Raw genomic sequence first — 144,179 nt, 5'->3', positions numbered from 1 at the left:
GACTAGTGATATGCTTGTACCCAACATAACGTAATACAAGTCGTATTATGGGGATTTTAAGACAAGGTACGGAAAAGCAGTGCAGTTTCTGCGTTGCTCCTGGGAAGCTGCATTTGTGAAACCCAGAGTGGCACAGTAAGCAGTCTGACCACCCTTGATGTGTGCAGTAGGTAAAATCTAGGCAGAATAGGAGGCCTCCTGACATTCCTCTGTGCATAGCCCCTGTTGAGGTCCAAGTTGCTCCAGCAGCCAATGATAAATACGTAAGATTTAGATGATTCCATCCATCTGTTGGCTCATCTTTAGCACTGAGTGTTTCCAGCTGGAGTTTCAGACGTCGGGGAGAAGAAACCAACCATTCATGTGGTGCCCTCCCCAGATGCCTTCCTCCTCCTGGCATCCATACACTGATCTGTTCTCGCTCTTGGTTTCTGACACTTGGCCTGAAGTCCTACCTATGATTTAACATTTGCTCCTTGAATCCAAGGCTCATGTTACTCCCTTGCTGCTAACACTTGGATCTTTTCTTTGGACGTTATTTTCTTTTCTTTTTTTTTCTTAAGATTGAATTTTTTTAGACATTTTATTATTATTCTTATTATTTTATAGTACAGTTTCATAGTCCCTTATCCCCTCCCCAATTCTCTCCCCACCCCAGGTCCTCTATATCATTACTAACATATATTTCTTCATACTCAGTCATATGTCCATCATTGTGGGCATGGACAATGGCAGAGTCCAGAATCCTATTGTCAAGATATAGTAAACAACCATAAAAAGAGTGAGGAAAAAGTATAATATAGCCTATCATGATCAAATCTGGTAATTCATAGACAACAGACTCAAAGCGGCACTAAACAATAGTAAAACTACTATACCAATGCATGAGGGGGGAATCAGGTGCGATCCTGACAACCTCTTAACAGGAGGTCATGTGCATGGAGCAGGGGGGCACTCCAGGGTGGAGCAGGTGGTAAGGAGAAAGCCTGGATCCCAACCATGAAGACTCCCAGACCTTCACCACAAACTATTAATTCGAGCAATAAGGACTATATCCCAACTGCCGAGGAGGCCACAGGGAATTGGATGCCCTCGGAGGCCGAGTACTCTGAGGTCACCCACCTCCTACTGGAGCTCCCGCTAGGGATGGAAGAACTCCAAACACTACCGCGCAGAAACCAACGTCATCGGAAAGACAACCAGAAGCCCTGAGCGGGCCGTAGAAACAGAAGAACAATAAATGTCCTTCCAGACCAGGGAGGAAAGCTTTCTCTGGTCCGAGCCTGGCTCCTCCTCTGGACCCCCACCCTCCCTTGCAATGACCATCAGGATCGCTTTGAAAACCCCTCACAGCAAACAAACAATCATACAAACTAAAAAAACCTAAAATAAATAGACAAACAACAGAAAGTAGAGCTTGGAATCTGACAGGAAAGAGCTGGCATGAATTGGCTAATGCCTCGCTGGGTAGGACACAAAGATTAGTCACTCTTCACCATGGTGTTGGGGACTTTCCTACACCCCCCCCCAAAAAAAATGTTCTGCACATTAATTGTTGACAAATGTCTTGTTAGAGTTACAAGCCAGTCTAGATTATCCTAAAATCTGCCAAGATCAGCAAAATTATACTTCAACACAACAAATGGCTAAATACTAAAATGAAATAGACACGAGACAGCTGAATGGTACCTTATAGCCATTTTAAGGTATATAGCAGCTGGTCCTGTGTACAAACTAAAATTGAAATGTCAATGAGGAAATCATAGCTTGTGCTTAAGAACTTGCTTCTTTTTTTTTTTTTTTTAACATACAGGTTACGCAAAACCACGTCAATTCCATAATATTGCAAATTGCTGTTGATGTTATATTGGGACTCTTAATTGACTGTGATGATATTCTACCAGCTCTAACTTCAGACCAGAAATGGTCTCCCCAAGAAACTGTTCAACCCATCTGGACAATAAGTAGCTGGACTCTATGCTTGGTATATGTTTTCAAGGAAAGAATCTTGACTGAATTTGAACTGTAATACTGCATCAAGGTGGAGGAATCCACCAGGGAGGAGCGGGATGGGGAGGATTGGGGGGATTCCCAGAGCCTATGAAACTCACATAATGCATAATAATTAATAAAATAATTAATAAATAAGTAATAAAATAATTAATTTTTAAAAAGATATAGTAAACAGTTTCATTGTAAAACTGTAATACTGCATCAAGGTGGAGGAATCCACCAGGGGGGAGCGGGATGGGGAGGATTGGGGGGATTCCCAGAGCCTATGAAACTGTCACATAATGCATAATAATTAATAAAATAATTAATAAATAATTAATAAAATAATTAATTTTAAAAAAGATATAGTAAACAGTTTCATTGTAAATCTATCTTTGTCTGGAAGCAGAAATGCATACCACACTACATCCTCACATCTGAATGTTAGTCTCCGTTTCACAGCTACTGTACATCCCCTTAAATGAAAAGTCATGTTTCAAAATCAACAGTAGAAAGAAAAGAGGAAATTTACAATGCCATGAAGTTAAATGACATGTTACTAGATATGACAGTCTCCATTACACAGCTACTATACATCCCCTTAAATGAAGAGCCACAAGACAAAATCAACATCTGGGAGAAAAAAGAAATTAACAACACCAAGAAGTTAAATAACATGCTATTAAATGACTAATGTGTAGCTGAAGAAATGAAAATCAAGAACCTTCTTGAAGAAAATGATACTACCGTATGATATATGAGTCATTGAATGATTTAATCAGAAGGAAGTGTTTTGAAGAGATGAAACTAACAGAGAATAACAAAACCCATGTGATATAGTTTCCGCTAATCTTTGTTGAAGTGTGTCTCCTCCAGACAATAAGCAGATGGGTTTTGTTTTTTAATCAAGTCTACTACTCTATGATGTTTGATTAAGCTTAAGCCATTTACATTCAGAGTTTAATATACATGGGTGTTACATTGGTCCTGTCATTTTAGCAATGGGTTGTTCATTGGTTTAGTCTTCTGCTGTCATTTTACTGAGATGTTCTTCCCGTTTGCCTTTGGTTTTGGTAAGTGCTATTCCTCTTCTCTGCCAAGAGAACATCTTGAAGTATCCTTTGTAGGGCAGGTTTGGAAGAGGCAAATTCTTTGAACTTTTCTTTACTGTGGAGGAATCTTATTTCATTTTCAAAGACAAAAGATAGCTTTGCTGGATGTTATCCTGGGTCAAAAATTTTTTTCTTTTAGAATCTGGTATATGTCACTCCATTCTCTTCTTGCCTGTAGAGTTTCCTGTGAGAAATCTCCTGTAAGCTTAATTGGCTTTCCTTTATATGTCAATTGATTTTTTTCACATGCGCATTTAAGGATCTTTTCCTTATGTTCAACTGAAGAGAGCTTGATGATCATATGTCGTGGTGAAGATCGCTTTTGGTCAAGCCTGTTGGGAGTTCTGTGCCCCTTCTGGAACTTGTTTCCCAATTCTTCCTCTAGATTAGGGAAATTTTCCTTTATTATTTCATTAAATACATTTGCAAACTCAGCTTCTCTTTCTGCACCTTCTGGGACTCCCATAACTCTTAGACTTGGCCTCTTAAGAGTGTCTTTCAATTCTTGAATACTATTTTTTGTTTGCTTCCCCCTGGTGACAGGAAATACCTTCCAATTCTGAGATTCTTTCTTCTGCTTGCTTCATTCTATTTTGGAGACTCTCCACTGTACTTTTAATTTGCTCTACTGTGTTCTTAATTTCTGATATACCAGCCTTGATTTGCTTTATTGCTTCCTTAAATTCTTTGAACTCTTGCATAAGCTTCTCATTGTTGATCAGAATCTTTAAAATGAGTCTTATGGATTCTGTGTGCCCCATTTTCTTGATGTCTTCCTCAGTTAACTCTGAGATTGGCATAGGGTTTTGCTCCCTTGCAGGAGAGTTTTCGGCAATATTCATTGTGCCTTTGTCTCTTCTTTTGCTCTTTATCATTGTACTTCTGGTTAGCAGAGTCTTCTCCTTGGGGCAGATTTCTAAGCTCTGTCACCCACAGGGCTACAATGCGATTTTACTTATTGTGGTTGGTACACAACTTTTCTTGCAGCCACTTGTGCCACAACCTCCAGCAAGTTCCAGGTCTGGGTTCTTATGTCAGATTTGCCCTGTGGTCTCCACAGCCCCAGCTCTTGGCTCACCACTCACCACCTCATGTGATGCCGTGGTGAGGCTGCACCGTTGTCTCTGCAACCTTTCTCCCACTTCCGGTTGGAGGAGGTCCCAGGATTAGAGAGACACCAGGTGTCCTATATAATTAGGTCGTTGGTGGCGCTGATCTTGTCGGAACCTGTTGGACATTAGGTCTGGGTGCCACACGGACCTATTTTGACTCGTACGATGACACAGTCAGTATTATTTTCCTGTGGGACCAGTGCAATCTCGACCTCAGCAAGTTCTCGCGAGATCAGCACATGTGCAGTTCACTGTTGTCCCCTGCAGTCCTAAAGCTATTGCCACAGTGCCCAAAATGGTGCCTGCCGTACAACACTAAGGTTCTTGATTTGCTGGCCATCAGATCCGAGGGCTACCCAGACCTGCCCTGAGTGGAACCCGTAGAATGCCACATCATTGCAGTACACCCAGACAGAAATGAGCTCGCTCCCAGCTCAGCGCATGCTCAGTCCTCTCCCTCGCCCTTTCCTCTTTATGCAAAATGGCGCCCAATTCAGCTCTAGGGGGTGACTGGACTGTGAAATGCACTCTGTTCCTGCACTGCCCATCTGAGATCTGCTGCTCTGTCTCTGCTCCTGGTCAAATCAAACGGACCAGCAGAATGGACAGGCAGTTCTTTGTCTGGGTTCACCTCCCCAGCTCCCAGTTAAAGTCCCTTCCCACCTGGTTGCTGGTGGAGTTCCGGCTGCTGTGGAATTCAGATTGCCATGCTGGAATATCAGTCTCTGCAACACCACACCATTGTGTCCGCTGCTTTCCTGTGTCTGTCAGTCTCCAGGTACCCCTCTGCCATTGTTCTGTCCTTTCCTATTTCCTGAAATATGTCCTCTCTGCTTCATCCTGGTTAAATGTTTTTCTGTCTGTATAAACATGTCCTTACCCTATTCCGGCATCTTGATTCTAATGGCCGCTATTTTCAATCCTCGGAATGGACTTGCCTGGGTCTTTCTAGCTAATGACTCAGCAGGGTTCAGTCTGGCCTATGATCCATTCCTTAGGATTGCTCAATATGCCTTCTCTACCAGTTTTATCCAAACTTGTGACAACTGAATTCAAACCATGCTGGTAAGCGGAGGTGAAGGGTAGTTGTTTTGGTTTTCAGAGTAACATCCCGTGCAAGGGTTGAGCTCTCTTATCCACTTAGGCACAAATACTAACTAGCTGTGACCTATAAGGATGAACTTCAGTGAACTCAGCAGTTTTTTAAATTTAAGTTTTCTTGGGGAATTAATTAGTTTAATTTGAGGAAACATTAATCCCATGTCAAACAAAATACATCATTCTTAATCTTAAATTTTTCAACATGAATAAGGGCATTTACAACATACACTCTCTCTCTCACACACACACACACACACACACAACTTTAAGTGTTGGTGGACAGCAGGAAGAGCAATCGAAAGATTTGCGTTTCCTTTTCACTTCTGTCATTTTCTTTGTTTTACTTCCAGAAACAGCTGAAACAGAGAATCCTGTCCCCTCACAAGAAAAGAATTTAGACGTGAAACAGAGCAGTGTGAAGGAAGCAACCAAAGTCCACCTAAGCAGTACACCTGACAGGCCAGGTGGGCAACTCACAAAGGAACTGAGTGCCTAATCTACATTGATGCTGGAGTTTTTTTGGGCTGGGGGCCTATTTCTTATATTTCTCTTTGCCCCTTCTTCTTCGGGAATATGGCTGGACAAAGGGCTTTTAGGAATGAAATTCCCTGCAAGGTTTCATTGCACTTGGTGGTAGGCCAAGAAGACTTCCCTGGAATGTGGGAGTGGAGAATGCTGGGGCTCCTCTATGGCTGGTTGCTGCCTAATGGCAGGACTTTAGATGTGCAAAAGCCAGGCGGCTTGGCAAGCCTCATTCGAAGACTGCTGCGTTTCTTCCAGTGCAAACTTCTGGTTTCACTTTAGCCTTTTTCAAACACATAAGCTAACTAATATCTACCTTCTTCTGGAATAGTTTTCTAAAATATTAATAGGTGAAATCTGAAGGCCCACTTATTGATCATATAAGTATTTTTCCTCAAAAGGATTTAAAATTAACATATGCAAGTTCTTATGTTTTAAAAATGACTTGAGTATCCTTATCATTTAAGAATTTTAAGTGACAAAACCCAGAACTCATTTAAGCTCATAATTATGTGGAAAAAATTACCTGAATCTCATGCTAATAGTTCTAATTTCAAATTGTGATGATTTGATACAAAGTCATAATTTTGTGTGGCATAACATTTAAGAGTGAGACTGTGTGCAACTTTGAGTTGTTCTAAAAGTGCTTTTGTTATTTGCACAGTCAATATCCATGACATTCATATTTCTTCAGAAATAATTCAAACCATGTACTATATATATAGCTCAAGGAAAACTTTTGGATGCTTTAAAATATTTAGCTGCAGCCAAGCTTTGATTTGATAAATGTAATAATAGTGTTTTCATTGCTTAGAAGGATGACCAGCCTATTCATAGATGTGTGAAAAATGATGAATTCCTGAGATTTGAAAAAAAATATTTATTTTTATTTGAAAGGCAAATTTTACAGAGAGGCTTTCCATCTATTCGCTTACTCCCCAAACGGACACAGTGGCTGGAGCTGAGCTGATCCAAAACAGGATCCAGGAGCTTCTTTTTGGGTCTCCTACATGAGTATTGGGGTGCAAGGACCCAGTTGACCCTCTGCTGCCTTTCCAGGTCATAGGGAGCTGGATAAGAACCGCTGCCCATTTGGGATGCTGGCATCACAGGCGGAGGAGTAGCCTGCCCCATTGCCAACATTTTAAATGCCAGGTTTGGGGGATGTTTTGTTATGAATTCCTATTGTTATCTTAGGCAACTGATGCAGCAGTAGGCACACTGAAGCAGGAGACTATCCTAATAAACACCTAAAAGGGAACAAAACCAGACTTTAAATGTGGCATGGAAACTGTTAGCGAAAGCTGGAAAAGAGCTAAAGAAATTGCTGAAGTAGACTTCAAAACTTGTGATCCCCTGGAAAAACAATTTGTAAAGCTGTTGTGGTAATCAGAAAATGGGAAAGTACATAGTGAAATTTTGGGTTATAAACAAGGGGATGTGTACAGAGAATATTAAAACAGCTTTCTCTTATGAGCTGTGTCTGATGATATGCTACATGAAGTAGATGAGGTAGAGAAAATATTGGACTCTTTGCAAGCAGAATGTATTGTGATGGAAGAGGCCCAAGTGTGGCCACTGGGTGGGAGGCCCAGAGGAAGCTCCTAGCACTTGGCTTTGGCCTGGTACAATGTTAGCAGTTGTGATCATCTGAGGAGTGTACAGTGGGTGGAAGAATCTCTCTCTTTCTCCTTTCCTCCCTTTCTCATTCTCTGTTATTCACTCCCTCTTAACTTTCAAAATAAACAATTGTCTTAAAAAAATCCTAAGGACCTTGTTTCCCAGCTGTCCACTGGACACAAACCAGCACTATTAGCTCTAAAGAATGGACATGTTTCAGGAGAATCATGAGTGTGAATTATATCAATTGAGGTGTACTTCAGTTACTTACAGGACACTTATAAAAAATAGAGAATATATGATTAAAGTGTTACTAACTTGGGCTAAAAGGATGTGATACTATTGAAACTATCAAATGCTCTTTGGAATCATAATTTTCTTTGAACAGAAAGTAAGCTAAAAAATCTGACTAAAGACTGCATGATTCTTCGTTCCCATGGGAGTTTTGATGAAACCAGGAACAGATAGATACATTGTACAGCAGATTTTCTGTTGGTTATTGATGTCACATAAAAGTAAGAAGAGAAGGAACAAGATAGAGTCTGTAAATATGAATAATACATAAGTAGATGGGATGGGAAGTAAGGGATGGAAGGAATATGGGTAGGAGAGAGAGGGAGGAGAGAGATAAGGGAGAGAAGAGGGCAGGGGAGAGGTGGAGAGGAAGTGTGAGAAAACATTCAATCCTGCTCCAGAATGGCTTTACTATCGTGGGCTTGTTAGGAACAAGGTGATGAGAAGATCGAATACAGATCTTGCCCCCACAACATGCTGCCAAACACACACTTCTGCTATTACAGTGCTAACTACTGTCAATGATCTTGGGATTATGCCATATGAATACATATTGTTCCAACTGCTTGATGCTGAAGTTAGACTGTCGAGGTCATACATTAGAATTCCAGAGCTTGTCAGTGGAATGTTTTCCCACCGTGGAAAACTCCAAGAGGACTGTCATCCTTTGAGGGACCTCCTTCTGACCCAGGATACATATGATGCCCTTCTTGAGCCAAAATGAATTAGTGAGGAAGAGATTTGCAGAATTCCAGTGGATAGACTGCATTTTTCATGTACAGTTTTGGCCTACAGTCGTATGTCTTTCTGAGTCTTAAGAATGTAATGCCGAAGTCAAAGTTGGCCAAACTGCATTTGAAAAACAGTAAGCATGAGAAAGACCTTAAGGGTTCCATCATATTCGACTGACAGAAAGAGACAGTTTCAACTGCACTGGGGAGAATAGGTCAAATAGATTTAGACAATTCAATCTCCATGTTCGTTGGGTTAACGATAGTTGTAAAACAGAAGAAACCATACAACCAGGTCAGAAGAATGATTCAATTAAGGAACTCTCTCTCTCTCTCTCTCTCTCTCTCTCTCACACACACACACACACACACACACACACCCCTTGATGGTTATTTTGCCAACGCATGTGAAAACATACGCATGTGTCTGAGAGTACAGCCTTCCCAGGAAATGGTGACTGGCAATCCATGGCAGTGGCTCTCCAGGTGTGGCACGCTGTGCACAGGGTGAATGCATCAAACAGAAGATTTCACTGCTGAGACAGTGAAAAAGGAAAATGCACTAAGCATACTCTACAGTGTATGAGAATTATAAAACTGAAGGAATACCATTAAAGAATTAGTGTCCCTTTACTGGGAAACCACTGTTGGGAGAATATTACCACATCAGGTGTCAAAAACATGAATACTTTGGAAGAAAAGTATTTGGAGCATATAGGTAACTTTGTATGCTAGGAAAAGAATATATTACAGAGAGATGTTAAGCATACAGGACCAAGGAAATTATTTATTAGTGTTAAATGAAGGCATATTCTAATTTAGAATGTGTATGAGAAGACAGTTATGGGGTTTTTGAAAAGCTGTGTGAAGCTAGAGGTATAACAAGATGAGAAATTGATCCCAACATATCCTGAACTATTTAACAACTCTGACTAAAATTCAGACTTGAATAGGTCTCATGAACTCTTCTAAAAGAGGACAACTTACTGAAAAAAGAGACTTGGCATGAGTGTTTATGGAACCCGTGATTCTAGTGACTCCATTTTCTGTCGTCTTCCCCATTTTGCTTAACAAAAAATCACTGTGTGTTTTAAATTCAGAGAAATCATGTTTGCTTAAGAATTTCAGGGATTGACCTCGGTGATGTTGGCTAAAGTTTTGGAACATCAGATAAGTTTAATTCAAAAAACGTATGACCGCCAGATGTAAATAATCAAGCCTGATGCCACCCAGACCATTGCCACTCAGACCTGGAGCTGAAGAAATTCAAGATAGTTATCAGAAAAAATCATGTGAGCCTGCAAATAGTGAAGCAAAAACATGTTCCTCCCTCACTCTTAATTCTTCTTTACAAGTGCTTCTGATGAGTTGACAGCATGCAATTTTCCTGCACCAACTCTTGTCTTTCAAGCATTGGCTTTTGAGCAACCATTAGCTAGAGCTGCTTTCAGTAACCCTTAGGAAGTAGAGCAGTTCCAATGTACTGAGCACAGGTTTCAATGTCTATGCCTGAGATACTGGATATATATATATATATATATATATATATATATACATACATATATATATATATATATATATATAAATATATATCTGATATTGGACCAGATTATATATAGAATATAGAAATATAGAATATAGAATATAGAAATATAAACACATATAAACATACAAATATAAAATATATACATATATTTATGTGTTGTATAAATATATGTAAGATATATAAATAAATATATATAAATATATATTTTAGGGAAAAAAGACCCCAAACAAATGTTGTTGAATCATTATTTATGGACTATGTGATGCTAAGATAACCAAATCCAATCCATAGCTGAGTGGACATTCTGGGGAAACGTGCGCGAATCACTCTCACGACACACAGTGGCACCTGGAGGGTCTCCTGGGCTCTCTCAGGGTTCGCTCATTTTGTGGCATTTGGGATATATAGAGCAGGAGGCAGCACCTTTACTACTCTGTCCTCTTCAGTTGCTTCTCAGTCATTATCAAATGCTAACAACAGGTCACCAACCTCTGCAAGCTCCAAGCCCAAGCTTCTATTCCTTGTGTAACTCAGGATGCTGTACCAGCCTCAATAATCTGGTCCTTACTTGAGATTTGTTATTTTGGGGGGGGACTCTGATGTATGCACAAGTAATTAAAAGTGTTTTCCTTTTATTCTGCTTTATGTCGATTTAATTCATACCCCAGAACCTATAATTATGAAGGAAATGTTTTCTCTTCCTTACTCATATCTTATACAAGACAATAATAACTATAAACTATATTTATAACCATAACATGTTCTAAGTATGTTCAAATTATACATCATTATATCGTCCTTTTCCTTCCCATTGTATCTTTTTTTTTTTTTTTTTTTTTTTTTTTTTATAATCTATTTTATTGTGTTGTTGACAATCTTTACATAGTTAATTACAGTTAAAGAAAGAAAAAGAAAATAAAAAAAAGGTTCAGGGGGATAGGGAACTGGGTAATACTATTATGTCCACATTGTTTCCATCATGTATCTGAGGTAAAGGGGGATATTGAGGGGGAAGCCCCACCCGGTTTCCCGCCCACCCCAAGTCCCGGATGTGGGGCATGCTCTGAGATATGTACTCGAGTGGTGTTAATAGTTCTCCGGTTATGAATCGCTGCCAGTTTCGCTCGATGAGGTCGTCCACTGATTGATATGGTCCATCATAAAGTCTCCGTTTGCCCCATATATCGCTGCCAACATATAGCTGAGATGAATGATTGATCTGCTCTGTCTTCTGTCTTTTCTTGATTAGAGTTCTGAGTCCAGCAGTTCGATTAGGAAGATCTCCAAAGAAACTTTGAGGTATTCCCAGACTAGTTTCTTGTATGCTCTAGCAAGCACAGGGCCCGGCACAGTCCATCACCACGATCAGCTGGTGGTTGCAATTGCTGTGTTGGTTCTGTTTTCAGTCCCGAGTTGCACTGGAACCAATGGGTGTTGCAGTCCAGTCTTGTTCTGCCCAGCACGTACTCGGCCCTCACACAAACCAGTGGGAGCTGCAGCCTAGTCGGGGCGACCCACAATAACCCCCACCAGGCCCGCCCCCTACCCTGGTTTGCCAGTATGTGTAGCAGAAGACCAGTCTGTCCCCCATCCCATTTGGCTCTTGTACGTGTCAATGGGTATTAAAGCTTAGTTCTATCTAACCAACTCAACCATCCAGCCCTCACGGGTGTTGTTGAGTGCCTCTCTATCTAGCCATCCCAGCCCCCGTCCCAGTCTTCATGCCCTCCCACGGGAATAGTGACCCAAGAAGGGGGAACCCACTTTTTCCCTCCCAGGTCTCTCTGTCCCGGTTTATGCACTCTTTATGTGGTTCTGTGATTTGACTTGACAGAATTAGTCCCCAGTGCCAGCTTCTGCGGCTATGCCCAAACATCCCTCACCCACTCTAATTTATGCTTGCACCAGCAGGAATAATCAGCCCAGCCTGGCTTTTCCCTGATCTAGTCCACATGCAGCGCACAGGTATTGTAGCCTTGCATAGTCTAGTCTGTCTCTATCCCAGCCCACGCTCTCCACTGGGAGTAGCTGTCCGGCGAGGGAACCAGCCCCTTAATCCCCCCGCCAGTTCTGCCCCTCCCTTCCTTCCTGGATCTCATGTGTGCTGGTTGGGTGCTGCATTCATATCCAGTACAGGCAACCACGCCCTGGCATTCCATAATGTGTACTGGTTTTGTCGCGACCAAACCCGGCTCATCCCACACTCTGATCTGGTGATCGGATTTGCCAGTGGGTGATACGGACTGATTCAGCCTGGTCTGCTCCTGACCCATGCTGAATGTGTGCCAGTGGGAAACTTTCCATGGCCTATTCTGGACTGTTTCCTATCATGCTTCTTGCGCTTACCTGCAGGGAATGTGTCCTGCCAGAGGAGTTGCCCAGGCTCCTCCATCAGATCCCCTCCCAAAGGCAGGTTTTGCGCATGCCAGGGGGTCCTTGAGCCAACCCAACTCAGTTCACCTCCTGCCCTAGCAGGAACAGTGGCTTTTCCTGGCTGGCTTTCACCCCATTCTGGTTCTTGTTGTTGGATGTTTCAGCCCAGCCATGGCTCGTCCATACCCACATACAGCTCACGCATGGCTCAGTAGGGGGTTGAGACCCAGCCTAGTCAGTCCCACATCTACCCCCTGGTTCTCCATGCCACCAGATGGTGTTGGGGTCTGAACTGGCCTGGTGCATCCAATCCCAGCCCACACTAGTGCCTTGGGTGACTGCAACTGTTTCCTAGATAGAACGCAGCTCCAATTCTAGCACATACGCCCCTTGGTGGGAACCTCAACCTAGTTAGGGTGTCCCGTTACCTCCCCGATTGGGCTTGTTCCTAGCTGTAAATCATGCAGCTGCCCGTGGTTGCTCTGAGGACCAGTAGGTGCAAGAGCCTAGCTCGGTATGACCTGTGTTCCATGCTGGTTTCTAGTTTTGCTTGTAAACAAAGGTTTCCTCAGTCCTGCCCAGTACATTACGGTCCATTACCAATTTAGACATTTTGGAGCTACTATGCCCTGCTAGTCTGACCCCCAGATTTGGACGGCATGTTCACCAGCGAGAGTTATGACTCGCCAGGGGAGCTTCCCAAGTACCTCCACTTGATCCACTCCCAAACCCAGTTTACATACATGCCATTGGTTTTTAGGCCAGTGCCCGGTGTACTCTGGCCTCCCATTTGGCCTTGTATGAGCTGGTGAATGTTGCAGCCCGGCCCACCCCACAGCCTATTCAGGATGCACATTTGGGTGCTGCTGCCTTGCCCAGTCCAGTCTATGGTGGATCCCTTTACCTGTGATTGATGGCAGGCTCCTTGGTCACACCTAGCTTAGTCCATAACCACCTAAAATTTAGGTTTACCAGTGGGGCCAAACTTTCTACAGGGTGTGGCCCACACATCCTGCACAGAGTCCACCCCAGTATAAGGTTCTAGAGTGCTAGTTAAAATTATGGACCTGCCTAATGTGACCAGTCTCCTGAACCAACATCATGTCAGGCAAAAAAATATCCTGCTAGACAATCCGGGGTTTATCTTTTGCATTATAGGTGTTCAAAACTCAGCATTATTGAGTGATTAGAAGTTCTCCAAAAGAAGAGTTACTGGCGTTGGGAATCTTTAGGATTGACTCAGAACCCAGAAACAGTGGGGTCACCCTAGAGCTATCTAAGCAGCAATTCGGACATCCATTACCCCAGAGCTTCCCGGCCAGGCAGCCAGCAGGCAGCGCCTGGCACCACCTGGTGCCCTGCCCGCCCTGGATGAGGCCGAGGACTCGTTCACTGCCTTGCAGCAGTGTCTTTGGCGTGAGCCCCCAGCATTGGGTCCGACCCGGCAGGGGCACCCCCCACAGCCGCCACACTGTGAGGAGCGGCAGTTGCCCCCGAATCCCAAGGCCCGAACCCCTCCCAAACTCACCTAGCTGCCAGATATTAGCAGCTGGGTGGAGCTAGGAATTTTAAGCCAGTTCCCAAGTTCCCACATGGTGCACTTACCCTGAGGAATGAGCTCTCTTGGGTCCTGGATGAGGCCGAGGACTCGTTCACTGCCTTGCGGCAGTGTCTTTGGCGTGAGCCCCCAGCATTGGGTCCGACCCGGCAGGGGCACCCCCCACAGCCGCCACACTGTGAGGAGCGGCAGTTGCCCCCGAATCCCAAGGCCCGAACCCCTCCCAAACTCACCTAGCTGCCAGATATTAGCAGCTGGGTGGAGCTAGGAATTTTAAGCCAGTTCCCAAGTTCCCACATGGTGCACTTACCCTGAGGAATGAGCTCTCTTGGGTCCTGGATGAGGCCGAGGACTCGTTCACTGCCTTGCAGCAGTGTCTTTGGCGTGAGCCCCCAGCATTGGGTCCGACCCGGCAGGGGCACCCCCCACAGCCGCCACACTGTGAGGAGCGGCAGTTGCCCCCGAATCCCAAGGCCCGAACCCCTCCCAAACTCACCTAGCTGCCAGATGTTCCCATTGTATCTTAAGCAAAGGAATAAACTATGCTGTTGTTTTCATATTGAGATCTTGATTTGTAATTTTATTCTCAGTAGTACAGTGTATTTTTTTTTAACATTTATTATTATTGGAAAGCCGGATATACAGAGAGGAGGAGAGACAGAGAGGAAGATCTTCCATCCAATGTTTCACTCCCCAAGTGAGCTGTAACAGGCCGGTGCACACCGATCCGATGCCGGGAACCAGGAACCTTTTCCAGGTCTCCCACGCAGGTGCAGGGTCCCAGTGCCTTGGGCCGTCCTCGACTGCTTTGACAGGCCACAAGCAGGGAGCTGGATGGGAAGTGGAGCTGCCGGGATAGAACCGGCGCCCATTTGGGATCCTGGCGTGTTCAAGGCGAGGACTTTAGCCGCTAGGCCATGCCGCTGGGCCCTCCAGTGTCTTCTTTTAAAGATTTATTTTTATTGGAAACTCACATTTACAGAGAGAAGAAGAGACAGAAAATCTTCCATTGGCAGGCGCTGGGATCTGTGCAGTGGGTGTGAATGACACGAAGGTGTGAAGAGAATAGCTCCCATGTTGGCAAGGCCACAAGGGGCTTCCAGCTGTATGGCAAGGCCTGGCAGATAGCTTTCCAAGCACAGTGACGCAGTTTCACCCACTTTGCATGAACACTCAACCTCCCCACTAAGAATTCTGTCATCCACTGAGGCATTGTTGTTTGCCCCTATGAGATGGGTTTTGCAACTGATGTGAGCTTGGGAGTTAATATTGCTGATAATGTCTTGGTGAATGGGCCTTTAACAATTTACACACAGGAGCACAACTAAGCCCATGCCATTTCTGGACACCTTATTGTGTGCCTAACCATTTCCTCAGAATCTGGCCCAGACATCTGGTGTACCTTCTGGGAAAGGGCTTGAAAATATCCTAAATATTAGTCAAAGTGATAGGAGTATGAGCTGAAACTGCTTTGGTGATAAACACAATTACTGCGATCTTATTGGGGTCATATCCTGTCCTTGCAATTCTTTGATGCATAGAAAATGTATCTGAATCAGTTGCTTTTATGATTTTGGCTAGAGGAACTTATGGATGCTTTTATTAATAGAGATGTGCTTTTAATTATTGATTGATTGCTTATGGGGTTGTAGAGCCTATAGTTGTAAGGGGATTTAATCTTTGTAACTTTTGTCTTGAATCTTTATATTTTTTTTTTCCATGTGAATTTTTTCCCATTCAGTGATGGGTAAATTGTAGAAATAAAAATGTAGTAGGAATGTATTACTGATTAGCAGGCACTCACATGTGTCTTGGCCTTGGAGTCCTGGTCATCACTCCATGGCCACTACTGAAAAATGAACAATGGTTTGCTTTGAAGAATATGAACATATTTGCAGAATCATCTTTAGGGGCACCTGCTTAATCATGAAGTAACAAACAGTATGACCAAATGTCTGCATGCCACCTTAGTCATGAAGTAAAAATAGAAATACTTGTGCAGAAGTTTGTGATGTGGCTAGGGAAATAAAAAAGACAGCTTCTTGAGCTGTGTCTGTGTCTCGTGTGTCTTCTTTTCGCCGACTCCACACACCCTTCTCGAGGTCTGAACTTGGCTGGAGCTGGCCTCTGGCAGGCTGGTTCACTTGCCAAGTGGCTGCAAGGCTGGAGCTGAGCTAATGCAAAGCCAGGAACCAGGAGCTTCTTCCAGGTCTCCCACGTTGGTGCAGGGTCCCAAGACTTTGGGCCACTGCTGACTGTTTTCCCAGGCCACAATCAGGGACCTGGAAGGGAAGTGGAGCAGCCGGCACAAGAACTGATGCCCATGTGGGATTCTGGTGCATGCAAGATGAGGATTTAGCCACTAGGCTATCATGTGGGTACTGGGGTACATTGTTTTTTTAGAAAAGATTTGTTTATTTGAAAGGCAGAATTACAGAGAAAAAGAGATTGGGGAGAGAGGAGTGAGGAAGGAAAAAGAGAGAACAGGGAGAGAGAGAGCCTTCCACGGATTCATCACTCAAATGGTCCCAACATGTGTGGCTGGGTCAGGCTGAGACTGGGAGCTTGGAACTCCATCTTGCATCCTGGTCTCCTACGTGGATGGCAGGGCCCCAGCTTGTTCTATCTCCTGATCTCTCAAGCATATGAGCAAGGGAGCTGGGTGAGAAGGGGAGCACCTGGGACTTGGACTGTGTTCAAATGGATGTTGCTGTTAGAGGTGACAGCTTAACATACTGTGCTACAACCAGCACCTGCTGGTTTATGTGTTTAAAGGGCAAGACTTTTCTGTTCTGTCAGGCAGGCCTCTCACATATGCAAATTATAATCTGTGTGCTGGCCTGAAAAGTACAAATAGAGAAAAATAGAGTGCTTTTTCTCTTTTATTTTGTATTTATGATTACAACTAATCATACTTCTAAGCATATATATATATATATGTATATATATATATATATATATATTTTAATTTTAAAATTTCATTTTATCACAGTTTCTTAGGCTCTGGGATTCCCCCAACCCCTCCCCAAGCCCTCCCCCTATATTGAATTCCTCCATATTGTTACAGTAGTACAGTTCATATCCAGTCATGATTCCTTCATTGCGGGCATGGACCATGCAGAGAGTCCAGCATCTTATTGTCCAGATAAATTCAACAGTTTCATTGGAAGACCATCCTTGGTCTGAAATATTTTTAATTTTTATTGGAAAGTGAGATATACAGAGAGGAGGAGAACTCATTTATATATAAAATTTTAAGACTACAAATTGGGGGCCGGGTGCAGTAGCCTAGTAGCTAAAACTCCTTGCCTTGCATGCACCAGGATTCCATATGGGTGCTATTTCTAATCTTGCCGGCCCTGCTTACCATTTAGCGCCCTGCATGTGGCCTGGGAAAGCAGTCGGGGATGGCCCAAGGTGGGAACCTGTACCCATATGGGAGAACCGGAAGAGGCTCCTGGCTTCAGATCAATTCAGCTCCAGCTGTTGTGGCTACTTGGGGAGTAAATCAGCGGAAGGAAGATCATCTTCTCTGTCCCTCCTCCTCTCTGTGTATCTGATGTTGTAATAAAAATAAATAAATCTTTTTTAAAAAAAAAGACTACAAATTGGGATAGACTATGTGGAGTAATAGGCTAATCTTCCACCTGGCATCACCAGCATCACACAAGGTCTCTGGTTCCAGTCCTAGCTACTCTACTTCTTATTCAGCTCTCTGCTTATGACCTGGGAAAGCAGCAGAGGATGACTCAACTCTTTGGATCCCACACCTGCATGGGAGACCTGGAAGAAGTTCCTGGCTCCTGGTTTTGGGTTAGTTCAGGTCTGGCTGTTGTGGTCACTTGGGGAGTGAGTCAGAGGATGGAAGACTCTGTTTCTGCCTCTCTCACTGTAATTCTGACTTTCCAAGTAAAATAAATGTTTTATTTAAAGACTTTAAAATACAGGTCCTCAAAGTACAGAATATTCAGAAGAATACATCTTGGAAAGAAAGAAAGAAAAGAATAAGAGCAGATGTAGATGTATTATATTCTGTTGAAAAGGTAAGAAAAAGCTAAAACGCATGAAGGCAATCAGGAAAATGAGATGTTATACATGGAAAAATGTAAATAAAAATTGTAGCATGCTTCTTACTAGAAGCTATACAAGCCAATACATAATAGGCTAACATTTTTCATGATCTGAGAGAAAAGCTAAATATAGCAAAATCCAGGAATTTTGTTCCAAGTTAATACACAACTGAGAAATAAGGGAGAAGTAAATATTTTCATGCAAGCAAAAATATAAAATTCTTTACCAGAAAATTTTCACTGTAAGAAAAATCAAAGGAATTTGTTTTTAATAGTAAAGGGGTATATCAAAGGGAAATGTAAATCCATCTACACAAATACTAAAATAGCTGATAAAATGGTGGTGAATATAATTTTTTCTTATTTGTGTTATTTTAAAAGGCTAAGAAACATATGAAAAGATGCTCAGGCTCCTTAACCATCAGAGAGATACAAATGAAAACCACACTGAGGTACCACCTAACTCCAGTGAGACTGGTCTGCATTCAGAACTCAACTAACAACACCTGCTGGCGTGGATGTGGGGAGAAAGGCACCCTCCTTCACTGTTGGTGGGAGTGTAGGCTAGTACAACCACTGTGGAAGTCAGTATGGAGAGTGCTAGGAGAACTGCAAATAAATCTGCCATGTCCCACTCCTAGGAATATAACCAATAGAATTGAAATCTGCATATGAGAAGGGGTTCTGTAATTCTATATTTGCAGCAGCACAATCCACAATAGCAAAGACATGGAAAAAATCTAGATGTGTATCCAAGGAAGAGTGGTTAAAGAAACTGTGGTACATTTACTCCATGGACTATTAATCAGCTATTAAGAAGAATTAAATTATACTATTTACAAGTAGGTGGTCCCAACTAGAGACCATTATGCTCAGTGAAATGAATCAATCACAAAAGAACAAATTCTACGTGTTCTCTCTTATATAAGGAAACCAGCATGGAAAGTCTAACTTCAATAATCCGATCCATACTGTTTTTTGTTGTTTGTTTGTTGTTTTGGCTGTATCCCATGTGTTTTGATGTTTGTTGTTTCAGTTTTGTTTATTCCAATTAATTTCTTTTCTCTTGTCGAATTCATCACTGGCTCATGCATTACACGGTGGCATCATTTTCCCAAGAGACTTTTGTGTTTCCTTTGTGTCACCCATGTGTTGGTTTCTCAGTGACACATTTTCTCTTGGTTCATTTGTTGTTGTTGTTGTGGTTGTCCTAACTCATACCAGTTGTTGACCTTGTTTCATGGCTTCTCACTTATGGTAATACATAGTGGTGGAGTACTGGGCTCTACCAAATACAGATGTGGGGGTATAATGGAACATGCATCTCTTCTTCCATATGAAAGATGGATTCCCAATGAAACCGTTAGCTATCTGTAGACAATGGGATGCTGGACTTTCTGACATCTGTACCAGCAATGTCGGGGAACACTTAAATAAGAGACTGATGGAATTATGATTCCTTTTGAAGGACTACACCATTGTAGTAAAATGGGGAAAATATGTGAGGGGTGGGAGTTTCAGGGGGAATCCCAGCCTATATGAAATTGTATCACATAATTCAAAATTCAAAATAAAAATATATTTAAGAAAAAGACAGTTGGAAATAAAATAGAACCTCAATGCAAAAGCAGGATGCAAGCTCATGTCTGTCTTCCTTAGTAGAAGGCGTCCTTGCTCACGCTTATCAAAGGGAATTCGTTGACGTATCCAGCTGACCGTATATGATTTTCATTCCTTGACTCAGAGTCATTTACTTCTCCAATACAGAAGAACCTCCATGGCCACTGTTGTCCTGGTGGTGATTTTCAGGGAAACTTCAGGTCCAGGCAAAATATAACTGCCACCTTCACATACCTCCCAGAGCAACTAGAGCCCACCTGGGCATCACAAAATCCCTAAAGAGCACAGCTGTCAAAGGGAAGCCATGAGCTCCACTGACCAACCAGGAACCTGGACTCAAGGCTGAACACACACTTCCCAGCCCCAATTGCAATCTCTAAGAACCCATTACCTCTAACTCCTCCAGGAGTCCAGAAATTAAGCAAAATCTGTCCAGTCCTTGCACTGTACTTTTCGATAATACCTACTTTCTTCTACCAACCCAATGTCAGTGATTGGCTTTCTGTCCAATTGGAAAAAAGAGCCAGCGTGTGGGTTAACAACAATGCCTGAAATGAACTTGAGGCTTTTCTCAGCAATAGGCGTAGGAATTGGGCATGGCCTCTGTCAATATCTTTAAGGCCTGTAAAGACTGAATTCTCACTATAATAAGAATATAATTGTTATATATTAAGCTAATATAGTAAAAATATGATTTTTGTAAGAAGACTTATTCCTGGAATGAGATTCTCTTAAGCTGTGCTACCTACCTGATTTTGTCATGATTTGTGGACTTCATAACACATGTTTTAATCCAGGCTACCGAACAGCATGTCAGCTGCACAGAAAGGGGTTGAGGTTGTACAGTGAAGGTGGGGCTCCAGCCCAGCATAGGCTAAATGATTGATCTGTGGCTTCAGCTTCTCTTCTCTGGTCATTCCCTTACCCACCTTATAGTCACAATTTAATAATTGAATTGAGAGAGCCTAAATTTGGTCATAAATGACTGTAGATGTTCTTTTAAGCCCCCATCATATCTCATATTAGGGACTTGTTCAAAACATTCAGGAAAAGATTTCTTTCCGTAGTGGCAAGTAAGGATGTGCACCTTGAACTCATTAACGAGACAATTCAAACACTTAGGGAACCCCAGGACTTTCTGTAATTTCAATTTTGGTCTAGATACTAAACTCCCAAGGGAATGATTGTTCTCCAGAAACCATTAAGTCATGATACTGAGTACAATAAGCAGTGTTGTTTTAAAAACCCCCTTTCCTTTTTTTTTTTTTTGTTTTGATGCAGATGATTGTCAGTGTAAGTCTATAAAAGTCTGTGGGATGAACAGAAAACATGAGAACTGCTAATTTCAATTGAAACAGTTAGGTCTAAATTGAATCGGACTGCTGAATCACCACATTACGTCACTCCTACTTATATCAAATTCATATGTACTGAATACCACAAAAACTTTATGGCCGTATACTTTCACCCTCAGTCTAATACAGAACATACGATAACTGAGTTAAACATTTGACATAGTGAAGAAGTATAATCAATGGTGCATTGCATGCACAAAGTCTTTAACTCACACGTGTCAGGAAAATTTTTTTAAACAAATATTTTTTTTCTCTCAAACCAGAAAAAGCTTTGCCGTTTCTTACTTTTCCTTCTTCATTTCCTCTTTTCTTCATTTCCCCTTTCCTGTTTGCCTTTCTCTATTCATAAAAAACAGAGCTAGAATTTCAGTCACATAGGTAAAAAGTAGATGATAGATATTGTAAAAAAAACATCTGGCTATAAAAAAGGTTGAATTCTACTGTGGATAAAATTGGGCAATTTAATTCTTTTTTCCTCTAAGTTGTAAAACATGATAACATTATCAGGGCAATAAGTCATCTTTCAAAACTGAACTGTAAAAATCCTCCATAAGTATTCACACAGAACTTAGAACTTCGTTTTCTTCAAAAATGTTAAAATCTCTGCAGGTTTCTGTTGAATTGTTATGGATGATTGAGTTATATGCTAAATGATAATAGTTTAATTATGATAAAATTTCATATAGTTTTATAGTTATATAAAGTTTTATATAAAGTTCTATGAAGTTTTGAGTTATGATAGAGCTTGACAAGATTTCCTAATGCATAAGTGTTAAAATGATGCCACTAAATATGATGGCTCCAACATTTTTTATTTTTAATTTTACTTTTTGAAGATGTGTTTATTCTTATTGTAAATGCTGATCAAACTGACAGAGAGAAGAGATAGAAAGATTATCCATTTGCTGGTTCACTTTCCATATGGCCACAATGGCCAGAGCTAAGCTGATCTGAAGCAAAGAGCCAGGAGCTTCTTCCAGGTCTCCCAGGTTGGTGCAAGGTCCCAAGGCTTTGGGCCGTCCTCCACTGCTTTGCCAGTAGATGGGAAGTGGAGCAACTGGGACATGAACTGGCACTTGTAAGGGATCCCAATGTTAGGACTTAGCTGACTGAGCCATTGCACTGGGCCTTAATTTTTCTTTATTTTTTAAAGATTTATTTATTCGTATTGGAAAGTCAGATTTTGTTTTTTGTCTTTGCACCAATGCAAAGACAAAGTTTATTTTTAAATGTTGGTTTTCCAACAAATTTTTGAAGTCTCTTATATTTTCCCGAGTATTTCAACTTCCAACACTGGATGTTGGGCCTTTGTTTTCGAGAATATTAGCAAAATCTTGCACATATTTCATAAGGCATACATTTAATGATGAAATATTTTATGCATTATAAAAGCACTCAATGAGCAAATTAAATATGCTTTGGTGAACATGGATTTTTAATAATATTTTATGATATTTACATAGTTGATCAGGGTAGGAAGGGTTGAGGATTAGGGGGAAGTGGATGAGAAAATTGTTTCCAAGTTTTCTTTTTCTTCTTGTCTGGGAGAAGGGAGCAGATAATGGAGATGCTGCTTTTAGCCTCCCAACCACCTCACTCCCCAGGGATGGGGAAGTGCCACCTGATGACATGCCCGATGTAGAACATTCTCTGAGGGTTCTGCTAAAGTGGCTTTGATAGTTCTGAAATGCTGTTGATTTCAATCCAAGGAGGAAATCCTTCCAAAGTCCATTAATACAGGGCAATACTGAACTGCGAACAACTGTGACTCCATCTTCATCTCCTGGAGACCCAATTCCTACCCCTTATACAAGAGCTGACAGAAGGACAAGTCCCAGACATATGGTCCATGACTCATGTTTTTTCTGGTTAAAGACTGTTGGGGGCTGTAACCCCAGATGCTGACAACACTGCTATTGCTTCTGTAAACTGCTTACAGCTCCCACCTGTGCGTCTCTATCCTTATCTGATTAACAGTGTCTTGTTTTTTACTACCTCATCTGGTTTGTCTTACTATCCAGAATGTGGTTTCAGAGTTTAAAACCCTTCACTGTGGAGGCTGTTGGCAGTAGTCTATCAGCAACTTGCTAAGTGGCTGCCATCCCAGCCATTGTGGGATGGCTGAATAAAGACCCTTGAGTCTCTGAGAGTACATCTCCATCTGATTTTGGGGATAGATTTGATCAACTCACAACTGTTTGACAACAAGTTTAAATGGTAACAGTCATTGCAACCTGCACCTTGCATGTACCCTCCAACCCACTGGGTTGGCCATGTGTGAAATGCTGCAAAGGAATGTTTCAGCAACCCAGTGCAATGGCTCAGTGGCTAAATCTTCACCTTGCAAATGCTGGGATCCCATATAGGTGTCGGCTCGTGTCCACTGCTGCCCCACTTCCCATTCAGCTCCCTGATTGTAGTCTTGGAAAGCAGCAGATTTTAGCTCAAGGCCTTGGGATCTTGCACCCATGTGGGAAACCCAAAAGAAGCTCCTGGCTTCTGTCATCACATCAGTTCAGTTTTGGCTCTTGCAACTTTTTTGGGGAGAGAACCAGCAGATGGAAGATCTTTCTTTCTTGCCTTCTCTGTGTAAATCTGATCTGCCTTTCAAATAAAAACAGATAAAACCTATGTGTGGTAAAGCACATGTTGTGGGTGTGAGCTGGGACAGTGGTGCACTTAATGTCTCCAAATGAAAAGTCCAGTCAGTTTCTGCTTCTTATATAAACACTGAAACTGGGATTTCCCTCAGCTCTGAAGGGCGGGGTGGACTCCCAGTTCCCTCGCATTCATAGTTGTGGTCTGACTTTGCCTGGGAATTCAAACAGCTTCCACAACCTGTCTGACCATGCAGCACTTCCCATACGATGTTTCTGGAGATTTGGATCACTGTGGATGTTGCAGGGTGTGATGCTCATTTTCTCAGACACAGGAGCTGCTTAGTCTGTTCCAAATTCCTACATTGGGGCCCCAGTCAGTCTTCATAGAGTTGTGTCATTATGGATATTGATGGAAAGGCCCCCTCCTGACAATCTGCCTTGCTTCCCTGATGGTACTTAACACTGTTCCTTCAGTTAAATTATGAAACATTTGTATTGCGACTTATCTGTCAAGAATGGAAATGCTTCCCTTTGCATCTTCACAGACACATCCACACGATTCTGCTTACTATTGTGAGCCAATTGGAGATCTCAAGTTGATCTTCTAGGTGCTAAATGATAATTAAAATTATTCCTTTTGCCATAAACTTTTCCCTACAGATATCCAGGCTGTTACAGGAGACTGACACTGTAGCACATTGGTTTATATTCCTATTTCTGATGCTGACATCCTGTATGAGGGCTGGTTTGTGTCCCGTCTGTCCCACTTCTGATCAAATTCCTGGGAAGTCAGCAGGATATGGCTCAAGTGCTTTGGCTCCTGACTCCCCAAGTGCCAGATCTGGGTAGAGTTCTGGGCTGCTGGACTCAATCTGGTCCAGCCTCTACTGTTGTGGCCATTTGGTAGAGTAAATCAGCAGATGGAAAATATTTCTTTCTCTCCTCTCCTCCCTTCCTTTCTCCGTACCTGTGACCATACCTTTCAAACAAACAAACAGATGAATAAATACATAATTTTTTAAAGAAATGTTGTTGACAGACTCAAAGCGGCACTAAACAACAATAAAACTACTATACCAATGCATGAGGAGGGAATCGGGTGCGATCCTGACAACCTCTTAACAGGAGGTCATGTGCGTGGAGCAGGGGGGCACTCCAGAGTGGAGCAGGTGGTAAGGAGGAAGCTTGGATCCCAACCATGAAGACTCCCAGACCTTCACCACAAACTATTAACACAAGCAACAAGGACTATATCCCAACTGCCAAGGAGGCCACAGGGAATTGGATGCCCTTGAAGGCCAAGTACTCTGAGGTCACCCACCCCCAACCGGAGCTTCCGCTAGGGATGGAAGAAGTCCAAACACTACCGCGCAGAAACCAGCATCATCGGAAAGACAACCAGAAGCCCTGAGCGGTCTGCAGAAACAGAAGAACAATAAACGTCCTTCCGGACCAGGGAGAAAAGCTTTCTCTGGTCCGAGCCTGGCTCCACCTCTGGGCTCCCACCCCTCGCGATGACCATCAGGATCGCTTTGAAAACCCCTCACAGCAAGCAAAAAATCATACAAACTAAAAAAAAAACTAAAATAAATAGACAAACAACAGAAAGTAGAGCTTGAAATCTGACAGGAAAGAGCTGGCGTGGATTGGCTCATGCCTCGCTGGGTGGGACACAAAGATTAGTTACTCTTCACCATGGTGTTGAGGATTTTCCTGCACACCCCCCCCCGAAAAAAAATGTTCTGCACCTTAAATGTCGACAAATATCTTGTTAGAGTTACAAGCCAGTCTAGATTATCCTAAAATCTGCCAAGATCAGCAAAATTATGCTTCAACACAACAAATGGCTAAACACTAAAATGAAATAGACACGAGACAGCTGAATGGTACCTTATAGCCATTTTAAGGTATACAGCAGCCGGTCCTGTATATAAACTAGAATTGAAATGTCAATGAGCTAATCATAGGTTGTGGTTAGGATTTGCTTTTTTTTTTTTTTTTTTTAACATACAGGTTACTCAAAACCATGTCAATTCCATAATATTGCAAATTGCTGTTGATGTTATATTGGGACTCTTAATTGACTGTGATGATATTCTACCAGCTCTAACTTCAGACCACAAATGGTCTCCCCAAGAAACTGTTCAACCCATCTGGACAATAAGTAGCTGGACTCTATGCTTGGTATATGTTTGCAAGGAAAGAATCTTGATGGAATTTGAACTGTAATACTGCATCAAGGTGGAGGAATCCACCAGGGGGGAGGGGAGTGGGGAGGGGTGGGGGGATTCCCAGAGCCTATGAAACTGTCACATAATGCAAAATAATTAATAAAAATATATATAATAAAAAAAGAAAAAAGAAATGTTGTTGAATCTCAAGTGACATGCTTCTCTTATTTCTATCTGTATTGGGAAACTACCATTAGCATCAAATCACTCTGCTAAGCCATCCTACTGCAATAGCAAAAGAAGAAACTTTCATTACGCAGCAGGAGGTTGCTTTGAGACACATGGCTATTATCTCAGGTGACAGTCCAGAGCACTGGCCAGGTCCTAGAGTAACCTACAATTCTGTAGATCCTCTAGCTGAAGTGGTCATGGGCAATCACTAGCCCTTGATTACCTACTGGCAGAACATAGCGGGGTATATGTAGTGATCAATAAAATAAGAGTTGACTTAAAAGATAGCAAAAGGTTTATGATTAATCCAAGTGTTTCAATGAATGTCCTTTAGCTTCTAACACTCTTGAGAAGCAGAAAAATGCATTTTTACTCTCTTACAATCCTTTTTGGCCCATGCATACTTCTTGCAATTGTAAAATTTGTTGTTTTCCAGAATTTAACAATGCTGTGTAAAAATTACGGTCATGCAGGGACTCCAGTCACTATCAACCACTAGTGGTGAAACTTGCTCCCACAGTGGGATTTCTAGATCAGTTTGTAAGGGACGTTTGCTCCCTTACAAGGCAGCGTTGACAGCCTGATGTAAGAAGAAAAATAGTCCGCCTTGCCTGGCCTTTTTTTAAAGATCGAGGGAAGAAAATCTCCAAGAGGGGGATAGATGATCTAAGTAAGGAGCTAGCTAACAAGAATGAGTGAATTACCCAGCTCCACCCTCCAGCTTCCACCATATCAGTCTACCCACACTGTAGAGACTTCCTAACTTCTGTGAGACCACTGTCTAGAGCTGCTGCTAGTCAACAATAATAAATTTGCTGCTGCCTGTGACCTTGAAATGACTTTGAGCTAATTATAATACCACTATAATGAAATTACCACAGCTGACACTTCTTTTCTCATCACACATCTAAAGACATGATGCTTCCAAGATTTGAAAAAAAAAGGCTAGGAAATAAGTGCTAACCAAGCACAGCCCCTCCAGACTTCACCTCTTATGAACATTGGATTACGCTCTATCTCAGACACCCCCTTGGCACTAGCTCAGATATAAGGAAGGTCCGAAGTTTCTTGACCGCAGCTCACCTTGGAGCAGACACACTCTTTCATTTTCATGCACATAGATTTTGTTTCTCTGCTGAACTCTGCCTTTATCTTCTTTTGGGTTCTCCAATTTCTTGCGTTAAAGAACTTGGACCCCGCTGCTACTTGATAAACACCATGTAGAAGGTAGACATTATTTATTTTGGTCAACACAAAATTCAGTTTCACAAAATTCAAATTCTGCTGGCTACAGACTGCCTTGCTGAACTGTGACTTTGTAAAAAGTGCACATACGTTAGTGATTATAAAGAAGAAAGAAAACATCAAGTAATTTTTGTTAGAATGTTATAATTGCAGAAAACAGCTGAGAATTTGCTTTTCAGTGTAGCTTTTTATATCCCCAAATTCACAAATGTTCAAATAAACCTTGTAAATGAGAATATTTTTTAAAAAGATTTATTTATTTTCATTACAAAGTCAGATATACAGAGAGGAGGAGAGACAGAGAGGAAGATCTTCTATCAATGATTCCAATCTATCAATCTATCCAATGATTCACTTTCCAAGTGACTGCAATGGCTGGTGCTGTGCTGATCCGAAGCCAGGAGCCAGGAACTTCCTCTAGGTCTCCCAGACAGGTGCAGGGCCCCAAGGCTTTGGGCCATCCTCAACTGCTTTCCTAGGCCACAAGCAGGAAGCTGGATGGGAAGCGGGGCTGCTGGGATTAGAACCAGTGCCCATACGGGATTCCTATGAGTTCAAGGCGAGGACTTTTATCTGTTAGGCCACCGTGCCGGGCCCATAAGTGAGAATATTTCTATAAAATTTGCAATAGTCCTTAAATTTCATTTGAAACACTGCCACCTGGAAAAATAATGGGTTTTTTTTTTGGTGGAAATTCACCAACTATTTTTTACCTTAAGTTTCTAAAATTTAATGCACTCCTTCTGTGATAGTTAAGGAGACTTTTAGGGATTAGAGGAAGCTGTAGAGGAATATGTCATCTTTTCCAGATCTTCTGTTCAACGCTTCCCCTGACTCGCCACCTGAAGTAGCTGCTGTAGCCAAGCCACTGCCCAGCACCAGTGCTGCTGATAATTTCAGCATGGCTGGTAACTATCTTGTAATGACATGAAGCCTAGCAAAGCCTCAATGTAACAAAATGATCATGGCTGTCACTCCTACTCCCATGTACTTGGATGCCACCATACTTCGAACACTTCCTACACACTCCAGAAAATGGGCAGTCATCCAATTCCTACAACTGCCCAATCCATCCCAAAAAACTCCCCACAAAGCAGCAGTTGCTTTACCTCCAGATCACAGAGGGATGACCTTAAACCTGTGCAGTTCACTCCACACAATGCTCCACAACCTGAGTATAGCTTTGCTTAGCTAGTAAATAGTATTATTCTGCTAACCTTTGTTAGTATCTGGTTCTTGAATTCTTCCATGGATTGCAGATAGGAGCCTGAATCCCTAAAATCCCTGACAAGTCTATGACCCTTTGTCATTCACAAACTTTCTAGCTGAAGGTCAGTTACTTTCTCCTGACAACATAGGCAAAGTGTACATTTATGAGCCTGTGGAGATCCACTCTACTGAAGAAATCCTTGATATTATTTTTTGTAAATAGAGGGAAAAGAGAAAAAAAGAAAACATGAGAGTCTGAACAAAAATAGTGCCTTTTAGTATTTTTCTCTCCTCCTGGGTTTTCTCAATTTGCTGTAATGGAAACCTTCTGCGAGTGCTTACGAAAGGGCTTTTGTTAGCCAAAGAGACTTTCCGGCAGCTTTCCTGTCTGCCAAAATTCTTAAGACCTCCTGACACAAGGAGTGCTAGCCCAATAATAACAAACTCCACTGCTAAAATTTCAGCTAAATATAGAAAAGTAGTTTAAATCATATATTCGTTTCGCCACTTATGTTTTAACATGACTTCTGCTTTTCTTTCTTTCTCAAGAATTATTAAAATTTTTCACTTGGAATCTATGCTAAGCACCAGTCTGCAGATTAAATACTAACTAGCTGACTAAACTGCACAGGAACTCCGCTCTAGGTGGGGCTGCTGAATCGTCTCCAGTTTTAAAACATTCAGCTAGTGGATAGGAAAAGTGACTCATGTGGAAAGTTATGGAAACTCAGATGATTTAAAGGACACTTGGGAAGACACACGACCCCCTCGCTGCTGGGGTCTCCGCAGCGAGAGGTCTCAGCAGTGACACGACCCCCTCGCTGCTGGGGTCTCCGCAGCGAGGGGTCTCCGCCGCGACAGGACCCCCTGCTGCTGGGGTCTCCGCAGCGAGAGGACCCCTTGGCTGCTGGGGTCTCGGCACCCTGAAATCTTGGCACCTTTGTCTTTCTTGCTACATGTTCATAAGGGTGTGCAGGAGTGTACAGATTTTCCTATTATAGTAAAAATTAAATCCTTTCCACTAATGCCAGTGTACAAAGTGTACTTGGGATTCTGTAGGCAATATCATTGTTTCCAGCACTGGTCCATCAGTCCAAAGAGAAAGTCTCAATAAATAACACTCCCAGCCAGCCTCTTGTAACCCTGTATAGGCTTTCTGTCTCTGAACGTGACGGTTCCGAGCAGCTCAGAGCTGTGGCATCACACTGAATCATTTCTGGACAGAATCTTTTCTGGACACTTCCTTAGTAGAGTGTTTGCAAGACTTTCAAAGGTCATGACATATCTCGAAATGTATTGCTTTGGAGGGCTGAAGCTGATCCCACTGGATGGGTATGCCACATCTCATTTTATCTAGCATTGTTTGTTTGCTTGCTTACACAGATAGCTGGGCCTGCTCCTCTCCACAACTGGGTTGTAGGTTTTTAAAAATGCTATTTGCTTAAGTAGGGCAGCTCTGTTAATCCCTTACCTAAATGAAGAATGGAGAGATGCATGGAGCCTCCCACGTGCCCAGGGCTTCAGTTGTTCTCGGCTTTAGCAGTGGCCAGGGCACAAACACTGGAATGATCATCCTGCTATGAATTTGCTTTGAAAGGCACCCTTACCTGCACAGGTGTATCTGGTTTAAAAGCGTCTTGAGGCATTCCGGTGCTTGCTTTGCCTTGTCTGAATAAAGCAGACTCTCTCTGTGCCCGAGCTAAACCACAGCAAAAGGATCACTTTTGGGTTCAACTGGCCTAGGGCGGAGCTCACGCTAGACATCTAAAACAGACTGCCAGCCGATCAGGGGCCTTCAGAAAGTTCATGAAACCTTTACAGCTTACCAAAAGGCATGCATGGGATGTAAAAACAAACTTCTGCCCCAACCCCCCAATAAACTTGCTCTTCATCTCATTCCCCATGAACTTTCTGAAATACTCTCACATAATAATGTTCATGCAGACATGACTGCTTAGAAACTACGATAAAGCACCTTGGTACACACTTTTCAATAATCCTTTCAGGTTAGGCACAAATAAACAATGGCTGCAATGGGAAAACGTATATTCATGCCATCAGTACACACACTGTGAATACATTTCCATTTCAAATTGGTCTCCATTAGGACTATGGAAAATTAGATGCGTAGTTTACCAAGGGAGTTGAATGATATCAGTTAGTCTAAGACACTTTTCTCATAGGTGTTCGTAGCTAAGTCGTTAGGGATCTGCAAGGAGCAGGATGGCTGATGTGTTGTTTGCAGTGGTTTCCATGTTCATCCTCTGACCAGGCTGCCGGACACCTGAACGCACAGTCTCCCAGATGTCTCCGACCTCTCTAGGGGCCACCCCGCCAGACCACCCCACCAGACCACCACCTGTTCACTCTCCCTCCTCCCATCATGGCTTGCTGGCCGCCCTGCTGTCTGAGAATGCTGCCACTAAAGTCTAGCCCTGAATCCGATCCAGTAACGACTCACTCAGGCCCAGGAGAGTCCGGGCAGGGAGAATCTCCTAAAATGTAAAACCCGCATCATAAAAGCACTGAGGTCAGCAACCATGGCTGAGGGTCCCTGGAGCATCGCCGAGGAGGAGAGGGGCCTGAGGACCAGTCTGACCTCACACACACCTCTCACAATGATGAGTCTGCCCCCACCTTTTCCTCCTCGATTTGTGGAGGCATAGTTGATGAATATATTTATTCAAAGCATACGTGCGCTAGCTTCATATTCTACATAAAAGAGTACTTTAAAAAGTTAATGGAAAGCAGAACTCAAAGCTGAGTTTCGGAATGCAAAAATTCTGAAATTCTATACTTCAAATAGCTCGTGGACTATGCAGGAAAAACTACGGATGTCACCAAATGTTGGCGTGAAAATAAACACATTTTCATGTCACGTTCTTCACCCTTTTGGAATGCACTGTAAAATGATCGCCGTGCACCAGGCCCATTCACACCCATCACTCCAGTTACTTCTCTGTGCGTCGTAAGAACATTTAAATTCTACTCTCAGCAGTTTTCGAGTGCACGTCATTGCACCTGAGCATGCTGGCACTGCCCAGTAGATCCCCAGAACTTGTCCTTCTTATAACCTAACTTTCCACAGTGTGACCAACATCTGCCCGTGTCGTCCAGACCCTTTCTCCAGTCTCTGCCCTCAAGGTACTTTCAATTCCACCTGTCAGCGGGCCAGCCACACAGGACCTGGGTCTGGCCTCCTTCACTTCGCATCACGTGCTTTGGTGTGTGACAAAGTAGCCAAAGTAGCCATGAAATTCAAGGACGGCGTTACCTCATATTTTCTTCTCAGGCGCCTGGAGAAGCTTTCAAAGGCTGTGATGATGGCAGAACCATTTGCGCCCTCTGGCGCCCCTTCTGGGGATGGAGCAGAGAAGCCTTCTGAACAGAAAGAAACATTGCAGAAAACAAATTGCTCAAAGTAGGTGTATCCAGCCCATCCGCTACCCAGAGAACTCAGCCAAGGCTCAAAGGTGCCCCCCAGGCCGCCCCGCTGTGACTGCAGCAGGGATGGTCTTGGTTGTGGCATCTTGGATAGAGTTCCCACAGGCCCTTCAGACTGCTTTCCCTAAACATCTAGAGCTTAGCAGTCACAGCGATTGCTCTAATATCCTGAATGCCAGCTAGGATATTTTCAAGGAAGACCCAGAAGATGGTCAGGGCTGTGTCTACAGGGACAAGCGGGCCACCTGGCCTCAGGCTGTTGGCCTCACGGGGCTTCAGTGAGTCTGCAGTGATCAGAACGGATGTGCACACATGGACTCATTTGTTTCTCATTAAAAAAAAAAAAATTATGTGGGGCCAGCATGGTGACACAGCAAACTAACGCAGTGCCGGCATGCCGTCTGATGTTGCTCTTGTCCCAGCTGCTCCACTTCTCTTCCAGCATTATACTTGTGGCCTGGGAAAGCAGAGCAGGATGGCCCAAAGCCCTGGGACCCTGTACCCATGTGGGAGACCTGGAAGAAGCTCCTGGCTTCAGTTCCAGTTCAGCTCTGGCCCTTGCAGCCATTTGAAGAATGAACCAACAAATGAAACTTCTCTTTTTCTCTCTCGCCTTCGCTCTGAAAATTCACCGTTCAAATAAAAATAAGTTGTCTAAAAATGTATTTGGGCCTGGTGCAGTAGCCTAGTGGCTAAAGTCTTTGCCTTGCACATGCCAGGATCCCATATGTACACCAGTTTGTGTCCCAGCAAACCCACTTCCCATCCAGCTCCCTGTTTGTGACCTGGGAAAGCAGTGAGGATGGCCCCAAGCGTTGGGACCCTGCACCTGTCTGGGAGACCTAGAGGAGGCTTCAGGCTCCTGGCTCTGGATTGTCTCAGCTCCGCTATTGCGACCACTTTGGGAGTGAATCAACGGACAGAAGATCTTCCTGTCTGTCTCTCCTCCTCTCTGTATATCTGACTTTGCAATAAAAACAAATAGAAATCTTTTTAAAAATTGTGTGAAGCTGGTACTGTCTGATGCATATGTGCCCCCAGCAACCCCAGGACTCAACCCAGGCCAGAAGCACCGCCTTCCCGTGTCTGGGAACTGCAACCTCATCTTTAGGAGCCCTTGGCTTCCAAATACATGGGGACATTTATCCCAAGCCCAGCCAACACACACGGATGCGCCAGATCATTCTCCCCAGTTGCTGTGAGATGATTTTGAAAAAGCTCCAAAAAAAAAATTGAAATCTGAAGATATCATTATTTGGGTACAAAACAATTTTGAAAGCTACACAGAGCTTTTCTGTAATACACATTTTTTGGTCAGCTTTCTCAAGACTGCCTCATACAGTCGTTTTGAAAGCAAAAAAAAAAAAAAAAAAAAATGTGGTTGCTAACCATGAGGGAGGGCAGAGACCCGAACAACAGGGTCGGGAGAGGCACAGCCCGCGGCCACTGCTTAACACTGGCCGGCAAAATCCTTCGGTCTGGTCCTGCCAAGGCAACTGTAGGTGGGATTTCAAGGCCAATCTATTACAGGTTAATTTTTAAGTTGGTAATTCTATGTGGCCCACGAGGGATGTTATAAATAGCCAAATGGCCCTTAGCAGGAAAAAACCAAAAATTTTCCCACCCTCGTTAGAACACTCAGTTCCCGAGAAATTACAGCTATCAAAATGCTAGGAGGGGATGGTGCTTGCTCTTATCTGTAATTTATGCAACAGTTTATCTTTGGAATGGAAAAACTGCTTAGTCATCAGGCCTCTGCAGCTACTCTGATCTTTTAACTGGAACTCCCTTGCAACCCAACTGGGCCGGTTCCGCCTGCACGTTTTATCTCGTTCTCACCAGGACCTCCCACTGGATGTGGGGTGTTAGCTGCCACACGGGGGGATCCTGGCACATCGCCTTCTAATCTGGACTGTTTTGACTTTACTGAACTCTCAGATGATACATCTAAAGAGAAACACAGCACATCAGGGACTATCCCCCGCACACACACATTCCTTTGGTCTGAAATGCATCGTGTCCTATTTTTGAAAATCCCAGTTAGTATCTATCCTTGACAGCAGGAAGGAAAACCTGTCCCCTGTTCATTGCTGAGTATGGATCGTCTGCCCCATGCACCAAGCTGAAGTCCACTGCTGCTTGGAGGAGGACCCTTGGGGACAGGGCTTCCTTTGAGGAGGGAAGACACGTGTAGGGATGTACTACCCTGCCAGGTAGGGACTCAGCAGGCAGTGTTCCCACCAAAGCAGGAACAGGAATTCTCAAAGCCGCAGGGTTGCAGGGCAGGTGCTCTGGAGTGCCCCACGTGCTGGCCAACACTGGCACTGCAGCATGGCCCTGGGGGCTCCCGGCTGCAGGTGGACACCTGGGCTCCTTGTCCCTGGCCTCTGCAGTCAGGCTCTCCTGGTCTAGCTGCTGTAGCCATCTGAGATGTGAATCAACCCATCAATAAGTCTCTCTCTGCATTTGCCTTTCCAATAAATTTTTAAATGTTTTTAAAGACTACATAGGTAACATTGAACACACTGGCTAAACTAAAGCCATCTCCAAGTTGGCCAGCACGGTGTGCTGGCAGAGTCAGGGGTACCCTCGCTTTCCTAAGAAAACACCTGTCTTCATTCCTCTGGAAATTTAAACTTTTGAAACGCGAGGAGCTCCTGAACATACTTTGGGTCCAAGTTTTGGTGAACACAAATTGGTGTCCATGGTTCACTGCTAAACTCATACTTCTGATTTAAAACAAAACCCACCACTTGAAGAGCCTTGCTCTGGGGTGCCACCTTGTGGCGCAGAGTGGTAGGACGAACGAACGTCCCTGAGGGCTGGGCTGTAAGCCACATCTTCCCAGCAGGATTTGCAGCGTGTTCCCCAGCATCGCTCATTCCTTCCTTCGCGCTACTCTTGTCTGTGAAGTACTGACCCCATGAGCAACTAGAGATGGTATCTGTCACTGACCAGCCCAGCCTGAAATATCTTTGGAACGAGCACATCTAAACCTTTACAAGTCGACCGACGGCATTTCTGTGTGATTCTGTCTAGATGCTGGCCTGCGTTTTGAATCAGCCCAAAGGTCTTCATCCATTGCTAGGGTTCCCTGCTTTTCTTATTCCTTACTCAGCATACAGTCAGTGAAGGCCTCTACCTACAGGCTCTGGACCAGGCACTCAGAGCCCTGCTGAACGAGGAGCTAGCCGCCTGCCTCCTGCACGGTTCTAGAGGCCTCTCCAACCACACAGATGCAGGAGCCCAGCACAGTGGCTTAGCAAGCTAGCCCTATGTTTGTAGTGCCAGCATTCCATATGGGCACTGGTTCAAGCCCCAGGTGCTCCACTTCTGGTCCAATGTCCTGCCTGAGGCCTAGGGAAGCAGAGGAGGATGGCCCAAGTTCTTGGGACCCTAACCCATGGGGGAGACCCAAAAGAAGCTCCTGGCTCTTGGCTGCAGATCGCTTCAACTCTGGAAATTGCAGCCATTTAGGAAATGAACAGCAGATGGAAGATTTTTCTCTGCTCCTCCTTCTCTCTCTGTAAACCTGTCTCTCACGTAAAAAAGTAAATAAATCTATAAATATTTTAAATTATAAAATTACCCTATTTTCTTGCAGTCCTCAGAGTACAGCATGCAAACTTTGAACACTTAAGCACACGATGAGTTTTGACTGAGGGCAATGTTAGGAATCTGTAAAACACTTGAAATGCCTCAAAGGCTGCGGTTTTGTTTTTCTGAAGGAAACTCCCTAAGTTTATCCTTTGGGGAAAAGTGTAGCTTCCTTATTCCCCGAGACAGAGCCAAGGCAGGAGCTGGCTCAAGGACATGAAAGCGCAGTGTTCCATTGCACCTGCACAGCCATCCCCAAAATACACCCAGGGGAGACACAGTCATTGCTAATACTTTTCTGAAAGAGACCATGAGCTTACCTACTTTTCTCACATAAAATGTACAGCCCAAGAAATGAGATCTTTGAGAAAGGGGCTCTAATTTGTCTCAGAAGTGAAAGAGAAAAAAAAACCAAATATTTTTTCCAAAGACAAACCAAGAGGCCTCATCAACCCTGGGACCAGTCCTACTACCAAACTCTACAGGGAGGCCTATGCTGAAAGGCTCAGAGGCTAAATCCTCATTTTGCATACACCATGATCCCACGGGGCACTGGTTCTAATCCCGGTAGCTCCACTTCCCATCCAGCTCCCTGCTTAGTGGCCTGGGAAAGCAGTCGAGGACAGTCCAAAGCCCTGGTACCCTGCACCCGTGTGGGAGACTCAGAAAAGCCCCTGGCTCCTGGCTTCAGATTGGCTCAGCTCCACCCATTGCACCTACTTTGGGAATGACCAGAGGGTGGAGGATTGTTCTCTCTGTCTCTCATCCTCCCTGTAAATCTGCCTTTCCAATAAAAAAATAAATCTTTAAAAATAAAAATACAGCCACCATGAAAACACAGGCTGGTACCAAATTCCCTAACAGAACAGATGCACCAAACAAAAGTGGGAGAGAGCCCAGGCTTCGCACACAGAAAGCTCCCAGAGTGCAAGGGTGAAGGACAGGAGAAGCAGAAAAGAACATTTAAATCAGCCACCAAAACAGCAGGGATTTGTTTTTGTCTACCAGCATTAACCTTGAATGTAATGGGTTCAATTTCCCAGTTGAAACATACAGGTAGACCAAATCATTTTAAAAATCAAATAAAATTAAAAATAAAAAAAGACGCAATGCCCTGCGCAGATCCCTAGGCATTGATACAAGGTTTAAAGCAAACTGACCTTCTAGCCACTCACAGAGCTTTTCATCTGGCAGGTGGAAGACACCATTTTCCTTCAGCACACGTAGGGGGACGAATGTTTTCTAGGCTGGGACAGGCCACAGAGTCTCAGCACATTTTGAGAAACTGAAATCATACCATGTACCTTCTCAGGTGACAGAGGAATAACACTAGAAATCAACATCAAGAAACATGGAAAACTGAGAAATGGGACAGCATGCACCTGCGCGACCAATGAGCCATCCAATAAATTGAGAAGTAAACAAAAATTCCTTGGAAGCAGGAAGTTTATCACAGTAAACGCACAAAATAACTGGAAAGAGGTTAAACTAATGATGCAGGGGTGAGAAAAGCAAAAACAAGCTGTAGGAGAAAAGCAACTGGAGATGAGAAAGGCACCGCTACCACGGATACCACACATCCACAAGGATCCTAAGAAACGGTTGTGAACAACATGCTCTTCAATTGGAAAACCTGGAGGGAATGGAAGAATTCCTGGATTAACAAAACCTATGCAAAATAAATCAATATGTAGAGTATCCAGAAAGACCCATCACAAGTGACAGTGAGAAATTTCAGAGTTCCAGGACCTGAAGGTTTCATAACAGAATTCTACAAACTAGTTAAAACAGCACTATCTCTAACACTCCTCCAACTATTCCAAAATGCTGAGAAGTTCAGAACTCTCAAACTCCTTTCATGAGGGCCAAGTTACTCTGATGCCAAACTCAAACAAAGCTACAACACCGACAGGAGACTGCACACCAGGATCCTTGATGAGCCTGCTCAAACCAACAGTGACACCAGACACCCAACACTGCATTAAGATCATACGTCGTAACCGAGTGGAATTTATCCCAGTGTGGCTCAATATTTACACATCAGTTAATAATCACATCAATCAAATCAACAAAAGCCATGAGACCTCAACAGAGCAGAAAAGCTCTTGCAATTCAGTGTCTCTTTGTGATAAAAACTCACCAAAAAATTAGGTAAAGAAACAACCTTCAAAACTATAACAAAGATGGTATATGACACACACACAGCCAAAATTACATTGAATGGGACAAAACTCAAAAACATTTCCCTTCAAATTTAGAAAAACAGGATGTCCATTTTCCACACTCTAATAATGCTGCAAGAGTTAAAGCAACTAGGGAAGAAAAACAGAAAAAGAACATTGAAATTGGAAAGGAAGAAATAGTGTTTATAGATGACATGACTTGCATACAGAAGAGCCTAAACACTCCATGGCAAGTTACTTGATCAACCCATTCAGTTGATTCATAAGTTAGAAAATCAACATGCAAAAACAATAGTGTTTTAATATACCAACAGTGATTTTAGGAAAAAATCAAGAAACAATCCCATTCACAATAACTAAAAACTTTAAATACCTAGGAGTACATGTTTTTAAAGATTTATTTATTGGGCCCGGCGGCATGGCCTAGCGGCTAAAGTCCTCACCCCGACCACGTCAGGATCCCATATGGCCGCTGGTTCTAATCCCAGCAGCTCCACTTCCCATCCAGCTCCCTGCTTGTGGCCTGGGAAAGCAGTCGAGGATGGCCCAAAGTCTTGGGACCCTGCACCCACATGGGAGACCTGGAGGAGGTTCCTGGCTCCTGGCTTCGGATTGGCGCAGCACTGGCCGTTGCGGTCACTTGGGGAGTGAACCATTGGATGGAGGATCTTCCTGTCTCTCCTCCTCTATGTGTATCTGACTTTCCAATAAAAAATAAATAAATCTTAAAAATATTTATTTATTTACCTGAAAGGTAAAGTTACAAAGAGAGACAGACAGACAGACAGACAGAGAGATTAATCTTCCATCCACAGGCTCACTTCTCACATGGCTACAGAGGCCAAGGCTGGGCCAAGCTGAAGCCAAGTACTTCTTCTACATCACGTGGGTGCAGGGTCCCAAGGACTTGGGCCATCTTCTGTTGCCTTCCCAGGCTATTCCCAGGGAGCTGGGTCAGAAGTAAAGCAGCTGCAACTTGAACTGGTGCCCACATAGAATCCTGGAGTCACAGGCAGTGACTTAATCACCTATGCCACAATGCCAGTCCCAGGAGTAACTTCACCCCAAAATGTGAAAGATCTCTACAATGGAAATTATAAAACAATGATGGAAGAAATAACCAAGACACACACACACACACACACACACACACACACGTGTATTGGAAGAATCAATGTCATTAGAGTATCCATACAACTCAAAGAAATCTAGATTCAGTAAGTCCCTATCAATATACCAAGGACATTCTATACAGAATTAGAAAAACACAATTCTAGAATTCATATGAAATTGAAATATCCCAAAATAACCAAACAAATACAAAGCATCCCCCTCTTTTTCCTCCTCCACAAATCAAGCAGGTGTATCATAATACCCTATTTCAAACAGCACTACAAAGCTACAGTAATTAAATCAGTATGGTACTGACATACAAACACACAAGTCAACCAAAAAGGGAACTCAGAAATAAACTCACATATATGTAGTCCACTGACTGCTGACAAAGTGCCAAGAACACACATTACAGAAATGGTGGTCTTTCCAATAAATGGTGCTAACACAAGGAACGCAGAATGAGAGTCCTGCCTCTCTTCATGTACTAAAACCAAAGTCCTAAAACTAAGCCCTGAACTATGAAAGCATTAGGAAAAAAAATGTAGGTGAAATACACAAATATTTGGCTAGACAATGATTCCTTGGATAAGACCCCTTTAAAGCATGGGCAACAAGAGCAAAACTAGGGTCTGCACAGTATCCTAGCGGCTAAAGTCCTTGCCTTGCATGTGGTGGGATTCCATATGGGCTCTCTGGTTCATGTCCCAGCAACCCCGCTTCCCAACCAGCTCCCTGTTCATGGCCTGGGAAAGCAGTCAAGGTCGGCCCAAAGCCTTGGGACCCTGCACCCGCGTGGGAGACCTGGAAGACACTTCAGACTAGCTCAGCCAGGGCAGGGTGTGGAATGTACTCAGTTGGGCTAGACTGCAACACCCACCAACAAGAGCTGAGACTGCAGGTAGGCCACACTAGGTTGGGTTGAAGCACCTGCCAGCATGCACAAGATCCAGGGCTAAGAAACGTTCTGGTAGGAGAACTTTGGGGATTCCTTTGTTGGGCTGTAGCTACCACTGGGGAGTGACAAGAGCCAGAGCTGGGGGTTGGATTGGGCTGAGCAAGCCTGCAGCATGATTTGGCATGCATGTGGGCTGGGTTTGGAGGCAGAGCAGACTGGGCTATGCTCCAGCATCCACTGGCACTTGCAAGAACCTGAATGGCTGTGGGATGGGCCATGCTAGGCTACAATACCCACCATTCAGTGCCGGGACCAGGAGCCAGCTCTATCAAGTGGGGCCGCAGCAACCCCCGCACATGTGAGATTAAGATCTGGGGATACAAAATAGGTCTGATGGCAATTGAAGAACTCCTCTGCTACGGTGCAACTCCTAGTAGTTAGTGTGAAAGCCAGAGCTAGGGGCAGGCCAGACTGGGCCAGTCCACGACATATACTGGCACAAACGAGAGTCAAGATGGGGCTCAGGCGCAGCCGGGTTGAAGCATAACACCCCCCAGTTCATATGCGGGTTGGGAGTGGGCCAGGCCAGGCCGGACTAGGCTGCCACACCACTGACAAGTGCTGGGACTCGGCGCAAGCCATAACAGGCTTGATTGTAGTAACCACTGGCAAGTACAAGATCTGTGTCTAGGAGTGAATCTGGCAGGGAAACTGTGGGTACTCCTCTGCTAGGCTGCAGCTCTCACTGGTGAGGACAATGGCAGGGCTGTTGGAAGACCAATCTGGGCAAGGTGGTAGCACCCACTGGCATGTGTGTGGGCTAGGTCTGGGGTGAATCGGGCTGAGCTAACATGTAGCACCCATGAGTGTGCTCAAGAGCCAGACAGGATGCAGGACAGACCAGGCTAGGCTGCAGCACAAGCCAGCAACACACAAAAACCGGGATTGGATACAGGCCTGGTGAGGTTTTTGGAGGTTGCCCCAACTAGGCCATGGCACCTGCTGGGGTACAGGAGACTGGGCCTGTGGCAGGCTTAGCTGGGCTGGGTTAGGCTGTAGCATGTGTCAGTTTGCATGAGAGATGGGGCTGTGTAGCACTGACCAGGTAGATGCATTCACTAGCATGTGTGTTGGCTTGTGCACGAGAAAGGCCACGTCTGACCCTGGATCATCAAAGGACCGTCTGCAATTCCTGGGTGCTGATGGAGTTTGACAGCAAGGAATGGTGCTTCCCCCCTCCTCCCCTGCTGACACAGGAAGAAAAAAAACATTAAAAGATATGTCCCACTCACCCTCCTCCATACCTGAACCCTCCCACCCTAATCAGAGGCCCACTTGGGCATCCCTTTCAACTGTATAAACAATAGTAAAAAGGAAATTTAAAATTTAAAAAAAAAGAAAACTCACCAGAGTCTTTTTTATTGGCAAGGTTACTAAGAGACTGGGCAAATGAAACTCATAAAACTAGATATTAGTGTGCAAAAATTTAAATGAGCCTCTTTCACTGAAAAAAAAAATCAATGCAAACTGAATTAAAAAATAGTTGGAAGCTACTGAACCATTACACTCTTAAAAATAATGGGGGCTTGGCACAGCAGCCTAGTTGGCATGGCAGCCTAGTGGCTAACTCCTCTCCTTGTAAGCATCAGGATCCTATATGGGCACCAGTTCATGTCCCAGCTGCTCCACTTCCCGTCCAGCTCCCTGCTTGTGGGCTGGGAAAGCAGTCGAGGATGGCCCAAAGCTTTGGGACCCTGCACCCGCGTGGGGGACCTGGAAGAAGCTCCTGGCTCCTGGCTGCAGATCAGCTCAGCTCCAGCCATTACAGCCACTTGGGGAGTATACCGCCAGATGGAAGATTCTTCTGTCTTTCCTTCTCTCTGTAAATCTGACTTTCTAATAAAAATAAATAAGTCTTTTTTCAAAAGAAGAGAAAAGTAAGATAAATATTTCCTGTTACTGTGCATGGGAAGGCAGAAGAGTGGCTCCAATGCTTGGGGCCCTGCTCCCATGAGCGAGTGCTGGGTGAGGTTCCTGGCTTCAGCCTGGCCTGGTCCTGGCCGGTGTGGTCATTTGACGAGTGACCCAGAAAATAGAAAGATGCTTTTTCTCTGACTCTCCCCATCTCCCTGTAACTCTTTCAACACAGCAAATAACTAAGTAAGTTAATCTTTTTAAAAAGGAAACAAATCTAAAAAGACATTTTTCAAAGAAAGACATTCAAATGCCAACGGGTATATCGACAATACTCTCAACACTGTTAATAACCAGGGAAATGCAGACACCACGGCATGTCACTGCATCCAGTTAGCATGGCCAGCATCGAACAGAGAAAAGGCAGCGAGGACAGGTGAGAAGGCGGAGAAAAGGAAACCTCGGGTTTATGGTTGGGAGTGTGAGTCAGCACAGCCATCGGCGGAAACCAGGCCAGATACCCCCCAGATTAGAACTCGAACTATCTGCGGGGAATGAGACATCACACAGTATTTCACACATGTGTGTAATTTTTGTTATTATATATATATATACACACATATAATTTTATTTATTAGTTAAAAGTTTAAAAAACTTTTAAAGACATTTAAGATAACAGATGGAAGATGGCTCCCTCTAACCAAGCCTTTCAAATAGACAAATCTTAAACACACACACACAAAGGAATGCCTAGGTGTTATACTCATTCATTACATTAATATGTTAACATTGTAGCTAGATGTTATCATATAAAGGTGGCTGTATGATGTCACCTGGAAACTTGCCTACCACTGTAACTATGAGAAAATAAGAAAAACTGCCTAGGATATTTCTTACAAACTGCAAGTGCCCTGCAGATGTGGGGATGAGAACCCCCTCTGGCAGCAGGTCACCAGGAGTGGCTGGGCAGGAGAGGGCTGGATGGGAGCCAGATCCCAGGCTGTCCCTTCCGTGGCCCCTGTGGGGCTGGCTGCGGGCCAGAGCCCCAGTTTCTCCCTTTGACTTCATGAACCCTTTGGAGCTGGCAAGGTAACTCGCCCTGCTCGCCTTGAGGCCTGGCAGCAGTGCCCCTGCAAAGCGTTTGTGTCTGCTGTGATCTGAGTACCAGTCTGGATGAATTTCACTTCATTCTGGGAGAAACAGTGTATTCTCTCACCTCTGTCTTCCAGGTTCTGCAGCTTATGTTTGACACTCGCATTGTCCACTAGCGACTCTCGGTTCCCAACCTTAAAGACAAATAAAACACAGTTGACTGAGAAATACATGAACATACTTTTGTAATTGACATGTAAATGTTATATAATTACACACATATACATATATATGTAGTTATGCATGTGTGTATGTATACATATGTGTGTAACAAATGTAGTAGTCCCTTAAACATAACAAGCTCATGTTATGTGAATACATTAATTCTGGAGAAAGAACAGATGAATAGCCAACCACAAAGTAGCATCTTAGAAGTGTGATTGTGGGGTCTTGGGTGAGGCTGCCACCGGAGACGCCCACATGCTATATTACAGTGCCTGGTTGGGGTTCTTGCCACTCCACTTCTGATCCAGTTTCCAGTAATATGCATTTTGGGAGGCAGCAGATGATGGGTTAAGTACTTCAGTTTCTGCTACCCAACTGGGAAGCCAGGATGGAGGTCTAGGCTCCTGGCTTTGCCCTGGCCATTGTGAGATTTGGGAGAGTGAATCACTCTCACTGTGAGCTCACTCACTCTCCACTTTTCAAACACATGACATTTTTGTAAAGGTACCTTGGAGGCGTTTTCTTCAGCCTCTGAGCACTCCCTGGAAGAGAACCCACTCAGCAGCCGGGGACTTGCATATTCTGCATGTGAGGAAGAGGAGGTTCCAGTGAACAAACACTCCAGCAATGAGGCAGTCACATCACACTACTGCTCTCCATAGTAAACCCAATTCCTTAAAACTGGACATAGTGCTAAATATAATCCCAATGTTGCATTTTCAAGATGTTTGTTTCTTAGATTCGTAGTTCTGTAGACAAACAGCCAATCACCTTGATGCACTAACTCAACAACGTTGGTAGCTATCCATCTGGGTAAGGTCACCCCATGAGTCTTCTCTTCTCCCCAAGGACCCCCTCCGTATTTCCTCTGACTCGTGTGAGACATGATTTGACACATGTGTGCTGTGTGAGAGTTGTCATATTAACACCGAGGTCAACATCCACGCTGTGTCTCATATCCCTACCACTTGTTCCCTCTCCACCTGCTCACTCGGCGAGGGGTGTGTAGTTGCTTTTCACATCCTGTTAAGAATGTGACAATGCCCATAGGAACGTAGACATCTTTCTGATATACCATTTCCCTTGGATGGAATCCCACAAGGGAGACTGTCATATTGTCCCATTTTTAATTTTTTGACAAACTCCTATAACTTTTCCCTCTGTTGGCTGCACTGATGTGTATCCCACCGACAGACACCATCCCATCCAACACTTCTGCTCGTCCTTCTGCACTAATCACCAAGCAGACGTGAAGTTACGGCTCATTGTGCTTCTAATTTCATTCCCTGGTGTTGAGTGCCTTTTCACATTCCTGTAAGCTTTCTGTATGCTTTCCTTAGTCAACTGTCTATTCAAATCCTTTGACCATTTTGTGTAAATTAGGTTACTTGGACTTTTTGTCTGTTTTGCTGTTGAGTTGTATGAGTTGTGTATTTTTAACACTATATCTTATATACTATCCTTATATACTCATCATATACCTCAGATATATGATGTAAAAATATTTTCCCTAGGATCACCACTGTGGGAGGGCTAAGCAGCCACTTACAGTGCCACCATCCCATATGGGCACCAGCTCAAGTCCTTACTGTTCCATTTCCCATACAGTTTCCTGCTAACATGCCTGGGAAAGCAGCAGCAAATGGCTTGAGTGCTTGGCCTCTGTGTCCATACAGGAGACCTGGAGGAAGTCCCAGGCTCCCGCATCAGCACGGCACAGCCCCAGCTGTTGTGGCCATGTGGGGAATAAACCAGCAAATGGAAGGTCTTGCCCTCAATCTCCTTTCTAACACTGCTTTTCCAATAAATAAATTCATCTTCAGGAAGAAGAAAATATTTTCCTATTCTGTAGGCTGCCTTTTCATTTTGTTGATGGTTTCCTTTGCTATGTGAAGACTGTTCAGCTTGCAGTACCTGTTCATTTTTACTCTGTTGCCTGTGGTTTTGGTGTTATATTCAAAACAAAGCAAAACAAAACACTACCAAGAATACTAAGTACCAGAACAGTGGGGAAAAAAAACAGAGAATATCAAGGACCTATTTCCACATTTTTTATTGGAATCTTTATGGGTTCTAATCTTTTTTTAAGGTTTATTTGCTGAGCACAGTCAGTCGCCATTACAAGATGGCGACAGGCACAGAGTAAACAACTCTGCCTTGACGTGGCTTCCTGCCCTAGTTTGCCTGGTAACAACGGCGACCAATCCCAATCTGACAAGTAAACACTCACTGTCCTATCACGACCAGTCACTGAGCCACAGACACGCCTCTCATAGAGATGTATATAAGCCATCCGCTTTGCTCTCCCGGGGTCCCTCACCACCATCTTACCTTCAACCAAGCAGCGCTCCAATAAAGTGTGATCAGAGAAGAACTTGGTGTTTGCGTCTTATTCCCTGCTGGCCAGGGGCACGCAACAGCTGGTGCCGGAACCCGGGAAACTTTGAATCCAGCGGACACCAGTGAGGGGCCGAGGAAAGTTCAGAACTCTACACACGGAGCGGACTACCGCGGTAGGTAAGCCTCTCAGGTATGATAAACCCTGCTCTCGTTGCTCTTATTGTTTTTGGTACAGCTATAGTAGGATTGTGGTGTTGTTTTTTCCTGCGCCTCCATCAGCCTGGTCGTGAGTGTCTTTGCTGCTGTGAACCCGGACAAAGTGAAAGTAACTCCGCTGTAGATAAAGCGGCCTTTCACGAGATCTGAGAAAATGGGTAATAATCAAGGCCGAATATCAGCCAGCAGCGAGTTCGTTGACCCCATATTGGGACTCCTTAAACAACGAGGTTTGAAAATTTCAGCAAGGTCAGTGCAGAAGATAATAAATGATTACGACGCAGCTGCGCCGTGGTTCGCAGTCTCAGGAGATCTGACCTTGAGCTGTTGGGACAAACTAGGCAAAGATTTGGAAAAGGCAAAAGAGGAAGGAAGGATAGGACCCGGATCCCTCCCACTTTGGAAGTTGGTCCGGTCCTGTTTAAAAGAAGGACGGAACATGGAGCATGTTAGACAGGGTCGAGAGCAGCTCATTAAATATCAGGAGAGCCTCTCGGAAGCTGAATCTATTGATGAGAGGGGTAGTAGGCCTAAAAGAAAAAAGGAAGCATGCTTAAAAGAAGAAGATAAAGAAAAGAGTAATAAACAGCCGCTGTATCCAATATTAGATGAGTTTAGAAATTTAAAGGTAGCTACACGAGAGGACTCGTCTGACGATGAGTTATCAGAACTAGAAGAAAAGGACCATAGTCTACATGAGGCTTCCGTGTCTTCTGGAGAAATGGAATGCCGACCTCCCCCGTACCCATCTAGTGGAGGATGGCACTTCATTCCCCGGAAGGCGCTAAGTCGCCTCTACTCTGCATTTCCGGTTTATCAGAATCCGGAAAATGGGGACAGATATCATGAACCTATTACCTATAAACAGTTGAAAGATCTGGTAGAAGCATCCAAGACATATGGGGTAAATGCAAATTATACTCTCACTCTGCTGGGGAGAATTACTCAACAGGCAAATACCCCAGCCAATTGGTTCGAGATAGCCCGAGCCTGTCTCTCCGTTGGACAGTACTTAGATTTTAAGTCTATAGTCACGGATATGGCTCATGCCCAAGCCAGAACTAATGTTCAAAACCAGCATCCTCACTGGACTGCAGACATGCTTTTAGGGCAAGGCCAATGGACGGCTAATCAGACTGCCTTTCCGGTAGAGGTATACGGTCAGATCAATACTATATATTTACAAGCATGGAGAACATTGCCCAATAAAGGGGAAGTGTCTGGCAATCTCACAAAAATCATTCAGGGACCCACTGAGCCTTTCTCAGATTTCGTAGCCAGGCTGCTTGAGGCAGCAGGAAGAATATTTGGAGACATAGAAACTGCCTTACCCTTGGTACAACAGCTAGTATATGAACAATGTACCACAGAATGTAGAAGAGCTATTACCCCATGGAAAGGAAAGGGTCTGGAGGCCTGGCTCAAAGCATGTCGGGAAGTGGGCGGGCCACTTACTAATTCGGGCTTGGCAGCTGCAGTCTTAGCAGCCACGAAACAGGCCACATCCGGCCGAAGGTCAGGTGTGTGTTTCGTTTGTGGTAGCGCAGGACATTTTAAGAAACAGTGCCCGAGAAATAAACAACCTAGTCACAGCCGATTTGCTGCGTCCCGGCAGCCTGGCACCTGCCCTAGATGCAAGAAAGGAAAGCATTGGGCTAATGAGTGTCGATCTTATAAAGATATCAATGGGCAGCCAATACCTCAAAATCGACAGCCAAAAAATGGGTGGACGGGCCCCCGACCCCAGGGCCCGAAAATATTTGGGGCAACTCAGGAACCGGATATGAGCCCACCGGCTCCCCCCGGAGAGCGACGGCAGGCTCCGCAGGGCTGGACCTCCGTGCCGCCTCCGGATTGGTACTGACAGCCAAAATGGGCATTCAAGCAATTGATACAGACATGAAGGGACCTCTTGAAAAGGGGACTGTGGGTCTAGTTTTGGGTCGTTCCTCATCTACGATACGAGGACTTGTGGTTTTTCCCGGAGTTATTGATCCAGATTATCAAGGAGTTATAAAGGTCTTATGTCATGCACCTCAAGGCGTAGTGTCTATTAGCCCTGGAGATCGGATAGCTCAATTACTTATCCTCCCATCTGAGCACGATAAATACCCAGCTAAGAATCTTCCTAGGGGGGATAAAGGTTTTGGCTCCACCGGTGTAGATCTGGCCTACCTTTCCATGGAACTAGATGAACGGCCGATGATAGTTCTGGAAATAGAGGGCAGAAAGTTCTCAGGACTGCTCGATACTGGAGCTGACAGGAGTATAATCAGGAAATGTGACTGGCCCAAAGAATGGCCTTTGCAGCAATCTTCGTGTAGCTTGCAGGGATTAGGCTACGCAAATACACCAGCTATAAGTACAAAGGAATTATTATGGAGGACCCAAGATCAATCAGGCAGGTTTATTCCTTTTGTAGTGGATCTTAATATCAATTTATGGGGAAGAGATGTTCAACAACAGATGCAGCTTATATTAACAAATGAATATTCTATGACCAGTAAACAGATGATGAAAAAACAAGGATTTATCCCTGGGGCGGGATTGGGAGCTAGACTTCAAGGAAGAACAACACCCATCACCCCTAACCCCAAGAATGATAGGAAAGGGCTGGGTTTTTCCTAGGGGCCACTGAGAGAGATTTGCAAATACCCTGGACTATATCTGAAGCTGTGTGGGTGCCTCAGTGGCCCCTCTCATCGGAAAAACTGAGTGCAGCGAAGGAACTAGTAATGGAGCAGTTAGCTCAGGGACATATTGAATCCTCAACTTCCTCCTGGAATACACCCATATTTGTTATTAAAAAGAAATCTGGAAAATGGAGACTGTTACACGATCTTAGAGCAGTCAATGCACAAATGCGAATTATGGGACCAATACAATGTGGTCTCCCACTGTTGACAGTATTACCAAAGACATGGCCTATTTTTGTACTGGATATTAAAGATTGTTTTTTCTCGATTCCACTATATCCTAAGGATAGAGAAAGATTTGCCTTCACCTTGCCATCTATAAATCATGAAGAACCAGATTTAAGATTCCAGTGGAAAGTTTTACCTCAAGGTATGGCAAACAGCCCTACCATGTGTCAGCTTTATGTAGGCGCTGCCTTACAACCAATTCGTCAGGCCTACCCAAAGGTGCGGATTATTCATTATATGGATGATATCCTGCTGACAGCTAGTAATTCTGAATTGTTAAATGCAGCTTTCATAGCCCTTAAAGAAGCATTAGAGAATAGAGGATTGATTATCTCACCTGAAAAGGTACAATGCACTCAAATTGTGCAGTTCTTGGGGACTATAGTAGATTCTCAACATGTCAGGCCTCAGAAGATTAAAATTTACACAGATCACTTGAATACCTTAAATGATTTTCAACAACTCTTAGGAGATATAAATTGGCTACGTGGATTTCTATTTATTCCACGGGCTGAATTGCAGCCGCTTTATTCTATCCTGGAGGGAGATCCTGACGTGACTTCACGACGTACGCTTACCCCAGCGGCAAAAGTGGCCTTGGATAAAGTAGAAAGGGCCATTGAACAGGCACAGTTATGTCGTTACGATCCCACCAAACCTCTTGCTTTATGCCTCCTGCAAACCAAGGCCTATCCAACGGGAGTACTATGGCAAGAAGGACCCCTGTGGTGGCTTCATGGACATTCATTAGGAGCAAAGACCCTCGCATATTATCCTGAGCTTGTTGCACATTTAGCATTAGTGGGTTTGAAATTTTGTCTTAGCCATTTTGGTATGGATCCCCAATTCTTGATTGTACCTTATAATAGATCCCAAATAGAAGTATTGGCGGCCACTGTTGATGAGTGGGCTATTTTATGCAGCAGTTTTTCAGGATATATTGATAACCATTATCCAAAAGATCCAATATTGTCATTTGTGAATAGAAATCTGGTCTATTTTCCAAAGATCACGTCCCGAGACCCGTTGCCACAAGCACTCGTTATATTCACTGATGGGTCTAAAACAGGTTGTGGTGCCTATATGGTTCAGGGACGTGAACCAGTCTGTCAAATGTTCCGCCCAGATGCCCCGCAAGTAGTTGAGTGCCGTATAGTTCTCTCAGTGTTTCAGCAGTTTGAAGAACCTTTTAATTTGTATTCAGATTCTCAATATGTTGTTAACGTCGTCCACGGATTAGAGGTTGCGGCAGATATCAATCATGCCAGTATGGTAGCACCCATTTTGCAACAAATCCAGTTATGTATTTTGTCAAGAAAGAATCCATTTTATATAAGCCATATTAGGGCTCATTCTTTGTTTCCAGGGCCATTATCAATAGGGAATGATTTGGTGGATAAGGCTACCCGTGCCATGGTTTTTCTTGCCACTGATCCATGTGTTTTGGCTGAAATTTTTCATAAGTTATATCACGTTCCTAGTAGTGTTTTAAGATCTAAATTCAAGATTACTAGAGAGCAAGCTCGCACTATTGTCAAGAGCTGTGGTTCTTGTGTCCCTTTTCATCCTTCCCCCCATGTGGGCATCAATCCACAAGGTTTAAAACCTTTGGCTTTATGGCAGATGGATGTTACTCATGTTCCAGAATTTGGTAGACTAAGATATGTCCATGTGTCAGTGGACACATGTTCTGGCATTATTCATGCCACCCCACTGCCAGGTGAAAGGGTGACGCATGTCAAGACTCATTGCCTTGAAGCTTGGGCAGCATGGGGAAAGCCATTTAATTTAAAAACAGATAATGATCCAGCTTATACTTCCACCGGATTTGCAACATTTTGCTCTCGGTTACAGGTTTCTCATACCACTGGCTTAACCTATAATCCACAAGGACAAGGAATTGTTGAGAGAGCGAATCGCTCTTTGAAAGAGATGTTATTTAAACAAAAAGGGGGAGTTTTAGGGCTTGCCACCCCCAAGGAAAGGGTGTCTCTAGCACTCTATACACTTAATTTTTTGATTTTACGCGATCATGAATCCTCAGCGGCTGATCGCCATGCATCCCCAGCAAATAATCCACCTATGACAGTAATGTGGAAAGATATTTTAGATAACAAATGGTATGGACCGGATCCTGTGCTTCAGAGATCCAGGGGAGCTGTTTGTGTTTTTCCGCAGACTCGCTCTGATCCTGTGTGGGTTCCAGAAAGACTGACCAAGAAGATCGCGGCAACGCCACGCCAAAGCAATGAAGAAGATGATCTTACTTCGGAGCATAATCTGGATGATAATGATGTTGAGTTTGGCTGAGAGTACAGACAAGGTCTTCTGGTCCTTTACCCGGACCTGGCCCATTCCCATTCCTGTCCATAATGAATCTAATAATTTTCCACAGTTTGTTGCCACTGCTTGTCATTTTGAAGTACCCTGTTCTTCTATATTATATGATAGTAGCAATGAGAAAAGTTTTAATCAGACTCAATTTTTACTTAATGGCACATTGTGTTTTTCTTATAATCAATCAGCCCCCTGTTTTTTTTTATTAAGAATGGGACATTTGCTAGTTTTCAAAATCCTCTAATGAATCTAAAGGTAGATAGTAAAATACTTACAGAAATGTTAACTAATATTGTTTTTAAAGGAGTTTTATCCGGGAGTGGTGATGGAAGTAATGGTTCTGTTACCGTTAATGTTACCACCTATATGATTCATAGTTTAGTTAGTTATCCCTTTGTTAAAAGAATTTCTTCGAATTTAACGGTCTCTATTTCTTTGCCTCGCTGTCCCAATTCCTATTTAGATTATCCTCCTCAGTTTTTGAATTGCAAAGATAGTTATATGAGAGCAATGCCCATATCTGATGGTTTTTGGATTGCACCCCATTTTTCTCGTTTTTTATGGAAGCATAATTTTACCAAGCTTGGAAATCCCTTTGCAGCCTGGATATTAGGCAATGCTCAGGGTGCTGTATGCGATCTTTCAGCATTTGCTACCTTATCCCGTAGCTATATTACATTGTATAATGCTACTGGATTCTTAAATACCACATCTCAGAGTTTTACAGTAACCCACAAAAAACAATTAAACCAACTCAATTATACAGGTGGAAGAGTGTGTGTACACCCTCCCTTCCTGTTGCTACAATTTAATTATTCTCTAGCACAATTGGATTGCCGGACACAGAATTGTATCCTAAGTCAATGCTGGCAATCTGGACAACACGATTCTGCAGTCGTTATGCGCTTACCAGTGTTTGTGCCCATACCAGTACAGGCTAACCCAGAAGCCTTTCCTCTAGCTAATTTGTTCCGCATAAAGATAGATTTTGGCATCAGTGGCCATTGTTACAGCCATAGTGGCATCAGTGGCAGCAGCTGCCACAGCCGGTGTGGCTATGGCTAGCCAAGTACAAACAGTTCAGACGGTCAATACAGTAGTGGAAAAAACAGCACAAGCATTATATACTCAACAAAGGATTAGCAACCATTTAGCCACCGGATTATTACTTGTAAATAAAAGAGTTGATTTGGTAGAACAGTCTATAGGTGAGTTATTTGATATAGTTAGTATAAGTTGTGTTAGCCGAGATAAGCATATGTGTATTACTCCCTATCCCGCTTCTTTACAGGAATCCAAAAAACTCTCCGCCTTTCTTGCAGAGAATTGGTCCCGGCAATTTGAAAAATTAATGAATAATCTTACCCTTGAGATTGTAAGCCTGAATGCCACCCGAGCCGAGGTGGTGACCCTTCAAGATTTTACCGATTGGATTTGGAATACCTTTTCCTATTTTAAAGAATGGGTTGGAGTAGGAATGTTTGCAATATTTTGCCTTGGAGGCATAGTCTTGGCTCTGTTCTTGGTCTGTAGGATTCGGCGAAGTGTCAGGCGGGACAAGGTCGCCATCGTTCGAGCCTTGGCAGCTATGGAGGCAGGCGCTTCCCCCCAGGTCTGGATCAGTTTGCTCAGAGGAGAATGATGAGACCCTACCTGATGCCCTTGCACTCGGAGGCTTTTGAGCCATTGCACCCGATAGGGATCGGTAGTCTCAAGACCATCAATTCTGGTTCTCACCTATACAGTAGCCAGGACTGGTAGTCAAAGACGGGCAACCTCTGACCCAGTCAGGTGCCAACCTAAGACAGGAGTTAGGCCTTACCATCTGCCTAAGCTTCCCATGACGGGTAAGGACCTGACGGGAGGTCAGATGACCTAAGACAGGCACAGTCACGGAGCCATACCTTTGCTGTATCATAGAAAAAATAAAAGGGGGAATTGCTGAGCACAGTCAGTCGCCATTACAAGATGGCGACAGGCACAGAGTAAACAACTCTGCCTTGACATGGCTTCCTGCCCTAGTTTGCCTGGTAACAACGGCGACCAATCCCAATCTGACAAGTAAACACTCACTGTCCTATCACGACCAGTCACTGAGCCACAGACACGCCTCTCATAGAGATGTATATAAGCCATCCGCTTTGCTCTCCCGGGGTCCCTCACCACCATCTTACCTTCAACCAAGCAGCGCTCCAATAAAGTGTGATCAGAGAAGAACTTGGTGTTTGCGTCTTATTCCCTGCTGGCCAGGGGCACGCAACATTTATTTATTTTTATTACAAAGTCAGATATACAGAGAGGAGGAGAGACAGAGAAGATCTTCCATCCATTGATTCACTCAACAAGTGACCGCAATGGCCGGTGCTGCTCTGATCCAAAGCCAGGAACCAGGAACTTACTCTAGGCCTCCCACACAGTGCAGGGTCCCAAGGCTTTGGGCTGTCCTCAACTGCTTTCCCAGGCCACAAGCAGGGAGCTGGACGGGAAGTGGGGCTGCTGGGACTCGAACCGGCACCCATATGGGATTCCGGCACATTCAAGGCGAGGACTTTAGCCACTAGGCCACCACACCAGGCTCTACCGGTCCTAATCTTACATTTATATTTTTAGTCCATTTTGAGTCTGTCTCCACATATAGCGTAACATGTCCCCAATTTCATTTTTTAACATACATGTGACTATCATGTTCTCTCAACACCATCTCATAAAGAAACTTTTTCCCCCATTGTATATATCTTTTTAAGATTTATTCATTTTTACTGGAAAGTCAGATATACAGAGAGGAGGAGAGAAAGAGGAAGATTCTCTGTCCGATGATTCAGTTCCCAAGTGGCTGCAATGGCCAGAGCTGAGCCAGTCTGAAGCCAGGAGCCAGGAGCTCCTCTGGGTCTCCCACATGAGAGCAGGGTGCCAAGACTTTGGGCCATCCTTGGCTGTGCCCCCAGGCCACAAGCAGGGTGCTGGATGGGAGGTGGGACCACTGGAACCACAGCCAGCACATACATGGGATCCCGACACGTCCAAGGTGAGGACCCCAGTCGCTAGGCCACCACGCTGGGCCCCTCATTGTATATTCTTAATACTTTTCAACAATCAGTTTGGATCATGCTGTATGTGTTTTTTTTTTTTTTTAAGACTTCTTTCTTTTACTTGAAGTCAAAATTACACAGAAGAGACTGAGATCACCCATCCACTAGTTTACTTCCCAAATGACTGCAACAGCCAGAGCTGGGCTGGTCTAAAGTTGGGGGCCAGGAGCTTCTTCCCAATCTCCCGCGTGGGTACAGAAACTCAAGCACTTGAGCCATCCTCCCCACCTTCTCAGGTCATTAGCAGGGAGCTGGATCAGAAACGGAGCAGGCAGGACTAGAACCGGCACCCACAGGGTCTGCGGGTGCCACAGGCGGAAGCTTAGCTTGCAACACCACCCTGGTGGCTGCTATACTTTGCTTTCTGAGGTGTTAGTCTGTTCCAGGGGTCTGATGCGCCTCTGTTCCATCACCATAGCTTTCAAATACAGCCAGAAGCCAAGCAGCTTTGCCCTTCTCTGTCAAGACTGCTTTGGTTACTGGGGGATTTGAGGTCCTACACACATTGAAGGATTGATTTTTAACTCTGTGAAAACTGACAGACATTTTATCAAATGGGAATGCAGATATCTTTCTGATATACCATTTCCCTTGGATGGAACTCAGAAGGGAGACTGTCATATTGTCCTATTTTTAATTTTTGGGAGGCATGGCCATCTTAACAACATTAACAATATTAACTCCTTATTCAACTTATTTCATTACTATCCCATGGTTTTGGTATCCAGCTCTCTCCTCTCTTTGGATTTATTGCTACTTTCAATTCTTTTGGATTCGATTTTTAAAAGATATACTTATATTCATTGGAAAGGCAGATTTATAGAGAAGGTGAGACAGAGAGAAAGATCTTTCAGAAAGTTTGCTGGTTCATTCCACAAGTGGTCACGATGGCTAGAGCTGAGCCGATCTGAAGCCAGGAGTCCGGAACCTCTTTCTCTGGGTCTCCCACGCGGGTGCAAGGTCCCAAGGTTTTGGGCCATCCTCAAGTGCTTTCCCAGGCCACAAGCAGGGAGCTGGACGGGAAGTGGAGCAGCCAGTATACAAACTGGTGCCCATATGAGATCTCAGTGCACACAGGGTGAGAATTCAGCCACTAGGCTATTGTGCTGGGCCCTCGCTTCTATTTTAATGGGATGGTTTTCTTGATTGTTCAGATGGTTCACTTTTAAATCATGTAGAAGCACAGGTTTTTGCACTTTGATTTTCCACCCTGAAACTTTACTGAGTTGATGTGATTAGTTCTCACAGAGTCAGGGGAGTCTGTTTCCCATATATTGATCATCTCACCCAAACAGTGGAAACTTCACTTCTTTCTTTTTGATTTGGAAGCTTTCCTTCCCTGCCTGCTTGCTCTGTCTGGGACTTCTACTACTGTTACAAAGGGGAGAGGACAACGCTGTCTTGCTCCTGATCTTAGAAGAACAGTTTTCAACTTCTCACCTCTGACTATGTTGTTAGCTGTGGACCCAATGCTATTAGTTTTCATTGTGTTGAAGTACAATCCATAAATACCTAATTTGTTGAGGGTTTACATCACAAAGTTATTTTGAATCCTGTCAAATACTTTTTCATATATTTATTTTTCTTTGTAAAGGCAAATTAAATTTATAGAGAGAAGGAGAAACAGAGAAAGATCTTCCACCTGCTGGCTTACTTCCCAAGTGGCTGCAATGGTTGGAGCTGAGCCAATCTAAAGCCAGGAGCCAGGAGCTCCTCCCAGGTCTCCCACATGGGTGCAGGGTCCCAAGGCCTTTGGCCATCCTCTACTGCTCTCCCAGACCACAGGCAGGGAGCTAGAAGGAAAGCAGGGACAGCTGGGACATGAACCAGCCCATTACGGGATTCTGGGGCTTACAAGGCGAGGATCTATCCAGCTAAGCCATCATGCAAGGCACATCAAATTCCATTTTATATGTCTGTCAAATCAATGGTCAAGGATGACATATTACTACTACTTGAATAATCTGTGGATATTTTAAGATTTTATTATATATATAAGTGAAACGGGTAACTTTTTTTGATTGTTGTTCCTAACCCTTGCCTGAATTCCCACTGAACTCGTGTTTCCACTTGAGTTCCTTGTTTAGTGGACCATTGAGCCTTTGCTCACAATGTAAACTGAAAAGATGTTATCTGGAGAATGAAGAAAGGAAGGGAGCAAGGGAGAAAGAGAAGGGAAGCATTAGTAGATTGTTAAACACGAATCTACACTGTATCAACACCGCATTAACACGGTGGGGGAGGGATGTTCCAGAATTTCAGAAAGTATATTAAAACACAAAACCTCCACAACGTTTTTGTGGAGATAATCACATCTTCACACATTCCTCAATAGATAGCAAAAGAAAGTTGCTTTATTTACCACAGAGTGTCTTTACTGGAAAATATGTCAACAGGAAGTCACGAACCTGGTTTCTGGGAGAAATCTTCAGGAATTAAGGTGGCAGGACTCCCCAGCAACTCTGGTTCAGCGATCTCTGGGCGTGTGGCCTTCCTCTGCCTGGACGTGTCCTGTAGTGGTGTGAGAAGTTCAGCCAATCCAGACACATTCAAAACATCATAAAAAAACAAATCCTCTAAGACACTGAAGAAGTGGAGTTATTGGATGCTTAAGCATTTAAAAATCGGTGTTTAAGTTTCAGTTGATCACTGTTAACCAGCAGTTCTCAAAGTATGACGATGCAACACCTTACAGCTTGATAGAAATGCAAATTCACCATCTTTTAAAAACTATGATTTATTTTTTATTTATTTGAAATTCAAAGTTACAGAGTGAGAGAGGCGAAGACAGAGAACTCTTATGTTTTCTGATTTATCCCCCAGCTGGCTGCCATGGCTGGAGCTGCACCTGTCTCAATCTGGGAGTCAAGAGCATCTTCCGTATCTCCCACATGGGTGCAGGGAACCAAGGACCTGGGTCCTTCTGTTGTTTTCCCAGGTACAACAGCAGAGAGCTGGATTTGAAGTGGAGCAGCTGGGATGTGAATCAGTGCCCATTTGAGATGCCAGTGCCAAATGGCGTAGCCTGATATGCCACTCCACTGGTCCCAGCAATCCCTGTTTAACAAACCATCCTGCTCATTCTGAAGGTCGCTGAAATTTAAGAACCTGTGTTCTAAACCGGGGCTCGGTCCAACACACTGCTGACTCTTGTAAGTAAAGTTTTATTGTAACACAGAGCACATTTTCACATTATGATTGCTTTGGGGTTACAAGTGCAGAGATGATGTGTTGCCAAAGAAGCTGCAAAGTTTGCAGAGCCTAAATTGTTTTGTTTTGTTTTGTTTTGTTTTGTTTTACCATTTTCTCTGTCTCTTCTCTTTCTGCTGCTTTTCTTTCAAGTGAAACAAATGGGTGTCAGCAGGTGAAGTTGCCTTTTGGCCTGCACCCCGCATCACAGAGCTGGCAAGCCCCCCAGGCCCTCCACTTTCCCTTCCCGCTGTGCCAGCACAGCAGGCAGAGGATGCTGGCTCAAGTGCTTGGTTCCCTGCCACCCAGACAGAGGTCCTGGATAGAGTTCCAGGCTCTGGCCTCAGCCTGGCCCAGCCCTGGCTGCAGGCATGTGGGACATGAAGTAGAAGTGCCTCTTTCTCCCTGTTTCCCTGTACACCCGTCACCACCACTGCCAGCTCTGCCTCTGGAGCTCAATGGAAGCATATTAAGACTTATCCTATGTAGCAGGACAGAAACATTTCCCCTAATCTTTGCTCCAAGTCAATCATACTTTGACCAGCAGTATTTATGGAAAATCATCAATTCATAGGAAATGCTAAGTTATCCTTGCCATTGCTGCTGGAGTGATTTCCAAACCATTAGACCACTGGTTTGTTTTTCTCATATTCCTGAAAGCCTTAGAAAGAAATAGCCTCATCATAGCCATAACACGCAGAAGCAGTACAAAGTGGTACAAAGTGGATTTATTTACCTGATCTTTCTCATTGTCGCTAGCACTGCTGAGAAAAAAAAGTGGCAGAACTGGAAGAAAAAGAAGCCAATTATACCATGGCTATATTTCCTGAAGAGACAGAAACTCAGCTCCCAGATATGCAGGGCCATGCCAGGAACGACGGCAACCTCCCACCTGCCACCTACAGACCCCTTCACTGTTCACCTCTTTCCTCACCACCCAGGCTTTGTCTCTGAGCACCACCAGCATGCCCTCACTGTGTCCTCCTGGTGTCACGGGCTTGCTGCCCCATCCTCTCTGCCCTTCAAATCCCACTTTGCTTCAGTCCCACTCCCCCATCCTCGGAGCCTTGCCACATGTCCCGCTCTGAACCTACTGCAAACAGCTGTAACTCAGTGAACAGTGCTTGGTCCATTCTCAGCTCTCTGTCTGAGAACTGTTCATTCCACATCTGCTCAATATCCGTGGGACACAGAGACGGGGAAGGAGGGTGCACTGGTCGCACAGTTCTCAGGCATCCTTTCATTTAGCACACTGAGAAGTTAATCCCTGCTGGTTGATTTCAGAGATGCCTCAGAAGCCAAACGCCAAACTTACTGCTGCCACATTTTCGGACTTTCCTTCTTCTACTACGATATGGTATTAGCATTTTCTTCTCTGGTCACCAGTCCAAGACTGCTCACTGGCACTGCTACTGGAAGCCTCATTGCTCTCAGAAAAGAGATGTTTCCTGTAATTAACCTATTACAAACACAAATGAAATGATCAATGAAACCATCGAAGGGGTGTCGGCACCATTTATGTATGAGCAATCTATTACTACAAAGTTACACAGAAGAGAAGTGGCTATTGAAGACTGGGCTCTTATACAAAAATGATTCGGAAGTAATGGCGAGGAGAAAAATAATTTCTCATGAGTCAGTTATCAACCAAGATGCGGTCTCAAGGATGACCAAATTCTACTTAGGCATTTGCAACTAAGATGTAAGAGTTGCCAACTTTAAAATACTAAAAATTTTATTTATTTATTTATTTGAATGGCAGAGTTATAGAGAGACAGAGGGAGAGACAGGAATCTTCCATGGGCTAGTTCACTTTCCAGTGGCTGCAATAGTCAGAGCTGGACCAGGCAGAAGCTGGGAACTGAGTCTAAGCACTTGAGTGTTCTCTGTTGCTTTCCCACACAGCCCAGCAGGCAGCAGGACTGGAAGTGTAGCATTCAGGGTCCAATGTGGGATGCTGGTGCTGCAGGCAGCAGCCTACATTTTTATGCCTCAACACTAACCCTTAGGCCTTTCCTGAGCAGAAGGATCTGCTTAAAGAATTGAAAAGAAGGGCCCAGCGTGATAGCCTAGTGGCTCAATCCTTGCCCTGCATCTACCATGATCACATATAGGTGCCAGTTCATGTCCCAGCTGCTCCACTTCCCATCCAGCTCCTGCCTGTTGTCTGGGAAAGCAGCAGAGGATAACCCAAAGCCTTGGGACCCGGCACCCATATGGGAGATCCGGCAGAGGCTCCTGGCTCCTATCTTCAGATAGGCTCAGCTCCAGCTGTTGTGGCTACTTGGGGAGTGAACCAGTGCACAGCCGATCTTTCTCTCTGTTTCTCCTCTTTGTATACCTGCCTTTCCAATTAAAATAAAATCAAATAAGTTTTTTTAAAAAATGATTGAAGAGTAGAGATTTGATCTAGTGGTTAAGACAACAGTTGACATGCCCACATGCCCCATCAGATTCCAGCTCTAGCCTGGTAGGCAGTGGTGAGGACTGAAGTAGTGTGTCTCTGTCCCCAAGACACAGCCTGGGATTGAATTCTTGGCTCCTGACTTTAAGCCCAGCTTTTCATGGTCATTTGATGGGCTGGAACAGCAGATTGAAGCTGCCCAACTTCCTTTCTGCAACAGTGTCTGAGTAATGAATTTCTCTTCAAGCCCCCTCTTGTGATCCTGGTGTGTAGCCACATTTATGAACTGTTGTTCTAAATACGCATGCTTTTGCAAACAACTTTCAGCATTTTTTGATAGAGGAACAAAGAAACTGGGAAAGTCTTATTGCATGATTTTTTTTCTTTCCTGAAAGATGTATTTGAAAAGCAGAATGACAGACACGTCACACTGTGTCGTGTCCCATCATGAGAACGACATCAGAATAGTAAGGTATTCCGAGAGAAAGATACCACATTCACAAAACTTTCATCGCTTGATGTTACTGCCAGCTATTACTGTTCGCCTCTCATCATGTCTACTGTGTAAGTTCCACTTGAATGTGGCTATCATGATCAGGAGAAACCAGCATTTAGGGATTTCGTAGAATCTCTGGATTCAGGCTTCCATTTCTCATGAGAAAGAAGGGACCACTATGCCTGCCCATCAGCTGTCATCCAAGGTGAGCGAATTCTTGACGGCGTAAGAACTTGCTCTAGTCACATAAGACTGAATAAAGGACTTTTTCCATTTTCCACGACCTATCTGCCATCAAATGAGAACATGAAATGATAATTCCTTCTAAGACTATCAATGGGGCTGACCCACCTGTCCATCTAACTGGACAGACCTGAGTATGGTAGATTGACCCTTTCATAGTTTGCCAATCATTAAGCCCATTTCATGCAATGAATAGATCAAGTAATAGCATGCAGGGATTATTTTCACTTTATTTGGAGGCTTACTGCTACTTGTAATGAGTAATGTTCATTTCCAGTTAAAAATGAAATAAAATATTTATTTTTAAAATGCTTGAATAAATTTAAGATAATTTTCATTAAGAAAAAGGCATAGATAACAAAGAGAGCCACAGCACACTGACAGTGATGGGCAAGCAACTGAAGTGTAGGGCACATTGCCTTAAAAGGATAAAAGTTACTACATTACCAGCATCCTTCTCCTTGTTTGTTTTCTGTCACTGTTGAAAGCAGAATCGCGCCTGAAGTAAAATGTGCCTGGTGAATGGGACAGGTACAATCAGCACCCTCTACCTTCCCCTCTCTCACTGCCCCCAACTTCTGTTTCCCTCCTGTGTCCTTTGCCCAGTCACAAACCTGGTGCCTGGTAGTGCCCCATTCTACAAACTTGATATCATGCAGTCTATGGCTGCAGATTCTCTGGCAGGTAAGAACAGAGACTAGAAACCACACATCCTGTGAGTCCCTTGTCTGTCAGGTTCAGAGGGAAGAGAAGGGTGGGTGGAGCAATGGGAAACCAGGCAGCTGTGGCAAATACACCACCATTTCTAGGCAGACACTGACCTAACTTATGTCTGCCTTTTCTAGCGTTTCATACAATGGAATCATTTTATGTACTCTTGTGGCCCAGCTTCTTTTACTAAGCATAATTACTCTGAGATGAATTAAAGATACATATATCCAAATTCATTACTTTTTGCCTCAAAAATTTATTTATTTGAAAGGTGGAATTAGAGAGAGCGAAGACAGAAGAGAGAGGAGGGAGGGGGAGAGAGAGGGGGACAGGCAATGGGGGGGAGACAAGGAAAGCTGGGCAGAGAAGGGAAGAGGAAGAGGGAGAGAGAGGGAGAGAGGGGGGGAGAGAGAGGGAGAGAGATGGAGACAGAGGATATGAACTGATGTTCATCCACTACTTCACAACCCAGCTAGCTGCAACAGGCAGACTAGACCCGACCACAGGCAGAAGTCAGGAGCTTCATCAGGGTCTCCTATATGAAGCAGGGACCCAAACACATGGGCCATCCTGTACCTGCTCTCCCAAGGCCACGAGCAGGGATCTGGATCGGTAGTGGAGCAGCCAGGACTAACATGTGCCATGTTGGATGCTGGCATCATCACAGGTGGCACCATGCCCAGCTATGCCTCAATGGTGGGCCCATTCCTTTCCATTGCTATGTGGCATTCCAATGTGTGGATATGTCAGAGTGCGTCAGTATGTCATCTATTGACGGACATTTAGGTTTGTTCCAGTTCGGAGCTATTACAAATAAAGTTGCCATAAACATTCATGCCTTTGTAAGGACACACTGATATTTCTCTTGGGAAAACACCTAGGATGAGAACAGCTCAACGAGTCAAAGGGTTGCTAAAAATCTAACATTTTAAGAAACTGCTAGAAGTATCTAAACTGCTCTACATTTTTACCAGTGCTTGGCACAATCTAATTTCAGCCAGTCTAGTGGGTGTGTAATGCCTCTCATTACAGTTTTAACCTAGATTTCCTCAGTAACTAATGATATCAGTAAAGTTGCAATATACTTATCTGGCCGTCCTCCACTGCTTTCCCAGGCCACAAGCAGGGAGCTGCATGGGAAGCTGGGCTGCCAGGATTAGAACCAGCACCCATATGGGATCCCGGAGCGTACAAGGTGAGGACTTTAACCATTACGCTATTGCGTTGGGCCCACCTTCAATGATTTGAATCAGGGTTATATTTTTGAATCTATTGGTCAATTTCGGAGGTCCTGGAATCTTCCTCCTGAGTCTTCTTTATACTTTTTTTTTAAAAGATTTATTCATTTTATTACAGCCAGATATACACAGGAGGAGAGACAGAGAGGAAGATCTTCCATCCGATGATTCACTCCCCAAGTGAGCCGCAACGGGCCGGTACGCGCCAATCCGATGCCGGGAACCAGGAACCTCTTTCCGGGTCTCCCACGTGGGTGCAGTGTCCCAATGCATTGGGCCGTCCTCAACTGCTTTCCCAGGCCACAAGCTGGGAGCTGGATGGGAAGTGGAGCTGCCGGGATTAGAACCGGCGCCCATATGGGATCCCGGGGCTTTCAAGGTGAGGACTTTAGCCGCTAGGCCACGCCGCCGGGCCCTATCTCTGTTTATACTTAAGGACCCTCAGCAACATCAGAGATCCCAATGTATGCATGTGATCTTATGGAGCTCTGAAATTAATCTGTCATTAACTTGACTGCAAATGGTATTGGTTGTTAATTATTCTAATTGTTAGTAGCATTCAGAAAGGAAACTGATGTTTGTATATTGATCTGTGTCCTTTGGTCTTAAATCCAGTGTTTTGCTGACAAAAAGAAAAAAAAGTACACTGCCTGAGATAACCCTGGAGGCGTGGGGAAGGGGCCCGAGGAGCAGGGTAACAGCCCACACTTCCCCCAGGTGTTCTCCAGGGACGCTGTGGCAGAGGTCTAAGCCATGATTTGTGATGCCAGAATCCCACACTGTAGTGCCGCTTCAAGTCCTAATTGCCCTACTTTTTTTAATATTTTTTTATTAATTATTTTGCATTATGTGATGGTTTCATAGGCTCTGGGAATCCCTCCACCCCTCCCCAATCCCCTCCCTCCCCCCTGGTGGATTCCTCCGTCTTGATGCAGTACTATAGTTCAAATTCAATCAAGATTCTTTCCTTGCAAACATATACCAAGCACAGAGTCCAGCTACTTATTGTCCAGATGGGTTGAACAGTTTCTTGGGGAGACCATTTCTGGTCTGAAGTTAGAGCTGGTAGAATATCATCACAGTCAATTAAGAGTCCCAATATAACATCAACAGCAATTTGCAATATTATGGAATTGACATGGTTTTGAGTAACCAGTATGTTTAAAAAAAAAAAAAAAAAGCAAGTCCTAACCACAACCTATGATTAGCTCATATACAGGACCGGCTGCTATATACCTTAAAATGGCTATAAGGTACCATTCAGCTGCCTCGTGTCTATTTCATTTTAGTATTTAGCCATTTGTTGTGTTGAAGTATAATTTTGCTGATCTTGGCAGATTTTAGGATAATCTAGACTGGTTTGTAACTCTAACAAGATATTTGTCGACATTTAAGGTGCAGAACATTTTTGGGGGGATGTGTGCAGGAAAATCCTCAACACCATGGTGAGGAGTAACTAATCTTTGTGTCCCACCCAGCGAGGCATGAGCCAATCCACGCCAGCTCTTTCCTGTCAGATTTCAAGCTCTACTTTCTGTTGTTTGTCTATTTATTTTAGGTTTTTTTTAGTTTGTATGATTGTTTGCTGTAAGGAGTTTTTGAAGCGATCCCAATGGTCATTGCGAGAGAGGGTGGGAGTCCAGAGGTGGAGCCAGGCTCGGACCAGAGAAAGCTCTCCTTCCTGGTCCCGAAGGACATTTATTGTTCTTCTGTTTCTGCCGCCCGCTCAGGGTTTCTGGTTGTCTTTCCGATGACGTTGGTTTCTGTGCGGTAGTGTTTGAAGTTCTTCCATCCCCTGCGGAAGCTCCGGTTGGCTAATTGCCCTACTTTTAATCTGATCCAGCTCCTTTTAATCTGATCCAGGTCCCTGCTTACACGCCTGGGAAGGCAGCGGAAGATGGCCCAAGTACTTGAGCTCCTGTGGGAGACCTGGATGGTTTTCCCAGCTCCTCCTGCCAGCCTGGCCCAGACCTAACACTTGTGTTTGTTCACGCAGTAAACCAGTGCATGAAAAATCTCTGTTTTAGGCCCAGAGTTATGGTTCAGTGGCTAAATCCTATATGGGTGTCAGTTCTTATCCTGGCAGCAGCCTCCCTTCCTATTAGGCTCCCTGCTTGTGGCCTGAGAAAGCAGTAGAGGATGGCCCAAAGCCTTGGGACCCTGCACCCATGTGGGAGAGCCAGCAGAAGCTCCTGGCTTCAAATGGGCTCAGCTCCAGCTGTTGCAGCCACTTGGAGAGTGGGCCAGTGTGTGGAACATCTTCCTCTGTGTCTCTTTCTCCCTGTAAGTCTGCCTTCCAATAAAAACAAACCTTTAAAAAAAAGACGGGGGGGTGGGAAGATCTCTCTCCTCACCCCTCTCTCCTGTCACTCTGCCTTGCAAAGAAATAATCTTAAAGTTTAAAAACAACAACAACAAAATAATTCTTTTAATTCCGCACAGCGCTGTCTCCTGAGCAGGGGGTCGCCAAAGGTAGCAGTGGGAGACAGCTCCAGCCGAGAACAGGCACTCCCACACTCCCAGTGAGCAGCGTGGGATAGGAGCTGGGAGAGTCACTCACCTGGCCTGGCCACTCAGCTCAGGACTCTCGATTTTCACAGGTGATTCCGGTAAGTCTGAAGAATACGCATGCGCCAACGTGACTTCTAGTGACCAAAATGAAAAATAATGCTAAATCTCTAAGTAGTACTTACAACCAAAGAGACTCAAGTCTTATCTATGATATATCTATGTCTATATATCATGTATATTCATGGTATGTATTTTTAATATATGATACATTTATACATAAAAGAAACAGTCTCACCTTTCTTTATCACATCTGGCTTCAGCTTTTCAGGTAAATGTTTAGCTCTTTCGGTTTGCTGTCAAAAAAACAAAATTCTGATGATACCTTTGAAACCTCTGTGTTTTAAACTCTTTTGCAGTTGCTGTCTAGCTTATCAGCAAACCACACTTATGGGCCTGGCGCAGTGGCCTAGTGGCTAAAGCCCTCACTTTGCATATACCGGGATCCCACATGAGCACCAGTTTGTAGCCCAGTTATTTCACTTCCCCTCCAGCTCCCTGCTTGTGGTCTGGGAAAACCAGGAGAGGACAGACCAAAGCCTTGGGACCCTGCTTTCACATGGGACACACAAAAGAAGCTTCTGGATTGGCCCAGCTCTGGCACTTGGGGAATGAACCAGCAGTGGAAGATCTTTCCCTGTCTCTCCTTCTCTCTGTAAAATTTGATTTTCCAATAAAAACAAATACATCTCTTTAAAAACACACGCACCGATTAATTAAACACTAGGCTTTGGATTTACTAATAAATGGATTTACTTCAGGCAGCTCAGTGCCATAGCATGTTAAGCTACCACCTGCAATGCCAAGACCCCAGATGAGCACCAGTTCAGTTCAGTCCTAGCTGCTCCATTTCTGATTCAGCTCCATACTGATGCTCCTGGAGAAATACTAGAAGACAGCCAGAGAGCCTGGGTCCCTGCTGCCCACAGGAGGCATTCGGGGCTCCTGGCTTCGGCCTGGCCCAGAGCCATCACAGCCATCTGGAGAGTGAACCAACAGCTGAAAAGATCTTCTTCCCGCCTCTCTGCAACTCTGCCTTACAAACAAATCGTTTACTGAAAATGAAACCAGTGGCTCCAAATGTCTGTAGGATACTTCAAAACATTCCTAACCACTCTCAGGAAAGAATTTTCTGCCATCCACGGCAATCATGGAGTGTCACAAAGACCAAGGGAGAGTCTCCCACCGGATCGTTGCTGCTGAAGTGTACAGATTCCAGAGGACTTCGAAGATGCCCATTTATGTGAGATCGTACGTGTTCAAAAGAAAAGCCTGTCATCGTATCCCTTCTTTCCCTACATGAGTTCCCAAGCATCAGTATCCTGATCCCAAACTGGGCACTGAGGCAGAGGACAGTCACGCCACGGGAAACTGCACTGAAGGAAAGGGGGAGGGGTGTCAACAAAGCTGGTGAAGTTATCTAAAGAAAGGCAGGCTCAAAGCATTTCTAGTTTGGACAGAAAAATACTGCTTGCAGAACTTCCTCCTGCCAATGTCCCGGTAGACCAGGGTCCCAGCCTGGCTCCCAGGGCCCCCATACTCACAGGAAGCTGGGAATGATCACTGATGAGAACTGTTAGGCACTGGTCATCTTCCGGGCTCATGACTTGCACCAGGTTGGTGGATTCTTCTGTCTGTCCTGTACACATTAAGAAAAAAACAGGGCCAGCTTTGTGGCACAGTGAGTAAGCCTCAGACTACACTACTGGCATCCCACGTGGGTGCTGGGTCCTGTCCTGACTGCTCCACTGCCGAATCAGTTCCCTGCTAATGGCCTGGGGAAAGCAGTGGGAGATAGCCCCAGTGCTTGAGTCCCGGCTACCCACAAGGGAGACCCACATGAAGGTCCTGGCTTTAGTCTGGTCCATCATTCCCTTGCGGCCAACGGCGAAGCAAACCAGCAGATGGACGATCTCTATCTCACCCTTTCCATAATTCTGTCTTCCAAAAGAAATAAACATATTTTTTAAAAGTCACATAGGGGCCAACACGATAGTTCAGTTGGCTAATCATCCATTTTGCAGGCCCAGCATCCCAAATGATGCCAGTTCGTGTCCTGGCTGCTCCATTTCCCGTCCAGTTCCCTGCTTGTGGCCTGGAAAAGCAACAGAGGATGGCCCAAGTCTTTGGGAGCCTGCAACCACATGAGAGACCCGGAAGAAGCTCCTGGCTGCTGAAGGGCTCAGCTACAGCCATCATGGCCATCTGGAGAATGGACCAGCAGATGGAAGATATTTCTCTATCTGTGTAAAATCTGCCATTGAATTTAAAAATAAATAAGCTTTTGGGCCCAGCGGTGTGGCCTAGCAGCTAAAGTCCTCGCCTTGAAAGCCCCGGGATCCCATATGGGCGCCGGTTCTAGTCCCGGCAGCTCCACTTCCCATCCAGCTCCCTGCTTATGGCCTGGGAAAGCAGGAGAGGATGGCCCAAAAGCTTTGGGACCCTGCACCCGTGTGGGAGACCCAGAAGAGGTTCCTGGTTCCCGGCTTCGGATTGGCACTCACCGGCCCGTTGCGGCTCACTTGGGGAGTGAATCATCAGATGGAAGATCTTCCTCTCTGTCTCTCCTCCTCTCTGTATATGTAGCTTTCCAATAATAATAAAATCTTTTAAATAAATAAATAAATAAGCTTTTTAAAAATGTATCTGGTCTAGTCTATTGCTGCACTGGCCTCAAGGGAAGACAAGACTGACCAATGCTCCCATCTCCTGCTCCCTGCCACCCCAGCATCTGCACTGCTTTGCCATTTCTGAGGGACAAGCAACTCTGAACTGAACAGTAATTCCAGGCTCTGACCAACTCTTCCTTCTCCAGTGATACACTCATACTCAAACAATCTCACATGATGCTAGGTTTTCTGGGACTTCTTCCAAGTTTGATTTTTGTCATCACTTTTCAGAGCCAGAATTTTGCCATTTTCCAAGAATACCTGTCTCTCTCTCATGGCTATTAGGAATCATAGCCATGGTGACTTCCTTCTCAAAGTTAGTAGAAAGTTCCCAGGAAGTTTCCATCTGATCAGGCAACACCTGAAACATAAGCCAGAAGCCATGCGACTTTAAAAGCAGAAGCCTGCCCTTTTGCTCCATTTCCAATCCATCATCCTGCCAATGCACTCTCTAGGAGAGCAGTCACACAGCTCAACTATGTAGGCCCTTGCCACCCATGCATGGGACCTGAATTGACTTCCAGACAACAGGCTTCAGGACAGCCCAACTTTGGGTATTGCAGTGAGTGAAGGTCTCTTTTGCTCTCCTTCAAATAAATACAAATAAGTAACAAGTTTTAGAGTAGCAGCCTTTGAAAAAGCATCCAGGAAAATGCATAGCTTGGGATACAGCTCCGTGCTCCTGGAGAAGAGGTTAGTGTCTTAAAGGGTTTTCAGCGAGCTGGTTCACTGAACTGGTTCCAATTCTGCCCTCCTCCAAGTCCAGTGAGGGGGGACCAGACCTTTGCAAGTGTAAGAGATCAGAATCTTCCCAATTCACTCTGTGAACAGGAAGGTGAGAGAGAAAGAGGGGGGGGGGGAGAGAGAGAGAGAGAGGGAGGGAGGGAGGGAGGGAGGGAGGGAGGGAGGGAGGGAGAGAGAGAGAGAGAGAGAGAGAGAGAGAGAGAGAGAGAGAGAGAGAGAACAGTGCCAGAAGCCCACCAGGAATGTCCTTGGGACCCCAGGAAGAAATGGTCAGGAGGTGATGTCATCCCAGTCAAGTTTCCCATGGTGCACAGTAAATGGAGTAGATTATTTGGAGGCACACAGAGAGGGTCAGTGTTCCACACCACGGAGACAATGACACACAAAAAGGGAGAAATGGGATTAGGACACTTGACTCTTCAAGGGACACTCAGGAGACCATGGCTTTTTCAGCCAACGTTCACATCCTCCAATGCCAATGAGGAAATGAAAGAGCTGGGAAAAGAGTTTCGAATCATCAGCGAGAATTAATCCTGGTCCTGTTTGTCCTGTCCCAGTGCTCGAGTGGCTGCCTGTGCGATGGCAAGCTGTACATCAAAGTGGATTTCTACCTTCATCACCTCTTCCCTGCTGATGACAATAGGCTGCTGCAGGCGGATGAGGAGTATCTTCATCATCTCCGTTTCTGGCAATGAAAAGGGGCAATAATGTGTGTCAACACAGAGACAGGTTTTATTTTCAAATGTCATCGTTTTAAATGACCTCAGGGGGGTATTTGTAAACCAGATCTTTCCATGAAAATAAATCATATTATAACAGGTTTCTGATACTGCTTTATTAAATACGCATGTATATTTATGCCCACACTTGTCATACACGTTTGTGGGGCTGACCTTGGAAAACCATGAACCAGCATAGTGCAGCAACAAGGAAATGGAGGCAGGTTCTGCCTTCTGCAAGCCAATCAACTTTTTAAGGAGCACTTTGTTTTTATAGGGGGATCATCTGCAACAAGCATTTTACTTTCGAATCCACTAAACACAATATCCATTCAATATCTCTTTGAAATCTTAGTTGCTGCTAAAATTCACATTGAAATTCAGCTTTCCCAATATCCAAACAGTAATAATTCACCTCCATTTCAACACACTCTTTTCTTTTAAGAAAATTATTTAAGAGACAGAGTCACAGAGAGACACAGAAACATTGCTCCCAATCATTGTTTCTCTCTCCAAAAACTCATCACAGCCCTGGCTTGAGGCCAAGGGCAGAAGCCAGGAACCAGCACCCGAACTACCACCACTGTGCTCCAGGCTCCGCATCAGCACGAACCAGTTGGGCTGGGCACCCGAGCACGCTAGTGCAGGACATGGATTTCCTAACCATCAAGACAAACACCTACTCTTAGGTTCCTCTTACAGAAAAGAATGGAGCCAGAGTTGAGAGAAGCCTGCTGATAGACTTCAGCCTCTGAATTAGATGACAGCTCTTTGCTGAATTGCAGTGAGCACACATTAGAGGTGGCCCACAAGAAAGAAGTGAGTGAAGTGCAGAGAGAGCCTGCACAGCCACAAACTGAGGAAACTGGAGAGGAAGCCAACAGAAGCATACAGGTCTAGATCGACCCTGTCCATCGCAGTGGAAGACCAAAACGCAACCAGTAAGGTGGGGATGCAGCAAGAGTAACTCAGACAGCAGACTGGGATTACTTGGGACCAGAAAGGGCACACCATCTTAATCATTTTGATATACGATATTTTGGCTGGAACTGGTTAAACAAATTAACAACAGTTTTTATTTGACATGAATACTTGGAGATACAAGACAAAGAGGCAGAATCTACTAGATACCGCAAAACAAAGAAAGAATGATGGTCCCAGTGGACTGCTTGAAAGAAATTCTTGGTGGAAAGTAGAATGAACAGACTCCTTGGCACAGTGAGGAGAAAGAACAGGTAGCTGCTGGCTGCACACCACCAGTGACACCTGCACACCGCTAATGATGCCTGCGTAGGCATGGCTAGGGCACAGCTAGAATCACCATGTTCCATGACAAGGTGCTAGGAGGCAGTTCACTGAGCCAGAAATGAGTTCACTCCCAAACCCATACATGCGCAGTGCTGTCCTATCATAACCTTTGCCTCCCTATACAAAATGGCACCTGATTTGGCTCTAGGTGGCAGACTGGGCTATGGAAATCTACCCTTTTCCCACACTGCCCATCTGGGACCTGCTGCTCTGTCTCTGCTCCTGGTCAAAAGAAACAGACCAGCAGGATAGGCAGTTCTTTGTCTGGGTTCATCTCCTGAGCTCTGGGTGAATGCCCCTTCCCACCTGTTGCTGGCAGAGTTCCAGCTACCAGTGGAGTTAAGACTGCTCCTGGCTGATTGCCATTGGGGTATCAGTCACTGCAACACCACACCATTGTGTCCACTGCTTTCCTGTGTCTGTCAGTCTCCAGGTACCCCTCTGCTATTGTTCTGTTCTCTCCTATGTCCTGGAATGTGCCCTCTCTACTCCACACTGGCTAACAGTTCTCCGTCTGTTAAAACATGTCCTTACCCTATTCGGCCATCTTGATTCTCCTTAAATTAAATTTTAAAAGTCATCCATTCAGACCAAGCAGCATTTATCCCAAAGATGCAGGGACAGTTTTCAACATATGCAAATCAATGAAAATGACATATCACACCAACAAAATGATAAAAAGCCACATGATTATTTAAATGAATAGAGAGAAAGCATTTGGTAAAGTATAACATCCTTTTGGGGACAGGACTGTGGCATAGTGAGTTTAGCCGCTGCCTGCAGCACCAGCATCCTGTAGAGGCTTCTGGCTGTTCCACTTCTGATCCAGCTTCCTGGTTATGCGTCTGGGAAAACAGTGGAATCTCTGGACCCCTGCATCCACAAGGGACACATAGAGAAAACTCCTGGCTCTTGGTTTCAGACTGGCCCAGCCTCAATCTCTGTTCCCAGTTAGGGAGTAAATCAACAGATGGAAGTTCTCTTTCTTTCTCTCTCTAACCCTTTTAAATAAATGAATGAAAAATAAAACATACTTTCATGATGAAAAATTCCCCCAAAATATTGTATATAGAAGGAACACACTTATAAACAATGAAGGCAACATAGGCAAATCTCACAGCCAGTATTATATTGAATGGAGCAAAGTAGAAGCATTCCCACTAGGATCCAGAACCAGACACGGTCGCCCACGCTCCCCATTGCTATTCCACACGAACCTGGAAACTCTATCTAGAGCTACTAGACAAGAAAAAGAAATCAAAGGGATACACATTGGAGAGAAGGAAGCTAAATCATCCCTGTTTGCAGGTGACATGGTTCTTCATATAGGGGAACCAAAGATTCTAAGCCTGTTGCAACTCAAGAGACTTTGGCAAAGTGTCAGGACACCAAACCAAACTAATTCCATTCTTACACACTAACCATGGTTGAGAACGAACTCTTAAGATCAGCCCCATTCTCAAGAGCTGCCAAACAATAAATAAAATAAACAAATACCTTGGGATATATTTAACCAAGGATACAAAAGATCTCTATAATGAAAAATTTTTAAATGTTAATGAAAGGAATAGAAAAACACACATGCAAAAAATGGAAAAATCCTCCCCATGTTTAGGGATTTGTCAGAATATCATCAAAATGCTCACACCACCCAAAACAATTTGCGATCCCAATAAAAATGCAAAGGGCATTCTTCTCAGATCTGGAACAATACAGTAGCCCAGAAACTCCTATGAAAACACAAAAGATCCCAAACAATTAAAGAAATGTTAAACAATAAAAACCAACCCAGAGGCATCACAACACCATACTTCAAGACACACAACTGACACATAGACCAATGAAATAGAAGGGAAGCCCCAAAAGGTGGTCCACACATCTATAATCCCCCCACCGTACTGGGCACCTTGCCTCTATCTTAAGGCATGCACACAATCTTCTTTAGAACTAACCCAGCTTTTTACTGACAGAACTGCACACAGAAAACATAAACAAAAGTAGATGTGGCATGAACAATTATCATCTTACCTGTTACGCAGAAATGGACCACTGCTTCCTTGAACAATCTTACTGGATCCCACAGAGTACTCTTAGAAGGAAAATAAATTTGTGAAATTCACAAGCACATGACACATACAGAGAACAATCCAGAAGCATTCGGATCTCACAGGGAAATGAACATCATTACCTCCACATTGTTTATATAAAATGTCACACTCTGACTTCCGAGGTTGAAATCAAGCCAAAATTTCTCTATTTTTTCATCTGCAGGTTTTCTCATCTGAAAGAGAATTTCAGCATGAATTGAACAGAATATCCACATTAAATGGTCATGTAAAATCTAACCCATTAAAGAATTTAAACTTTTCCTAAAATAATACTATCCTAACATTATGCAACTTGCCTTAATTACTTAACTCATTTATGCAAAATGGAAAGATAACAATTTTCTGTACCTAGTTCCAAGAAAAATTGCTATCTTAACATATCTCATGGACATTTAAGTGTGCCAAAAGACTCCATCTTGCAATTTTATCTATAACAAAACACTGGTATACATAATTTATTGTCTGAATAAACGCAATAGTTATCATTATAGTTTTGCTGACAGTAGCTTTTAGCAAAGGTTATCTAATTAGAAGTCTATTTCATATTTTTTCATTATTTTAAATATATCTTTACTGTAAGTTCCAAGGCCAAAGAACAGCTAAACCAGTGAGATACACTTTGTAGTAAATAATAATAAAAAAAAAAAACCCTGAGATTGCTGTAATCCTTAAATTCTTTTATAAACAGTCTGAGGTATTATTAAGTCAATTTAATGTGTGCCTGATTTATGAAAATACATGTAACCACAACAGTGTTAAAAAAGACTAAAACAAAAATACTGTACAACTCCAGGAAATGATTCAAATACAGATGTAAATAAATTTTTTAAAGACTTTATTTCTATTTCTTTGAACGATTTTCCATCTGCTGGTTAAATGACTACCATGTTCAGGGAGAAAGCAAGCAGAAGCCAAGCCAAGAGCCTAGAACTCCTTCTGAGCCTTCTACACGGACGGCAAGGGCCACACACTCAGGCTACCTCCCGCTGCTTTCCCAGACACATCCACAGGGAGCTGGACAGAACCAGGACAGCCAGAACACACACCGGCACTGCCACAAAAGGACAGTGTTGCAGGGTTAGGGTTACTCAGTGGCTTGATGTTGCACCACAACGCCAGCCCCCTCAGTTACTTTCTCCAAACAAGAAACATGTCCAAATGGACAAGTTTACCAAATGAGGCTATTGCCAAATGTAATTTTTCCACCAAAGCACAACCTTGTAGGTTTCTGCCATGTTTTTCTGTCTGCTGATTAGGAAGAATAATGAAGCAACTGCTGCAATTGTTTTACATTTTTTAGCCGTTCTCATATACCACTACTAAATCAGTTCTTAATCACAGTTTTGTCTTACTAAAGTCATTTTGTCTGAAATAAGACAGATCTCTTACCTTTGGCATTCTTCCTCTGCTTGATCCAGTCTGTTGTTGAGGCTTTCATTACTTTATTGAGACCTCTATTTCCCAGATTTTAGTCTGGTTCCTTTTCAAACATCTTTTTGTGAAGTCTCATTTGTACCCTGCATTGTCCGCCTCATTTCAGTAAACTCTCTGTACCTGTTGAACCTCTGACTATCCCTATAGTCACTCTCCTGAAAGTTTTGAATCAAATATTTATTCCCTCAACCTCCTTTTCTTTGGCGTCTGACACTACTAGAACATTACCATGCGCCAGCGGACGCATCATTCTCTCCTTCACCCCTCTGTTGATACTTGCATATCTGATGAATCCAGTGTCTCTTTGGCTTTTTTCATATTTTTTAAATGATTATTTTATGATGCAGTTCCACAGACTCTGAAATTTCATGTTCCCTCTCCTTAAAGCCCTTTGGCCCCACTGATTTCCCTTATATTATTACAATAGTACAGTCCTTCATAAACAGTCATAAGTCCATCATTCCACCATTTAAGCATATCCCGACATTGTAGGTATGGGCAATGACAAAGAGTCCAGCATCCTATTGCATATATATATGCATATATATCAGTTTCATATATACATATATAACACAATTTCAATGGAAGTCTGTCTTTGGTTTGGAAGTAGAGATGCACACTGCATTGTATCTCCACATCTACGTATCATAATCTCCATTACACAGTTACTGTACATCCCCTTAAATGCAATGCCACAAAACAAAATCAACAGGAAGAAAAACAGAAAATTTACAACATGGAGTTAAATAACATGATACTGAATGTCCAATGTGTCACTGAAGAAACAAAAATCAAAAACCTTTTGAAGGAAATAATGCTACTGTATGCCCTATGTGTCACTGAGAAAATTACTAAGGAAAAAAAAACTTGAAGAAATGAAAACAAAAAAATCAAAACCCATGAGATGTAGCAAAAACAGTACTAAGATACGTATAACATCAGGTGCTTACAAAAAAACAGAAGCATCTCAAATAAATGATCTAATAATGCATCTCAAGGACTTAATGAGAAAAAGTGAAAAGCATGGAATGATAGTCACAGCAAAAATAACGGAATTAAAACTAAAAAACTACAAATAGCAATAAGAAAGACCCAGTTTTTAAGAAGATGAGCAAAACAAATTCTAAGCCAGACTAGCAAAGAAAAGTAAGAGAGAAAAACCAAGTCAAATTAGAGTTGAAAATAAAAACATGCTAAAAAACAAGTAAGGTGATCTCTTCCTGCTGAAAACACAATCTCTGATCACTATGTGGTGTCCTTTCTCATCTCTTTGGTTATTTTTTCACATCAAAGTTTATCTTATCTAACATAAGGATGCCTACAGCAGGGCCTGGCCTAGGTAGTCTAGTGTCTAATGTCCTCACCTTGCACATACTGGGATCCCATAATGGCACTGGTTCACATCCAGGCAGCCCCATTTCCCATCAAGCTCCCTGCTTGTGGCCTGAGGAAGTAGTTGAGGATGGCCCAAAGCCTGGGGAGCCTGTACCCTATTGGGAGACCTGGAAGAAGCTCCTGGTTCCTGGCTTCAGATTGGTGCAGCTCTGACCATTGTGGCCACTTGGAGAGTGAATCAGCAGATGGAAGATCTTTCTGTCTCTCCTTCTCTCTGTAAATATGCCTTTCCCGTGAAAATAAATCTTTAAAAAAATGAAGAAAAATTGCTACATCAACTCTTTTTTCCATTACCTGGAATATCTTTTTCTTTCACTTTGTTTCTGCCTGTTTTAAGTGAGATGTTTCTCCTGTAGGGAACAAATAGATGGATTTTGTTTTTTTAATCCAGTCTACTAATCTATGACATTTGATTGTTGGGTTTAAGCCATTTACATGCAGAGTTAATATGAATGGGTGGTAACTCAATCCTGTCATTTCAGCAACGGTTGTTCATTATTTGATTTACTCTTCTGTTGTTATTTTACTGGGATGTTCTTCACATTCGCCTTTGGTTTTGGTAGGTATTATTCCTTTTCTCTATAAAGAGAACATCTTTAAGCATCATTTGTAGGGCAGGTCGGAAAGAGGCAAATTCTTTGAGCTTTTCTTTACTGCGGAAGAATTTAACTTGATTTCAAAGACAAAGGAAAACTTAGCTGGATAAGTTATTCTGGGTTGATAATTTATCCCCTTTAAAATCTGGAATATGTCACTTCACTCTTCTGGCCTGTAGAGTTTGAGAGGTCAGCAGGAAGTCTGATTGGGGATCCTTTTAATGTTACTATCTTTTTCACATGCATATTTAATATCTTTTCCCTGTGTTCAACTGAAGAAAGCTTGATTATCATGTGTCATGGCAAAGATTGCTTTTTGTCAACCCCTGTCGCTGTCCCGCAGCGATGGACTTGGTGCACGGAGCCGATAATAACACGCGTGGACCCTGACTGATGGTCAAAAGCCGAGGTTTATTAGTAGCATCAGACTTTATACTCTGAGGGTCATATCGGACAAGGGAGGAAGTGCTGAGCTTATCAACAAAACCATTAATGCTTGTTTGGAACTCCTTTTGTCTTGTATATTCCACCAGGTGTTCTCATATACATATGCAGATGATATCCAATAAGGTATACAAAAGGTAGCCATTTGGTTATTCTCCTCCAAATATTATCCAACCAACTGTAGTCCTGTGCTCACTGACCTTTTCGGGTCACAATGTCCTCCTACAAATCCCCCTTCTGTGTTTTGTAAAATTAGGCCTGAATGATGTATGTAGGGGAAACATGCTCTTGGGAGAGCAGAAAAATGGGGAGAAACAATATTATTTAACCGAAAGCAGAGTGGCACAGGAACAGTGTAAAGACCAACATTGACATACATAGCAGCTGAGTTCAAACATAACATCAAAGTTCTTTACAGTTACATCTTGTTTAGCATTAACAGTTTTAAATTAATAAAAGCTTTTCAGGGAGATTCTTAACCCAATTTAAATTTTGCAGTTTATAGAGGTTAAGCACAGTTTTGCATTTAACAATTGAAGAATAGAAAAGTTTTAGGTAGGTGAGCAGGGAAATCCCCAACAACTTAGTGAGTGAGGAAGAATTTAACTCTACATGGGACTCACAAGCAACCCTGATGGTTGGTGTAAGAGAGGGCTGAGAGCCAAGGCTGGAACTAGTTAAGAACTAGAGGAAGCTCCTCCTACAATCCTTTTCTCTCTGAGTGCCTCCCGGGGCTCCTGGCTTAAGTTCCCAGGTCACCAGACCCTATGAGCAGGGTACTGGGCTGCTTCAATCCCTTGTGAGAAATCCAATAGGAAAGGACTGACCTCAGAGTTCTCGGCCTCCAAGGGCACTCATCTTCCTTGTGATCTCCTTGGCAGTCGGGATACGGTTCTCGATGTCCTTGATGAGGCAGATATCCACTGCTTCTGCAGCGAAAGCACATGGGAGGCCTCCGGGGGTCTCCGGGACTAGGATAGAGGGCTCCTCTTATCCTCCTGCTCCACCCTGAGATCCCCCTTGCTCTATACACACAACCTCCTTTAAGAGGGTGTCAGAGTCGTCCTTGGATGCCACCACAAATTTCTATGGCTTTTCTAATGTCTAAGGTCATTAAAATCTATAAATAACAAGTTACACTTAAAGTCTTCCTCAAACATTCTAAGAAGGTGGAGAATTTCTCTGCACTCCTGACCTGTAGTGGAACCAGAGGAATATTAAAGAAATTTAGCTTTTCAGTTCTTAGAGGCAGCTCCACTGGGGGTTCCATCTTCTCCAGGGGCAGCGTTGAGTTCAAGGGAGTTGCAGCACTTTCGAGGTCAGATGAGCCAGTTTTGAGGATCCATCAGGAAATTCTAGGGACAAGAGCATAACCTTTCCCACGGATTATTAGTGTTTATCAAATGCATCATAATGTCAAGGACAGTTGCGCTTGATGCACCAATCTCTTAGGATCCCTCACGTCACCCGGTGTTGGGAGGGGTCTGGCCTCCTCCTCCTCCTCCAATGTCTCCTTGATGGAGATGGATCTTTCAGAATGAAGTCGCGAATTTGTCTTACTGCAGGCGCTTCCTCCGGTGAATGGAGTCCAGGGCTTTACATTACCAGCTGGCACCCACACAGGCTGCAGCTCAGTTTCTGGAAAAACACAAACAAACCCTCTTCCCACAGTTAGCAAGGGGTCAGGACCTCTCCACTTGTGAGTGGCTGGGTTCCTCCATCAAACCAAAGGCATCTGTGTTGGGCCTGCAAGCAGCCTCTAGTGACGCAGAGCTGGTGCTCACCAGGAGACAAAATCTGAACAAAATTTAAGGTGAGTAAGACCAAATTAATGCATTTACAGGGGTAGCATATTCCCCCCTCTGCTTTTAAAGCATAACTTTAACATCTTTGTGATTTTACAATCCTATCAGAAAGCTCTGGGCGTGGCTGCAGGTTGCCACAGCCCCAAGGCAACCTGCTCTTGATAAACAAACAGCAACACATGATAACAATTTGAAACAACTTTTTACAAAGGACAAAATGTTAAGACACACATGTATGCGCGCACACACACAGACACACACACACACTTTTGGAGACTTGAAAATATTATTCTCAACCAAGCTTAGTAGTAGTGTTCACCAAAAACCAGTAAGTGAAACCATTAAGTCAATAGTTTTGAACTGAGAAACTCAGACAAAAACATTGATCATGTTATGAAATCCCTCCATCAATCTAAAATTGCAAATTTCAGTCTTCCCAGCAATACAGCCATGCTAAGAATACATAATTAGCAACACAAACTAAAATTAAACCTTCACAACCCCATGGATGTATACAACGTTTTGACACAATAAAATTTTACTCCATTTGTTATTTGGCAATAATCTTAGTATAATCCAATAGCCTGGTCAACTGTCTCCACAAAACGGGAGATAGATCCGTTGGCATTCTTGAGGCCTCGTAAGAATACCAAGGGAATCCCTAGGATTTGAAACCTTTGAATTCTTAAATGCTTTTTTAAGGATAGCTAAAAATATCTGAAACAAGATTTGTTGTTGACATTAGCATAACATATGATAGATTACAATTGGTTATTGATGCGAGATCATCACTCAAATATCTTTAAAACAAATACAAAACCTTGACACATTAAAGGCAGTGAGAGATTTGATAACCAGCCAAAAACACAAGAATTACATTAATACATGCAATTAATACATGCAAACACTTTGTAGACAATGAATATCACATTAACTTATACCTTGAAATAATCAAATAGTGTTCGAGTTCAATTTTATACCAAATTATTTATGGTAAAATTTCACATTTTTATTAAATGTCCCCCCAAAAAACCCTCAGGATTTACAAAAGCCTAGTATCTTCTTTGAATTCCAAGCTCCCAAAAGTTGCAATGGATATACAGATGAAGTCAGTTTGCTAAACATCTACCACAACAAAAGACCTTGAAATTGGTGATTATTGTGAAAGCTAGCCACTAAACTGAAGGCCAGCTTCCTCAGCATTATAAAATATTCCAAAAGACATGCGGTTACAACTCGGGTACATTAACAAACAAAACAGGAAACATTCACTTTATAATGATATAATGACATCACCCAAACACTCCTTAAAGCAAGAACATCGCTTTTGTTAATTTTAAACAATGAGAACGTAATGAGGCAGTGAACATAAAAATTAACTTAATATAAAGACTTGTACTTAAAAATTAGTATACATGATTAAGCAATGCTGTATAGGAAAGAGCACTATATGAATAACATGCATACACCACAACTGATTGGCATTTCAGCCTCCAGGATTTATACTTGCAGGGTGAGGAGCACAGGTGGGGCAATGAGACAGTGGCAGTTTTAAGTTTGTAGCTTCTCTGCAGATTCCCATTTTGTAAACCTGTGAATGTTTGGGACCTGGGGCTGACCCCTCCCAGAGTCTTCTGGCCACAGGCATCTGCCATCATGGTCAAATTTGGATTTACATTCTTTTTTCCAGTGTTGGCCTCTTCGGCACTTAGGACATATTCCAGGGGAGTGACTGTTAAAAGCATCCGCAGGGTATTTTTGAGTTGAAGGAAGCATTGGGCAATCTTTTCTAAGGTGTCCTGGCTTGCCACAATTAAAACATTTAGCCTTCATTTGTGTTTGAATAGCAAAAGTTTCAAGTGCTGCTAGGTGGGCACGGTGCTTAAATGTCCCTATGTTGCGACAGGCTTTCAGGTAACCCAGAAGATCCTCTCTTTCTTTTATAGGACGGATAACAGCCTGGCAGTCCTCATTCGCATTATCAAAGGCCAGTTGCTTTAACAACAATTTCCTAGTGCCTTCTCCCCTAACTTGTTTTTCTATACAGTCTGTCAAACGTCTTACAAAATCAGCATAAGATTCTCTGGCTCCTTGAATGACTTTTGTATAACTGCCTGCAAATTCAGACCCAGTTTCGGTTTTCTCCCATGCCCACAATGCTACGTCTCGTATATGCATGAGCGCAGCTTGAGGTAGCTGTATCTGTTGCTCTGTAGTAACCCACTGTCCATCTCCAACCAACATATCATAAGTCAATTGTCCTCCACCAGGGAGTTGCCGACCTGATGCTCCTAAGGTTCGCAGTTTTTCTTTAGCCATATCGCTTCTCCACATTTTCCATTGTAAATATTGAGAAGGAGAAAACCCTACTTTTGCTATTACTTCAAAATCATAAGGAATCCAGTTTGCTCCCTGGCTCCAGCCATTTAAATATTCCCACACATAAGAAGAAGTAGGTCCGTAGGACACGCAAGCCTTTTTAAAAGCTATGATGGCATTAACATCTAGGCTTTCATAGGTAGGTTGGTTATTTTCTTGACTAAGTATGATTGGAAAAAGCAATCGGAGTTCATGAGGTCTCCGGGGAACATCAGTCATTTGGAAATGAAAGAGAAAAGTAAGGGTTAATGCTTTTTCTGCTTCTGTATCCTGCTTGGCGAGACCAGATAAGGGGTAGGGGAATGGCCATGCTGGGCCTGACAATGGGAAGAAGGCCTAAGTTTCTATCTCCTGATAAGTAAATTCCTTAGTCGGAGGAAATGAGGCTGGAGGGCCCTGAGCTGGTGCCAGACTAAGGTCATAAAATTTGTACCAAACCCAGCAAGTGTACTGAGCTCGCAGTATAAAATGCCTGTACCCCTGGACATCGGGGCTTCTTCTCCTTGCAGAGTGGGAGCCCGTTCGCGAACGTCAATAAAATCCCTCTTGCTTTTGCAGCCTCTGACCTGGTTATTGGGAGCTTTCGGGCGGCGACTACTGGGGCCCGTACCTGTTAAACCCCCGCGGTTTAACATTTGGGGGCTCGCCCGGGGATCCGGGGGTCGTCTTTCGACGCTCTGACCAGACAGAGGGAGGTAAGTCCGGCCGGTTCATGTAGTGTGTGTGTTTGTTATGTGTTGTGTTGATATTTGTAATTATTTGGTACACCGGTGAATTTGAATTTTGTATTTGAATTTTGTTTGTGCCTGGAGGACGCTCCAGGACTAGTTTGCGCCTGGAGGACGCTCCAGGACTAGTTTGGAACCGGGGAAGAGCGAGTTTATCTCGTCCCCGGAGGTCGTGCAGAGGCAGGGCGCCCCTCCGACCATTTGTATTTGGAATTTGTATTTGGAATTTGTATTTGGAAGGAGAATTTGATCGCGCGATTGTTTTGTCTTTCGTTAGTTTGTTGTGTGCTTTTGTGTTGCTGCCCATTGTGTTTAGTGTTTTAAGTTCGATAATGGGACAAGCTTTGGTTACTCCCTTGAGTCTCTCCATTGATCACTGGTCAGAAGTCCGGGGACGAGCCCGAAGTCTATCTGTAGAAGTTAAGAAAAAGGAATGGAAGACCCTTTGTTCCTCCCAATGGCCCGCCTTTGGAATCGGGTGGCCGCCGGAGGGCACCTTTAACCTCTCTATTATTTTACAGGTGAAAGGTCGCGTATGTGACACAAGCCCGGGAGGTCACCCAGACCAGGTTCCCTATGTAGTTACCTGGGAGAGTCTAGCTACAAACCCTCCTAGTTGGGTAAAGCCCTTCGCGGCTGTTGATGCTAGCCCACGGCCGCCACCCCTGCCTTCACCTATCCCTTTGAATCCCATTCCCTCAGCTCCCCTGATAACGTCTTCAATCTGCCCGCTACGAGAGACGGACACCAACCGAGGAAAGCCGGCGGTCCTCTCCGATGGTGGTCAGGAAGACCTTCTCCTATCATTAGAACCTCCACCTCCCTATCCCCACAGGCCTACTGGAGGCCACCCAGTTGCAGAGCCGGCAGTGGCGCCAGAAGAAGGAGCTGTGATGCCTGACTCCACCATACCAGAGGAAGCGCAGGGGCGTAGATCACCGATACCCACGCGGCTCCGGCTGCGTCGGGAGAGGGAAGGGGGGAGAGAAGAGGAAGAGGGAGCATGGTCATCTCAGCTATTTCCCCTCCGGGCCGTAGGAGAACAGATGCAGTACTGGCCTTTTTTTGCCTCGGATCTATACAATTGGAAAACCCATAACCCCCCCTTTTCTCAGGATCCGCAGGCTTTAACAGGATTAATTGAGTCTATTTTGCTGACCCATCAGCCCACGTGGGATGATTGTCAGCAGCTCCTGCGGACACTACTCACTACAGAAGAACGGCACCGAGTACTTTTGGAGGCTCGGAAGAACATTCCTGGAGCTGATGGGAACCCGACTCAACTCCCTAATGAGATAGATGCTGTGTTTCCTCTCAATCGACCGGACTGGGACCACAATACGCCTGCCGGTAGGGAGCGTCTCCGTCTTTACCGCCAGACTCTGTTAGCGGGTCTCAAGGGCGCTGGAAGGCGACCCACCAATTTGGCCAAGGTAAGGGCAGTAGTACAGGGGGCAGAGGAAACCCCTGCGGGGTTTTTAGAAAGGCTAATGGAGGCTTACCGTATGTATACCCCTTTTAATCCGGCTAGTGAAGAAAGACAGAGTGAAGTTATAATGGCATTTATTGGACAGTCGGCACCGGACATAAGGAATAAGTTGCAGAGACTAGAGGGATTGCAGAATTATAATTTGCAGGATCTAGTTCGGGAGGCTGATAAGATATACAATAAGAGAGAGACTCCCGAGGAAAAGGAAGAAAGGTTAAGGAAGTTACAAGAGGAGAGGGAGGACGAGAGAGAGAAAAGGCGTAATCAGGAGTTAAGTCGAATCCTGGCCACTGTAGTGCATAATAGACCAGAAACAGGGAGGCAGATCAGGAACCAGGGAGATGAAAGGCGGCCCCGGTTGAGCCGAGATCAGTGTGCTTACTGCAAAGAGAAGGGGCATTGGGCCCGAGAATGTCCCAAGAACTCACGGAACCCCAAGAAGATGACCCCCGTGCTGGCCCTTGGAGATTAGGGAAGTCGGGGCCAGGACCCCCCCCTGAGCCCAGGATAACTCTAACCGTGGGGGGACAACCAGTCACTTTCCTGGTAGATACGGGAGCGCAGCACTCCGTGTTGACTAGCACGGGAGGGCCTATGAGTCATAAGACTTCTTGGGTACAAGGAGCTACTGGTGGAAAATTTTACAAGTGGACAACTGAACGGCGAGTAGACCTCGCCACAGGGACTGTGACACATTCATTTCTACATGTACCGGAGTGTCCCTACCCCTTGTTAGAGAGAGATTTACTATCAAAAATAGGGGCGCACATCAAGTTCCATGAGGGTGGAGCTTCAGTTTCCGGACCCAGGGGAGAGCCCTTGTACCTCTTGACCTTGAGAATAGAAGATGAATATAGATTGCATGAGAAGCGCCCCCCCGGAGGGCCTGTCCCTTCCTTGTTGCTGAAAAAATGGGTGGAAAGTTTCCCCAATGCCTGGGCCGAGACGGGAGGGGTCGGGTTGGCGATCAACCAACCACCCCTGGTGATCAACTTGAAACCCACGGCTTCTCCAGTGGCTATCAGGCAATATCCGATGTCGAGGGAAGCATTCCAGGGCATCAGACCGCATATACAGAGACTACTACAACTAGGCATCTTGGTGCCCTGCCGTTCCCCGTGGAACACTCCTCTATTGCCGATAAAGAAACCAGGGACAAATGATTACCGACCTGTCCAAGACTTAAGAGAAGTTAATCAGCGAGTCGAGGACATGCATCCAACTGTCCCCAACCCATACAATCTTTTAAGCTCCTTGCCCCCGTCTCACACCTGGTATACTGTAGTAGACCTCAAAGATGCCTTCTTTTGCTTAAGACTATGCCCCCAGAGCCAGCCATTGTTTGCCTTCGAATGGAGAGATCCGGAATCTGGGCTTGCTGGGCAGCTGACATGGACCAGATTGCCACAAGGGTTCAAGCACTCCCCCACCATTTTTGATGAAGCCCTCCACCGGGACCTGGCTGATTTCCGCATACAACAGCCTGACCTCATCCTTTTACAGTATGTAAATGACCTTCTCCTTGCTGCTCCTTCCGAAGAATCTTGCATACAAGGTACGAAAGCCCTTCTAAAAAGACTCGGAGAGTTGGGATACCGAGCCTCTGCTAAGAAGGCCCAACTATGCCAGACCAAAGTAACATACCTAGGATATGTCCTAGAAAGAGGACAGAGATGGCTGACAGAGGCTAGAAAACAGGCTGTGTCCTCAATACCTGCTCCCAAAAGTCCCAGGCAGCTGAGAGAGTTCCTGGGAACTGCAGGATTCTGCCGACTCTGGGTACCGGGATTCGCTGAGATCGCAGCCCCCTTGTATCCCCTAACCAAACAGGGAACAAAATTTCTATGGGAATCGGAACAGCAGGAGGCCTTCGACCGCATCAAAGAAGCCCTCTTGAAGGCCCCGGCACTGGGACTCCCTGACGTAACCAGGCCGTTTAATCTTTATGTGGATGAAAGGAGAGGAATTGCAAAAGGAGTCTTAGTACAAGCATTGGGGCCATGGAAGCGGCCAGTGGCCTATCTCTCTAAGAAACTTGATCCAGTCGCAGCGGGGTGGCCCCCATGCCTACGAATGATTGCTGCCATAGCAACTCTGGTTAAGGACTCTGGCAAGTTGACCCTTGGCCAGCAGATCACTGTGATCGCGCCACATGCTGTGGAGGCCATAGTCCGGCAGCCCCCTGACCGATGGTTAACTAATGCTCGAATGACGCATTACCAGGCATTGTTATTAGCCCCAGAAAAGATACGGTTTGGCCCTGCGGTCGCCCTGAACCCTGCCACGCTCCTCCCAGACCCTGGAACCCCGGGAGATGTTCCACACAACTGTCAGCAAATCCTTGCGGAGGTACACGGAACACGAGAGGACCTCTCTGATCAACCCATGCCAGATGCTGAGGTAACGTGGGTCACCGATAGGAGCAGTTATGTGGTGGATGGGAAACGACGGGCAGGGGCTGCGGTGGTAGACAATGAAAAGACTATTTGGTCAAGTGCCCTGGCACCGGGCACTTCAGCTCAGCGGGCAGAACTAATAGCCCTAACCCAGGCCCTGAAGCTTGCAGAAGGGAAAAAGGCTAATATTTATACTGACAGCCGCTATGCCTTTGCTACCGCACATGTGCATGGGGAAATATATCGAAGAAGAGGATTACTGACGTCAGGGGGAAAAGAGATAAAGAACAAAGATGAAATTGTAGGACTCTTGCAAGCATTGTTTCGCCCCAAGAAAATCAGCATTATCCATTGCCCTGGGCACCAGAAGGGAAATGACCCAACAGCAAAAGGAAACCAATTGGCAGACTCGGCTGCTAAACGGGCAGCTGAAGAGACTCAGACATTAGTCATGGTAGAGACCATTGTTCAAAAACCCGCTAACTCAGATGAGACTACAGTCCGACAATTTGGGACCCTAAAATATACCAGCACAGACGAAACCCTGATACAACAACATGGAGGGGAATGGGACCCCAAGACAAGGACTTGGAAGTGCGGAGATAAAGTCGCTTTACCTCTTAAAAATTCAAAGGAAATAGTAAAGCATCTACATCAACTTACACATTTGAGTCGCAGAAAGATGCTTGCCTTACTAACTAAAGAAGAGTGCCCCTTCCACATTCTCCGTCTGCCTGGTTTAGTTCAAGAGACTGTAGATCTTTGCAAACCATGCGCACAGGTAAATGCAGGGAGACTCAAGCTCCCCCCTGGGGCGAGAGCACGGGGTCATCGTCCAGGAATGTGTTGGGAAGTAGACTTCACTGAAGTCCGTCCAGGTATGTACGGTTATAAGTATCTTCTAGTTTTTGTGGACACCTTCTCTGGGTGGACGGAAGCGTACCCCACCAAGAAAGAAACGGCACAGGTGATGGTAAAGAAGATCTTGGAAGAAATATTCCCTCGGTTTGGACTGCCACAGGTACTTGGGTCTGACAACGGGCCGGCCTTTGTCTCCCAGGTAAGTCAGATGATGGCCAGGGTTTTGGGGATTGATTGGAAATTGCATTGTGCCTATAGACCCCAGAGTTCAGGACAGGTAGAGAGAATGAATAGAAGCTTAAAAGAGACCTTGACCAAATTAGCTTTGGAGACTGGCGCTAAAGACTGGGTGCAGCTCCTACCTATGGCGCTTTTTAGGGCCAGAAACACGCCGGCCCATCATGGACTCACTCCCTTTGAAATTTTGTATGGGAGCCCGCCTCCCGCGGCTTCCTTGTGTAGCCTTGACCCGGTTTTGTATCCTAACCCTCCTGCTTTACAGACTCATCTCCAGGCTCTCCGTGTGGTGCGAGATCATATCTGGAAGCCCCTTGCGGAAGTCTATCGAGACAAGGAAGTGCCGTCCTGCCCACACCCCTTCAAGGAAGGTGACCTCGTGTATGTGAGGAGACATCAGTCAAAGACCTTGGAGCCACGTTGGAAGGGGCCGTATACCGTCCTCCTCACCACTCCCACCGCCTTGAAAGTGGACGGCATCTCCGCCTGGATTCATGCGTCGCATGTAAAAAGGGCACCACCCCAGGACCCAACTGACTCCCCCTCCACTGCAGAACCACCACTTGGAGCCTGGAAAGTACAACGTTCCCCAAATCCACTTAAGCTAAGACTTTTAAAAGTTTAAATTTTGTTTTAATATGATGCCTGTTATTATCGTACAAACAGTTTTTTATCCTGTGATACTTTTAGTGATTTTAAATGATAGGGCCCAGGCAGGGCTTGATAATCCCCAGACGGCACACATTCTTCTTCAGAAATACCAACCTTGTGGGTGTGCAGGAGGCAGGAGGAGCGGGACAGTTCCGGACGGATTATCACCAACATATAAACAAGACTGTGGAAGTGAGATAGCCTACCTTCCCATTCACAGGAATGGTGTGGGGAACGGCCAGTGGATTTGTGTTCCAAAACCTAGGCCGAGTTCCCTGGGGCCCAATGAGGAATGCCCTCGAGAATGCAACCAAATTGTTTATAGCTCTGTACATTCTGCATGTTACTCTAGTTGGAGCACTTGTAATCTAGGGCCCAGACAGCTGCTTTATGCGGTCATTACTGGAGAATGGAAAGGGTCCTTTGGAAGCGAGTTATCACCTACTCGGTACCACTCAAAACCGTGCCCAACGAAGGGAACGACTGTTTGTTGGTCCCAGACAGCCCCCTTAGGAATGACGGACGGTGGAGGCCCACAAGATTTGATTAGACAGCAGCAAACAAAAAGGACTCTTGAAAAAATATATGATAGCGTATATCCCTCACTTTATTATCACTCTTTAGCCAGAATCCATTCTAAAGGACTTGAGGGACTAGATGCCAACACCGCTAACGTTCTCAATGGTGCTCATCAATTATTAAACACCACAAACCCAAACGTTGCGGAGGGCTGTTGGCTCTGCTTGCGTCAGGGACCGTTCACCCCAGTTGCGATAGGTATGCAGCAAGATAAGATCCTCCAAGTTTCTGATACTCAGGCCTGCTTTCCAATGTCCCCCTTCATTGTTTCGGTTGCCCCCAATATTGGTAATGAGACTTGCCTCTACAAGCCTCCAGATAACGAAACTGGGAACATTGATGTCGGTCGAGCCACCTTTTGTGTAAATTTTATGAACGTCTCCACCCCCCTATGTGCCCCCAATTCCACTGTATTTGTATGTGGGGAGAACTTGGCCTATACCTTGCTCCCTGCAAATTGGACTGGGGCATGCGCGATGGCATATCTTCTCCCGGATATAGAAGTTATTCGTGGAGACTCTCCAGTCCCTGTTCCTTCCTTTGATTATATAGCCGGCAGGCAGAAGCGTGCTGTGCAGCTAGTTCCCTTGTTTGTTACAATAGGAATTTCTTCAGCTTTGGCCACAGGGTCGGCAGGGTTAGGAGTGGCAGTCCATAAATATCGGGAATTGTCCCAACAGCTAATTAATGACGTACAAACTTTATCCACAACAATCCAAGATATTCAAGACCAAATAGACTCCCTGGCAGAAGTAGTTTTACAGAACCGCCGAGGCCTAGACCTACTTACTGCTGAGCAGGGAGGCATTTGCTTAGCTTTACAAGAAAGATGTTGCTTTTATGCCAATAAGTCCGGCATAGTGCGGGATAAAATAAAAATGCTCCAAGAGGACCTGGAACACCGCAGACGCCAGCTGGCTGAAAACCCCTTATGGACGGCATGGAATGGTCTTTTACCGTACCTGTTACCCCTTCTAGGCCCCCTCACCGGACTATTAATAGTGATATCGGTCAGCCCCTGTATTTTTAATCGGCTACAGCAGTTTGTTCGGGACCGACTTTCAGTCACCCAAGCTTTAGTATTAACTCAACATTATCAAGCTTTAAAGCAACAGGAAGAGCTATACCCAATGCCTTAGTAAATTTTAAGATTAAAATTCACAAGAAGAAAATGGGGGAATGAAAGAGAAAAGTAAGGGTTAATGCTTTTTCTGCTTCTGTATCCTGCTTGGCGAGACCAGATAAGGGGTAGGGGAATGGCCATGCTGGGCCTGACAATGGGAAGAAGGCCTAAGTTTCTATCTCCTGATAAGTAAATTCCTTAGTCGGAGGAAATGAGGCTGGAGGGCCCTGAGCTGGTGCCAGACTAAGGTCATAAAATTTGTACCAAACCCAGCAAGTGTACTGAGCTCGCAGTATAAAATGCCTGTACCCCTGGACATCGGGGCTTCTTCTCCTTGCAGAGTGGGAGCCCGTTCGCGAACGTCAATAAAATCCCTCTTGCTTTTGCAGCCTCTGACCTGGTTATTGGGAGCTTTCGGGCGGCGACTCCTGGGGCCCGTACCTGTTAAACCCCCGCGGTTTAACAGAAACATTTTTGATCAGATTTAAGAGCAAGACGGCATGGGCTGATATTTAACTGTTGCTTTATCCCAGCCTCATTTACCTCACTAGAGAAATCCTGTGGTTTAACACTGAAAATTTTCTTTTTCTTAGTTCTGATTTCATTTTCAGTCACATTATGGTAACATCTTCCAAGTTTTCTTTTCCTAATTTCCACATCTGTAGTATAAGGCCTTTCTCTTTTAGCTGCATTACAGTGGCATCTCCTCGTGGGAGGGCCTCTCACACATTCTTTCTCATCTTCATCTGTAGTATAAGCCATTTCTTTCCTAGCCACATTACGGTGGCGTCTCCCGTTAGGGAAATCTCTCACGGGCTCCTCTTTGCTGTCCTCCTCATCTGTACTATGAGGCGTTTCTTTTTTAGCCATATTACAGCGTCCTTTCCTGTTAGGTGGGCCTCTTAAGGATTCCCTTTCTCTTTCTTCCTTGTTCTTACTATGAAACACTTCTTTTTTAGCTACATTTTGGGGGTGTCTCCCCTTAGAGGAATTTCTTGCAGATTCCCCTTCTAAAATTATAATAATAGCTCTAATTAAAGCCGATATAATCCAAAAACTAACTTGAATATCTTCTATCCTTCCGGCCTTTTCACCATTTTTCTGAGTAAAATTCTTAAGTCCAGTTTCTAGTGTCCATTCATCTGGAGACCAAGGATTATATTCACTAACAAGCTCTAAATAAGAATGCAATTGCTGCCTAGTTATCTTCGTTCCACTTTTCACTAAAAAATTCTGCATAAGAGAGATAAAAGACTGTGCCCTACACTGGTTCTGGCCCATTGTCCCACTCACCACTTTCTGTGGGGGTCTCCGCTGCACTTTCTCTTCTTCTTTCAAGTCCCCGTTCAGGCGCCAGTTGTCGCTGTCCCGCAGCGATGGACTTGGTGCACGGAGCCGATAATAACACGCGTGGACCCTGACTGATGGTCAAAAGCCGAGGTTTATTAGTAGCATCAGACTTTATACTCTGAGGGTCATATCGGACAAGGGAGGAAGTGCTGAGCTTATCAACAAAACCATTAATGCTTGTTTGGAACTCCTTTTGTCTTGTATATTCCACCAGGTGTTCTCATATACATATGCAGATGATATCCAATAAGGTATACAAAAGGTAGCCATTTGGTTATTCTCCTCCAAATATTATCCAACCAACTGTAGTCCTGTGCTCACTGACCTTTTCGGGTCACAATGTCCTCCTACAAACCCCCTGGGAATTCTGTTCTTCTTCTGAATGTTGTTTCCCAATTCTTTCTCCAAATTAGAGAATTTTTCCCTTATTTTATTGAATATATTTTTAAACGCAGCCTCTCTTTCTGTGCCTTCTGGAACTCCCATATGTCTTATATTCGGTCATTTAATAGTGCCACCTAATTCTTGAATACTTTCCTTAGCTTGACTCAGCTCCTCTTCCAGCTTTTCAAGTATTTCCCCATTTTGGAGGAAATGTCTTCCAAATCTGAAATTCTTTCTTCTGCCTTGTTCATTCTATCACTGAGGCTTTCCACTGAATTTCTAACTTGCTCCATCATGTTCATTTCAAATAATTCGGCTTGACTTTGTCTCAGTATTGCTATTTCCTGTGTGACCTATAGTTCTTAAATTCATTCAACTCCTGTATGTGCTTCTCATTAAGAAGCTTCATAACAAGTTTTTAAAATTTTTTATCCCCCATTTTCTTGATGTATTCCTCAGTTAACTCTGAGATCAACAAAGGCTTTTGCTCCTTTGCAGGGGAAGCAGCAGTAATATTCACTGTATCTGTCTCCTCTTTCGCTCTTGGTCATTGCTATTCTGGATGGAAGATTCCTCTCCTTAGGGCCCGTTTCTAAACTGTGTAGCCCACTAAACTACAGATGGAGTTTACTAATTGAGTTTGGTATTTGGTTCTTTTTGCAGTCACTTGTGCCACTCTCTACAGCAAGTATCGGTCCTGGACTCTTGTTTTAGGCTTTTACCATGGTCTCCATGGCCCCAACTCCTGGCTCACCACTTTCAACCCCATGTGATCCTGTGCTGTGGCTGCACCATTTGCCATATCCTGTATAATCTTTCTCCCACTCCTGGCTCAAGCAATGCCTGGCATTAGGGAGACACCAGCTGTCCTACATCACTGGATGCTAGTCTTGCTGGAAGCTGGTGGTCTGAGGGCCACCTGGACCTATTTTGGTTGGAACCTGTAAGATGCAAAGTTGGTGCAATTTTCTCTGTGATACCAGCGCAATGCACTGAGCCAGAAGTGAGTTCTTTCCTGGCTGTGTGCCTGTGCAGCTCACTACAGTTCCTTCTGCCCCACAACCTTTACCTTAGTACACAAAATGGCGCCTGATGAGAGTTCTGGGCCTCCTGGCTATTGGGCCTGGAGGCCACCTTGACTTATCTTGAGTAGAACCTGTAGGATGCCAAGTTGGTACCATTTCCCTGAGGGACCAGTGCAATGTGTTGAGTGCAGAGTGAATTCCCTCCTGGCTCAGCAACTGCACAGCTGTTGTTCCTCCACTCCACAGCCTTTTCCTCAGAACACAAAATCATACTGCATGTGGCTCTGGTACATGTCTGAGCCATGAAAGCGACCCTGTTCCTGTACCTTCTTGCCTGGGCTCTGTCACTCTGCTTCTGCTTGTGGTCGGATCAAGCAAATCAGCAGGATGGGTAGTTCTATGCCTGAGTTCTCCTCTTGAGTTCCTGGTGAACTTGCCTTCCAACTGGCCGCCAGTGGAGCTTCAGTCACTGGTGCCAACCACTGCTCCATCGTCTCTGCTGCTTCCCCATGTCCATGGATCTCCAGGTGTCTCTCTGCCATTGGCCTGTCCTCTCCTATTACCCGGGATTGTGGCCTATCTTCTTTACCCTGGCTACTGATTCTCCATCTGTTTAAACATGTCCTTACCCTATTCTGCCATCTTGCCTGTCTCTTTGATTACTAAAGGTAATCTGCTTCCTGCAGATGCATCATTGGGTACCAGTTGATAGACTTTTCAGTTCCAGCTGGATGCTGAGGTATGGATTCCCCTAACTCCTTCCACTGTCATCAATGGCTACAGGGCTATGGGGTTCTCACGTCAGTTCCAGCAGGTAGGTAGGCCCCAGTGGTGGCCTGGGGTTGCAGGAGGGTTGGCCAAGAGTCCTCAAGGACTGTATGGCTCTTTGCACCAATCAAAGCGCTGGAGGGTAGAGAACAGTCACAGTAGTACGTGCCCCAAGTTCAATGGGAAAGCAGACTTCCCCACAGTGCCATGTGCCACCGCAGGGGGAAGGAGAGTGTGGAGGTGGAATGGGCCCCCGTTCTGCTTGGGCAGGTGGTCTTATCTCTAAAGTCTTGGGAGTTCATCCCCCTGGTGTTCTCAGACACATGTCCCTGGTAGCACAGCACACTTTGGGGGCTGAAGTCTAGGGGATCACCATTTGTGCTATTTTACTGGGATGTCTGTGCAGCCCAGGCTCAAGGATTTGCCAGGGCCTTTATCCTCCTAGAGTGGCAAGAACTCTGTTAGTGATGCCTTTCTACAAGATAATATGAAAATGTGTCTCAAGAGCAGAGGGAGATGCAGTTCCTCCTCTAGGGCAGAGGTCCCATGTGGCTCTGCTGGCAGGACTTGGTGTCTGTGTGACTGCAGATCCCTCCCCTAGCTAGGATTGCTGGGGCTCTCAGGGGCTCTCCTAGTTGCCCTCTCCCCTAAGGGGTGTCTCTGCGGCCAGGTGGACATTCCCTTTTGAGCACAGCAGCTGATGTCTTTTGCTCCTCTTTCTGCTGTGGATTCTTTGTCAACTGACAGTGTCTCCATGTCTCCTCCATGAGTTCCAGGGCTCTGCCTCAGGCACCCACAACAACATGTGGCAGTTTACTGGTGCTTTCGGGTCTTGCCATGAAGGTGATAACAAATGGGGTCCCTAGGATCCCATCCTGGACTCTGTCTTGCACTTGGAAAAACTTGTGTAAAAACTTGTGTAAAAACAAGGTAAATCTCTGATTGGGACCCAAGCATCCCAATCAGAGTGCTTGACTGCTCCACTTCCAATCCAGCTTCCTGCTGTTGAAAGCAGACAAAAACCTAGGGCCTGGGCCCCTATTAACTACATGGGAGACCAGGATAGAACTGCCAACTTCTGACTGTAGCCTCACCCAGCCCTGGCTGTTGTGGCCATTTGGGAAGTGAATCAGCAGATGAGACACAGAGAGTATGTGTGTGGGGTGGAAGGGGACAGCAGGTGTCTCCCTCTCTGTGCCTTTCAAATACAGGAAACTTCCTTTCAAAAAGAAGACGTGGACAGCAGCCTGCAGCACATCACTTTATGCCTAGAAGAGGATCTACTGCTGGTCTGGCAATTATTTTCACTTGAGGTAGGATTTGGCTTTTTGCAGATTTTGTCGAAGAGCAGATGTATTCAGTACATCAGGTTTCCATCCATCTTTACAACCTCACTCCTGAGGCTCAGGGACTTTAGCTGAGCCATGCTGCCTGCATGCCCACCACTTGGTTCTGATGATGTTTCAGAGATTACGATGATATAGAAACAGTCACCATCTCGGCCTCTGCCTCCCAAGGTCCCGCGGTACTTCTCCATACCCAGCACTAATACAGTGTCTCTACTGCCTCCCAGACAAACCTCAAGAAGCATTTAACAGCTGCCCTTCGATAGCCCCCAGGGATTGGTTCTGATGTCCCTTCAGAACCTGAAATCTGCGGACATTGAAGTTCCTTAAATAAAACAGCACTTGGAATTGTCATTGTGGCACAGTGGGCAAAGCTACTGTCTGTGATGCTGCCATCCACATGGGCATCGGTTTGTCCTGGCTACTCCATTTTTGACCCAGCTCCCTTCTAATGGTATGGGGAAAGTAGCAGCAGGTGACCCATCCAAATGGGAGAGCTCTCTCCTCCCCTGACTTCAGCCTTGCCCAACTCTAGCCACTGAGGCCCCTGAGGCCATCTGGGAAGTGAATCTGCTGATGAAGATCTATCTCAGTCTCTCCCTTTCTCAATGCAGCTTTAAAATAAACAAACTATATATAATATATATATATATATAAACTATATAACTATATAGTTATATAACCTCCTATCATACTTTAAGCCATCTCTAGATTATTTATAGCTCCTATGACAATGTAAACACTAAGTAAATACTGTATTTTTAAGAAAATAATGATGAGGCAAAAATCAGTACACACTCAACCTAGATGCAACCATCATTGCAATGTCTAACTATATAGGACATATCAGCAACAACCTATAACACTCCATCTGCAGTGGGCTGAACCCGTGGCTGCCAGCCTGCAGACAGAGAGGGCTGACAATGTACAGCTTCTATGCCCACCTATGGGACACAGACTACAGACTCACTACTTTCCCAGAAGATAGTACTTCTTGGACATGGGCACCACCATGGGCGCCTAGTTTTTAATAGCCACAGAGTTAGACGAAGGTATTAGCCCACCATACATGTTCTAGAAGCTAGGATAAGGTGAAGTTCAAGGGCCCTGATAGAAGCTGTTGGAAAATTGCAAAGAAAATCCACAAAGAGCAGAATTCTCACAGTAACCTAAGGGGAAATAAAATAGACAGACTTTGGGTGCAGAACTGAGACTCCAAGAATCTGCTCTAGACAGAAGGAATGTGCCAGCAAGCCTGGGTCTACAGTCCCAGGAAGGCATGCTGGACCCAAACCAAGGACACGGTGCATGCGAACACCCTGAAGGCTGCGCCAAGGGACCAAACTCTCAGGTCTCATCCTGACACTGAGATGATGGGTTCGTGAGCACTGCGACAGGAAGGACCCTGTGTTTGTCTAGAAACCAAAGAGGAGGGTGAAAAGAATCTGATCTTACAAAGGAAGGATGAAAGTGCTGTCCGTGTGCCCATAACATCCTGAGCTGTCCTGGCACATCCTTTGTCAGGTGTCTGTACTTGCACAGCCTGTACTCTATGAAGACAGAGAGAAAGAAAAGAGGGTGGCCCCTGTTGTTGGAGAAAGAAGAGGAAAGTTCAACTGGAAGGAAAGAGGCGAGGGTACCACCTCTTGCTTCCTGTATAATCTTTCCCTTGAGGAGGGTAAAATGAAACAAGCTGCTGGCTTCATGGGTACATTATGCACCCCCAAGTCCCCCTTTTTGTCAGGAGTAACCATGGAGCCCTCAGGCATGGTCTCAGACTTGAAGCTACTTGGAGATGTTAGTATTCTTTTCAAAAGGTCTCTTGAGAATGACAGCAAAATTGAACATAACTGGGTTTCACCATCCAGCACCCTCCCAACCCCCAGGCAGGACAAACCTACCTCACGTCCATCGGCGAATGTGGCAATACATGGAAATGAATAAACCCTGGAAGAGACCATCACAGTTACAATGTGAAACTTGGATTATCCCAGCCACAACCCACAGACACAAGAATATTTATAACTAGCATATGCTGTTGAGTTTCTTGGTACAGTGTGGGGGGGTTCAAATGTACAAACGGGATGCATATACAGTTTTTAAATGCCCACCTGATAGACTCTGAATTACATTTAGTGATTCTCTATACCTCCACCAAAGCACTTGGCAAAATTCCCAAAGAAAGAAATTAGCAAATATGTTCACACCAGAAACTCAACTGTTCATAACATGCTTATCTCTGATGACCTCATGTGTGTAACAATCACTCCTCTTAAAAATCTCCGGACTTGCTGGAGAGGACTGTATCAGAAATGTCCCAAATCAAAACAAGTGTGCTAAAGACCAACAGAGCTCATTTTGAAAGCCACTCACAGATCCCAGACAAGCTGTAAACACAGCCAACATCGCCAGGACACCGAGAAGCAAGGGAACCATGCTGAAGAAGCTGTCTTACCTCTTTTGGTCACAAAGTCTGTCATTCAGGAGATTGAGAAAACAGCGACTATCCTACAAAACAAGTCAAATGTTTTCATTAAAAAATATATGTATATATCTTATTTAATACTACCCTGACCAGCACATACAGGTCAGTATGGGCTCCTGCCCAACTACATCCAGTAACATCATGATGCTGCATAAGGGTTCGGGATCATGTTAACTATTCTTTGCCATGAGAAAGAGGCTCAGGCCACAAGCAGACTCCCTTCCTCTGACTGTGAGGGTGACAACTGAGGAATACTTGGGAGTTCCAGAAGTTATCTGCACATTTGTATGTTACTGAGCCAGAAGAAGCAACAAGAGAATCACCACTTCCTGCCGGACCCCAGCAGGGTGAGCCTTGCAAGGATGAGTGGCCCAACTAAGAGCTGGGTGCCTCCAGGGGAGACAATTTCAGAAGCTAGATAATTAACGGATCCTGTATTTTCTTCACTTTCACAGCAAATGTGCCAGTGAAACAGAAGAAATTCATGCCAGAAGCCCACGGGAGTGCAGGACCTTTCTATTTCTCTAAATCAGGTAGCTGGAACTCAAAGGCAAGCTTGGGATAGCCCTGACATGACGTCAACATCTCCACCTAGACCACAGGGAATCCTGGCAATGGGCTCAGAGCCTGAGAAAATAGAAACATTTAGATGTTAGAAAATCCTGAGGCCCAGAGTGATGGCTCCATGGCTAAAACTTGACCTTCCCAGCACAGGGATCCCATATGAGCGCTGGTTCATGTTCCACATGCTCCACTTTCCTCCCATCCAGCTCTCTGCCTGGGGCCTGAAAAGCAGTGGAGGATGACCCAAAGCCTCGAGACCTGCATTCACACTGGAGACCTGGAAGAAGCTCCAGGCTTCTGACTTTGGATCGGCTCAACTCCAGCCACTGTGGCCATTTGGGGCCTGAGCCATCAGACGGAAGATCGTTCTGTTTCTCCACTTCTCTGTAAAATCTGACGTGCATTTCCAATAAAAATAAATAAATCTTAAAAGGAGAAAACTCTGGTTGTGTAGCTTTTGCCCAGAAGGGTACTTTTAGCCTAGATGCTGTTACTAAGGTTTTGCCTTATACTAAAAGCAGCAGGTTTAGGTGTTTTGTTTTGTTTTTTTAAAGAGGAGAGGATATGTTTTAGCCATGTGAGACTGAAGACAGATACAAACAAAAGCCATAAGCTACTTCTGTGCCACTCAAAGGCAAAATCAAGGTGAGCTAGAAGTATAGAGAAGACCCTGAAAATAACCCTTCCTCTACATACAGATGGTGGGTGGACAGCTCAACACAACCACCCCACACGACTTGGCCACCAGAGCTAGCCCCACCCATGGGAGCCTGTCACCACCCATGGGAGCCTGTCACCACTTCTCCAGTTCCCCATCCCCCTACAAGTCCATTTACTGTTACTATTTTTATTTATTTATTTATTTATTTATTTATTTATTTATTTATTTATTTATTTATTATTGGAAAGGTAGATATACGAGAGAAGCGACAGAGAGAAAGATTTTCCATCCACTGATTCACTCATCAAGTGGTCCCAATGGCCGGAGCTGAGTCAATCAAAAACCAAGAGCCAGGAGTTTCCTTCAGGTCTCCCACGCGGGTGCAGGGTTCCAAGGCTTTGGATCATCCTTGACTGCTTTCCCAGGCCATAAGCAGGAAGCTGGATGGGAAGTGGAGTAGCTGGGACACTAACCAGTGCCCATATGGGATCCCGGCGCTTTCAAGCCAAGGATTTAACCACTAGGTTACCGCACTGGGCCCTACATGTCCATTTACAATTGCTCTCCTCATTCAAAACAAAACATTTTTTGCTTGATCCATGAAAATCACTTTGTCTGTAGTCTGTACCATCCCTGTTTGTATTGATGGATCCCTTTCCTTGGAAAACAGGGAGTTTAACCATTTCAGTGAAATCATATAAATGGAAGGAAAAATTCCTCCCTAAGCCCAACTCATTGCCAAGAACTCAGGGAGACTTCGCAACTGTTCACCGTTAGGGCAGAACTCTCACCATCTCAAATTCTTGATCCTTAATGTCTTTGAAAGCTTCCGCAATGACGTGATCCTCAAACCACTGCTTGGCAAGTTCCTCCCTCGCTGTTCTAGTTGTCAACCTACACAAGGTTTCGGAAGCTGCAACCTGCTGGTCGTAATCTGGACATGAACACACAGCAGACATGGGTCACTCTGGACAAACGACACAACAAAGGGGACCATCTTGGTCGCTTCATGCCACACGAACTAACAGCAGAACGTATCCTGGGGTGGGACCCCCAGGCAAGCTGCAACTGACAAATCCTGGGAGAGAAATCTAAAAGATGTTAACAACATATAAATGAATACTATTTGTGGTTTTATGTTAGATACATTTAAAATTTTTAAAGGAAAGGGCTGGCACAATGGCAACACTGGCTAATCCTCTGCCTGCTGCCACTGGCATCCCACATGGGCACTGATTCATTTCCTGGCTGTTCCACTTCCGATCCAGCTTCCTGTTTATGGCCTGGGAAAGCAGTGGAGGATGGCCCAATCCTTGGGACCCTGCACCCACGTGGGAGACCCGGAAGTCCTTCCTGGCTCCTAACTCAAGATCAGCTCAGCTCCAGCTGTTGCAACAAGTGGATGGAAGATCTGTCTCTCCTTCCCTCTATAAAAATCTATGTTTTTAAATTTTTATTTATTTTTATTGCAAAGTCCGATATATAGAGAGAGGAGGAGAGACAGAGCGGAAGATCTTCCATCCGATGATTCACTCCCCAAGTGAGCCACAACGGCTGGTGCAGTGCCGATCCGAAGCCAGGAGCCAGGAACTTCTTCTGGGTCTCTAGCAGAAGCCGTCCTTGACTGCTTTCCCAGGCCACAAGCAGGGAGCTGGATGGGAAGCAGGGCTGCTGGGATTAGAACCCATGACCATATGGGATCCCAGTGCACTCAAGGCGAGGACTTTAGCCACTAGGCCATGGCGCCAGGCCCAAAATCTGCATTTCAAATTAAAAAAATAAATATTTTTTTTAATTCAAAGAAAGTTCATCAAAATAGCCATAAAATATTTGTTTAAAAAATAAAATTCTAAGGTCACTTATGATATTCACAATGGACTCTAAAACTGCATAGAGCAAAATACTTTCCATAGGACAGTACTTATATACATTAAGTGCCAAGGCACCTGGCCTGGTTAAGTCACTGTTGGGATACCCATATCTGATTTGCAGTGTTTTGGTTTGTATTCCAACTCTGCTCCTGATTCCAACTTCCAACTAATGCAACCCTGGGAGGCAGGAGGTGACGGTTCAAGGGACGAGGTCCCGGCCACACACACACAGGAGACCCAGACTGGGTTTCTGCTTCCCAGCTCTGGCTGAGGTGGGCACTTGAGGAATAAACTGGTGGATGGGAGCTCTCTGTCTCTGTCTCTCAAGCATTTTTTAAAATTGTGTTTTTAGCTAATTTTTAAAATTTAAATTAAAAAAATAAAATTTTCAGCGCTTATGAAAATAGAAAATTTAGAAAAAGTTGCTTAGACATGGAAACTGTGAGTCAAGGAGAAATGAAATGGCCTGGAAACAAGGACACAGGGCACTCTTCTTCATTTTGACTCCATTTGTTTTCAAAAAGAGTATTTACGGTAGATGTGCCAACATACTAAAATTTAACAAAGTTGCATGGTGAATAAATATGCAAGTCCTAATTATTCTTTTTTTTTTAATTTTCTTTTTTTAAGATTTATTTTATTTTTATTACAAAGTCAGATATACTGAGAGGAGGAGAGATAGAGAGGAAGTGGAGCTGCCGGGATTAGAACCAGCGGCCATATGGGATCAAGGCAAGGAACTTAGCCACTAGGCCACGCTGCCGAGCCCCATCCTAATTATTCTTTACAGTGTTCTGTCTGTACCTCTCAAAATAAATTGAAAATCAAATCTCAATACCTCTTTTCAGAGTTTGATCATGATTCATCCTTCCTTCTCCCTGGGTCCCAAATGCTTAGAAAATCCCCTCCAGGGCCCAATATTTAATATAGTAAATATTTACATTCTTACCACCCACAGTTATGATGGTCCTTGCAAAGTCTTTCCTGAAACATTTAAATCAAGCACATTTACTGACAGGTACATCAAGTGGCAAAGTTACATCAAGTGTATCATGCTGACAATATTTTTAAAATCAATCTGTACGTTTGAAATGACTTCAAATTCCCCTCACTGACTGTAATGTCAAAACTGTAATGGACACAGTCTCTCACTGGATGAGGTTACTCCTAAAAGTTGGTGGAAAACAGAACTAAAGGGTAGGTTTACTTGGCTGCAAAAAGAGATTCTTGCATATGGAAAGTTGTCTAAAAAGTTCACCAGAAGCAGGGCTGGCATTATGACACAGCAGGTTAAGCTGCTACCTGTGACACCAGGTTGAGTCCTAGCTGCCCCACTTCCAATCGAGCTTCCTGCTAAAGCGCCTAGCAGAGCAGCAGAAAGTGACCCAATGACTTGGGCCCCTGACACTCTTGTAGCAAACCAAAATTCCAGCCCTGGTCATTGCAAACTTTGGGAATAAATTAGCAGATGGAACACTGATTAATCTCTCAAAAAATGTATTTTTTTTTAAAGTTTGCAAAAAAGTGCCTGTTACAAAAATCTGTGGAAACGGTGCTGTGGTACTGTGGGTAAAGACCATTGCTGGCAGTATAGCATCCTTATGGGCACTCGTTCATGTCTCAGTTGCTCCACTTAACCTCCAGCTCCCTACTGATCATCTGGGGAAAGTATTAGAAGATGCCGCAAGTGCCTGGGCCCCTGCTATGTATGTGGGAGATCTGGAAGAAGCTTCTGGCTCTTGGCTTCAGCCTGGCCCAGTCCTAGCTGTTGTGGCCATGTGGGAAGAGAAATCAGTGGATGGAAGAGGGGTGTGTGTGTGTGTGTGTGTGTGTGTGTGTGTGTTTCTTTCTATGTAACTTTCAAATAAACAAATTAATCTCTAAGAAAATTCATGCATGGAATTTCCAGATTTTCACAACAAAACACATTCTATTTTTAAATTCCATTTTCCACAAGCTTTTAAAGTACCTGTATATAATCAAGAATTTCAAGTCAAGTTTCACAACTGTGACACTAATCTTTCTTCCATGTTACAGTAACTCCCATTTTAAAGAAGAGATTTATTGCAATATCTTGTGATAGCCTAGTTTCTCATACGTGGATTGATCTGTTGCTACTCAACAAACAGCCCTAAAACAGCACCACTTCATTTTACACTTGCAGGTCTCACTTGTGCCTGAAAGTCCAGAACATTCCAGACTTTCCTGAACACACAGATAAGAAGGCAGCATGACCATAGGATTGTGATTTGAAAATTGAGAAAACATCAGAAAACATGAGATCTTCCAATCTCAACATATTAGATATCAGAACATCAATATTAACTCTAAACACATTGAAGATAGTGATTTCACTGTGTCAAATGAAAAAAAAAAAAAGGTGTTTTTATTTGTTTTGTTTTTTAGGAGAAGTCCAGTGCAGAAATGATGATGATCATTGGTCACCACCTGTACACTATGGTAAACTCACCAGTAACAGCTGCCCAGCCAATAAATGTTGGACTGCCACTGTCAGCCAATTAAAATCACATTTCACAATATTGTGCTAAATTTGCTCTTTCTGCAGTCACACATGACATCCTTCCTTCCAAATTTCACGCTGCAATGACTATGCAGGCATAGCGAGGTCACCCAAAATTCCACCACTTCAAAGCAATGCAAACTCCACGGCCTGTTGGGGTGGCGAACAGCTGGTAACCTAAGAGTCCATGCTTTCCGCAAAGCATCGCGCTGGCCACTGTAAGACTGTCTCACTTGACCTTCACAAGAACTTCACTGGGAAGTTACTGCCAACCCCAGTCTATAGGTAAGCAGCATGAAGGACAATGTTCAAGCTGCACTCCACCCACGGAAGTGGCAAAGGTAGGATTGGAAGCCAAGCAGTCTGGCCCCAGGACTTGCACTGTCAACATTCTTCCCAGTCACTGATTGAGCTCACATACACAAAAGGAAAAAAATCACGGATGGTCTAATAAAGCATTTCACCTTGCCTTGTAAAATCCAAACAACCCGGGCCCGGCGGCGTGGCCTAGCGGCTAAAGTCCTCGCCTTGAAAGTCCCGGGATCCCATTTGGGCGCTGGTTCTAATCCCAGCAGCTCCACTTCCCATCCAGCTCCCTGCTTGTGGCCTGGGAAAGCAGTCGAGGACAGCCCAAGGCTTTTGGACCATGCACCTGTGTGGGAGACCCAGAAGAGGTTCCTGGTTCCCGGCATCGGATTGGTGCGCACCGGCCGTTATGGCTCACTTGGGGAGTGAATCATCGGATGGAAGATCTTCCTCTCTGTCTCTCCTCCTCTCTGTATATCCGGCTTTCCAATAACAATAAAATCTATTAAAAAATCCAAACAACCCATAAAGAAACAAGAACACAGTCAGTCTGCCTCTTCCTCGGTCCTCCCGCATTATCTAGCACACACGGCAGGTGCACTGAGCCTTCACCGAAACCACGAATGATTGCACTCATCCGTGAGAAGAAAGGCTGAACCAACACCACCACAAGAGAGTTGCTCTTAACAACACCACGTACTTGAGGCTAAAGCCACTTAAGATGACATATGCTTTCTGACAAGGGGAGGCTTTTTCTCTCTTCCCGAGGTACAGCTTGTAAAATGAAGTTCAAAGTCCTCACGGCCTTCTCAGAATTGGGGAAGGCATTCACAGGAAAGAAAGAAAACAGAGACCCATGCGTAAGTTTCTTGGAAGCTGCTGGAGCACTTGTCGTCTAGTTTCTTAACTCACCTCCTGCTGAAGCGAATGGCTGATCCTCCTTTCTGTCACCAGGAATCCTAAACTGAGGATGAAGGAATCCAACATCTGCATTTTCCCTGAAAGCATATTTTACAAGAATCAAATGTGTGCCAAAAAGAATTAGGGGAGCTAGTGGTTACGGTGTCCGTGTCCTACAGCACTTGGTCTCAACTCCTTGCCATGCAGTCTGTGGGAGGCAGTCAGGGTAACTGAGTTGCTGTTGCCCTCCAGGGAGACCAAGCCCCAGCTGTCCTGGAAGCTTTGGGAGTGAATCAACAGATGGCAGATAGCTCTGCCTGTCCTATCTGGGGAGGAGGAGGAAGGAGAGGAAGAGAAACTGACAAATGTAGGGGCAACAGCAGCAGGGGGAAAAAACACAGAAGAGGCACCAGGAAAGCAGAGACCAAAGCAGGTGAGGCAGCAGCAGGAACAGAAACAGCGCTGCACAGCAGCTGTAGCAGGAGGAAGAGAAGCCGCAGCAGATTCAGCACAAGCAAGAGGAGGAGGATGGCAGCAGAGCCGGCACACGAGGCAGCAGCTTATACAGAAGCAGGAAACGCCACAGCAAAATCTGCAGGTGCAGGCTCAGTATAAAACAGCAACACAGATGCAGTGGAAAGAACGGCAGGGGAAAAATAAGATGCCAACAATGACCAAGGAAATGACTCCCAAATGACATGGAAAGGCAAATCTACAAAAGCCATGAAATGATGAGGTCTGGCCATGAGACAAGATCAAGTCTGTGTTAAAGCCACTACCAGCAGGTGTTGTGGCACAGGAGTTAAGCCCTGGCACCTCAGGTCCATATTGGAATGCCCGTTGGAATCCCAGCCACTCTGCTTCCAGTCCAGCTCCATGCTAACAGCCCCAGCAGTTGAGACCATGGGGGAGTGAACCAGCAGATAGAAGAGGTGTCACTCTGCCTTTCAAATCAACAAACCTCTTGGGTGAGCACTGGTACAGCGAGTTACGTGGTCCCTTGTGAGACCAGCATTCATAACAGCTTGCCAGTTCTAGTCCCGGCTCTTTTGCCTCTGATCCAGCTCCCTGCTAATGTACCTAGGAAGACAGCAGATGCTGGCCCAAGTGCTTGAGGTCCTGCTGCCCGTGTGGGGAGCAGGAGGAAATCCCAGACTCCCGACTTTATCCTGGCCCAAACATAGCTGTTGCAGTCATTTTGGGACATGGAAAATCAATTGATCTCTCTCCCGTCCCTGGTGTAACTCTACCACTCAAATAAATTTAAAAGTTCCAGGCCACATATATATGAATGATGCAGATATCCACGAAGAAAAATGGAACAAGCAGTATGACTCTTCCCTGTCATCATACCTAAAGCAAAACTGATTTCTGATTTCTACACCAACTAAGAATGTGCAGCTCCTTGTACAGTTTCATTTATCATTACTACTATTATTGTTATCATTTTCTGATACAGTTCCATAGGCCCTAGGACTTCCCTTACTCCCTCCCCAAATTCCCTCCTCCCACAAGTTCTACTATATTATTACTATAGCACAGTTCCTCATAAACAGTCATATGTCCATCATTGTGGGCATGGACAATGGCAGAGAGCCCCACATCCTATTGTCAAGATACAGTAAACAGTTTCATTGGGAGTCCATCTTTGGAAGTAGAGATGCATACTGCAATGCATCCTCACATCTGGATAAGACAGTCTCCATTACATTACTATACATCTGCTTAAATGAAAAGCCACAATACAAAATCAACAGGAAGAAATAGGAATTTACAATGCTATGAAGTTAAATAACATGCTACTGAATGACCAATGTGTTGAAGAGAAAGAAAATCAAGAATATTCCTTAACAAAATGATGCTATCGTATGATCTATAAGTCATTGAAGAATTTAATGAGGGGAAAGAAAAAGTGTTTTGAAGAGATGGAATTAAAAAAAAATCAAAATCCATGAGATATAGTTTCTGTTAATCTTTGTTGGTGATATGTCTTCTGCAGGCAACAAATAGATGGGTTTTGTTTCTATAATCCAGTCTGCTAATCTATGACATTCGATTGATGTGTTTAAGCCATTCACATTCAGGGTTAATATGAATAGGTGGCAATTTGATTCTGTCATTTTAGCAATGGGTTGTTCATTAATTTAGTCTACTGTTGTTATTTTACTGAGATGTTCTTCACATTTGCCTTTGATTTTGGTGGGTGCGATTTCTCTTCTCTGTCAAGAGACCGTCTTTAAGTACCTTTTGTAGGGCAGTTTTGAAAGAGGTATATTCTTTTTACTGTGGAAGAACTGTATTTCATTTGCAAAGACAACAGAAAGTTTTGCTGGGTAATCCTGGGCTAACTATTTTTTGCTTTTAGAATCTGGAATATGTCACTCCATTCTCTTCTGGCCTGCAGAGTTTCCTGTGAGAGGTCTCCTGTGAATTTAATTGGCATTCCTTTATATGTCAGTTGATTTGTTCATGTGCATATTTAAGGGTCTTTTCCTTATGTTTGATTGAAGAGAGCTTGATTATCATGTATCATGGTGAAGATCACTTTTGGTCAAGCCTGTTGGGAGTTCTGTGTCCCTCCAGGATGTTGTTTCCCAATTCTTTCTCTAGATTAGGGAAATTTTCCCTGATTATTTCATTAAATACATTTTTTTAAAGATTTATTTATTTTATTACAAAGTCAGATACAGAGAGGAGGAGAGACAGAGAGGAAGATCTTCCGTCCGATGTTTCACTCCCCAAGTGCGCCGCAACGGCCAGTGCATGCCGATCCGATGCCAGGAACCAGGAACCTCCTCCAGGTCTCCCACGCAGGTGCAGGGTCCAAAAGCCTTGGGCCGTCCTCAACTGCTTTCCCAGGCCACAAGCAGAGAGTTGGATGGGAAGTGGAGCTGCTGGGATTAGAACCGGCGCCCAAATGGGATCCTGGGACTTTCAAGGCGAGGACTTTAGCCGCTAGGCCGTGTCACCGGGCCCCATTAAATATATTTTTAAACCCTACTTCTCTTTCTGCACCTTCTGGGAATCACATAACTCTTATACTTTACCTTTCAATAGTGTCTTTCAGTTCTTAAATATTTTTTTAGCTTGACCCAGCTCTGCTTCCAGCCTTTTGCTTGTTTCCTTCTGGTGACAAGAAATATCTTCCAATTCTGAGATTCTTTCTTCTGCCTCCTTCATTCTATTTTGGAGACTCTCCACTGTACTTTTTATTCACTCCACTGTATTTTTCATTTCTGATATATCAGCTTTCATTTGATTCATTTCCAGTGTGACATATTCCTTAAATTCCTTAAACTATTAAAGTATTACATGATTCTTGTTGTTGATAAGAAGTTTCATAACAAGTGTTTTGAATTTTGTGTTCCCCATTTTCTCGATATCTTCCTCAGTGAACTCTGAGGTTGGCTAAGGGTTTTGCTCCTTTACAGGAGAGTATTCAGTAATATTCATTGTGACTGTGGCTCCTCTTTTGCTATTGGTCACTGTACTTCTGCTTCCTTGGGACAGGTTTCTACACTCTGTCACCCACAGGTCTGCAATTTGATTTTATTTATTGTGGTTGGCACACATCTCTTTGTTTGCAGTTACTTGGGCCACTTTTTCCACCAAGTTCCAAGTCTGGGTTCTCATGTTAGACATCTACCATGGTCTAGACAGCCCCAGCTCCTGGCTCACCACTCTCCACCTTCTGTGATACTGTGCTGTGTTGTCTGTACAACCTTTCTTCCACTTCCAGTTGGAGCAGGTCCTAGGATTAGGGAGACACCAGGTGTCCTATATAGCTAGGTTGATGGTGGTGCTAATCTTGCTGGAGCCTATTGGCTGTTAGGTCTGAGGGCCACACAGACCTGTCTTGACCCATATGCCATAGTTGGTATTATTTTCCTGTGGGACCCGTGCAATGCACTGAGCTCAGTGAGTTCTCTCCCAGCTCTGCACATGCACAGATCACTGTTGTCACTGCAGTTGTAAAGTTTTTCCACACTGTTCAGATTTGCGTCTGATGTGTCACTACTAGAGTTCTTGATCTGCTGGTAGTCAGGACTGAGTTCTAAGCAGACCTGTCTTGGGTGGAACCTGTAGGATGCCACATTGTTGCAGTTCACTGAGCCAGAATGAGTTCATCCCAGCTCAGTGCATGCACAGTGCTGTCCTATCACAGCCTTTGCCTTCCTATACAAAATGTTGCCTGATTTGGCTCTAGCAGGCAGACTAGGCCCTGAAGTCCATGTTGTTCCCGCACTGCCTGTCTGGAACCTGCCACTCTGTTTCTGCTCCTGGTGAAATCCAACAGATCAGCAGACAGGCAGTTGTTTGAGTTCACCTCCTGAGTTCTGGGGAAACGCCCCTTCCCACCTTGTTGCCAGTTGAGTTCTCACTGCAGGTGCAGTTCAGGTCACCGCTGGCTGAGTGCTGCTGGGGTATCAGTCACTGCCACACCACACTGTTGTATATGCTGCTTTCCTGTGTCTGTCACTCTCCAGGTGCTCCTCTGCTGTCATTCTGCCTTCTCTTATTTCCTGGAATGTATCCTCTCTGCTTAACATCAGCTACCGTTTCTCTGTTTAAACATGTCCTTACCCTATTCTGCCATCTTGATTCTCCCTAGTTTCCTTTTGTTTTTCCAAAATACTATTTTGAGGCCAGTGCTATGGCTCAACTGCCTAATCCTCTACCTCCAATTGCCAGCATCCCATATACGCATTGGTTCATGTGCTGGCTACTCCACTTCCCATCCAGCTCTCTGCTTATGGCCAGGGAAAGCAGCAGAGAATGGCCCAAAGCCTTGGGACTCTGCATCCACATGGAAGACCCAGAAGAAACTCCTAGCTTCTGGCTTTTAAATATATACGTATATATTTTTTCCATTGGAAAGGCAGATTTACAGAGAGAAGGAAGATCTTTCACTCTGTCTCTCCATCTACTGGTTTACCTTCCAAAAGGCCACAAGAGCCTGAGCTAATCCAATATGGAGCCAAGAGCTTCTTCCAGGTCTCTCATGTAGGTGCAGGATACTAAGGCTTTGGGCCATCATCTGTTGCTTTTCCAGGGCATAAATAAGGAGCTAAATAGGAAATGGAACAGCTGGGACAGTGCCTGCATGGGAATTTGGTGCTTGCAGGTGAAGGGTTAGTGTGTTGAGCCACTACACTGGCCCCACAATTTCCTGTTATTTCCATAAGCTTCTTACATTTGTGTATTACAATAAAAATTAAGATTGTGCAAGGGTTTAGTCTGACAGAGAAGCAGATAGCAGCAGTGTGAAAGTGCTCTCATCAGTTGGTTCATTCTCCAACTGTCCACTCACTCCAAGTCTCTTTACATGAATATTGGGGCTACAAATGTCCAAATACACAATGGAAAATACTTTTTCTGCCAATTTTTAAAGACCACAATTATCATTTATGAAGTTCACAAAAATTAACTTGAAGTTATGTGGAGTCCACTGACAGATGGTGAAGACCTCTGACAAACACAGCACAGCTGGTAACAAGTCTGAAATCCCCCGTGACCAGACATCGTCAATAACCACTCTTGAACATGAAAATCAAAAAGGTGTATCACACAAAAAGAATGTATCTGTTGCAAGAGGTCCCCAGTTTCTGAAATGGTCCAATGTTTTAAATATACCTTGGAGTTCATAATAACTGAAAGTACCAAAATCGTCTTTTCTGTGAGCCACGTTGGAAAAAAAAAACCAACCACCTAGTCCCCAGTTTCCTTTTCTAGAATCCTTACCTTTATACTCTTAAAGGAGGAAAGCAGCCAAAGCAAATTCAGGTCAAGTCAGCAACAGCTACACTGGCCTGGTTTTCCTCTTGGTCTGCCTCTAGGTTTGAGTAACTGTGGTGGCATGAGGAGGGCTTTGTGGCAGATGGCACTTCAGTGGCCACATGCCAAAGAGATTACCCAGAAACAGGAGAGCTGAGACGGCCAAACTTCCCAATCCATCCTCTCAGGACCTACCAGCCCCCGGTGCTGCCTCAGTGGGAACCACAGCACTGACCATGCTGCTAGTGTGCAATGACCAACCTGGTTTTTCACGACTTGAACAAAGCTTAGCAGCCATTTAGCGACAGCAGCAACTACAAACACAACCAGGCAAATAAACAGGTTTTCACAACAAAATGTATTTCAACACTATCATATGCTTTCTTAATAAATTCAAATATATTTAACCCCACTTTCAATAGTCTCTGTATTGTAATATTAATTAAAATAGGTAGCCAATTGGTAGCTAATAATAGACTTACCTTTTCTACTGCATCTGGAAATAACCTAATAAAAAGAAAGGTTTCAGCTATTATTCTAAAGCAGCATTCTAAACTGTAACGTTCATGTTAGTAGAGGTAGAGGGTGCCCTTAAAGAACTTTCGAGAAAGCTTATGTGAACCTCAGCCACCTGAATACAATGAGCAAGTGGCTATTTGTACATATGTAAATAAGCCATTTTTCTTTTAACACGGACATGTGTGTTGATGTACAGTTATTCTTTAAATGATACTCTGATAATAAAGTCTTTTAATGAAACGCACATCTTACAGAAATTCAGGCTTTGAAAATAACCTCGAGGGGCCAGCACTGTGGTGTAGCATGCTCCCCCACCACCTACAGAGTGGCCTCCTGGATGGCAGCTGTTCTGAGTCCTGGCTGCTCCACTTCTGATTCAGCTCCCTGCGAATGCGCCTGGGAAAGCAGCAAAGGATGGCCCAGGTGCTTGGGCTCCTGTACCCGTGGAAGAGACCTGGATGAAGCTTTGCTATTCCTGTCCACTTCCAAGGGGGCATGCACAGTGAAGTTCCCCAGAGCCTTACCATAGCAGTGTCCAGGAAGTCTTCTGTCGCAATGATCAGAGATACATCTGAGACCAGGTCTTCCATGGTCAGAAATCCTGTCATCCTCTCAAACCAGGAAACTATGTAGCCGAGACAGAAAAGGCAGATGGAACCACACAGGACTGAGTAATTGCAGCCTAGTCAATGAAAATTCTCTAGGAGATTTTCTCAGGCGACCAGAATGGGACTAAAGCTCCTCTTCCCTGCACATGTCCAGGTAGGCCTGGCTCTCACATCTGCCATGCGGAAGACTCATGATGGAGCCAGAAACCTCCAGGAGCCTCCTAAGCTCTTGGGTTCTCAGCAGGAATTGAAGACTTAGCCAGGATGGATGCCAGAAAGCTCCAGAAGGGACTGGCAAGACAGGACTGAGCTCAACGGATCTTCCCAACACAGGGGGAAACGTGCAGAAAGCAACCTGTCAACGGAGATGCAGAACTGGGAACAGCTCCACCCAGTGCCACCCTGATGGCACTCGATGGGCCCAGGCCTGGCTACCTTTCTTAGGTCAAACACAGCTGGCTAAAACAAGGTTTGGCTTTTCATAGAAATATATATTCGATTTCATATTAAGTTGCTAGGATGGGAATAATTTATAATAAACTTTAAAAAAAAGACTTATTTTTATTAAAAAGGCAGACATGGAGAGAAGGAAAGACAGAAAGAAAAATCTTCCAACTGTGGGTTCACTCCCCAAATAGCCCCAACAGCAGAAACTGAGCCATTTGGAAACCAGGAGCTGCTTCTGGGTCTCCAGCTGTCCTTCTCTCTGCAAATCTCCATTTCCAACAAAAATATCAGTAAGTCAGAAAAAACAAACAAAACTTCTGTCACCTTCCTAGAATATATTTACTCAATAAAGCAAAGGCCATCTGAAGACCATTTTTCGCTGAGACAGGTCAGAAGAGAAAACGGCTCTTGCTGAGCAGGAGTTTGGATAAACAGCTCCTTACAGAGCCTTGAACACTGCATTTCAGAATCAAGCACCCTGCTGAACATCACAAACAAGCCTCAATGGGAACTGGGAAAAGCTGGCACTATCTGAAAATTCCCTGATCCCAGACCCAGGAAATCAAAATTGCTGGTGACAGAGCCCAGGCAATGGTTAACTCTCTCCACGTGACTGGTGACTGTAACATAGGCAAGGTCTGAGACATTTCCTGCATTTACATCAGAAAAACCTTCACTTTAGATTCAATCACCTGGGGGCCTAGAGCTGTGGCACACCGGGTTAAGCCACTACCTGCGGTGCTGGCATCCCAACTGTTCTGCTTCCCCTGTCTCCCTGTTACTACACCTGGGAAAGCAGCAGAGGATGGACCAAGTGCCACCTGCTTGGGAGACCCAGCAGGGATTCCCAGCTCCTGCTTTTGCCCTGGTCCAGCGCTGGCTGTAGTGGCATCAATCAACAGATGAAACATCTTTCTTTGTGTCCCCTCTGGCACTTTGCCTTCCAAATGCATGAATGCCTAAGTCTGTGGGCACACTGAGGTAGATGCGGGCAGCCAAGAGACCTTAGAATTTCTCACCTCTGGTGCAAGAAGCCAAGAGAAATAACTCCCTCAGGACATTCTCTCTCCCCTGCACCCCCGTCAGGGTCCCTAAGGAGACAGCCAACAACCATCTCCATCCCTTGGCACCACTGTAGCCTGGCAAGGAGTGGCACACCTCTCTCTCTACTCTTCCAACCCTCTTCCCCTGTGGACAGAGGAGGGAAGGCAGGAACATTTTTCTCAGCCATCCCACTGCCCCCCAAACCCAACCCTCTCCATCCTAATCAAAAGTCCACAATGGTCTGCAACCTCCTCACCTTTGCAATAAATATTAAAATTTAGAAATGCAAGTGGTATCCCAACAGCAAGAAACATAATTATGTTCCAAATCATCCACTGTCTATAAAAAATATTACTGAGTCCTTTAGTGTGTTAAAGGAAACAAAATGTTATGTTTAATTCAAAGCTCAGAGAAACATTTTTGGTGCGATGATGTCCAAAAATCAAAAGAATTGAATCATCTGTCTTCTGAAACTATATTTTCTCCATCCTTAAATTCATGATTAAAATTCCATGCTCTTTTATGTTAATGTGATCCAACTTACCCCAGGACCTCCCCTCAAGAAGTGACCTCAACTGAGGGAGGTCAGTTCTTAAAAAAAAAAAAAAAAAAAAAAAAGATTTGAAAGAGTAACAGAAGCAGGGACACACACACACACACACACACACACACGGACAGCTCTCTCTCTCTCTGAGAAAATAGCTTCTTCTCCTTGCTTCTCTCACCCCCCCCCACCCCCAGAAAGCTGCTGCGCTGGCAAAGCTAGAACTGCATCCTGGTCTCCCACATGGGGTGCAGTGGCCCAAGCACATGAGCCATCTTCTGCTGCTTTTCCCAAACACATTAGCAGGTAGCTGGATTGGAAGTCGAGCAAATTGGTGCCCGTGCTTGGCATTACAGAAGGTGGCAAGCACTGTCCACTATCCCATGAAGCTATGCTTTAAAATACCTCGGTTCGGCACAGTGTGATAGCTCAGTGGTTACATCCTGGCCTTGCAACCGCCAGGATCCCATAAGGGTGCCGGGTGGTATCCTGACTGCTCCACTTCCCATTAGCTCCCTGCTTGTGGCCTGGGAAAGCAGTACGAACAGCCCAAAGCCTTGGGACCTTGCACCTGTGTGGGAGACCCAGAAGAAGTTCCTGGCTCCTGGCTTCGGATCAGCTTAGCTCTGGTCATCATGGCCACTTGGGGAGTGAACCATCAGATGGAAGATCTTTCTGTCTTTCCTTCTCTGTAAATCTTTGCAATAAAAAAAAAATCTTTTTTAAAAATAAAATACCTTGGTCACCACTCCAGCTCTCCCCGTCAAAAACTGTTTTTTGTCACCATTCCATCTCCCTCCCCACCATATATTTGTTGAATACAGATGTAGCAAAGTGGGGATACAGATGTGGCACAGTGGGGATACAGATGTGGCAAAGTGGGGATACAGATGTGGCAAAGTGGGGATACAGATGTGGCAAAGAGGGGATACAGATGTGGCAAAGTGGGGATACTGATTTCTTCTCTGATTTGGTCTCCATGGGACAGAATAATGTAACACAACTAAACCCACCCTAATCCTTCAGGTTACCCAGAGCTTCAAGCAGTGACAAGGTGACACTTATCTTTGGGATCAGTCCCTGCTGAATTAGTAAAGGCTCATCTTCTTCAGGACCATCCATGAAGAACTGCCGAACACAGGTGAGCAGCAGGGAGATATGCCCAAAGGCATGCTCATCCAGCTCCTAGGCAGGAGACCACACTGCGTCACCACTCACGTCGGCAGTTCAATGCAGGTACTTTGGGCACACCAGAAAGCAAAACATACTTGCCTTATTGATGGAGCTATTGAGCTTTTGTAAGAGCAGACGACTGTATTTTTGAGGGGAATGGCTCTCTTTCTGTTCAAAGTATTCTTTGATTTTCTGAAATCTATTACCATCAAATGCATCGGTAATGAGTGACTGAAGCTGGAAAGGCAACAGTGTGCAAATTACTCCTTACCCCAGAACATTCCATAATATCTCTAGTTCATATTATCTGTAATAATTCAATGTGAAATAGAGGTCAGCATGGAACAATGTTGAATAGGAGGCAATTACGTAACAAGTGATCGAAGTTTCTCGGCTTGTTAATACTCAAAGGCAGCAGAGAGCCTGTCCCGTGATGCTGACACACACTAAAGTTGGAGACCCACTTGCCTGGAAACATATGTGAACCTACAGGTGAAAATTCTTAGCAATGTTGGCAATCTTATAACCCTAAAATGCTCATAAAGTCACACAAATGATCCTAGTAGAAAAAAATTAAAATTCCATTACAAACAATGGAAGCTGATGAATTCACAAATTGGCCATTTTGAGATTGATTTGTTTTCTAACATTATCCAAGACCTGTTTTAAGTACATACACTTGTGTAACATTCTTAACTATCACCTCTAAAGGATGCCTGGAGCTGAGGTCAAACCTCGGGAGAGCACCCAGCGGGGCCTCCTACTCTCATCCTCTACCTCCTATCCTACAACTTCTATCCTCTACCTGGCAGCCCCAGTCCTGCCTGCTGAAAACCCTACTATGGCTGTCCCTCCTCTCAGAATCAACCTAAACCTTTGGCTGTCATCTGCAGGTCTCTGCGTGGTCTGATCTCTGGCTGACTTCTAGGTCAACCCTCCCTTGCTGCCGAGTCCTCGGATAAGCCAAGCCCTTCCCAGCACAACTGTTCCAAGGCCAGGCTGCAGTCTCCCTGCCCCTTTCCCTGTGACTGGTTCCTCCCCATCTCAGCTTGTCAGGTAGATCTTCCAGGGCTACCTGTTGTAAAGGAAGCCAGTGCCTCCTTGCATCTCCAAAGCTTTCCCATTCCGACACCTAATTCCTCTTGGCTGGGAACCTGCCTCCCTGACTCTGCCACAATCATGTGGGCAAGCACTGCTTGAGCTTGGTTCATTTCTGGCTGCTTACATCCAGCACAGCACTAAGGCACAGGATCCTGCAGCCTAGGGCGCTCAGGGTGGCTGACGATGAAAACTGACCAGAAGCGTGGATACACTGGATGGGGAAGATTCAGGAAAGGATAGATTTCTCTGCTTCTGGCTTGAGAACTGAAGGGACCATTGTGCTGATGGCCCCTGGGGAACAGGGAAGGGGCTGGAACTCACCCACAAAAAGAACAAGAAACAGTCTTTACCAAGAAAGCAGCTTGTGCAAAAAAAAAAAAAAAAAAAAAAAAAGACTTAAACATTCAAAGAATCCCACTTTAAAGTTTTTTTTTAAGACTTCTATTGTTTCCCTCAACACAAAATTTTAACTGTACGTTCCACTTCTTTCAGGTCAGAGTAAAACAGCATTTCAAAACAAAACTTTACAAATACAGCACGAAGATTACCAGCAAAGTGCATCCTAATTGAACAAGTTTACAAAAAAAAAGCCAAACTCCATCATGCCGATAAAGCAAAACTGTTTAGAACCAACCATTGTCAAATGTCAGGTTGCAAAGTACAAACTAAACAAAGGGTCTCTACTCAGGAGTCTGTTTTCCGTACAAATTTAAACAACACCGAAGGGCTCCCATACTGAAAATTTCAAGAGTCAAACCACAAGAGAAATGTCCAGAAACTTTGATAATTGTCTGAGCTCTATATATATATATATTTTTTTTTTCAGGAAACAAGCCCTGGTTTTGCAACACCTTACCACCACATTAAAAAACTCCATGTTCCCTGCTCGCTTCACCCTCACAATGGAATTGGAAAGTGTGAGACACACGGTATTTTAAAGTCCACTTTGAAGTCTAGACAGAGCTAACGGTGCTACTTCTCGAACTTAACCAAAAAATTCCCCAACGGTGTACTTTTGTCATATTCTATCACCACTATTTACGAACGCGAAAACAAGGGATATGAAGTCAAAGACCCAAATCCAGACTGACTTTTTCACCAACGGAGTATTCTAATTAACGCCAATTAAACGAATGTTGCAACTCGGGCAGAACCGCACCACGGGTGCCTTAGGAGGTCTTCACTTAGTCGCAAAAGTTTTCTGCCCGGTGGCTTTCTAACTTGAATCCCCGCCTTCCCGAGCGCTGTAGTAGCGAGGAACTAGATCACAGTCCCTCTGCCGCCGCCCAAACACTCAGACTAAACCTAAGGAGCTTGAAGCCACAGACCGGACCCGCTGCTCCATCCCCTGAGCTCAGAGCCTCCCCGCCAGCTTAAACCTCAGCCCGCCAGGCTAGTGGCCGAGAGACCGGGGCTCAGTGGACTCCGGGTTCCACTGGGGTCACTCACCCACGGCATTGTGCTCCTCTGGGCCCGACGCTGGCCTTCCCTGGTCCCCGGCTCCTGGCCCCGGGCGCGCCGCTCACCTGAGCGCGCACACCTGCGCTATTCTCCATTCCACCTCCCACGAGTCGGGCGGGTGGAGGACGCTGGGTCGCAGGTGTCTGGATTTAGAGCTTCTCCAGAAATACTAGTTGATGGACAGGCCGCTGAAACCTACAACAACTCTGATTGAAATCAAGACACATGCGCGCCTGACTAACCAGCGCACTCAGGTCGCACTCAGGTCGGGACACCTGGGCGCGCGCTCACAGGCGCACCTGCAGAAAATGGTGATCCCTGGAACACGAACTGGGTGAAAGCTTTCCCTCCTACGCGGAATTACGAAGCCAGAGCTGGTGAAGCGTTCTCTCTACGCGTCAAAGCCCTTAGAGCTGATTTTTGTGCCCTGATTGGAATGGATCCAAACTACACTCTCCCTGCCAAGAACCAGGCCTGCCCCTAAAATTACAACAATGCTCCCGAGACCATAGAGATATTTTCATTTTGCTTTGCTTAAATGCCCTTCTGCGTGAGTGGCAGAAAAGGGGTGTTTGAAAAAAAAAGACAGGTGAATACAGTAGCAAAAAAAATAAAACTGCAGTTTGAGTTTTAAAAAATATACTTTTATAGGAAAGGCAGATTTATGGAGAGAAGGAGAGACAGAAAGATCTTCCATTTGTTTGTTCACTCCAAAAATGACCCCGAAGGGCAGAGCTGAGCTGATTCGAAGCCAGGAGCTTCTTCCAGATCTCCCATGTAGGTTCAGGGTCCCAAGGACTGCGGCCATCCTCTAGGCTTTCCCAGGCCACAAGCAGGGAGCTGGAAGGGAGTTGGAACAGTCAGGACAGGAATCAGCAGTGTCCTGGTGCTTACAATTGGAGGATTAGCCAATTGGGCCATCATGCCCACCCTCAAAGTTTTTCTTTCTCTCTCTCTCTCTTTCCTTCCTTCCTTCCTTCTTTTTCCTTTATGATTTTTCTTTTTAAAAAATGACGCTTCCACTGGAAGTACCCCTTGAGTAAAAATCAACAGACACTGTTACTAGATGCTGTGCTATTTCATGCAGTGGCATGTACATGCGTCCACATCAAAGCTATAGAGGACGCAACTGGAGTCTCCTTTAGTCAACACAGGCTTCCCCTCACACTTTCAGTGTGATCCTTGGGCTGTCTTTCCCAGGTACTAGTGTGGGAAGAGGGATTGAAAGTAGAGCAGCTTGGACCCAAAGCAGCACCTGCACAGGATGTTGATGATGCCGATGGTGGCTTAGTCCTTGAGGCCACGTCACCAGTTCTATCATCAATTATTTTCAGATGAGGTTGGGGGCATGATTTGGGGAAAATGTATTTTATGTATTCTTTGGAACTCTGCAGTAGCAATACATGCAAATCTTCAGGGGACAGTAAAATATAATAACTATTATTAATTACATTTTTACTTTGATCAGCTTCCTTTTTTTTTTTTACCAGACATTTTATAGCAACACAGAATTAGATGCTCTTACTGTTCTCAAACAATACACAGGAGAGGCTTTGTATCTTTAGTAGATTCTTAGGACGCATTTAGAAATCGAGTTTTCTTTACGTTAAAAGGTTTCATTTTGGGGGCCCAATGCGGTGGCCTAGCGGCTCAAGTCCTCACCTTAAACGTGCCAGGATTCCATATGGGTCTAATCCCAGCAGCCCCGCTCCCATCCAGCTCCCTATTTGTGAACTGGGAAAGCAGTTGTGGTCACTTGTGGAGTGAATCATAGTACAGAACATCTTCCTCTCTCTTCCTCTATGTATCTCTGACTTTCCAATAAAAATAAATAAATCTTTTTTGAAAGTTTGATTTTTGAAGGGTGAGTATCCTGTAGTCACACTCTGAAAGGGGTGAGCCAACAAACCTAACCAGGTTTGCACAAGATCAGAAGCTAATTTTCATGCTTTTTCAGTGGTAATTATAAGTGACTTTCTGGAGTTATTTTAAAGCCACTTATGGATGTAAAGTAGTACATTTACCAAAATAACGCTATTTTTAAAAATTTCAAGGCAGGAATGTTAATCTAACTTTGGAAGACAACACAAAAGCCGCGGGAAGGCTGAGGCGGCAGAACCCGGCACAGTCCGGCAGCAAAGACAAGAAAGACAAGGCGGGTGGGGCAAAACCTCCCCCCCCCCCCAGGAGGAGACCGGTGCCTTCCCTGCCGCCTGGACCAGCTGAGAGAGACCTTAAGCAGAAACTCTGAGTAAAGCCAAGGGGCAATAGAGTCCCCGGGACGTGCGATGTTGAGAATGAACCAAGCTTTGTTCCCCCGCCTTCCGGATTTTTTTTCCCCGTTGGTGAGCAGAACTTCGCTGCCTCTGGAGAGCTGCTCTGAAAGCTAGCCAACTAAGCAGGCTTGCCCGTGCCCTTGGCTGGACCGCGTGGACCGCGCGGATAATCCCGCGGATAATCCTTCACGGTCTCAGGCTGATGCGCGCCTGAGACACATTTGCTTCCCCTACACCCGCCAGCTCCTAGCTGGCGGCCCCCCACCCCGGCGCATCCCAGGGAAAGCAGTGTCTGAGTTTGGAGCTGTGCTGGTTCCGAATTGCCTCCTCTAGCAGTGACGCACCGCAAGGGGTCGGCTCTCTCTGGCTAGGGCTGCAAAAAACAATTGGCTTTGTCCCCTCGTGGCGCGGCTAGGGGCTGCAGGCGTGCCGCGCCCCCTCCTTTTCCCTTCAGCCTGGGCTTTCTAGCCGCGCAGCCCTCCACACCTCCCCTCGCCGCCGCTGCTGCTGGAGCCCCTCGGGAGCCGCGGCGAGGGTCACCGCTGCTGCTGGAGAACCGCAGCACCCCAGGCGAGGGTCCCAGCTGCTCCTGGAGACCCCCTCTCGGCGCGGGGGAGGGTCTCCTGCCCTGCTGCGCCCCCTCCGCTTCCCTTGCACCTGGGCTCTCCAGCTGCCCGGTGCCCCTTCCATTCCCCTGGCAACACAGCTGGGCTCTCCAGGAGTGCAGCGCCCCCTCCCCTCGCCACTGCTGCTGAAGTCCCACGGGAGCCGCAGCGAGGGTCACCGCCACTGCTGGAAACCCCCCCCCCCCCGCACCCGAGGCACCCGGGCTCCAAGAGAGGACAGGACCCTGTCTACCGTGTTCCGGGGAAAAGACCGGGGTCCAGTCTCCTGGGTCCAGGAGAGAACGTGGCCCTGTCTCCAGTTCCGGAGAGAGGACCAGGGCCCTGTCTCAGAGTTCTGGAGAGGACAAGGGCCTGTCCAAGGTGTCAGGGGAAAGACCAAAGACCGGGGCCCTGCTTCCTGGGGTCTGGAGAGAGGACCGGGCCCTGTCTCCCGGGGTCCAGAGTGAGGACTGTGGCCCTGTCTCCCGTGGTCTCTAGCCACGCCGCGCCCCCTTCCCCTCCCTGTGCGGCGGTGGTCTCCACCTGCGCGGGGAGAGGAATCCCCTCCTGGCAAGGCTGGGGTCTGAAGCTGCGCCGCGCCCCGCCCCCTCCCCTCCCCTAGCCGCGTGGCTGGGTGTTATTGTGGGTCGCTCTGACTAGGCTGCAGCTCCCACTGGTATATGTGAGGGCCTAGTATGTGCTGGGCAGAACCAGGCTGGACTGCAACAGCCATTGGTTCCAGTTTATGTTGGGCCTGAAAACAGAACCAACACAGCAATTGCAACCACCAGCTGATCCAGGAGATGGACTGTGCCGGGCCCTGTGCTTGCTAGAACATATGAGAATCTGGTCTATAAATACCTCACAATTTCTTTGGGGTTCTCCCCAATCGAAATGCTGGACTCAGAACCCTGGCCAAGAAAAGACAGAAGAAAGAACAAGTCAATCAACCACCTCAGCTCTGTGTTGCCAGCGAAATACTGGGCAAATGAAGACTCTATGACTATGTCAATCAGTGGATTCTTCAACAACCCCCTCGTGCTTGGAGTGGTGAAAATGGCAGCGACTCATAACTGATGAACTATTAAAACCACTTGAGCAAGGATCTCAGAGCATGCCCCACATCCGGGACTTGGGGTGGGTGGGAAACTGGGAGGGGCTTCTCCCTCAATAACCCCCTTTACCTCAGATACAAGAAGGAAACAATATGGACATAATAGTCTTACCCACCTCCCTATAGCTCCTGAACCTTTTTACCATAATTAACTATGTAGATTGTCAACAATATAATTTTCAAAAATAAATTTAAAAATGCAAAAAAAAAAAGAAGAAACGAGTTCACTCCCAGCTCAACTTATGCTCAGTCCTTTCCCTTGCTTTTGTCTCCTTACGCAAAATGGCGCCCAATTCGGCTCTATGGGGCTGACTGGGCTGTGAATCCACCCTGTTCTCGCACTGCCCGTCTGGGATCTGCTGCTCTGTCTCTGCTCCTGGTCAAATCAAATGGACCAGCAGGATGGCCAGTTCTTTGGGTTCACCTCCCAAGTTCCCAGTGCAAGTCCCTTCCCACCTGGTTGCTGGTGGAGTTCCGATTGCCGTCAGCTGAATGCCACTGGAGTATCCATCACTGCAACACCACACCGTTGTGTCTGCTGCTTTCCTGTGTCTGTCAGTCTCCAGGTGCCCCTCTGCTGTTGTTCTTTTCTCTATTTCCTGGAATGTGTCCTCTCTGCTTCATCCTGATTAAATGTTTCTCCATCTGTTTAAACGTGTGCTTACCCTATTCTGCCATCTTGATTCTCCCAGCAGTGAACTTTCATAGAGCAGTCACTGCGTTCTTGGAATACTTGATTATTCAGCCATCATTCCATCAAGTAACTACTATGATCACCCACACTTTACAGATGCAAGAAGGTAAGGAGAAGAAAGTAACTAGCCCGAGGTAATACAGCCTATTAGTGACAGAATCATAATGCAGTCTCAGGAAGGCTGGATCCCAAAGTTTATACCTGCACTTTAATCCATCCTGCTACACTTGCATACTGGCACTCAAGGATGTGTCCTCAGTCCTCAGAAACCTAGTTTTGCTTACTACTCAATCATATTAAAATGGAAGATTCAGAAATTGAATACTTCAAATACTAGTCTCCACAATCTAGTCTTCATTGATTCATCAAATATATACTGCAAATAGCATGGTGCTATATAGATCCATGAGGAATATGGTGTTTGCTAAGGATTATGTCTCAAAGAAACTAGTGCTGTACACTATAGGTGTGTGTGTGTGTGTGTGTGTGTGTGTGTGTGTGTGTGCGTGTGCAGTGGGAGAAAGAGATTATGTATGAGTACAGCTACACAGACACGGCTCTTCATAAACTGGATTTGGAAAAATGTTTCAGGTAGATATTTATACAAAGAGGAAAAGAAATTCTAGTAGAAGTAAAAGAACAAGTACATATAGAGATCAGGAATGTGTAGCAACCAGATGAAAAATTGGTAATATGGCGCTATATATATATACATATATATATCCCGATGTGCCTAGAATAATACTGCTTTACACTTGTTTTCTCAATTCAATGACTATAAAGGCCTCTTTCACACTTACTTATCCCTTCTGGAAAAATCAGATGGTTACCCTAAGTATAGACTATAATGAGCAAGCAGGTGGAGCCTTCCCTGAAGTGTAGAGTGACCCAAGAAGCGCTTTGCGCTGAACTATGTAGATTCTTCTGTAAATACGGAGACATCATTAAATATTTAAGTGTGCATATTTTAGGAAGATAAGGTAAGGAAAACCAGGAATGTGAGTACCAGTTGTGAGGTTTCTGCAACAATTTTGGCAATATAGAACTAAGATCTAGACCAGGATAATGGATGTTGAAATGTGAAGAAGTGGACAAATGTGAAAGACACTACAGTTTATCTGAAATGTCAGCTTTTTCTACAAATACTGAATGTTTTAGGCTTTGTGGGCTATATGATCTTTGTATGATTACATACAATTGTAGAATTCTGCCTTTATAACTGAAAGCAGCTGTAGACAATGTACATGAATAAACATTACTACGCTGCAATACAATTTTATAGATGGACACCAAAATTAGAATTTCATACTTTTCATGCACATAAGACATTTATTGTAACAACTGAAATAGAGAAACCATTTGTAGTTTGTAGCTATACAGAAAGAGATAATGGGCCAGAAGTTCTTGCTTAACCCTGGCCTAATTAGGTCTCATAATAAGATCTACTAATCACATTAGCATGTTTGATCTTTTTTTTATAAAGATTTATTTATTTTATTACAGAGTCAGATATACAGAGAGGAGGAAAGGCAGTTTAAGCTAATAAATGACAAAGGAACTATTGAAGGAAGTTGAAGCCTGGGATTCAGTTCCCCAGAACTTTTAGTATCTTCACAAAATAGGACTTTATTCAAATCAAGTTCAAGGTCAAAAATTCAAACATGATTGTACCCAAAGGTACCCAGTATTCAAGTGTCTGTTAATTTTCCTAAAGCTTCACAAGAACTTTTCCTTTTGGGTTTCACATTTTAAGACCAGCACTTTACAAAGAACTAATGGCATCACCTGCAGGTATTTTCCAGACACTAGAACTCCCCATTCTCCCACCTTTACATACACTAACACCCCTTACTGTCACTTGGTTACAAACATCAGGTGGGCTCTTACAGGAAAGTGACATGCAGATCCAATGGGCAGGTTGTTTGTATCAGCTGGCGTGATGTCATCACTCTGCACAGCACTCACTCATGACACCCCCTTCCTCCGTCTGGTTACCTCCTGGGATTGCAGCTTTCGTTCACACAATCTGTTTCCACCAACTACAAAAGTTTAGAGTAACAAAACAAAACCAAAAAACCCAACAAACAAAAAACTGGGACAACGAGCTCAGCCCTGGTACTTCATGACTGTATGATTGTGAATGAGTTACTCCAAGTTGTTAGACCCAATATCCCACACCCATAAACAGGATGATCAAACTATTGTTCTTAAGCCTACCGGAAATAATAAATGAGATGATGGGGAAGTTCTCTTGTAAAAAGAGGTAGGATAGAGCCCACCATGGCCACCAGATAGACTGTCATAACAACTAGGCCCAAAATGATCCGATATTGCAGATGGTGAATAGAAGCAAAACTTAGAAACAAAACAAAATAAAGGGAAAGGGAGAGAATGAGCTTCAGTTTGGTAGTAGGAGAAACATAATGAAATATTGTGGAATGGCCCAGGGTGACAGTAAGATGCAGCCCTAGAAACATACTTACTAGTAGCTGTTCTTTAATCCAAATGCTTGGCAAAACCGTTTCTATTTAATTTACACTTTCTAAAATAGCCTCTTCACTTACTTTTCCTCAAGTTTCAGAGAAACAGGGGTAGAAAGGGCAGCTTCGCCTGCCCTCTCGTGGCCACAGGCACTCACTGCAGGACGCTCCTCCTAACTCTGCTGCCCAGTCAAGGGAAGCAGCCCCAGCCACAGAGACCTTCTCTCTCAAGCATACTCTTTAGAAGTTGCAAAGGAGTCCCATGACGGAAGCCCTGCATACACCTTCGGGGTCTGCATTCTCAGGAAAAAGCAGTAGAGACAGAGCACAGGACACAGCACACAGCACGCTCCCTCCCAGGAGGGCAGCAGGTGTCTATCTCTTCCTGCCTGCATGCCTGCCTGTGTGATGCCAGCCTTCCTCTGTGCTATTTGCTTTGAAACACAGAGGAACAGAGAGGGAGAGAGAGCAATCTTTCTTGCATCTGCTGGCTCACTTCCCCGAGGACCAGCACCAGAGCCAGCCGAGGCTGGGCCACGACAATCCTGGGAACCAGGAGCTTCCTCCAGGTGTCCCCCTGGGCACAGGGGCACAGGGGCACAAAGCCCTGCACCATCCTCCACTGCTCTCCCAGGAGGATCAGCTGGCAGCTGGCCTGCGGGGAAGCAGCCAGGATCTGAAGCAGCACCCATACGGGCCATCTGCCTGGCAGGCTGATTCTTGACCCACTGGGACACCACCCTGGACCACTCCACCCCAACAATCACCACTCCATACCACACACACAAGGCAGTTGTGAGGGCCTCGGTGTGGAGACCCCAGCAGCGGGGTCCCCGTCGAGAGTCGCCTCTGCTGCTGGAGACCCCTGGCAGCCTAGGAGAAGGTCTGCGGCCATTCCGAGGCCCTTCCCCTTCCCTTCCGCCTGGGCTCTCCAGATGCACCATGCCCCTTAGGCTCCCCTCGCCATGTGCCTGAGCTATCCTGGCTCGCTGCTCCCAGCCCTCCCCTGGCCGGTCGGCTAGAGACCCCAAGCACCCGAGGTGAGGGTCGCTGCTGCTGATGGAGACCCTCCGGCAGCCAAGGCGAGGGTCACCGCTGGTGCTGGAGACCCCTGCAAGCCAAGGCCAGGGTCACCATCGCTGCTGGAGACCCCCAGCACACGAGGCCAGGGTCGCCGCCGCTGCTGAAGACCCCTGGCACCTGAGGCAAGGTCGCCAATGCTGATGGAGACCCCAGGTGCAACAGAGCAGGTCTCTGCTGCTGCTGGAGTTCCCCTCGCAGTGCGGGGAGGGTCTCAAGCCATGCCGCGCTCCCTCCCCTTCCCTTGCTCCTGGCCTTACCAGCCCCGCTGCGCCCCCTCTCTTCAGTCCTCCGCTGCTGCTGGAGACCCCTGGGATCCGCGTAGAGGGTCGGCTCCACTGTTGGAGACACCCTAGCAGCCGAGGCCAGGGTCTGCAGCCATGCCGTGGCCCCTCACCATCACTTGCGCCTGGGCCAAAATGTGGTATGTTTTTATTTATAAAATGTCTTAATTTGGAGTCTTACATGATTGTTTCAAAATGGAAATCGAGCAAATAAGCAGGTTATTAAGGAAGAGAATTGCTTGTAGAATATTGTCCTACAGAAGTATGGCTATCGTAGAATGGAAAAGCTGGGACAAAATACTAAAGGCTTAAGCATGTTGAGAAATGAACCTTGCAAGTTTTACATATAGAATTGTTTATACTATAAGATACTACTACCACATTGTTTAAGTGTTTAACATTAATACCTAGTGTACACCGACATTAGAATTAAGGGTGCATACATAGGAATGCTAGTAAATTTGAGAGTTTACACGGGAGAGGTCTGGCGCAATAACTTGGCAGTTAAGGGGTCTGGTGCAGTAGCCTAGTAGCTAAAGTCCTCACTTCGACCATGCCGGGATCCCATTTGGACACTGGTTCTAATACCGGATGCTTTGCTTCCCGTCCAGCTCCCTGCTTGTGGCCTGGGAAATCAGTAGAGGACAGCCTAAAGCCTTGGAACTGTGCACCCATGAGGGAGATCTGGAAGAAGCCCCTGGCTTTGGATTGGCTCAGCTCTGGCCATTCTGGACACTGGGTGAATAAACCAGTGGATGGAAGATATTTCTGTGTCTCTGCTTCTCTCTGTAAACCTGCATTTCCAATAAAATAAAGAATCCAAAAAGAATGATGTGGAACACTCAAAAAGACATAAGACACCTCAACAGAAAATGAAATTAGAAAATCAATGCATGATATGAGAAATTTGGCAAGGACTGACCTTGAGGAATTGAACAGATATTACAAAATCAACTGTGGACTGGCTCTTGTGAGCAGCAGGCTGAGCTACTGCCTGTGTACTGATCTCCTATGAGCTCCGATTCAAGTCTTGGCCATTCTACCTTGGATCCAGATGTCTGCTAATATGTCTGCAGAGGCAGCAGAAGAGGGCAGAGGTACTTGGGTCCCTGTCATCTACAAGAGGGACAGAGCTCCAGGCTCCTGGCTATCCAGTGGCCCAGGCCTTGATGTCAGCCATTGAGATGGAGGATCTGTCTCCCCCTCTTTACCTGCCTTGCAAATCAAGTATTTCTTAAAGAAAAATTAAAAATGAAAATAGTTGAAAGTCAAGATAAATGAGGATCAACAGAATTAAAAAATATTTGAACTTGAAGACAGGTTCAATATTTTCTAGCCAGCTTTTAAAAAATGTGAGAAAGGGAATGAAAGCAGCCCGAGAGCTTTGAGACCTTACTGAAATGAACACTTTCTTGGAATTCCTGAGAGGAAGAGAGTATGCCGCATATTCAATGAAACAGCTCCTAACTTCCCTGATCTTGATAAGTACACCTCCAAGTACAGAAGGCCCATAGGATGTCAATTGACAGGATCAGAAAAGATCCACGTTCCCTTGACCTATTGTGGTCCGGCTCTTTTAAGTACAAACAATTGTTCATTCTCAAAAGGAAAGCACTGTTGTTTTCAAGGGGACCTCCACTAAACGAACAACATTGTCAAACAGAAATTTTATAGGCCAAGAGGGAATTGAATGGTTTATTTCAAGTTGTGAAGAAAAAGTAAGCCTATCATCCAAAAATACTTGGCTGAGTAGAACTATCCTTTATAACTTAAATATTCTCCAAAATGAGTGAAAGTCAGGAAAGTCATCAGAATCAACTGGCCTCCTAAAACTTGTTTGAGGGAAATGTACAGACAGAAGCAAATAAAAGGTAGCAGGCTAGCATCATGAGAACATGCAAAACTTCTATTTATTCTCATTACAAAGTCAGATATACAGAGAGGAGAGACAGAGAGGAAGATCTTCCATCCGATAGCTCACTCCAAGTGGCAGCAATGGCTGGAGCTCAGTCAGTCCGAAGCCAGGAGCCAGGCGGGCCCCCCATGTGGGTGCAGGGTCCCAAGGCTGTGGGTCATCCTTGACTGCTTTCCCAGGCCAGAAGCAGGGAGCTGGATGGGAAGCAGAGCCACCGGGATTAGAAACAGTGCCCATATGGGATCCTGACATGTCAAAGGTGAGGACTTTAACCACTACGCTAGTGTGCTGGGCCCAAAATGGAAAACTTTGAAGCTCACCCATAACTGGATGAAGAATACTCAGAAGAAACCAACTAATTTTTAAGTGGATAGATTACTTACTAATAACAGCTACTTACTGTTACTACTTTTAGCAACAGCTTTGAAAGTCAATGGACCACACTCCCAGGTAAGATATAGTTTGGCTAAATGGATTAAAAAATAACCAAGGATATGTACCTTAAGAAACTCATTAGTAAAGACACACACTGGTGAAAAGATGGAAAAAAATGTTCTACCTAAGTGGAAACCTAAAGCAAGCAGGAGTAGTGCATTAGACAAAATACACTTCAGCCAAAAGCTATAAAAAGATACAAAGATCATCAGATAGTGATCAAAGAATTAATTCAACAATAAGATAGGACAGATTGGGTACTATATATTCAATGCCACAGCATGTCATTTTCTTAAAAAGCCTTATTATATCTAAAGGGAGGGCCCGGCAGTGTGGCCTAGTGTTAAAGTCCTCGCCTTGAATGCCCCTTGATCCCAGATGGATGCCAGCTCTAATCCCAGCAGCTCCACTTTCCATCCAGCTCCCTACTTGTGCTCTGGGAAAACAGTCGAGGACAGCCCAATGCCTTGGGACCCTGCACCTGCATGGGGGACCTGGAGGAGGTTCCTGGTTGGATCGGCGCAGCACCGGCCGTTGTGCTCACTTGGGGAGTAAACATCAGACGGAAGATCTTCCTCCGTCTCTCCTCCTCTCTGTATATCTGATTTTGTAACAAAATAAATCTTTTTTAAAAACACATACATATCTAAAGGGAGAGTCAAGCTCCAGATCAAGAAAAGTGGAGTTAAGGAATCAACTAACATGTCAGTCAAGCAAAAAAAAAAAAAACAAAAACAAAAAACAAAAAACAAAAACAAAAACAAAACAAAAAGAAAAACCACAGTTCTAGGGTATACAGACACTGACACAGCATTCATTGCAATAGCTTTAGAATATGTACTTGAATACACTAAACTTCCTCTAAGACCACATATTAAACCACAACAAAAAGTACATCATATCTTTTCTAATCACAAAAATATAAATCCAGACAAATTTGGTAATATAAAGCCATAGATTGAGGGGCCGGCCCTGTGGCTCAAGAGGCTAATCTTCCACCTTGCACACCGGCATCCATGCGGGCACTGGTTCATGTTCCGGGGCCTCACTTCCCATCTAGCCCTCAGCTTATGGCCTGCAAAAGCAGTGGAGAACAGTTCTTGTGCTTGGACCCTGCACCTGTGTGGAAGACCTCAAAGAAGCTCCTGGCTCTTGGCTTGGGATTGGTTCAGCTCCGGCCATGGCAGCCATTTGGAGAGTGAACCAGTGGACAGAAAATCTTCTCTTTGTAACATCTGCCTTTCAAATAAATCTTGAAAACAAAACCATCTGCAGATTAAATATTATGATCCTGAAATCCAAAGAAGAAATGTGGAAGAAATCCAAAAGAAAACTTAAAAATTGAATGAAATGAAAATACAGCATTTCAAAACTTACAGAAGACATCTAAAGAAATACTAAGTAAAGGTTGAAGCATTAAATGCCTACATAAAAAAATGGAAAGGTTTCAAACAGGTTAGGTGCATTTTGGGTATCTAGAGAAGGCAGAATAAACTAAATCCCAAAGTTAGTAAAGAAATAAAGATCAAACCAGTAAATGAAGAGAAAAACATGAAAGATCAGTGAAACAAAGGTTATTTCAAAAACAAATAAAACCAGCAAACTTATAGACTAACCTAGAAACAAAACATTGAAATGAAATTAGAGAGCTGGGCCCGGCGGCGTGGCCTAGCAGCTAAGGTCTTTGCCTTGAACGCTCCAGGATCCTATATGGGTGCTGGTTCTAATCCCAGCAGCTCCACTTTCCATCCAGCTCCCCGCTTGTGGCTTGGGAAAGCAGTCAAAGACAGCCCAAAGCCTTGGGACCCTGCACCCACATGGGACACCTGGAAGCAGCTCCAGGCTCCTGGCTTCGGATCGGTGCAGCACTGGCCATTGCACTCACTTGGGGAATGAATCATCGGATGGGACATCTTCCTCTGTCTCTCCTCCTCTCTGTATATCTGACTTTGTAATGAAAATAAAATAAATGTTAAAAACAGCGAAAAGAAATTAGAGGAGAGCTGAGAAACGAAATCTAACCAACACTAGAGAAAGGTGAAAGGTCACTAGGGACTATTGTGAAGAACTGTATATGCATTCATGGTGTTCATTTTACGAAAAACGCAAATGTTAAGACCTTTTTCATCAAGATAAACAGATCTTTAATTCTGTCTTCTACAAGCATTTTGAAACATTGTTTGGAATTTAAAGTTGATCTCATGTGAATTTAGAATAATATCACTGATTGGGAGGAAGAAGGGAGAGGGATAGAAAAATGGGAGAAGTCTGACGGACAAGTTGAAAGTAATGGCTGGGTAGAAGAACTAAGTTCTGGTGTTCTATAGTATGACAAGGTGATGACAGTTACCAATAACATGCTGTGTGTACATGCATATGTGGACGCGTCTACACATTATATATAACATACAGTTAATACATATAAAGCTAGATGGAAGGAATTTGAGTGTTTCACCACATAGAAATTATCCAAGAAACTACGTAACTAGATCTATTCACCCCCATTTCATCAGTACCCAATGTTTGCTTTACATGCAGCAAAACCTTACAGAGTCCCCGTGGATGCATATTTGTGTCAATTGATCTTAAAAATGTAAAAAGTTGCACTTAAAATTATGACCACCTTATATATTCAAGTAACCAGAAACTTAAAACATGAGGATTTTAATTGTTGTGGAACATTCAGGCTGATTTAATGAGAAAATTATGGAGACATGCGTCTGCTAACTATTACATGCAAACAATTGGAACTATCATGTGTTGACTGGTGCATTATTTTACCAGCAAGATTCTTTGCAATGGTGAAAAATATTCAACAATTCACCTTTTGTTCTTACAGTCTGTCACAAAGAACAAACCCTCACTTTCACTTCCTCGCTTAACTACACCTCGTGTCTTTTTCCTCCATGGCGATGTGTTATGTTTCTTTAGAAGAGCCAAGAGACTCAATACAGAGACAGCTAGAACTTATACGAGAGTTTGGTAGAGTGGCAGGGTACAAAATGATGGAACGAAAAACAGCTATAGTGTATGCAAACAGCCCCAAGATGGAAAGGGATCTAACCAGCAAGATACCATTCAAAATAACAGAAAAGTATGAAGTATCTGGGAATAAATCTGACCAAAAATATAAGAGACCCTTTTGAAGAAAACTACAAACTACTTAAAAAAGAAATTGAACAAGACCTCAGAAGATGGAGTAACATCCCATGCTCCTGGATAGGTAAAATCAGTATCATTAAAATGTCTATACTATCAAAAGCAATATATACATTTAATGCAATTCCAATCACATTACCCAAAACATTCTTCATGGAACTGGAAACAATGATTCAAAGGTTCATTTGGAAACAAAAACCCAAGAATAGCTAGAACCATCCTGAAGCACAGGAAGTTAGCAGGGCGAATTACAGTTCCGGACCCCTGGACATACTACATGGCAGTGGTTATCAAAACAGCCTGGTACTGGCACAAAGATAGAGAGGAAGATCAATGGAGCAGAATAGAAACACCAGAAGGGAACCCACACAGATACAGCCAAATAATCTTTGACAAAAAGACAAATGACAATCCAGGCAAATGGAAAGGTCTGTTCAATAAATGCTGTTGGGACAACTGGTTGATAGCCTGCAGAAACCAAAAGATAGACCCACATCTCTCACCATACACTAACATCAAATCTACATGGATAAAAAACCTAAACCTACATCCAGAAACCTTCAAACTTTTGGAAGAAAATGTTGGAAATACCCTGCAAGATCTAGGGGTAGGTCCCGACTTCCTGAAAAGGACACCAAAAACAGCAATCAAGACCAGAACAAATGAATGTATCTACATCAAACTAAGAAGCTTCTGCACAGCAAGGGAAACAATCAACAAAGTAAAAAAGCAGCCCACAGAATGGGAGAAGATCTTTGCACACTACATAGGTGATATGGGGCTAATCTCCAGAATATACAAAGATCCCCAGAACAACCAAAACAAACCACTCAAGAAATGGGCACGAGAAATGGGCAGACATTTCACAAAGGAACAAACCCATATGGCAAACAAACATGAAAAAATGCTCAACTTTCCCTGGCAATAAGGGAAGTACAAATTAAGACAACAATGAGATACCACCTAATGCCAGTGAGAATGGCTCACATACAAAAAACCAACACCAACACTTGCTGGTGAGGATGTGGGGAAAAGGGAACCCTACTCCACTGCTGGTGGGACTGCAGACTTGTACAGCCTCTAGGGGAATCAGTATGGAGAACACTCGAACAACTGAAAGTCTGCATACCATATGATCCAGCAATAGCACTCCTAGGAATATATCCAAAACAACTATTACACAAGAAACCAACATGCACTCCTATGTTCATAGCAGCACAATCAATTGTACAACCATGGAAGTAACCGAAATGCTTATCAGCAGAAGACTGGATAAGAAAGCTATGGTTCATTTACTCCATGGAATACTACTCAGCTATTAAACAAAATGAAAGGCAGTTTTGTGGCCAAGTGGGCCCAACTGGAAACCATAATGCTAAGGGAAATGAGCCAATCCCAGAAGGTTAGATACCACATGTTTGCCTTAATTTAAGATGAAATGATGCCAGTTTGAAAAACAGTACCTGTAAATTGTAGTATTATTCCAAGCCCAAACAGTCTGTAGCTCATGCAATAAGATATTGTGATGTAACCAATGAACCAACAATCAATGTGAGTCAAACTGCTTATGATCTACATCAAAGAATTGTAAACCCTGATATACTTTTAAGACCCTATGCTACTTGGAAATGGGGTGGGAGAGCAGAGAAATCTTCCATCTGCTTAGAATGTGAGGAAGACGTGAAGTATAACCTGTCAGGAATGGAACAAGTAACTCAAACTACAAAGACATATAGGGGGAATCAAGAGCGATCCTGACAATCTCTTAACAGGTCATACACACAGAGCAGGGGGGCACCCCAGAGTGGAGCAGGTGGACAGGAGGAGGCTTGTGTCTCAACCCTGTAGACTCCTGGATCCTCACCAAGGACTATCACTACGGGCACCAAGGACTACATCCCAACCGCCAAGAAGAACACAGGGAATTGGAGTGCCTTTGGAGCCTGAGAATTCTGAGGTCATCCACCCCCATCTGGATCTCCCACATGGGATGGAAGAAGCCCAAATCCTTCCTGGCAGGATCCAAGGTCATCGGAACAACAGCCAGGAGCCCTGAGCGGTCTGCAGAAACAGAAGAACAGTAAACTTCCTTTGGGACTAGGGAGAGGAGCTTTCTCTGATCCTTACTTAGTTCCAACTTTGGATCCCCACCCTCTCCTGCAAGGACCATCAGGGTTGCTCCAGAGACCCCCGCTCCAAAAAAAAAAATTAGGATAGAGAACAACAAGGAAAGCTTAGAACCAGGAGGAAATGGTCGGCATGGACTCACACATACCTTACTAGGGAGGACACAAAGATTGGTTACTCCTCACTAAGGCATTGAAGATTTCTCTGCACACCCCTCCTAAAACTGGTCTGCACCTCAACTGTTGACAAATGCCTTGTCAGAGTTATAAGCCAGTTTAGACTATCCTAAAATCTGCCATGTTCAGCAACATTATGTTTTAACACTATAAACTGCTAAATACTCCAATGAAAATAGACTTGAGACAGCTGAATAGTACCCTATAGCCATTTTAAGGTGTATAGAAGCCGGTTCCGTGTATAAACTAAACTTGAAATGCCAATGAAGTACTCACAGCATATGGTTAAGAACTTGCATTTTAACGTACTGATTACTCAATACCATGTCAATTAACTCCGTAATGTTGTAAATTGTTGCTGATGTTTTGTTGTGGCTTTTAATTGATTGGGATGATATTCTGCCAGCTCTATTTTCAGACCAGAGATGGCCTCCCCAAGAAACCTGGAGTTTATCTGGACAATAAGATGCTGGACACTATGCAAACTACATGGTTGCTATGAAAGAATCTTGACTTAATTTGAACTGTAATACTGCAACAAGGTGGAACAATCCACCATGGGGGGATGGCACGGGGAGTGGTTGGGGGAATCCCAGAGCCTATGAAACTGTCACGTAAGCAACGTACTTCATAAAAAAAAAGTGAGGGAATTGTAACTCAAATAATCCACAAGTCTAATTTTCATTGTAGTTAGCCTTCCTCTAGAGCTAATAAGTAGGTCCATTGTCTAATTTGATCATCATTAATTTCCCACTTTTTACCCACAGCTGTCCAAAGAATAAAAATCCAAAACACATCTAGCCAGAAGGCAGAAAATACAAGCTAAAAATTATGAAATTCTCACAAGTTGGGTACTTAACCAGTAACAGGTGTACTTTTCCTAACATTGGTGAGCTATAGAACTCACATACACTGTCTCTCTCAACCAGTCTTTAAAATGTTTGTGGAGAATGATCATGAAAGCCAACATATGGATTTCAAGTCTGAATGGAAACTTCTCTTTTGACTCCCTTTTTACGGACTTTGTGAAGCATCCCACTTCCTACTTCCTCAAACACCTCCACGAGGCAGAGAAGCGCCAGACTTTCATCCTTGTCTGATCTTCTCCTATCTCGGTATTGAGCGTTTGAGCATTACTCCCAGGTTTGTCTACATGAGGAATGTTGCTGGCCAATGCTGACAAATTAACGTCTAGTCCAACGCACGTGTCAGTTTCTCTACCATGCCGTAACAGTAAATAACTTCGGAAGTACTCTCAACATTATGGCTTTTCTAGAAATCACTTGGTCCCTAAATGATGGAAAACATTCCCTACTGACATGTATGCATAATTCCAGTAAGGCAAGTCTCACTTGGAATCCACACAGCTCGTCAGAAGCTCCGAGATCAAGAATGATCTACTAGGTGATGCTAGGGAACGTGGGGCTATGCTTAACAAACGAAGCTGTAACAGCCTAATGGAAAATTGAGACATTTGAATTTTTAGTAGGAAATGAGCTAAAAGCAGAGAACTATTTAAGAATCTTAATGGGGTGAAGCTCATGCTCACACAAGCCATCTTTCTTTACAATTCTTGCTTGTGTGTGTGTTTAGGAAGTTTCAGCCCCGTACATATGGAGTAATTCTGACAGCCTATCTTCCTTGAATAAAAGGCCAGCATTGGTTTAGGAATGGGCTACCAACATGGGATATGTTCAGCTCACAATGTACTGGCCTTCAGTATTTTAGTTGGAGAGTTAAGATTTTGGACCTGGTGCGGTGGCCTAGCAGTTAAAGTCCTCGCCTTGAATGTGCAGGAATCCCATATGGGCGCTGCGTCTAGTCCCAGCGGTCCCGCTTCCCATCCGGCTCCCTGCTTGTGGCCTGGGAAAGCAGTTGAAGATGGCCCAAAGCCTTGGGACCCTGCACCCACGTGGGAGACCTGGAGGAGGACCTGGGCTCCTGGCTTCAGATCGGCTCAGTTCCAGCTGTTGCGGCCACTTGGCGGAGGGAATCATTGGACAGAAGATTGTCCTCTCTCCTTTCTACGTGTCTGGCTTCCCCAAAAAAATAAATAAATCTTTAAAAAAAATATTTTTACTGTAAAGTCAGATTTACAGAGAGGATGAGGGGACAGAAAAATCTTTCATTTGCTGAGCCACTCCAAGTGATTGCAACAGTTGGAGCTGAGCCAGGAGCTTCTAGGTCTCCCATGCCAGAACAGGGTCGTAAGGCTTTGGGCTGGCCTTGACTGCTTCCCCAGGTCACAAGCAAGAAGCTGGGTGGGAAGTGGAGCAGCCGGGATACAAGTGAGCGAGCAGCCCTGTGGGATCCTGGCACTTGCAAAGGCGTCGACTTTAGTCAGTAGGCTACTGCTCTGGGTCCAGTTGGAGATTTGTCACTCAAATGTTTACGGTTAAAGATCCTGATAAGCCATAGAATGTGTTTACATGTAAAATAGTAGCAAGTGAGTACAGCATGGTTTTGCACATGATTTCCTGCACATCTGCAGGTAAGTAGTTCAACAGTTGTTCAAATGATAGCAGACACAATCCCTCTGGCAATGTATTTCACTGGAACTGTTCATCTTATTGAGAGTTTCTGGCAGCAAAGCATGATATTCCAACAATTCCTTCATTTTGCTTGACTGAAAAAAAGAAAAAGCTGCCCAGTGACTGCAGTAGACCTTGTTCTTAAGGTAAGATTACCAGGGAACTAAGCAAAAACATACATTCAGAATATTTGATTTGTTGATGTCCATTTGGCATTGGTAGGGGACTTGTGCATTGTTTTCTGCAATAGAAAACATGGCATCACACAGTCAAGGCTTCAGGGAACTGGCCTCGCTTCTCCTACCCAACTCTCAGTAGACTGCAACTGAGAATTACAGTCATGTTTTTGGAGTTTTTTGAGGTTAGACAATGTGATTTCAGTCTCTGGCTCTTTCCACAAACCAAAATTTATAGTCAGCACTTATTGATAGTTTTACACTATTGAATAATTTTCAGTCCTGTAAGACGTCGGAGAGGATGCTGGCAAATGCTTTCCTCCTATACATAACTCCCAAGTTACTTAGCTCCCCTCAGTACCTTCCCGTCAGCATTCCAAGTGCCTCATTTACTCCAACTCCCTGGTTTCTGATGAGATGGAAATAGATATTTTAAGAGGGTCTTCTCTCTCTCTCTCTCTCTCTCTCTCTCTCTCTCTCTCTCACACACACACACACACACACACACACACACACACACACACAAGAAGTCATAGTATATTTCTCCCATGGGAAGGGATGACTGATCAAGAAGGATGGCTGTTTCAAATTTTATTATTTATTTGAAAGAATGGAGGCAAGTAGACATTTACTTGCCTCTTATACTTACTGAAATAAACCAGTCCCCCAAAAACAAATGGTTTCCTTCCTGTTTGTTAGCTAATACAGAGTACAGAAGTCTTGAGATTTGATTAATGTTTATAACCCTCATCTGTACTCTTGAGAAATAGTGGTTTTTCTACTTACTACCTGTGGAATTCTTTAATGGAGGATTAAACTTGTGGTTATAAACTCAAAGTATGCTGCAGTGAAAAGTTCAACAAAAATTATAAAGGAAGGAGGAGAAAGGGCGAGAGTGTTGCAGAAGGCTAGACAGGTTGGGAAATATCATTATGCTCTTAACTTTAAGTAAAATACAAGGAATGTATTCCAGTTAAATAAAACTTTACAAAAGAGAGGAGAGTAAGAGAATAGAGAAAGATTTTCTATTAACCAATTTAATCTCAAAATGCCTGCCACAGCATGGGCTAGGTCAGACCAAAGGCAGCTGTCAGATATCCATCCCCAGGTATATGCGGATGGCAGGAACCTAGCTGTTCAGATTATCACTTGGTTACTTCCAGGGTTCATTAAGATGAAGTTAGCATACTTGGCATATGCTTGCTAAGAGGGAATCTCAACTGAACTTGAACTATGGTTACGCAACAAGGTGGAGGAACCCACCATGGGGGGAGGGTGTGGGGAAGTGTGGGGAGAATCCCAGTTCCTATGAAATTACAACACAATGTAATTAATGAATAAATTTAATAAAAAACAAAAACAAAAACAAAAAGATGAAGTTTAGAGCCCGCAGTTGAAGCGGCATTGAAATCAAGACCCCATGATATGGGCTACAGGAGTCCTCCAGCATCATCTTAATCTCTGCCAACATTTGCCTAGGGATGATATTTTAAACAGTTTAACCATAATAGTAGCAGGAACTAACTTAATCACATGCCTTTAGCAAGTAGGAAAACAAAATGTGAAGCCTGGACTTTGCCACCCAACATCCCTCCCCACGACCTCCCCTGCCCTGGCGATTTACCTTAGGTTCCCTAGTTTTGGTGTTTCTGCTATGTGAAGTAGGATTCGAGTTACAGCTTTTCCAAGAGCCAAAATGAGTTATGAGCACTTCATGTATTTGTCAAGAAACTTCTCTGTGCCTTTGTTTCTCATCTGTTGAATAGGATCACTGATTCCTACCTTCTGAAAGTCAGTGATAGTGTGCTTGGTGTAACATTTGGCATGCAGAACGCAGCATTGTTGTTGCCATCTGTGGATCCACTTGCAAAGTATTAATCAGAAAATGGATTCCCTACATATTAAGTGAATATTTCTCAAATTTGAAATCTAAGAATAGGATGGCTTATCTGTAGGTCCCTTAGTTTAGGGACCGCTATGATGCTGGTTTGACCTAGGCACATAGAATGTACATATCAATATGTAATATTGTACAAAAAGACATACTCATAACCCAGGCTCAGAAATGACTAATCAAATCCTCAAACAGCATCAAGTGCTCATATAGACAGTATGAGAAGTACAGGTTCACAGATATTTCTTTTCCACATATATTCTTTATACAATGTTAACATTGTTATGGGAAAATAGCTGAATAGTTCCTTTTGTCCTTGCCAGCAAAGTGACACAACAAGAGGGTAACAGAGCCGGCATTTCTCAACATGCTCCTCTTTATTTTTCTCTAATTTAAATCTAGGCATCCCAGACTGGACGAATCACTCTTTATGGACCTAAACTGCTCAAATAGTGGACAATTACTTAGTAAATCCTTCTCCAACTCTCTCCCCCATATCCGGCCACATGCTGTGATGCATGACTGCTGGCCTTGTCCAAAGGCTTCTCTAAGCCAGTGACTCACCATAGCTCTATTACCATGAAGCCAAAGATCAGCAGTCTCCTTATGTACAAACTATCGCTGCAAGTTTGATCAGTTCCTTTATTGCACGAGTAGGCACTGTTTATGACTTGGCCAAAACTTTTCTCATGGCAATAACAAAGACAAATTAAGGATAAAGGGCCCAGCGGCGTGGCCTAGCCGCTAAAGTCCTCGCCTTGAAAGCCCCGGGATCCCATATGGGCGCCGGATCTAATCCTGGCAGCTCCACTTCCCATCCAGCTCCCTGCTTGTGGCCCGGGAAAGCAGTTGAGGCCCAATGCTTTGGGACCCTGCACCCACATGGGAGACTCGGAAGAGGTTCCTGGTTCCCGGCTTCGGATTGGTGCACACCTGCTGTTGCAGCTCACTTGGGGAGTGAATCATAGGTCGGAAGATCTTCCTCCCTGTCTCTCCTCCTCTCTGTATATCTGACTTTTCAATAAAAATAAGTAAATATTTAAAAAAATAATAAAATAAAACAGAAGCAAAGAAGCAGCTCCAGACTTACCAGCCATGGAAAAGGGAGGCGCATGCTTGCAGTCTGCCCTTTGGAACGAATTCAGGACCTTGGGCTGTAATGAAATGAATAAATCTTTAAAAAAAAATTAAAGATAAAAAGGAACACTCTAGGTAAATGTACTTTTAAACCAAAAACCTTATTTTTTTCCCAACAGTTTTGATAGGTTGGCAGGGAAAGAGTCTACAACAATGTTTGTGTGAGTGCACTTCAAGACACCAATGGGAAAAAATGGAAATTAAGTGCAAGTGCAAAAAAACACTTGAAATCTCTGCAGTTTTTTGTAATTTTTTTCAAAAACTTGAAGACCACTGGGTTCATGGATTTTAGGGCTTTTTCTTTTGCACCAAACTTCTATTTCAATTGCACTTTGCCAGAACTTTTTACCCACTCTTGCAGATGATCTCAAATCCATCAAAGCAAACTATCTCCATGGATTTTTCCTCCACTGAATCTCAGTGGAAGAAAATTCAAGGGCACACAGTACTCACTTCCACCTGATTTTCTAACTTCATAGCAACATTACTATGATACTCAAAATCACCATTACTTTCTCTATTGCTTTAAGATATTGAGATGTGACATCTCATTTCTAGTCAAGTCAGGCTTAATTATTTGAATCCACTCTCACTGATAAGCAGTAAAGCTAAATTTAAAGCATCTTTCTTAGCAACTGAAAAGCTGGAAAAACAGTATCTGGCAAAAACTGACAGGACAAAAAAGAACCTCATGCGATAAAACCTGGAGAGCTGCTTTTGTGGGCTCTGTGACCTGAACACATTTGGAAGTGACGTTTAGGAGAGGGTCAGACATCAGAGCCCTGTGTCTGCTGGAAGTTGAGAAGCTACTAGCAGACACACTCCCAAAAGTTTCCACTGGACATCAGTTAGAATAAATGAGACACAGTAGAGTCCTCATATACCCTTCCAGCCCGAGATTATATAGATGTATTTTTAAAGACTTTTCTTTGTAAAGGCAGATCTACACAGAGAAGGAAAAATAGGAAGATCCTCCATCTGCTGATAAAATGACAATGGCCCAAGTGGAGTTGATCCGAAGCCAGGAGTTAGGAGCTTTTTCTGTGTCCCCAGGCTCTGGGCCATCCTATAGTGCTTTCCCAGGCTGCAAACAGGGAGCTGGATGGGCAGTGGAGCAGCAGACACGCAGTGGCACCCATATGGGATCCTGGTGACTTCCAGGCAAGGATTTAGCCACTAGGCCACTGTGCTGGGTCCTTGGGATCATAGTTTAAGGGAATTAATTTCAAGTCCTGAGCATGAATGAGGGGGTCGCAGGTGGGTAGGGAAGAGGTAAATCCTCTCCAGAGAGGTTAGTTTTCTGAGACCTCCACATTTATTGCTATATACAAACTTGCAAAATAATCTGTATGAAAGATTAGGTACACCAGGAAATAGGATATCAAGAGTGAGAAAAAGCAGAATCAGTAGAAGTAGATCCACAAATTGCACATTCAAAAACAGTTGCCATGGGAAATGTGATCAACATTGTCTTTAAAGCAATAAAATACAAGCAGATTTAGAAGCAGAAGCAAAAAACATGGACTTGAAAATGATCTACTAGAACTTCTGGAAATGAAATTTTATACACAAAGTATTACCAAGTCAATAGATTTAGTCAATTAGACATACTTGACATGGGCAAAGCAGGCAGGCAGTGAGGGACAGGAAGCTGAATACTGCCAACACCCTAGCCATCCGCACTGCCATCTCCTCCAGGCTGTTTCCACATGGCCAAAGCCTCAGCACACCTGCTCTGCATCCTGCAGCTAAGCCTCACTTTGCGTCTGGTACCAGGTGTCATTAACCACCATAAGGAGCTCACCACACATACTATAGCTACACTCCTTATGCTAGAAGGAAAATGTAACCCCAGCCAGGTGGGGAAATTGTCCCTTTTGAGATTGCCTGCACACATATCTGAGTGAGGACTGTCCTTTTGTCCTACTGTTCATCTGTCTCTCCTTTGTGCTCTTACTTGTAGAATGACAAAAGCCTGGAGTTGAAGTCTAGCTGGGGCGGGCGAGTGGGGGGCGGGAACTGAGCCTCTCCAACTACCTCCAGGGCTCCTGAGCCCTACAACACCACCAGGAGGCTGCATTTCCCACAATTAGTAAACTGAGATCAAAGACGTTGTAGAGCATGGAGGTGCAAAACATGTCAAGAGACAAGCAGAACTCCTGACATGACGGTTGAAAATGAATCCCAACCTGTTTAATCCGAGTTCTAGGATTTCAAGAAAGACAATGAGCAGAGGTAGTCTGAGGTTTCTCCAGAGTAACTGTCTACACGTTTTTTTAATGCCAGTTATTTCTTCAAAAGCATCTGCTTTTCATGAAAACAATCACTGGAAAACTATTTTGTTACTTTAAATAAAAATGACAGCATTTTAAAATGTCAATCCTGAGTCTTCCTGTTGCCAAAGCAACATATAAAAGCACTTATTTGTAAGTAATGACTGTTGGATTAGGAATATATTTAAAGCATTACTTCCTCATCCCTAGGCGAGAAGTGCAGTTGCCACCAAAAGGTGCTTTAAAATAATGGTTTTGAGCACATAGAAGGTATTTTTACAAACACACAGGAATCCATTTCCTACAAATCACAAAGGGGGCTTTACCTGCATGTTTTCTTGTTACAAATGATGTGCTGAGCTTCAGCATCAACATTAAGTACTTTCTCTTACAAGCATGAGTCCGCTTTTTGTATTGAGATTTTACAAAGTTTGGATATTAAACAGGTATTCCATTAACAAGATGTAAGATGAGACTATTGGAGGATATACCAGTTGAGTTTCTGAAACAAGCAGAATCGGTGCCTAATGGAAGCACACCACTTCCTTCCTTTAAAAAAAAATTCTTTATTTGAAAGGCAGATTTACAGAGGAGGACAGATTTTCCATCAACTGGTTTATTCCCCAAATGGCTGTGAGAGCCAGGGTTGAGCCCATCTGAACTCAGGGACCCAGGGACTTGGGTTAACTTTTGTGCTGCTTTCTCTGGCTATCAGTGGGAAGTTGAACCCGAAGTGGAGCGGTTACCCACTTGAACCAGCAGCACCCATGGGGCGGCCAGTGCTGCAGACTGAGGATCAGCTGGCTACGCTACCACACCTGCCCCTTTTTACAGTTTGCTTCTCCTTAAAGGACCTGATTAATGGAAACATTTGAGCTTAGTATACTTGCAATTTGCTACACATGGCTTATATCATTCCTGTATAGACATTTTGCTTTAGAAACAAAACAAAAAAAAAGATGCTGCATTGAATCTATCTTCTAATTCTGGTCATTACCACTTCCTTTTCTAAGTGTGCAAAGGCTTTCAAAACATTTCTCCTTCTGGAAATTGGAACATTTTCCATTCTTCAACCTCTTGGAAATGCTCCTGGAAATGCTCCTGTTTTTCCCTGGTTTCCCTAAGATTACCCACAGTGGCTCAGTATTTACAGGCACGCAAGCTCCATTCCCTGTCATACGGTTTAACCAGGCCAAGGTATTTGAAATCAGCACAGCTGAGAGCTTTCTGGTGCCTTCCCCTGCTCTCTGGGTCAGAGACTCCTCATTACTCCCAGGCCCACGACTTGGCAGAGAGAGAAGCCTATGGAACCCACCACAGTTGTCAAAGGTCACGTCCAGGGTAGGTCTCCAGCAGCACCTGCCTAATCCAAGATTCCTGGGACAGCATCACTGAACAATGCATGTTGTAGATACATACGCTGAGCTGTTCTTTCTGACAGCTGTCTTCTGGGATCACCAAAAGCACAGAGCTCACGCAGGCCTACGCCATGCCTTTGATATATTTACTTACTAAGTAAAAGGATAAAATGCTGGTGCCCTGTATTATTTGTTTGCTTTTTGTTTGATTTTGTTTTTAATTCCCCTTTGCCTAATAACATTACGATGGCTTTAACACGTCTCAATCCATAGCCAAGACATAGGAGAAACTAAGGTTACAGGCCAATTGAAACGAGAAATGTCAACCTTTGAGTATAGATTGGAATAGAAGGTGAGAGAGTTGTGTCTAGTCCCAATACTTCAACAATCCTGACCGCTAAGTTTCTGATACTGTGTTTCCACAAACATTGCTGACGTTAGACCCTGAAATCAGTTTCCACAAGAGTTTTAATTGAAATAAAGTGCAACCCGTCAGAATAGAAACCACTTTAAGGACATTACTCATAACCTCTCCAGTCAAACACAGCATTTGGCACACAGAAACCACATGAAAGTATTTGTCAAATCAAATTTACATACTATACAAAGAAATCCTGGAATCTGAAAAATCAGAGTGGATCATGGGCTTCAAGCGACCAGGGGAAAACACTTATAGAATTCAACATTACTATGGGTACTATAAATGTAGTAGGCGAGAAACAGTAAGAAAATAATCTTAGCTCTTGTTAAAGAAGGATAAAGGGCCATCTTTACTTTTGCCTATGTTAAAAAATTGAGAAACAAAGCCTTTAGGAAGATGGCAACTTCATTGCGGTTGAAAGGGAATTAGGGCCTTTCCAACAGGAATTAGGGTCTTTCTTGTTCCTGACCTTTTTCCAGTTGAATGTCTACGAGACTCGGGAGGGTTCGCCAGTCACAGAAAGGCTTAGGGCACCACTGCACGTGGAGGATGCTCTCCACACTCTGAGCGGAAGTGTTCTTTGGCTTTTCCTGCATGACCGCTTTTAAAAGGGAGGGAATGGAGAAGCTAATGAAGCCAGCCTGTTCCTTATTTCACATTAATGCAGTAGGTAACTCACTCCATCTGGAGTGTGTTGAGGCTGGCCACCCCCGCCCCTCCTCGCCTGGGCCCCCCACTCTGCCACCCCCGCCTCTCCTCGCCTGGGCCCCCCACTCTGCCACCCCCACCCCTCCTCGAATAGAAATATGCTAAAAACTAAGAAAAAAATGACACGCAGACAGAACGTTTTTAAAACCATGGGAGACACTGAGATCCCTGCCTGTGTCCGACGGGTTAGTGAGAGAACTGGTATGGTTGACACTGCCTGGGGACCTGAGCAACAGAAAGCCAAGCGGGCAGTAGCTAGTGGACACCACGCTTTCCCGCAAGCAAGGCGTGGTCGGCTGGCTCTGTGCTGGGAAAAGCTGAGATGCCTCGCCAATTCCTCAAGTTGATCATCTCTCAACTGGACGAGCAAGTTCGTCTCCTGGCTTAGAAGGTGTTTGCCAAAGTACTCCGAGAGGAGGACAGCAAGGATGCCTTGTACCTTTTCACCGTCCCAGATGACTGCCCCATTCGGCAGAAGGAAGCCAAGGAGAGGGAGCTGCAGAAGGTGCTGGCTGAGCAGAAGTCTGTGGAGATGGCCAAAAGAAAGAAAAGCATCAAGATTTGATCCCAGTCCCTGTCTCTGCAAATGCCAACCCAACAAGATTGGAAGGCCCCACCAACAGCCAGTCCAGCCATGTCTCCTGCAACCCCTGTGGTCTCTGGAGCTGTTTCCCAGCCTGCGCCGGTGCCCTATGCAATGCCTGAGTACCAGCGGGTCACCATCAGTGGAGATTACTGTGCTGGGATCACCGGAGGACTAAGATCAGGCTGCCAAGAGCCTGGCCAAGGCTCTGATGATCCGGGAGAAGTACGCACGGCTGGCCTACCATCACTTCCCACAGACCACGGCCCAGTACCTGGGCCATGGGCGGGCTGATGTCCCCCCACCTGAAGATGGTCTCCCAGGCTTTCACCCTCCCCCACTGCCCCTTACTGCCTGGATGACGACCCCCCAACCTCCACCCCTACTCTCCACCCCACCCCTACTCTTGGGGCCCCCACTCTTTGGTCATTCTCTCCGCGTCTCTTGTTCCCATCTCTCCATCTTGCTGGGTCTTCCTTGTGCACTGATGTCCCGCGGGACGGGACAGACCGTGGTCTGACTGGCACCGTGGGTAACATTGCTAAGTATTGCGGACAAATAACTTAACCAAAGGAAGAGCAGAACTGATGCTCAGAACATTGGCTTTGACCCATCTCAACCACCCCGACAAGAGCTTCTGGGATGTTCAGAGGGAAGGAAACCACGCCCAGTTCAAGGGGAGTAAAGAGAGCACAGCACCAGTTCTAAGCCTTCTGGTGGGGCACCTTGAGCTGCTCCCACCCTTTCCCATTAATGTGAACCCTGAAGGGAACCGCCAGAGGCGGAACCGCGAGGAGGTGGCGAGGGTCCAGGAGAAGAGCAGCAGAGCAGCAGAGGCCCTTCAAAGCGTGTAAGCCCCGCGAGGAGGGGCAGCTGGCGCTAGAGCGGGGTGGAACTGCGAGGAGGTGGCCAGGGTGCAGGAGCAGAGCAGCAGAGCAGCAGAGCAGCAGAGGCCCTTTGGAGCAGGGAAGTCCCGCAACGAAGGAGCCACTGGTGCTGTAGCGGGGCAGAACCGCGAGGAGGTGGCCAGGGGCCAGAAGCAGAGCAGCAGAGGCCCTTCTGAGCAGGGATGTCCAGCAAGGAGGGACCACTTGTGCCGGAGCAGGGCAGAACCTCGAGGAGGTGGCCAGGGTCCAGGGGCAGAGCGGCAGCGCAGCAGAGCAGCAGAGCAGCAGAGGCCCTACTGAGCAGGGAAGCCCCGCGAGGAGGGGCCGTTGGCACCCAAGCAGGCCGGAACTGCGAGGAGGTGGCCAGGATCCAGGAGCAGCGCAGCAGAGGCCCTTTGGAGCAGGGAAGCCCCATGAGGAGGGGCCGCTGGTGCTGGACCGGGGTGGAAACGCGAAGAGGTGGCCAGGGTCCAGGAGCAGAGCAGCAGAGCAGCAGAGCTCTTTTTTTTCCCATGCTACATGCTTTTATTACAAGACTACTGAGCATAGAGTAAAATTCATCATGCAGTAACTATATCTACAGTACATATATGTGAAAGAGGATACACAGATTCATTAAATTATGATTAAATCAACGACCAAATAGTTATATAATTAAGCCAGAA

General features: G+C 44.6%; 1 protein-coding gene across 1 annotated transcript; it reads left to right on the top strand.

Moving 5' to 3' along the window:
- The first annotated feature begins 81,344 nt into the window (after positions 1 to 81,344).
- LOC131478341 (uncharacterized) lies at positions 81,345 to 142,609 on the top strand. The gene is given in 5 exon segments (XM_058657069.1): positions 81,345 to 81,795; positions 82,051 to 82,992; positions 82,995 to 86,572; positions 86,709 to 88,289; positions 142,433 to 142,609. Coding segments are annotated over 5 exon segments (6,729 nt in total).
- The last annotated feature ends 1,570 nt before the right edge of the window (positions 142,610 to 144,179 follow it).

Source organism: Ochotona princeps, chromosome 2 (genome assembly GCF_030435755.1).
Source record: "Ochotona princeps isolate mOchPri1 chromosome 2, mOchPri1.hap1, whole genome shotgun sequence".
NCBI lineage: Eukaryota > Metazoa > Chordata > Mammalia > Lagomorpha > Ochotonidae > Ochotona > Ochotona princeps.
The sequence above is the reverse complement of the archived record's forward strand: the minus strand, read 5'-3'. Positions and strand labels throughout refer to the sequence as shown.